At 38.5% G+C, this 144,179-nt stretch overlaps 11 protein-coding genes across 12 annotated transcripts; 10 read left to right on the top strand and 1 right to left on the bottom strand.

The window, feature by feature from the left end:
- The first annotated feature begins 34,274 nt into the window (after window positions 1-34,274).
- Window positions 34,275-37,474, top strand: LOC133533986 (uncharacterized). Its single transcript, XM_061873077.1, has 2 exons — window positions 34,275-37,306; window positions 37,342-37,474. The coding sequence occupies exons 1-2, from the start codon at window positions 34,523-34,525 to the stop codon at window positions 37,363-37,365; spliced, it is 2,808 nt and encodes a 935-aa protein (XP_061729061.1). The 5' UTR covers window positions 34,275-34,522; the 3' UTR covers window positions 37,366-37,474.
- Window positions 37,475-40,661: 3,187 nt separating this feature from the next.
- On the top strand, window positions 40,662-41,159 carry LOC133533969 (putative ankyrin repeat protein RF_0381). Its single transcript, XM_061873059.1, has one exon. It carries the CDS (start codon window positions 40,662-40,664, stop codon window positions 41,157-41,159), a length of 498 nt encoding a protein of 165 aa, XP_061729043.1.
- Window positions 41,160-41,569: 410 nt separating this feature from the next.
- Window positions 41,570-42,076, top strand: LOC133533968 (putative ankyrin repeat protein RF_0381). Its single transcript, XM_061873058.1, has one exon. It carries the CDS (start codon window positions 41,570-41,572, stop codon window positions 42,074-42,076), a length of 507 nt encoding a protein of 168 aa, XP_061729042.1.
- A 344-nt stretch (window positions 42,077-42,420) lies between these two features.
- Window positions 42,421-49,329, top strand: LOC133533975 (tyrosine-protein phosphatase non-receptor type 9-like). Its single transcript, XM_061873065.1, has one exon. It carries the CDS (start codon window positions 47,819-47,821, stop codon window positions 48,767-48,769), a length of 951 nt encoding a protein of 316 aa, XP_061729049.1. The 5' UTR covers window positions 42,421-47,818; the 3' UTR covers window positions 48,770-49,329.
- A 10,066-nt stretch (window positions 49,330-59,395) lies between these two features.
- LOC133533973 (uncharacterized) lies at window positions 59,396-84,641 on the top strand. The gene is made up of 7 exons (XM_061873062.1): window positions 59,396-59,875; window positions 60,822-61,025; window positions 62,696-62,758; window positions 63,849-63,911; window positions 71,043-71,174; window positions 71,865-72,060; window positions 84,061-84,641. The coding sequence occupies exons 1-6, from the start codon at window positions 59,647-59,649 to the stop codon at window positions 72,032-72,034; spliced, it is 861 nt and encodes a 286-aa protein (XP_061729046.1). The 5' UTR covers window positions 59,396-59,646; the 3' UTR covers window positions 72,035-72,060; window positions 84,061-84,641.
- On the top strand, window positions 65,597-70,106 carry LOC133533974 (uncharacterized). The gene is made up of 2 exons (XM_061873064.1): window positions 65,597-66,570; window positions 69,410-70,106. The coding sequence occupies exon 1, from the start codon at window positions 65,777-65,779 to the stop codon at window positions 66,482-66,484; it is 708 nt and encodes a 235-aa protein (XP_061729048.1). The 5' UTR covers window positions 65,597-65,776; the 3' UTR covers window positions 66,485-66,570; window positions 69,410-70,106.
- Window positions 84,642-89,678: 5,037 nt separating the features above from the next.
- On the top strand, window positions 89,679-90,933 carry LOC133533980 (uncharacterized). The gene has a single exon (XM_061873070.1). The coding sequence runs from the start codon at window positions 89,878-89,880 to the stop codon at window positions 90,865-90,867; it is 990 nt and encodes a 329-aa protein (XP_061729054.1). The 5' UTR covers window positions 89,679-89,877; the 3' UTR covers window positions 90,868-90,933.
- An 8,662-nt stretch (window positions 90,934-99,595) lies between these two features.
- Window positions 99,596-106,583, top strand: LOC133533962 (uncharacterized). Of its 2 annotated transcripts, none has more exons than XM_061873050.1 (3): window positions 99,596-102,079; window positions 102,161-102,248; window positions 102,327-106,583. In XM_061873050.1, the coding sequence occupies exon 3, from the start codon at window positions 103,278-103,280 to the stop codon at window positions 104,931-104,933; it is 1,656 nt and encodes a 551-aa protein (XP_061729034.1). In that variant the 5' UTR covers window positions 99,596-102,079; window positions 102,161-102,248; window positions 102,327-103,277; the 3' UTR covers window positions 104,934-106,583. The 2 variants fall into 2 exon arrangements, with proteins under 2 accessions (XP_061729034.1, XP_061729035.1); XM_061873051.1 differs by having other exon boundaries at window positions 99,597-102,079; window positions 102,348-106,583.
- Window positions 106,584-110,843: 4,260 nt separating this feature from the next.
- On the bottom strand, window positions 110,844-113,888 carry LOC133533967 (protein regulator of cytokinesis 1-like). The gene is given in 7 exon segments (XM_061873057.1): window positions 110,844-111,417; window positions 111,814-111,961; window positions 112,158-112,275; window positions 112,278-112,326; window positions 112,701-112,853; window positions 113,185-113,333; window positions 113,864-113,888. Coding segments are annotated over 7 exon segments (867 nt in total). The 3' UTR covers window positions 110,844-111,192.
- Window positions 113,889-120,891: 7,003 nt separating this feature from the next.
- On the top strand, window positions 120,892-123,659 carry LOC133533992 (uncharacterized). Its single transcript, XM_061873082.1, has 2 exons — window positions 120,892-121,242; window positions 121,385-123,659. The coding sequence occupies exon 2, from the start codon at window positions 121,734-121,736 to the stop codon at window positions 123,657-123,659; it is 1,926 nt and encodes a 641-aa protein (XP_061729066.1). The 5' UTR covers window positions 120,892-121,242; window positions 121,385-121,733.
- On the top strand, window positions 123,068-125,369 carry LOC133533993 (uncharacterized). The gene has a single exon (XM_061873083.1). The coding sequence runs from the start codon at window positions 123,794-123,796 to the stop codon at window positions 125,153-125,155; it is 1,362 nt and encodes a 453-aa protein (XP_061729067.1). The 5' UTR covers window positions 123,068-123,793; the 3' UTR covers window positions 125,156-125,369.
- Window positions 125,370-144,179: the final 18,810 nt, after the last annotated feature.

Here is a 144,179-nt window from a genome sequence, read left to right as displayed (position 1 = left end):
TTAAATTTCTTAAGAGACTAATCCTCCGCGTGAAGCCGGAATCATCAAAAAGCGATTTGAGCTTTTCCCACAGTGCTTTTGTAGTAGTCACGGTCTTAATATGAACATACAATGACGAATCAATGGTAAGAATTAACTTTGCCTTTGTCTTAGCATCATCTGCGGCCGAAACAGCTATTTCTGTACCGTTCGTATCTCTTTCTGGCTTGATGCACTTCATCATTCCTTCCAGAACTAAGAAATTTTCTGCCGCAAATACCCATTCGTCGTAGTTCTCTCTTCCTTTAAGTTTCGGCACGTTAACTATATAGTTCGCCGCCATTTTTGCACAGTCACCGTCCGGTTTTATAAACAGAGTTCAAAACTGCCCGACTAACTAACTAATCCTACTGCGAAATATAACTGCAATTACTTTCACACTTAAATTACTTATATTTTCGCGATTTAGTAGTCTAAAGGCCATATGCTGGACCATAACCTGTTAAAAGAAACGACCATTGTAACGATTTAATTTTTTAAACCACAGATACAGTACAGTATATAGATACAGTAATGAAACACTGGTACAAATCATTATAGATGTCGCTACTATGTTATTTATTTTGATAACAACCAATACCATAGATACCCCACACGTATGAGTTTGATGAAAAAAGATTTTTTGAGTTTCAGTTCTAAGTACGGGGAACCCCCAAAATTTATTGTTTTTTTTTTCTATTTTTGTGTAAAAAATCTTAATGCGGTTCATGGAATACATCTACTTACCAAGTTTGAACAGTATAGCTCTTATAGTTTCGGAAAAAAGTGGCTGTGACATAATCGGACAGACAGACGGACATGACGAATCTATAAGGGTTCCGTTTTTTGCCATTTGCCTACGGAACCCTAAAAATGATATTAGAAACCTCAATATCATTCTTGAAGACCTATCCATAGATACCCCACACGTATGGGTTTTCTTCACAGATTAATAATATGGAGCTAGATGGGACCATGGTAAAATCAGCAACCACCACAAACTTCAACTCCACCTCGAACTTTGAGAGACAGGTCTACTATCGAAGTTCCAAAAAGGTATGACGATTTTATTTTGGCTGCAGCTGAAGAAGTCGAAAATCTTCATAAACCGAAGGAACCTGAAACTTTCAAAGAGGCTATGGAATCGCCAGACAGTGAAAAATGACAAGAAGCAATGAAAAGTCAAATTCGCTCATTGGAGGACAACCAAACATGGGATCTGGTCGAGCTACCCAAAGGACGCAAAGCCCTGCCAAGCAAATGGGTATTTAAGTTAAAAATGAACCCCGATGGTTCCGTCGAGAGGTACAAGGCCAGAATGGTCATCAAAGGCTATTCCCAGATACCTGGAGTGGACTACGACAGAACGTTCAGCCCAGTGGTTCGTCTGAGCACTGTACGTTCATTGCTGGCTGTCGCTATTCGTGAAAACCTGAAACTGACACAGTTCGACGTTACGTCCGCCTTCCTAAACGGCGAACTAAAGGAAGAAATATATATGAAACAACCCGAAGGTTATCGTGATGGAAACAAAAAAGTCTGTAAATTAAAACGCAGCCTTTTTTTTATGGATTGAAACAAGCGCCACGCTGCTGGAATACCTGCATAGCAGAATATTTACTAAAAACTGGATTCAAACAAAGTGAGGCAGATCCATGCCTGTTCGTGCGAACCAAAGGCCAATCCAAGGTCGTTATAGCTCTTTACGTTGACGATGGACTTGTAGCGCACAACTCAACGACAGCAGGTGACGAGTTTTTAAAGGAATTTTTTTATTTTTTTTTATTTTTATTTTATTGATAAAAATGTTTACATGACATTACAGTTGAACCAATGCGTCACGAAACTTAAACTAACTAATAATTATAAGTCTTAACAATTATAAATAATTAAATTGGGACAGTAGAGCACCTAGCATCCATCGCCTCACAGAATCTCAAGCATTCACTATACACTGCCGCCCATCGCCAAGCAAATAGATCGCATTCAGGCGTCGATGCCAGGAGCGCATTGAGCAGTGAGAGGGCGCGGGGCAGCGGCGAGTTCCTGCGCGATACGGTGCGCGCCGGCGGCACGGCCAACAGGTCGCGTTGTCGTGGTCTGAGGGCCATTCTCGGGACGTCCGGAACAAACAGGCGCACGAGACCAGAAACAACTTCGGGACAGTCTGACTCCCCACGCAAGGCTCGGCATGCCATGACAAGGAGTTGGTAATTCCGCCTGACCTCCAAGGAATTGTACCCGAGGGAGCCGAGAAGATACTTTGTCGGGTACAGGTACGGATAGAATCCGAATATTTTTTTATAAAGGAACCTTAAAAACGCTTTCTGGACCTTCTCAAGCAGTAAAGCATACGTCGACTCGTAGGGGTTCCAAATGATCGACGAAGTCTCCAGCTTACTCCTTACTAGACCATTGTACACCATTTTTATGGCCACCGGGTCATGAAAATCGCGAAGGTTTCGGATTACAAAACCCAGCCTTTGAAAGGAGCTCTTCGCGAGAGAAAAAATATGCTCGTGAAAAGTTAGCTGTGCATCGAACACTACGCCCAGATCCTTGACGGAAAAGACACGATTTATCGGCTCTGACCCCAGTATATAATGCCCATATATAGCGGAACGAGAGCGGCTAAATGTACACACACAACACTTGACTGGGTTTAAATGAAGTTTATTGTGCATACTCCACCGAAACACCAGGTCGATGTCCTGATGTCCGAATTAAAAGCTAGATTCAAAATAACGACCAAACCTGCATCTTATTTCCTCGGAATGGAAATAAACGTGCAAAAGGACTTCATATCTCTATGCCAAAAGTCATATATCAAGAAAATCCTGGAAAAATATGGAATTTCTCATTGCAAGTCAGCACCATCACCCATGATCAAAGATAATGATGTGGAAGCGGATGAAAACATAAAGTCGAACTTTCCTTATAGGCAAGCTGTAGGCGCTTTGGCCTATCTGTCTGTAGGTACGAGGCCTGATATCTCCTACGCTGTTGGAGTCGCCTCGAGACACCTAGAAGCACCTACAAAGGAAGATGTGATGCTAGTTAAACGCATCTTCAGATATCTGAAAGGAACCCAAGAAAAGGGCCTAATATTTACGAAAAAGTCAACGCAGCACTTGATCTGCTACAGCGACGCAGATCATGGAGGAGACCAGTCTACTGGACGATCAACTTCCGGTACGGTATGCCTATTCTTTGGCGCCGCTATAAGCTGGAGAAGCCAAAAGCAAACTACAGTTTCCATTTCTTCAACGGAGGCTGAAGTCATAGCGGCGAGCGAAGCGGCTCAAGAAATACTATGGCTGAATCGACTGTTTAACGATCTAACAAAGACGGAAAAGCCAATCCTAAACTTAGACAACAAATCAGCAGTTTACTTAGCGCACAACCCCAAATACGAATATCACAAGCGCACCAAACATATCAAACTAAAACACTTCTTTGTTAGAGAATGTGTGAGCAATGAAGAGTTCAGTGTGAAACAAGTTCCAGGCGAAGTCCAACTCGCTGACTTATTTACCAAGCCGCTATTTGGGCCCAGACTACAGAATTTGAGTTCTAGAATGGGACTTAAGAATTTTACCTAAAATTCTTAAAGCTTCTGAGGGTGTGAAGTATGTTCTACTTTAACATACCTTCTTATTTTTAGAAGACTAATATAATTTAATTACCATTTAGATTATGTGTGTCGGACTGTTTCGCCAATTTTCGGTGGAAGTTTGCATGGCAATGTATATCATATTTTTTTTTAGATTTTTCATTCTGTTATTTTAGAAGTGGGGGGGGGGGGGGGAGGACACACATTTTACCACTTTGGAAGTGTCTCTCGCGCAAACTATTCAGTTTAGAAAAAAAATGATATTAGAAACCTAAATATCATTTTTGAAGACCTATCCATAGATACCCCACACGTATGAGTTTGATGAAATTTTTTTTTTTTAAATTTTAAGACGTATTGTTCCGGATAGGAACAAGGATTTAGATATTTTAGAAAGCAAACCACAAATCAAATATAATAAATACTGATTAATTACAGTTTTTGAGATTGCTTTGAATAGTGTGGTTTGTGTGGCGATAGGAAAGCAAGTGTAGGGAGCTGAAGGCTCCGGCATGTGTCGTGAGGATGCGGAGCTGTGATTGGCTAATTGATGATCAAACGAACTTCTTGAAGTGAAGTTCGATCGATATTATATGAGTCACTTCATTTGAAGATATAATTTTATATTAACCATGTAGTTTCCCTATTGTACAGATAGCATCGCACACATTTAAGAGTAACTATTTTGATTAAAACTGTGGAAACCAATTTCCGCCCACTTCCGCTTACTGGTTACCTGCGTGCGGCGACCGCTGCGCTCTTCATTATTTTTAGAGAAGGCAGGAACCAAAACTTATATCAGGGCTCTAGGGTGGGTGGGACCTTATATTATATCTTCAAATGAAGTGACTCATATAATATCGATCGAACTTCACTTCAAGAAGTTCGTTTGATCATCAATTATATTTCGTCACTTCATTTTTCAGATATAATTTTATATTAACCATGTAGATGTTTAGAGATATAAGTTTTGGTTGAAATAAGCCGAAAGCTTTGGCTGTCTGAGTATCTGGTTTAAGTTAAGACGTTCCTCCTAACTAGCACATGGACGCCGGGACGTCCCAAAGAGAGAAAAAAACTTCCCAATTTATATGCCATGCCAATGACCGCAGGATTTTATTTTATTTACTGTACTTTACGTATACGCCGTACTAACATTAGAAATATATTATTAAAAAACATCATAGTGAGACACTAAAAACATATATCTATCTTAGTCCGAAGTAAAATAAGTCATTCGGGTGAAAATTATTTGTTAATGTTAACCATGGTGATAAACCGAAATATTTAGTATTTTTATTTATTTTTTATTTATCTGAACTACTGTATTTACAGTTAGGCCGTTACTCATATAAAGTATCCTTGGTATGAGATATTCATATTATAGTTTAATGTTTCAAATTATTAGATTATAAGTTAATCGCCATCTATATATGGCTAGAATTTATTTATTTTCAGGTGCTAAAGATTTATTTTGATCAGAATTTATTTATTTTCAATTTCTAGAGATTTATTTTCATCAGTTGTATTAAGTTAGTGTCCCAAATATACCATATTTTGATGTTTTGAGTTATATTATTTAAAATCGTATTTCAGTCGTTTAACTTTAACCAATTCTATAATAAAAGAAAACGATCTGATGATCCTTTTTTATGAAAACACATGATACTATTTTAATTGACTGCTAAAGAAATCCAGAAGTATGGTAAATGAAACTGAACCAAAATTAAATCAATGCTTTAGCGAACAACTGTGTAATGGGTTGTGTTTTAAGCCATCAAGTAATTGAAGTTATTATCACTGTATCGAACGCAGAGTAGCCCACCTGCGTAGACTGCAGACCAAGTTCAGGACATAATATGTGTACACAAGTATACTGTGGCAATTGAGTTATGAAGCCTTGTTTAAAAGCACAAAGAAAGTTTAGGTATGTAGGTTCAAAATAAAAAGTACATATTAGGTATGTACACATGATACATATATATATATATATATATGTATATTTTAATACACCTTTTAGGATATCAAAACAAAGCCTAATAATCCCGTTTCAATTTGTTGTTCACAATGAAACATAATTCACTAAGATTCTATACACTTTGTGGTCTACTTTACATTCAGTTTAATTCGATTTCAAAAAGTAGAATTAATTCATAAAACGTCAATTTATGAATGTATAAAAGTTCACTAGCGGTCCTTGTCCGCGATACGGAATTAAAGAAGACAGGCGGTACTGCTATTGATATCAACTTCAGACTCGTCTAAGAGTAATAATAACTAAAATAAGACGTAATTTATGTCAACGATACAACCCAGCGTTACCTCCAGACAGGGTAGGATACGTTGTATTCATTGAGCAGATGGCGACAATGAGAAAATTCAGTTATTAGGCTCATGCACACGCATGTCGGCTTACAGCAGCTCCTGCTGAACGAATAGTGACACAACGAGTCTTTGTAGATACAAAGACTCACGCGGCCTAGCGCGTTTTAAGATTTTTAATTTAAAAATAATAGTTTTTTTTTTTTTTTTTTTTTCTCCAAAACGTGTCTAACGTCATTAAAATGCATTAAAATCTCTGATCTATTCAAGAAGAAATATATTTTGGATTTTGTCAAATGCAAAAATCCATCATGTTCTTGAAATATAAGAAATATATGAACGTGCATAAATCCATATGCTTTCGGTTAAGATATGAAAAAATAAATTTATAAGGCTACTATAACTACTACTCAACTTTCGAAGTTATTTCTTATATAACATTATAATTTACCCAAATTGAAATGTTCTATTATTACGCTCATATTGCATATAATAAATAGGGCAAGGGCCAAGGCCCATTAATGACATCGGAATATATTTAATTTTATATACCTAATGTATATTCGAGCTACTCGTATTACGGTGCTAAGTTAATAATAACCAGTTAAACCTGAGTAGGTAAAGTCAGCGTACAACATACATGATCAGTAATTAGCTTAATAAACATATGTACATGACTCCATGTGACAAGTCTTTTCATTCGAATAAAGATAAATAAGATGACCTTTTTTCTTTTATTAAATATTAATGACAGCATGACACGATTGACCATATTTGCACAAATATCGGTGCTGTAGCTGCTATTCTCTCAGCGCAAACTAAACTAGCACAGCAATCAACCACGATAACAATCCATAGTTTTTCACGTATTAATTAAGCATCAAATCTCAAATTGTCGCGTACCACTCCAGCAGGGCGACCGCGGGGTGAGGTGCCAGCGGGGGGCAGCCGAAGTGATGACGTTACTTCCTAGCCACCGCGGCAACGGCTCGGCTCCGTTACATTTTTGTACATTTTAAATATTAAAATCATAGTAACTACATTGGAGTTCATATTAAGGCAATCAAGATAGCCCCTTAACATTGGTCTTCGAGCCTACAAATAAAGAACCAGCAAGTAACTACGAATTGACTGTCCAGCCAACGTGTCCGTGCACCGCCATTGTCACAGCGCAGTTAACTATTCGAAATTACAAGCTAAGTTACGTCGAGTTCGCCGCAAGAAACAAGCTAAGTCCACCAAAAATACTTCAAGAAGGGATCTACAAGCCTACATGGACGGATTTAAGGAACCAGAAGCCCAGGATTACTAAGAAACCAGCTAAGTTCCCAATCCACTCCCTTTCTTATAAGTGCCTACTTAGGTATCATTTCAAAATTACTAGTGTCACAAATATTACTAAAAAACTAGATTACAACGTAAATCATACCTTATTTACGTACATAACAGTGCATTAAATATAAATCCTCATAAAGTGCAACTATAGATATCTATTTAAACATCGTTATCTTGTTGCAGCTAACGGTAAAAAATCACATGTTTACGCCGTGAGTACTAGTCGCTGGCATATCGTAATAACAACTAAATTAACTAAATTTCTTGCCTATTGTGATCAAAGTGCAGTTATCTTAACTTTTAGTGCATAAAACAAGAATATAACATATATTTTCAATTAATACAACTAGTGTTCTAAGATAATTAGAACGTACAAAGATTATAGTGCAAATAATCTTAACCTAAAATTACTAATTACGAGTAAGTGTTGTTTACATTCGTTTCCTTTTAATTGTTTTGCATTGCAGTGTCGTTTTGGAGGTGAAAAATGACTGAAGCCATTTTAAAGGAAAATATTAAACGACGTGGTACTTGTAAGGCTCAGTTAACTAATTTCAATACCTATTTGAGTGAATTACCAGAAAAATTAACTCCTCATCAAAGATTTGAGCTCGAGCTGCGCATTTCGAGGTTGGAATTAGTGTTTAATGACTTCCATCATAGATTTATAATTAGCCTAGATGCCTAGTCTGTACATCCCTAGTGAAGCCATTTCGAGTACGACATTATGTCGCCCTCGTGTCATCGTATCCGAACGGCCCTCGCAGTAGTCAAGGTCGAGTTGGCTTGTGTACACCTCCCGGTTATAAATTAAAAAATACAAGAAAGATGGTTGTTTGTGCGGTGAATGGGTGTCACAACACATCAGTGAATAAAAACAAACCGCCTGATGTAACATTTCACGCGTAAGTATCCAGTTTAATGTGATATTTTTACGTAATTGTAAATACAAAAATCCAAATTTTCGTCAGCCGCCATTACTTATAAATGTTGCCAGGTGATATGAATCTTTTTTCCTCGAAATGAGGCATGACGATTACATTGATAAAATAAAATTAATATGCTTACTTTACGTTCCTTGTATGACTATAGAAAATATTCTTTTATAGTTTTTCATTCTTTTATTTCAAATTATGTTTTGTCTTTTATAAAATTACAGTTTACATTCATATTTTTATTTTGTGTGATATTCGTTTTAGATTTCCGACTGAGCCGCTTCTGTCTGCGAGATGGACGGAAAAAATTAGATTAAATTGGAACGATGCAATATGGAAACCGACTAAACATAGTCGAATATGCTCTCGCCATTTTGATGAGCAAGAAAAGTAAATTGTATTTGTGGAACACAGGTGTTACAGTTAAGGTCTGTAAAAACGAAACGCAACTGTCACTGTCGCACTTATATGGAAGACTGATAGAGAGACGAGAGACGCAAAGCGTTTCGTTGTCGAAGCAATAGCGATTGCAACCTTGGCTAGGCCGGCAGGTAAAATTACTAGTACTGACGATAAATAGTTATTTGTTTTACAAGAGGGAAGGTTGTTGTTTAACCGCTCGTGCTAATTAGCAATATTATCGAGCTAAGTAGATAAAGATCCCAAAATTTCTAAAAATGGAATCTTGAGCGTTGCGAGGGTTTCAAGTTACAAGAGTTAAACAAATTTTGCCCCAAGCGAAACACAAAACTTTTCACCACACCAACCCGAAGAAAATATTAAATGTAAGATATCAAATAAAATCAAACCAAATCGAATCCAAATGATCGTCATTAAATATTTATCATTTAAAATCATTATTCCAAAGTCAATTCTACCAGCTATTATCTGTGCACATTTGTAAAATAAAAAAATAAACGTTTTTTATTTAAACATTATTTCACAAAGTACAGAAATGCAAAGTCCTTAAAAGAAACCTTGAAAGCTTTTGCTATAAATTTAATATCTACATACACACTCCCAAATGATTGATAGCCAAGTATAAGGATGTGGTTAAAATCCATCTACTTTAAGGGGAATAAATGAACTCTGGCAACCCGTTTTTGTATATATGTGTGTGTCGCTGAGCGTAAGACACGAGCGTCGCACGCACACATCAATCGTGTTTCGGCTTCACTTTTGGCAGATTAGCCTTATGAGGACTAACTGTCTATGTGTGATAGGTCAGTGACTTCCATGACGTACAATTACAGATAGAATGTGCCCATGAGGACGCTGCCGAGCAATACAACCAGAGGAACACTTTCGAGGCAACGTACTACAGCAGCATCGCTCGCGCCCAGCTCCTGCTGAGCGAGGCGGAGGGACCTGCTGTTAGTAATGCTAAATCATCACCAGCCGATATGAAGGTGACGGATGTGAAGCACACAAAGGTAAAATTGCCTGAAATAAATCTTAGTAAGTTTGATGGTACGTACAGTCAATGGTTGGAGTTTCGTGACATGTATGAATCTATGATTCATAATGATACTAGCTTATCCGATATTACGAAGTTTCATTACTTACGATCTTACTTAGAAGGCAGTGCATCGCTCGTGATTAAATCAATCGAATTTAGTGCATCGAACTACCAAATTGCATGGGAGCTTGTGTGTGACAGATACAATAATAAACGCTTGCTTATATCTAATCACGTTAAAGCCTTATTTAACGTATTTGCAGTACAAAAAGATACAGCTTTTCAGTTACGTAGGTTAATTGATACTTTTATAAAAAACCTAAAGTCCTTGGAAATATTAAAGGAACCAGTCGACAAATGGGATACATTGTTGACATATATTGTGTGTACCAAGCTCGACACCCAAACATTATTTGAGTGGGAAAAATACAAATTAACGTTAGAAGGTGATTCTAACACATTTGACGATTTGGTCAAATTTGTTAGGATGCGGGCCGATTTACTAGAAACTCTCGAGCAAAGAAATGTTAGGCAAGAGAAGCCGCGAGCCTTGGTCACTTACGATTCACCTACTAAAACGAATAGTACTAATAATAATACCAAATCGTGTCCTGTATGCAATTCGAGCGTTCACAATATTTACAATTGCAAAACATTTCTAGATTTGAATGCAAATGATAGGGAAAACAGGGCCCTAGGTTTAAATTTGTGTCTCAATTGTCTCCGCCACGGGCATCCTACCAATAAGTGTCGTTTAAGCCCGTGCAGAGTTTGCAGGAAAAAACATAACACTATTTTGCAGAATCAGAATCAGAATCAGAATCAGAAATGGTTTATTTTCATAGTTAAGTATCAGTTAGGTACAATTTGTGTCCCTGCTCCCGCTCGAGTCTCAGGGGTGTAAGCTTGCTTAAGTCTAGGGGAGATCAGTGCAAGTGTGGTGTATTTGATTTATGTTAGTTACTTTATATAAGGACAACTATCACTTAAACTTCTTTGTTGGGTTCTTAATAACTACTTAAAACTAACTTACAATCTATGTGACCTAGGAACTGCTGCTCTTGTACTGAGTGGTCTCCTGCGGTCTTTCTTATTTACAATATACGGAATGTCTCCTATTCTATGGTTAGTGAGTAAAGGATTAAATTGACCGTAGCCGAGATATGCGTCACCTGGGGTATCAAGGTCCGCTATGCTCAGCTGTTTCAATTTATCCAGCATATCTTGATGCAGGTCGTGGACACGAATGTGCCACGGGTCCCAATCTAATGTGTCCCACAGCATTTCAGTAGGAGTGCGTCGCGGGAACTGTGCTGCTGATTTTAAAGCCATACGGTATTGCCTCTCTACTTTGAGCAAGTTAGTTTTGCTATACCGTGGCAGAAGTTGAACGATACCATAGTCCAGTACCGGTAACAGACATGCTTGAATGATGGCAAGTTTCACTGTAATGTCTGTTTTTGCATGATAGCCAATGATTGAGCTAAGGGCTCCACGTATACGCTTTGCCTTTGTCGTTACCAGGTTCGTGTGTGGTCCCATCGTCATTGTTTTATCAAAAATAACTCCGAGGTACTTTGTTTCTTTTTTATACGGCAAAGTCTGGTCTTTCAGTTTAACCGTTGGTTTGTAACCCCTTTTTCTGGTAAACATGATGCAGTCCGTCTTTTCGACATTGCACTTCAGCCCCCAACGCTCATAATAATCGATGACAGTTTCCGCTGCCCATTCTGCTCTGGTTGTAGCCTGGTCTGGACGGGCTGCCCTGTTCAGCACACAAAGGTCGTCTGCATATTGCGACAACTTGATACCTTGTAGTCTGTCATGTTCGTCCCATATATCGTGCACATACAAATTGAAAATAACAGGCCCAAGAATGGAGCCCTGCGGGACACCGTGTGGGACGTGCATCTCTTCTCCTATGGTGGTGCGAAACTTGCCTCGCACTGTCCGATTCATCAGATAGTTTTCTATCGTTTTTATTAAGTTATTTTCAACATTTTTAGTTTGTAACTTCTTGATAAGACCGCGATGATTGATCGAGTCGAATGCCTTACTTAAATCAGTCGATATCATTGCTACACTGTCTTTTACATCAAGCGCGTCGGTTATAAATTTCCCGGTGCGTAGTATCTGTGTGCCAGTACCTCGTGCTTGTGTGAACCCATGTTGAAACGGTGGTTGTAGTCGACGGCTAATATCCCGTAACCTTGTCAGTATTAACCTTTCACACAGTTTACCCATAATATTGAGTAAGGTTATGGGTCTATATGATTTGGCATCTCTGTGGTTCTTCCCTGATTTGTGTAGGAAAATACACTCCCCTTGCTTCCAACGCCTAGGGAAGTAGCCTGTGGAGAGCACGTAGTTTGCTACCTTTTTATATGCCTCAAGAAATGCTTGTCCTCCGAGTTTTAGCGCGTCCGCTCGTAGTTGGTCCGGGCCAGGCGCTTTTTTGTTCTTAAACCTTCTAAGTGCTATTTTAATTTCGTCAGTGGACGTCAGATCGAGTGGGTAAAACGGAGTTGTCTTCTCTGTCCCTTCATCTTCCGGTGAAATAATCGCTTCCTTGACGATAGCCGCATCTACAAGCACGTCAATGGTTTCTTTTTCAGTGTTGCAGTTTGAGATCTGCGGTAATTTTTGTGGGGGCATTTTCATGCTACGTTGGATGCGCCACATATGACTTCTATTATTTCTTGGATCTTCGAGAATCTTAAGCCAAGATTCCTCTTGAAGAGTGCGCAATGCAATGGACACTTCGCGTTTCAGTCTATTGTGTTCTTGGCGTAGAGCTGGTTGTCGTAGTTGATTGTGTCGCAAACGCCATGCTTTGTTGCGAGCAGCGTTCCTATCCATGATGAGTTGCTTGATCTCCGCCGGTAAGTGATCTCGTCTGCAATCTTCTTTTAGCGGAGCCAGTTCATTCAGGGCTGCAGTCAGGGAGGTTTCCAACCGTTCTATAAACGTGTCACAGTCTGCATCGCTGTTAATTTCCCCGAGATGTCCCATGGTTTCGGCAAAAATAACCTCGTATCTTTTGGAGAGTTGTTCGTTTTCGTAGATAGCTTTCATGTTTCGCATTAGCTTTGCCTCTCGAGCCACATCGATGTGTAGATCGAGCAACCAAGGTAAATGATCTGAGCCAATAGATTCGATGCCTCTTGCTGTGACTCTGTCTAGATGTTGTGACTCATGCGTGAGAATTGCGGTGTCTAGTATACCGTGACCTTGACTATTTGGTCTCGATGGCAGTCCAGTGTTGGAAAACGAACAAACATTTTCCTGGAGCAGTCGTTTAACAAGTGTACCGAGGCCTCTGTCACGTGTGTGGCCTAATATTCTCATTTGAAGATTCATGTCTCCTATTACGATGGCACTACTTTCCATAAGGATATCCTCGAATTCGTCGCGTGCATGATGTTGGTTTGGGATCGGGATGTATACACCTTTGATGTTAATTGATTCTCCTGTTGTATGATTAACAACGAGACGAATAGCTACACCCTCTATCCTCCTATCGTCATCCTGCCAGTTGGTAGTAAGATGAGTTTGCGTCCATCTCAGACCTCTAGCTATGTACATTGCAGTAGTAAGGTGTCCTGCTCTGGAATCTGTGATTTTGTCATAGTCTTTGATGTTGTATTTTACTTTATCAAAATCAAGCTTGCACTCGTTTACCACAATGATTTGCGGTCTGTACTTATTTGTCAATGCTTTTAGTTCTTCGAATTTCTTTCTAAGCCCCTGAGCGTTGACATGTAATATGCGTAGTTTAGCAAAGTGCTTGTTGCTACAAGAAGTCGCCATTTGTGAGCTCTAGAAGTATGTTACATAGTTTTCGCATGGTTTCAATAAGCATCATCTTTTTGTCCATTGGGTGTACGACGATTGATGCATTTGTGGTAGAGGCCTGCTGTTGATTGCTGGATAGCCGTAACGATCTACCGATTTCTGGGATGTCTGAGTTGCTGTTTATTTGTTGTACGGCAGAGGTCACACTTGCAAAAGAAACGCCTTGTTTAATATTAGCCTTATTCGACATTGCTCTTCTGGCTGTGATAGTTGGTCTCTTGTTTCTCGCTTCTCGAGCAGCATGCAGGTCCACTTGCCTTTTAATTTCAGCCTGGAAATGCTCACATTTCACTTGATTTGCTCCATGGCCGGGTTTGTGACAAGTATAGCACACCTCGATCTCCATATTTTCTTGATTGACTACGCTAATCGTTTCCGGACATTTGCGGCCGTGGCACGCTGATGTTGAATGGTTAAAGAGGTAGCAATTTTTACACTGTACTACTCGTTTAGGATCTTTTTTGTATGGCTCGGGCTTCATTTTGGGAGCTCCAAAGAAGTGGTCGGAGGTATTTCTCATTGCTCGTGCCACGTCTTCGAAGCTATGCGATGGATCAAAAATGACCAGTTGCAAGTGGTCCTTTATTTTTTTGATATTGAGTGGACGAATGCCTATACATCTTTCGATCTCATCAAGTTGTGTCTCCAGTGGTTCATCGTATGTATTATTGCGAAGAATGACTCTCGTTGCATGTTGCTGTTCCCCTTTGGGGACGGGGGCTACAAATCTCAGTTCTTTATTCAGCGCGCAAAGAGCTTCAATCATTTTTTTACGAGATTCGCCGTTTTTGGGCTTTATCCAGATGACTTTTTTATTTGGCGTAATGCTGTAACAGCAACCAAATGAGATAGCCATATCTCTTATCTTTTTAACTGCTTCTGCATTTTCAATCAGTTCACGGTCGGTGATTCGGATCATTGGTATGTGCGCCGATGGTTGCTGATAAGGGGCAGACTTAGCTTCTGCATTTGGCGTTGAAGCATTTCCCTCTCCAGTGGTTATATCCGATGTTTTCATGATCACGTTCTTATCTGTGTTTCGTCCAGCGTGGTCCATTCGGGCCCTCTTCTTACTTTTATATTGTTGAAACCATTCGTCGCTCGATTTATGCGCTTCTTGCATACTTTGTTCGTTGGTTTGCGATAAAGTATCAAAACGGTTAGCGGTAGGAATATTCACGCGTATGTGATCCGCCACCTCGTCCTTTGATGCATGCGCCGGCCTGCCTCTCGAATTATCTCGACGTCCGGGTGTGGTAGTCTTCGCGCTAAGTTCAGTACTTTTGCTGCGCGATTTTCGTTGTTTATTAGTTTTATTGACTTGATTATTTGGGTAAATCATGTAGTCGTTAACAATTTTACATTCACAAATCACGCGCTCTTTGCTAATCAAATCCAGATTCGGAATGATTTTAATGTGGAACTGCTTATTGCATTCACGACAATTTTATTATTCACTTGGCATGTCGCCGCATTGCACGAAATAATTCGGATAATATGGCTACAACCATTTAATTCATCTTTTTCTATATTGGGGATTAGTTCCAGGAAACATTTAACACTGGTTTCTTTATGGCAGTCACTGCACTTAAGTTGTTTAATGTTGGTTTGGTCACTATGCCACTGGTAAAAGTTCTTTACATTGTTTATTTTCGAGCAGTGCCAGCATTCGACTGGAAATCTGCCATCTGAGTCTTTTAAGATTGACCCTACTACTTTGTTATTGACTTTGCACTTGTTCATATTGTTTGATTGATTATTTAGCAATTTAACACTTCTATTCATAGAACTAATTTCACTAGTTTGTTCTTTAGGGTCATCATTATCAGTGTCCATTAATCACCATTTATAAAGATAAGCGGTGCAATGCTCACTAATTGTTGCGTAATCGCACACGTGCGATGCGCACGGGAATAAGGAAAACAACACAGTCTAGGTATCAGTGCAAAGCGAAGCGCGGTGCTCCGCTCGACACTACCGCTCGCAACGGCTGCTCGCGGCGAACTCCACTATTTTGCACTCGGCTAAGCCGACTGCGCGTGATAACAACGCGCCGAGTACTGCGGTACCTAGCACCAGCGGTCTCGCGCTGCCCGTTGCGGTCACGCCGCCTGCGCCCGTGCCGGCCGCACCGGCCGCGTCTGCGCCTGCTGGCCCGGCGGACTGCGCGACCACCGCACCAGCGCCTGTTGGCTTGGTTTGCGCCGAGCCACGAGAAGGGGTATTGTCAACCGCTATAGTTGACGTGCGCGCCGCAAACACTAACGCATATCCTGTGCGTATTATGCTAGACTGTGGTAGTACTAAAAATTTTATAACTGAGCGGTTGTGCACAGAGTTAAATCTGGAAACGAAAGAAGTTTTAATTTCGATAACGGGAATAAACGAACACGAATCTATCCTAAATAAAACTTGTACAGTTAATTTAAAATCAAAATACAGTGATTATTCTATTGAAATAAGCTGTACTGTCATACCTGTCATAACTAGGCCGTGGCCATGTGAGCCAATGAATATTGAAGCATTCAATATACCCAAAAACGTCAAATTGGCTGATCCAACTTTTTATGAAAGGTCCAATATTGACATCCTACTAGGGAACAAGGTATTTTGGGGTTTATTGGGCTCAGAGCAAGTCGACTTAGATAATACAAATTTAATTTTGCATGAAACAAAATTCGGTTGGGTTCTAGGAGGCTCGGTACCAGGCATGACGGACATATGCGGGTTCGCCCATGCACAAAATATCACAAATGCACAAATACAAAATAAAAATAACTTAGAAAATTGCACAATACAAAAACAATTAGCAAGATTTTGGGAACTAGATTCTATAACAAATGATTCTACGTCTTTGAGTGTAGAGGAGATGGAATGTGAACAAAGCTTTGTACGAAACACGACACGTTTACCTGACGGTCGATTTTTACTCACCATTCCACTCAAAGAATCGCCCAGCTTATTAGGTGATAGCTATCGCTTAGCAAAACAAAGGTTTCTTTCATTAGAAAATAAACTACAAAAAAACCCTAGCTTAAAAGAATCCTATACAGGCAATTGTCAGTCAGGAGTCAACATGTAAACACGTGGATGTAAACACGTACCGAGAGATCGCCGCATTATTTTAATTTCAATATGTTGTAAAATTAGTTTAAAATCAGTTAAAGTGCATCACGAAACATAACCAAGAAACATACCTACAATTGCAACACTTCGCCACTGATTGTGAAGCAAACAGAGAAATATAAACACAAGGGTGAGACTTTATACTTGTCGTTATACTTTAAAGACCACATATTTGAATACTGAACGGAACAATAACTGATTATCACTCAAGCAAGATAACGGTAAAATTGATGGTTACTCAACACTATTGGACGGTACACTGACAGTGGACGTATATCCACTGCTACCAACCTATCCAGGAACCTACCCAGTGTTGCCACACCGTCACAGACAACGGAGCGTATTTAAGTTGAGCTCAAACATTATACAGGAGCAACCGCCATCTATTTGAACAATTAATTAACCACGAAAATACAACAGACTGCGCCATCTATCGATATATTGCAGAACTCCCTATATAGATCGATCGCCGCAGAAACCACCCAAACAGGACACCACAGGACAGGGCACGTCACGACTAAACCGAGAGAGGGCGCAAATATCCTCCAATAGCACATTTAAGAATATCATAGGAACACAAAATTTATATTTCACGTTAAAATGATTTGTCCCGGATGTGGGTTAGCAATAAACCATAATTCTGAACTTTTAGCATGTACAGCATGTAATGATGCATACCACTTCTTATGCCTTAATATAACAACGGCGTTTTTCCGAGAAAAGGGCCACGAATCAAAATGCAGTTGGCGCTGTGACTCGTGTAAAAATATAACTTATAGACGAAGAAATGACGACACTCCGGTGGGAAATCGATATAGCAACAACGTTCTTTTAGACGATACACGAATGTCAGTCGAGGATCTTATGGACAACAACCATAGCATACCCGATAATACTGTGCACGCCCCTCAGCAGGGGGGTTGCTCGTCTACCGCCACCCTGAAACAAATTAGCGACCTCCTGGACCAAAAACTAGAAAAAAACAACAAAACTATCATGGCTAATATGAAACACCTAATACATACCGAAATTACCCAATATATCAGTAATTTAAAACAAGAATTTATGCAGCGAACTGAGGCAGTCGAAACGCAGCAACTAAAATTGGAAAAACAGGTCCAAACCACTAATGAAAAAATAGTTAGTTTAGAGAAAGATAACGAGCAGCTAGCATCCAGCCTACGAGAGCTTCAACGCCGCATTCAAAGTATGGGAAGCCCAAACACTCCAAATGACCAAAAAATTATTGTCTTGCACGGCTTAGACGAATATTATGGTGAGGTGGAAGCGGACCTATATCCTCGCATTAATGCAATGTTTGCTGACTTACTTAACATTGAAATTGGCGGTTTCATCGAATCAGCAACGCGATTGGGGAAGGTAGGGAAGTCACGTAACCGCCCCATTGCTATAGAACTCATAAATAAGCGTATCAAAAAATACATCTTAAATAACGCTATATGTTTTAATAACTGCGGATACGCGGTGTCGGAGTTTTTAAACAAGGAAGCACTACAAAGAAGACACCAGCTTATAAATATATTACGTGAAGCACGTAATAAAGGGGACTATGCAATCATACGTAACAATCGACTGTATGTTAACGGTGACGAAGTCGTCCCCCCGGTCCCACCCGGCCAAGGCTCTATTTCAATGGGCACATCTATAACTACTAGTTCACAAGGCGGTAACACGAAGGGCGATCAACCCACAACATCAACTCATGACGACGGGCGGAATAAAACCACCTTACATAACAGCCTTGCAGCATCACAGGGAAACTCTGAGGAAATAAACAACGTACTGGAACAAAACTCACAAAAATTCACCGCAGCCAGCAATGTACCAGACACTTCAGTACCAGCCAATACACCGCGATATTATGGAAATCAACCTGAAAAACAACAAAAACATCAATCAAATCATTTATTTCGTGACCGAATTTAGTATATTTATACAAAATGTGCAAAGCCTGAGAAACAAAACGAATTTATTAGAAAGCTACCTACAAGAAAGACAACACCAAGCCCTATGTCTCACAGAAACTTGGTTCAGAAAGGAAATGATAGACCTACTGCACATAGAGGGCTACACTCTCGCAGCAAACTTCAGCCGCAGCGAACATAAGGGAGGCGGCACCGCCATTCTAGTAAAAGAAGGCTTCCAATACAAAGAGCTACCTGATTATACAAATCTATCAACAGAGTGCGTTATGGAATGTTGTGGAATCGAAATTAAGCCTAACATAATATTAATAACTGTATATAGACCAGATAGAGATATAGACATATTTTTTGCCACATTGGAAATATTGTTAAATAAATTGAGAGTTAAAAGTGACAAGCATATTATTATCACAGGCGACTTTAATATTAACAAATTTCAAAATTCTGCTAATTACGTAAGGCTTACTAATACTATGCTTGAGCACAACCTCCATCAAATCATAGATGTACCGACCAGGGTAACGCATAACACCGCAACCTGTATCGATTTCATATTCTCTAATCACAAGAACGTTGATGTTACTGTCGAAGACCAGGGACTCTCAGACCATAAATGCCTAATATATCAGTTTGAGCTAAACATAAATCCCATAAACAATATTTATACTCTGAGAAGGACGTTTAATAATAATACCATAGCAAGCTTTAAAACAGCTTTACGGGAGATAGACTGGAAACAAGAGCTGACGAAATACAACGACCAGTGCCGGATTAAGAAATTTTGATGCCCTAAGCATTTCTAGATCTTGGTGCCCCCTCTGCCTAGGCTCATCCAGATTACATTGACAACATTTATTTTTTTTGGTAAACTAAATGACGTTCATGGTCGCATTACTGCTGCAATTAGTATTTTCAATCCATTACTTATTTTATCAAGGAAATTGACAGTGCTGCAGCAGTAATGTTGCAACAGTAATGCTGGTGCAGTCGCCATCCTAATGTCACCTTTATCAAAGCATGCGTGAACTAAATGACTGAAATTACCTATATCTATGATTGTGTACTTGCCTTTCCGGCTAACTATGTGATTAAAACCTTTGGTTCACTTCACAAATAAACCCTAGAAGTAACATGCATGACCAAAAGTAACCCGAAAGTTACATAAGGACTGAGGCCCAGAGGCAATTGTAAATTCGTATGTGCGACAGGGAGACAACACGTCGAACGTGGTTCACGGTTGACACTCAGTTGCTTCTACCGTGGCGGGCAATCGTGCGAGGCCGAAGGCCGTACTGCAGGATAGCAGTGCTTGGAATTGAACCAATGGTGGAAATAGTCAAAAAACGAATCCAACGGCCATACTCATAAGGTTGAAGATCCGGAGTGGCCACTTGGCGCTTCCGAGCAAGACCTCAAGGCGGAGTTGCGAGAGAGCTGGGTTTTGTGACTGAAAAAATACCCAAGGTAAGCGAGGACTAAGGTCGAGCTCCACACAGGGTTGAAAAGAGAGCTTTTCTAAGAAGCGCATTCATGTGAGGCCAAAGGTCGAGCTTCAGCAGGGCCGAACTCTGGCAAGAATCTATGGCCAAGTGTCTTAAATAACTACATAAGTCGAAAGCTGAGCTCTTCATAAGGCTGAAAGCGCGGTCCGATCGGCGCTTTTACGTATGAGGCCAAAGGCCACGCTGCAAGAAAGCAGAACTTGGAATTGACAAATTGTGTGAATGAGGCCGAAGGCTGAGGTCCTCATAAGGTTAGACGTCCGGGGAGTCTGCGCGGGGGGGCGGCGCGCTATAAAAAAAACCAATGGCGAATTGTAAATAAGGCATAATGCCCAGCCGCGAGAGACGAAAGCCTGGATTTGGACACATGGCCGAATGTGAGGCTTAAGGCTAACTTTTGCATAAAGTAAAAAGCCGAGTATGAATAAGACCTAACGAAATCGAACCAATGTAATCATGGCTCTCCTGCTGCTCGGCATTTGGCCTCGCTCAAAAGGGCACTTGATTAGAGTTAGTTGCAGCCGATGAAATAGGCGTTTCGAACCGAAGATTTCCTTTGGCAGGATTGACCCCTAGGAGTTAGGACCCAAGGGTTGATTTAGTTAAAAAGTGGAGCCACCAAGTTTTGTAGTGTAATGCCGAACTCATTTACGAGTATGGTATCACATTGACACCATTCCGAAGTGGAAACATGTAAGATTTTCATTTTTTTTTAATATTCCTCTTCACGTTTCAACCGCTGAACCAATTTAGTTGAAATTTGGTATAGAGATAATTAGTTTAGACCCAAAAATATAATCAAGAGTTTACAGTTTAGTCCCAAGAAAGGACAGGATAGTTTTAATCTAAAAAAATCATCGCTAAGGATGTGTAAAGAAGGGTGGAAGTTTATGTGGGGAATCAATAACCGCTGCATCTATTTGAATGAAATGTGGTATGATCTACATTTTAGATTTTGTCGAAAATGAGAACAAACGTAACTTAGAACCTAAACTTAAACAGTTATTGACCTCCGACTGACCGACTTCGCCGAAGCTAAAATAAACCTGAATCAAAAATCTGGGTGGCATCACTTTTTAATTACATCTTAGGAAACCAAAGATTAATTCTGCTAAAGGAAACCTTTGGGTTAAATAAAACCGTATGCTTTTGGTTTTCGACCTTCGTGGGGAACGAAGCCCCGAACCTGCACTTTAGCCTTTGATTCCGTCATCAGTTTTTTTATAATAAAACTTTGACAATTAGTTCGCACGAGCTTGGCTGTGTGCAATACGTCGCAAACCAATCTGGTGTGCAAGAGCTCAGGCAGCATGCATGAGTGACAAATTCCGATCCTCGAAAATCTGTTAAGACTTCGGTGCTGCGAAGCCGAAGGCCGAGTTGCAAGAGAGCGAAATTCGGACACGACATAATTATAAATTAAGACAAAAGTGTAGATCTACTATTAAATTCGACACTCCGAGAAGGCTGAAGAAAAAGCTCCTCGTAGGGTTGAAGACAAGTAGATTTCTAAAACTGAGCTCTACGTTGGGTGTAAGGCCCTTTGGCCTAAAGGCTGACAGATTTGCAGAATGCTGGAAATCAAAAATCAACCACGAACCAATAGGTAAAGTATGATGAAAAAATCAGCATATTGCAAGCTTGATGGAATGGGCCCTCGTAGGGGCAAAGGCCTGCGTTGGAGACGCACTTACGTGCCCTATACACGACGCACAAAGTTTCATGTACAAACTACCCGTTATTTTCCCACGATTTTGGTGCCCCCCTAGACGTGGTGCCCTAAGCAAGTGCTTATTTTGCTTAATGGTTAATCCGGCACTGACAACGACGTTAACGCTAACTACAATATATTCCATTATCTCGTATCTAAATTACTTAATAAATGTATGCCGCGAAAGCGCTCAATAGTAAGAAAAAATCATAATAAGCCATGGCTTACCACTGGTATTAAAAAATCGTGTCAACATAAAAGAATGTTAAAAACATTAGTTAAAAATACTAGAGACAAAATATTGAATAACCATTTCAAGAAATATTCCAAAATCCTGCACAAAATCATAAAACAATCAAAGCGACTTAATTACGTAAAAGAAATGGAAAAATCCAGTAACAAAACAAAAACCATGTGGCATATTATCAAGAACATAACGGGCAAAAACACACATAAACAATTCAAAAACATAGAGCTAAAATATCAAAATACCACAGTTAAGAGTCCGCAATTGGCAGCAGAGGCTTTCAACAATCACTTTACCTCAGTCGGACAGCCACCAGGCATAAGTGCAAGGGAACCTCGGGGCCGCCCGAGTCCCGCCCCTTCCATAAATTCTATATATCTCCAACCTGTCACAGAACTTGAGGTAAAGAAAATCATGAAGAACTTTCCGGATAAATACACGAGCGGAATCGACGAAATCCCCAGCGTTCTAATTAAAGCTTGCAGTGACGAACTAGCGTCACCTATTACGATACTTATAAACCAGTCTTTTGATAAATGCTGTTTCCCGGACAAACTGAAAACTGCAATTGTCAAACCAATACTTAAAAAAGGGGGGAAACAAAATAACCTCTCCGACTACAGACCTATAGCTCTCCTACCCTCATTCTCTAAAATTTATGAAAAATGCATAGCCAGCCGTTTTTACACTTTCTTAGAGAAATTTCAACTTCTAGACAAAAATCAGTTTGGCTTCCGTAAGCAACGCTCCACCACCTTAGCCGTATATAACTATATTCAAAATATACTAGATTGTCTCAAAAATAGAAATTATGCTATCGGGTTGATGTTGGATATGTCAAAAGCTTATGACAGAGTTTCGCATCCAATCCTATTAAATAAGCTATACGAAATTGGTATTCGCGGAAACGCTTATAATTGGGTTAAATCTTACCTGAAAGATAGGAAACAGTGCGTGGAAATTAAATACCTACAGGAAGACTCCGGGCAACTACTGAAAACGGCGCAATCAAGAATGGTGACAGTCAACAGCTCTATCCCACAGGGAAGCGTCTTGGGATGTGTGCTATTTTTAGTGTACATTAATGACCTCCCTAAGATTACCAACCAAAAGTGTGTTCTATTCGCTGATGACATCTCGCTGCTGTTTTGCCATCCCAATAACTCTAGCGATTTCACCATCATGAAAGAAACCTTTAGTAAAATTTCCGAATGGCTGCAAGATCATAACCTAGTACTAAATACAAATAAAACACACATAATACAATTTAGGCCATACCAGAAACATTCTATCGACTTAAAACCACTATTAGAGGGACTTAAAATCAACGAAACGACAGACGCCACCCTACTTGGATTGACAATCGATTCACACCTCGACTGGAAAAAACATGCAGCCAAGGTCAAAGCAAAACTATCCTCGTTCCTCTATGCATTAAGTATACTAAGGGCTAACACTCATACAGAATGTGCACTCTCCGCTTATCATGCATACGCTCAAGCCTGCTTACGCTACGGCGTCATGCTATGGGGAAATAGCACCGACGCACATGACATATTTTTAACGCAGAAAAAATGTATTCGCATACTTGCAAATATTCCTCAACTCGTAAGCTGCAAGCCACACTTTATTAACTTAAAAATTCTTACTTTACCGTCTTTATATATTCTGGAAATAGCCACTTTTGTCAGGAACAACCTTCATTTATTTAAATTTTATAATAGCGTACGTCGGAATGATAAACTCATCCCTCCAGAACCGATACTAAATATCTACAAAAAAGGCCCATATTACAGCTCAATATTAATATATAACCAAATACCAATTAATGTACGAAATACCACAACTAATAACTTATTTACTACAAAATTAAAAAGGCTATTAATTCAGAAAGCCTACTATTCTGTTGCAGAGTTCCTGGAGGATAAGTACCTATAATGTAAGAATTGTTATCACCCCATTACATTTGTTTTAAGAACTAGCTTTAAGAATAATTTTTAAGTATATACTTGCTATACCCTGTCCGGGTCCATGTGATACTCTAATCTTTTGTAACAACATATGTACCATGGTTTGCAATAAAGGAAAAATAAAAATAAAAAATAAAAAATATACGAAGTTCATTCATGAATATATACAATTAGGTCACATGAGTGAATCACATAACGATAGGTCGCAAATTACCTATTTTGCGCCACATCATGCTGTGTTAAGTGACAGTATTACTAGCAAATTAAGGGTCGTTTTTGACTGTTCAGCTAAATCATCATCTGGCTACTCGTTCAATGATTTGCAGCAAGTCGGCCCGACTATACAAGACGATTTGTTTTCAATTTTAACGCGTTTTAGACAACATGACGTGGCCTTGACTGCAGATGTAGCAAAAATGTATCGCCAGTGTGGCGTCGTTGAATGGCAACGACCTTTGCAACAAATATTGTGGAGGGATGACCCCTCCCAACCTATAAAAATATTTCAATTAAATACCTTGACTTATGGTACGTCGTCGGCGGCTTTTCTGGCCATCCGCTGTTTACGACAATTATCAATTGAGTGTGATGATCCTATTATAAAAGAAATAATAGCTAAGGACTTCTATGTCGATGACCTTATCTCCGGGTGCTCCTCTACAGAGGGTTCCACTAGGATCTACACCAAACTTACAGAAGTCTTGAATAGTGCTTGTTTTCCACTGAGAAAATGGAGATCAAACGACACTAGAGTACTCCAAAATATAGCCAATGACAAGACTGTTGTAGGTGCCGAAGGAAACCTGGACCTATGCCCTGAGCATAGTTCCAAAGTTTTAGGCATTACCTGGAACAGTATCTCCGATGGCTTGTGTATCACAACCAATATAGACCTTAAAGGCCCTGTCACTAAACGAAACATACTGTCGACTATCTCTAAGATATTTGACCCTTTGGGTTTAGTCGCACCAACTGTTTTAGAAGCCAAGGTCATGATGCAGAAGTTGTGGTTACACCAGTTATCGTGGGACTCAGCTGTCCCTGATGACATAAAAGATGTTTGGCAAGCATTTGTGCTGACGTTGCACAATCTCAACGAAGTACAAATCCCTAGACACGCAATATGTCACAGTCCTGTCAATTTACAATTACATATCTTCGTGGACGCATCCGAAGTAGCGTATGGTGCTTGTGCATACGTGCGTTCAACAAACGAAAATAATGAAGTGACTGTCAATTTGCTGTGCTCAAAGGGGAAAGTGGCCCCACTTAAACCATTGACCACGCCCCGTTTGGAATTATGCGCAGCCCTACTAGGCTCTCGGTTACTGGACAAGATTTTGATATCCATGAGACTGCAATTTGACAGTTGCTTTCTGTGGTCTGACTCAACTATTGTATTGGGTTGGTTGAGCATGCATCCAAGTAAGTTGCAAACATTCATTCGTAACAGAATTGCCGAGATACAGTCCACTTGTGCTAACCATGCTTGGAGACATGTTCCAACCAACGAAAATCCCGCAGACCACATTTCACGTGGATTGACAGCCAACGAAATAGTGCACAACAAGTTATGGTGGAACGGTCCACAATTTTTATCCCAGCCACAGCACTCATGGCCTCAATTAAAATCTAAACTAAATACTAATAACTTACCTGAAGTTAAAACTCAAAATACATGCCTGGCAGTCAATTCCAGTACTGATGAGCCATTTCCGTTTAACAAATTCTCAGACCTGAAGCGCATGCAACGCACCTTTGCCTACATTGCACGATTCATTCACAACACGCGCTTCAGAGCCAACAAAAGAAGTGGCCCACTCAGTGCTGAGGAATTAGACAATGCATTGAAACATTTAATATTAATTTCACAAAAGGAATCGTTTCCCACAGAATATACTAAGTTGAAATCGGGAACGTCCATCAAAAAATCTACGATTTCGTCACTGAACCCGTACATAGACACTAATGACTTAAATTTAATTAGGGTAGGTGGCAGATTGTCGAATTCGGATTATGAATATGACAAGGTTCATCCGATTCTATTAAGCAAAAATCATCGTATAACTAAATTGTTATTCGAATGTCAACACAAAGCTCTCATGCACGCCGGTCCTCAGCACTTGCTTTATTCAATAAGGGAACGGTATTGGCCTATTGGGGGACGCGGTATAGCGAGATCAGTTTCACACCAATGTGTAACTTGTCGTCGTTTTGGTGGTCGTACCGTCACTCCAATCATGGGCAATCTACCCAAACAAAGACTGCAACCAGGCTCTCCGTTTTTGGAAGTCAATGTTGACTACGCTGGGCCCATAATGATGGCTAATCGTAGGGGGCGTGGTTGTCGTCTTATAAAGGCCTACATTTGTATCTTTGTGTGCTGCAAAACCAAGGCCATACATATCGAGCTGGTGGGCGATCTGAGCACAGCTAACTTTATTGCCGCTCTCAAGAGGTTTATTGCTCGCAGAGGAAAACCTTTAGACATATTTTGCGACAATGGCTCGAATTTTGTGGGCGCGGCTAACGAGCTCAAATCTTTTATTGCACAAAAAGCTTCTGACATTTCAGACGCCATAACCTCGGAATCAATAAATTTCCATTTTTTGCCTCCACACGCGCCACACTTCGGTGGTCTGCATGAAGCCGGTGTACGATCTATAAAACATCATTTGCGCCGCGTACTAGGTTCAGCTAACCTAACTTATGAGGATTTGTATTCTACACTGACTTATATAGAGGCACTTTTAAATTCTCGACCCTTGACCCCACTTAGCTCGGACCAGAATGACTTATTGCCACTCACACCTGGGCACTTCATAATCGGGCGAAGTATGACAGCGATCCCAGAGGAAGATCTGACTTCACGTACCAGATTAGTGGACAGATACCAGAAGATCCAGCAGCTACGCCAGCACTTCTGGGCACGTTGGCAACAGGAGTACATAAGCGAGCTTCAGACCCGAACTAAATGGAGGCAATCGACGAACGGGCAACTAAAGATTGGAACCCTCGTCGTAATTAAAGATAAGCAACAGCCTCCAATTAAATGGCTCCTAGGGAGAATACAACGAGTCTTCCCAGGGCGCGACGGTGTTACCCGAGTCGCAGAAATTCAAACTGCCACTGGGCAGCTACGCAGAGACTTCACCAAGATCTGCCCCTTACCTGTGGACACTGCAGTTGAAGACGACACTTCAAGGTCCGCCGGCATGTCGCGTACCACTCCAGCAGGGCGACCGCGGGGTGAGGTGCCAGCGGGGGGCAGCCGAAGTGATGACGTTACTTCCTAGCCACCGCGGCAATGGCTCGGCTCCGTTACATTTTTGTACATTTTAAATATTAAAATCATAGTAACTACATTGGAGTTCATATTAAGGCAATCAAGATAGCCCCTTAACACAAATGCCCTCTATTTTTATTTTATCCAAATATTCGCTCTGTCGGTAACGAAAGACATAGACGTAATGTTGTATATTTTTATAATGTATAAAAAATACACTTATAGAATAACTGGCATAATAAAATAAAAAAATGTATTGCTACTGTGGTTGTATTGCGAGTTTAGAAAACAAATATTATATTTAGTGATTCGGTCTTAATTCTATGAATGACTATATTAATTATACAGTAGTATAATTAGATTACAGATACTAAATGTATATGTACATATATTTCTGTGGCCCTAGTGAAAAAGGGTACAAGTCTCTGGCAGTTTAGGTGTATAAGGGCATAAGTGTTACGTGGAACTTACACCCCTTTATACCTGCGCTGCCCGAGACTTGTACCCTTTTTCACTAGGGCCACAGATTTCAAACTTAGCAAAAACGTATTGCATAACCGTTTTGCGTGTTTTAAGTCTAGTGAACGTATTGCATAGTACCATCGCAATGGCTGAAAGAGTACCGCGACAGACACATGAGAGTTGAACCATACATTTATTTATTTATTTTATACGATTTCTATTACCTAATTAATTATTTAGTTATTTAAGTAGTAATCTGAGGGGTAATCCTGTAAAGGATAATCAGAGGGTAATCGTCTTGTTGTTTTAATACAATTAAATAAATATATGAATAGGTATTTACCTAGTTACCGATTATTTACAACCATAAAAATAAACACTCAATGTCTGTGAGAGATGCGAACAAAATATCTTAATATGTGCAACTCGCCAAAATGAAGAGAAAACCATATCCTGATTAACTCAGATGGATGGTACTCTAGTGGTGCTTGACACTGAGCTCTTGCAAATTGTTCTAGTAAATTGTGATGAAAAAACTCGTCTTCCTCTAATTCAATTGAAGTAAGTGTACTTATTATAATTCAATGATTCAATTGAATTAATTATCCGGTATAACTTTAAGAAAAAATCTAATTTTCAAACAGATAATAAGTACTTACTGGCATCGCCAATAAGCGACCATGACAATTACTCATTTATATCAAGTTTTGTTATATCTTATTTTGAGAAATAAAGATTCTTAAAACTGATATTATAAATAGGTATATTTTGATATAAGTATTCATTTGGTTGACTCTTTTTTATGCGATTTAATATAGGAGTAAACCAAAGTTGCCCATAACATTATTGACGTACGTAGCCATATTTTTATAGTTCGATTTATGAATGTTTCTGCATATCATAATGATTTAAAAATCGACACCAAAAAGTATGCACTGTCAGGGCACCACTATACATATTAACAAGATATTTTATCAAGATTAAGTTTAGAAATTGCTTTCAAATCCATTACAGGTCTTTTATGACATATAAGAGTTTAAATATTGTACGTCAGAAAGAATATACTTTAAATAATACTGTGACGTGATGTAGGTACACGTAGCAATTCCCACTTTTAGTGTTGGGCCGTCTAAAACCAAATAAAAAGAAAGCCTCCCTCGGCTTTATAACACAACATTATTCCCATTTTTAAGGCAATAAATTTCCCACAAAATATATGGGTATTATGAAAAATGCACCAATATGAATGTCTAGGCCCTTTGTTTCGTTGTGCGTTGTGCATTATCCGATCTTTTGGTTCACGACCAATCGCCGCGCCGGGCGAAATCGGTGTTCGAAATACGAACAGACTTTCCTTCGTGTTGGTTCACGACCAACCCCCAGGATGATTTTTTATGCCTTTGTTTCGTTGTGCGTTATCCGATCTTATACCTTCGTGTTGGTTCACGACCAACCCCCGGGCGAAATCGGTGTTCGAAATACGAACAGACTTTCCTTCGTGTTGGTTCACGACCAACCTCCAGGATGATTTTTTCCATCGTGTTAGTTCTCGACTAACCTCCAGGATGTATGTATGTCCTTCAAGTTGAAGGATTGCACAACGATTTTAAAAACAAATATATGTATATTGCACAACGAATTCAATGAAATCTCACAGCTAACACCATAGTAGGCAACGAAGATCGTTATAAAAAATGTGGTCTTGTGCCGAAGTGTTCGGCAACTAGACCGAGGTGTGGACGCTACCACGCACAAATAAAGAATGAAGAGCGCAGCGGTCGCCGCACGCAGGTAACCAGTAAGCGGAAGTGGGCGGAAATTGGTTTCCACAGTTTTAATCAAAATAGTTACTCTTAAATGTGTGCGATGCTATCTGTACAATAGGGAAACTACATGGTTAATATAAAATTATATCTGAAAAATGAAGTGACGAAATATAATTATACATATCACGCGATATTCAGGTGTTATGATTGGGTGCGGCTCGATACAATGCAAATATATGCTCTGTGTAGTGGAAACAAGATTAAACTCAGAATAAACATATAATTAATGGTAAACGTAGCGAAGCGGCGTGAACATCCTCCCGGCCGTTGAAAGCTCGTACAGCTTTCAAGCTCATTATGGTGACGAAGACAGACGAAGTCATCTAGGTTTAGACGACGGGAAGTGGAGATGACACCCAGGATGCTCGGAGACGGCAACGACGTGAGGGGCCTGCCAATTAAAGTGTCCCGGGGTAAGCGGCTGGAAAACATTTGATGATGGGTTGACAGGACAGAGGGATCGGCTGTTAGGTTAAGGATAACTTCAATATTGGCAAACAGAGAAGCCAGTTGCTTGATAGTTAAATGTGTCGGCCCTAATATCCTATATATGAAGTTTGACAGAACGAATGCCAGCTTCAGCGAGACCACTAGCGAGGAGCGTATAATTATATACCTAAAAGTAATTTTTTAATTGTATCCCTCGCTGAGCTGCAAAGTCACAAATTTTATTTAATCTTAGAAGACTATTTATTTCCTTAGCGCCTGCGACAAAGTTACGACCATTATCGCAATAAATAAATTTAGGTTTGAGGTTTAGGCGCGGGCGGATGCGGCAAATGCCTAGACTTGTCATGTTTCTGTCTATGGACGGTCTCTAAAACATCAGCCCGGGCTTTGAGAAAATCAAAAAGATCATTTAAAGTTGGAATTTCTGGAAGCGTATTTCTGTGTTCTTCCCATTTATAACAAGTGTCGCTATCTAATTTTGACGACACCATGTAAATTATTAGTACGTCCCACCGTTCAGCGGGCAAACCAAGAGTGCACAGAGCCCGCAAGTTCTTAGTCACGTGATCAACAATAAATCGAAGGGACTTGTCGGTCTCTCGCACTGATTCGATACTAAATAAAGCCTTTAAGTGATTGTTTATTAATTGCCGTTTATTGTCATAGCGTTTGCACAAAAGCTGCCAAGCCTCGGAATAATTAGAATCGGATACTTCTAAGTTACTTAGAACGCGAGCCGCCTCCCCTTCCAGGTACGAAAGAAGATAGTGAAACTTGTGTACGTTCTTAATTTTGGTATTTTCGTGAATTAAAGAAATGTATGTTTCTTTAAACTCGAGCCACTTGAAAGAAGAACCATCAAAATTTTGTATTTTAATAACAGGGAGTTTAAATCCAAGAACGTCACTGGCTTCATAATGACACTGCAGAGAACAACCCGTGTTGTTCAAGGCATCCCTGGAAGGCGAGTTGACTTCCAAAATATCTTGGGCAATTGATATGTTCGAATCAAATTCTTGTTCAAAATTATCGCGGACTGTCAATTCGTTAGCTTGGTTAGAATCACTTAAAATCTCTATTTGACTTTGCACCTCATCGAAGTCACTATATAAAGATTGCATTCTCGATAATTTCATTGAAAGTTGTTTAGTTTCTAAGGGCGAAATATTTTGTTGAACGGATAAAGTATCCAAATAGGTTTTAAATATAGTTAGTCGACCTTTAATTGAACTAAGTCTAGTTTTAAGTACTTTAAGTTGTTCTTCTGGCGTTTTCTCTGGCATTTTTGAATCTATAGGCGACATAAAGAATCACTTGTCCCAATGAAATTATCAAGGCAAAATGAATGCAAATGTACGTAAACAAGTTATATAATATTTACGATACGCTCCTCGCTCAATGGTCCCACGATGCGCCGTACGTTCTGCCAGACGATAATGAACTCTCGGGCACGCGCGGAGGAACTAGTGCGCTCGCGCAGCACTCCTGGGCGTTGTGGATACTGCACCGAATGTAGGTCACTGGAATAGCAAAAAATGAAGGGCTAAACAGCTGATTCGATGCGATAAGCGAGTGGACAAGAATTGCAAACTTTAATTTTAAAATTTAGGAAATGAAATGATTGGCTGGAAACTGTTAGGTTATGAACAGGCGTGACCACGTGGGTGCAATTAGGTATTGGAAAATTGACAAAAATATTTTAAACAGGTTAATGTTTTAATGAAGTTAGCTGCACAGTGAAGTAGGCTATTACAAATGCAATGCTAGCGGTGCCTAACAAAGATTATTTAGAGTAATAGGAGTGCAACTGGTAAAGATAGGTATTTCTAATCGCTTAAAGTAGGTTCTGCAAGCAGAAATATAGGTAGGCGATTGTCTTTTAGGCCTTTCGGTTGGAAAAATTGAGTAGGTATTTTAGGCTATAATTTTTTTTTTGAGTAACTGGATTCGCTCCTGGCAAATATCAAAGAGGAGTGAACTAGGAAAGTAATAGGAACGGGCTCACTTGATTATAGGGCAGGCAGAACAAAGTAGGCGCTTTCCGGTGCGGCGTGGCACGTGGCACGTGGCTGCTGCGTGTAGGCCGTGAGTCCGTTGTGGATTGTAGGCGCGCCTCTTAGACGCGGGGGCGATAGGGAGTCGCTGCACGATGCACAAGATAGGGCACAGCTGATGCCTTGGAACTTCTCCAGGCAACTAGGCGCTGCACGTAGTACACGTGGCGTAGGTACTCCGTAGTGGGTTGTAGGTGCGCCTCTCAGACGCTGAGGCGATCGGGTCTCGCTGCACGATGCACAGGATAGGGCACAGCTGATGCCTTGGAACTTCTCCAGGCATCTAGGCGCTGCACGTAGCGCACGTGGCGGAGAACTCGTCGCTTAGGAACAAAGGAACTGCAACGGAGACTTCGAAATCTGATTAATAGCTGCAGGTCCGGTCACGGTCGCCATTTTGTTCCGGATAGGAACAAGGATTTAGATATTTTAGAAAGCAAACCACAAATCAAATATAATAATACTGTTTAATTACAGTTTTTGAGATTGCTTTGAATAGTGTGGTTTGTGTGGCGATAGGAAAGCAAGTGTAGGGAGCTGAAGGCTCCGGCATATGTGTCGTGAGGATGCGGAGCTGTGATTGGCTAATTATACATATCACGCGATATTCAGGTGTTATGATTGGGTGCGGCTCGATACAATGCAAATATATGCTCTGTGTAGTGGAAACAAGATTGAACTCAGAATAAACATATAATTAATGGTAAACGTAGCGAAGCGGCGTGAACACGTATTAAAAAAAAAACTACTTACTAGATCTCGTTCGAACCAATTTTCGGTGGAAGTTTGCATGGCAATGTATATCATATATTTTTTTTAGATTTTTCATTCTGTTATTTTAGAAGTTACGGGGGGGGGGGACACTTTTTACCACTTTGGAACTTCCAAATTGGAAGTGTCTCTCGCGCAAACTATTCAGTTTAGAAAAAAATGATATTACAAACCTCAATATCATTTTTAAAGACCTATCCATATGTTGTATATGCATGCATAGGTAGATGTACGTACGCACGGTGGCTGCGCCCACCGCGATATAAACCAGTTACCGAGTTAAATAAAACAGTTCGCTAATGGCTACGTTGTGTGTCACTTGTGTGCCTTCCCGACCCATATCTATCAGTGGCGACGATTCGATAATTATCTCGCGTGTTAATCGCCGTGTATACAGGAAAGTTTTTGATCTCAAAAGTTAGTGACTTAGTAAAAATTTGACCTGATGTATACTTATATATAAATATAATGAATTTAATTTTTGAATAAATTATTTATTATTTAGATATAAGTGTGAAACAATTTGTGAATAAAGATAATAGTATATAGCTTTTTAAAATTAGAATTGAAATTGTGAACAGATGGGTCCTATTATACTAAATATAATATAAGACACATATAAGACGCAACATTTTACGTGGAAACAATTGTTCCGTGTATGAATGTTGTAACTTTATCCCTAATTATGAGATAAAATAATCTAACTATAAACAAACGAATACTGGGAATTTCAGAGCGATAAGCTCGTAATCAATTGTTAATTGACGTATGTGTCCTCGATTAAACAAACGACCCTGAACTTTCCAGTAATAAGATCGCGAAAGTCAATTTTATTGTCAAGAAGTAATGAAGACAACGAGTCTTGTTTACTTCAAATATCGTTGGTGCTTACAAATTGGACCGACAGTGTGCCTACTTTACTATCGGCCAACATTGACCTGTGACCTGGGTTTTACCCAGAAAGTCATAACATTCCTAATGTTTGAAGAATAACTACTATTGTATGACATACATGGACCTATTTTACCTACATCTATGGTCACTACACGAAAAACAAAATCAATTATTTATACAATACCGTTTTCAAACCAAATCCCAAGCCACAACGGCCTATTGTGAGTGAGTCATTTGATTATAGTAGTGCAAGATAAGCTACAATGAACTGTATACTCTGTATTCGCTAAATACTTGTTACCTTTTGGATTTATTATTGTCTTCATACGTCAATTGCTTATTATTTAAATTTATTTCAATATTTTGAGTTGCAAAGTTGATACTAAAAAGTGTGTAAAAGGAGATAGTAATTAAAAATTATTAATATTTTAAATAAATAACTTTTATTTAAGGTAAAACACTTATAATAATAATAATAATCTTAATCAAAGATGTTGCGGAGAGAGACATAATGGATTACATATATCAAAAAACGGGTGAAAACGTAACTTTATTCAAGATGAAATCGCATAGGCAAAAAGACTATCATTCGTACAAAATTTATGTGTCACAAACAAATCTAAATAAATACATGGAAGGCTCGTTGTGGCCAACAGGTGTGACATTCAGACGTTTTATTGATTTGAGAGGCAGGCAAGATAAGCCTATAAGTGAATATAGTGGTGATTCAAAACATATTAATGGTGAGCAAGAAAATTGCTAAATTAATTAGTTATAATTGTAAATCGCTAAAACGTTCAATAGATGGTGTGAGAACATTGTGTGGGGAGGCGGATATTGTGGCGTTACAAGAACATTGGCTTTTAAGTCATGAAATCCCGTTGTTAGGCACTGTAAGTGATGATTTTTCGTACACGGGCTGCTCGGCGGTTGATACGGAGGCCGGAGTACTTGTCGGTCGCCCTTACGGAGGAGTGGCGATTCTGTGGCGTAAGAACGTTTTCCAGTGCGCGTCGGTAATAAGAACTGTAAGTACTAGAATAGTGGCTGTAAAGTTAGGACTACAAGACCGGTCAATTCTAGTGTTCAGTGTATATATGCCAGTTAACGCCACGGATAATCTACCTATATTTACTAAATGTTTAAGCGAGATTCATGCGATATTGGACGACAATAGTGATGTGGAGGCAGTCTATGTATTGGGAGATTTCAATGCACACCCTGCAGAACTGTTTTATAGGGAATTGGAACAGTTCTGTTTGGAACAAGATTGGTGCTGTGTCGATGTGGATATGTTAGGATATATGTCAAATACTTATACATATATTAGCGAGGCCCACGGTTGTCATAGGTGGTTAGACCATTGCATAGTCACAAAGTCAGCCCGACAAACGGTAAGAAATATCACAGTAAGACAAGATGTGTATTGGTCTGACCACTATCCACTTATTGTAGAGTGTGACTTAAATAAGGTCCAAATTAAATGTACTACAGCGAAATCACCTCTTGAAGGTGTGTTCTGGGGTGAAAGGCAGCCTGCTCAGGTGGATTTATACCATGATCTATGTAATAATGGTTTGAAACAGTTAAAATTTCCTATGGAATGTAAGGACTGTGCTGGTAGAACTTGTACTAACAGTAACCATTATAAAGTGCTTGATAATATATATTCTACTATAATTAATGTGTTAACTGAGGGAGCCAGAAAGTCAAGTAAAAACAGGCATAGGAAAAAACATATAGTAGGTTGGAATAAGTATGTCTCGGATGCTCATAGGGACGCTAGGGAGAAGTTTCTGTGCTGGATTTATGCTGGAAGGCCTCGACAGGGCAGAGTTCATCTTGAAATGGTTGAAAGCCGGAAGCTCTTTAAGTCAAAGCTAAAATGGTGTCAAGAGAAGCAGGAACAAATTAAATGTGATATTCTAGCCACTTCCCATTCAGCTAAAGACTTTAAGGGCTTCTGGAAAAATACCAATAAACTCAGTGTAAAGCCTGGGGTCCCTGTGAGTGTCGGGGGTGTAAGCGACGGGAAGAGTATCGCAAATGCATTCAGGGAATTGTTTACTGTATCATCATTATACCAACCTGGCAATAAGAGAATGAGCGATACTAAGGCCACTGTGGGAGATAGTACCATACAATTTACTGCAAAACAAGTTGAAAAAGTTATTAGAACCATGCAGAGGGGGAAATCTCCGGGGCACGATGGCCTTAGTATCGAGCACCTTAAATATGCAGGACAATGTCTACCTCATGTATTGGCCATGTTCTTCTCGTTGTGTATAAGTCATGCTTACCTACCTGAGCAGCTAATGAAAACAGTAGTTGTCCCGTTGGTTAAGAACAGGACAGGTGACATAGCAGATTTTGCAAACTATAGACCCATCTCGCTTGCTACTGTCATAGCAAAAGTACTTGACAGTCTGCTTGACGAACATCTTAGTACTCACGTAAGAATTCATGATGCCCAGTTTGGGTTCAGGGCAGGATTATCCACGGAGAGTGCAATTTTGTGCCTTAAGCGGGCTGTCAGGTACTATAAGGATAGGAACACACCAGTTTTTGCTTGCTTCCTAGACCTATCTAAAGCGTTTGATCTGGTGGTATATGATTTGTTATGGGATAAGCTAAGAAAGTCTATGGTTGCACCCGAGTATGTGTCCCTTCTAAAATACTGGTATGCCAACCAGATCAATCAGGTAAGATGGGCTGGGGAGTGGTCTGACCAGTATAAAATGGAATGCGGTGTCAGACAGGGCGGGCTCACGTCTCCTGTCCTGTTTAACTTGTATATTAATGGGTTGATTGAGGAGTTGAGCAGCATGCATGTTGGATGCCATATAGACGGTGTATGTGTCAACAACATAAGTTATGCGGATGACATGGTGCTGCTCGGCCCCTCAATCAACTCCATAAGGAAGCTGGTACAAAAATGTGAAAGCTACGCCGCTCAGCATGGGCTCAGGTATAATTCGAGTAAAAGTGAGATGGTGCTTTTTAAAGCGCGTAAATATAATCCACAAAATATACCTGAGGTCAGGCTGGGTGGGGTAGTGCTGAAAGTAGTTAGGAAATTTAAATATCTAGGTCATATAGTAACAGAGGACCTAGATGATGACCTGGATATTGAAAGAGAGAGAAGGGCCCTGGCAGTGAGGGGCAACATGCTCATCCGTAGATTTGCAAGATGTACAAGGGAAGTAAAACTCACTCTTTTTAAAGCTTACTGTACATCTTTCTACTCATGCAGTCTATGGGTGAAGCATACAAAACGCGTGTATAACATGTTAAGGGTCCAATTTAACAACATCTTCAGGATGATGTTCAAGCTGCCTAGCCACTGCAGTGCGTCCGGCATGTTTGCCGAGGCGCACACAGATGACTTCTATGCCATCAGACGCAAGAGGATTGCCTCTCTGCTGAGACGAGTGAGAGGTAGTGGTAATGTCATCCTGAAGATGGTGGCTGGACGCCTTGACTGCCCCATTCTGGGCCACTGGGTAAAGATTGTAACGGGGAGGGTAAAATGATAAAATTAGTTAATTATGAAAATAAGATAAAACAGAATAATTTAATTTAATGTAAAATAATTTTATAATTTTATATTTCATTAAATAATTTTGTAATTTAATTTAATAATTTGTAACTTATCTGTAATAATTTATAAGGTAATTTAATTTAATTTAATTTAATGTAATCTAATCTAATACTAACATAATGATATAATTTAAAACTAACATTCTATGGATTTTTAAACAAATCTGAAATAAATGATTTTTATTTTATTTTATTTATTTTATTTTAATACTGAAAAACTAGTCTTAAAAATAAATTACAACACTAACACCCCGTCTTCTTAGCAGATAATTTAACATACTCTAAAACTGTAAAATAACAAAATATATAATGCATGGGCATAGATAAGCAGTTGTATCTCTGCTTGCGGAGATCTCTTACCACTGTTCCTAGGTCGATCGTCACACTCTCATTGTATCTCGATATGCTGATGTCTAAAGCGCAAAAGGTCCCCGTGCGATTCAATCCAGCAGAGCAGTGGACCACCATAGGAGAAAAGTTGGAGCTCTTGTTATCAAACTCCGCATATGCTTGAGCCTTTCTGACTTTGAGGACAAAGTTGAGAAAATCTGTTGGGCTTCGAGGCACACTTTTAAAAGGCCAATCGGTGTAGGCAAAGTGTGTGATGTCCAATGAGTCTTCGCTGTCGTCTGTCACCCGCAACTTGGTCACTATATGGTCACGATAGGTCTTTACTTGCCTTGTTTCAATGGTGAAGTCACCGAAAAACACTGTATTTCCTTTCTTCGGGCTCCAATACTGGTAACATACTTCTTGACCTTCTTCGTGTGTCTTTGTCAGCATAACGATGACTCTCGATTGATACCCAAACACCATTTTATAAAAATCTTCGGCTGTTGACGGAAGCGGGCCCTGACAGCACAAATACTTGCCCCGAGTTTTGTACCCGTTGACGTGATTGGCATTGATATAGCCGCTTTCTCCGTTATCTGCTGGTAGGATCACTCTGTTATAATCAAAACAAGGTGAAAACCGGTATCTATTCTTCACAATATTTTCCGGCTGCACCGATATACTGCAGCTGTGATAAATCCTTTCGTGTAATATTCTCTGATGTTCTTGTTCGAGGATCTTTATTATTCTTTCTTCATTGTAACTAACACTAGATTGTTTTTTCGTGAAAATCCCACCCATTTTTTTAAATTTACTTTCGTGGGATAAGAGTCCTTGTTTCAACGAGAAATCAGTATCGAATGAAAATTTTATACTGATCGTGACACATTTATACGGTTGCATTTTAGCATCAATATTAATTTTTTTCCTCTAACCAGTATTATCGATATGACGCACGAGGTTTCAGTCTATTGAATTTCATATCCATTTCAACATTATTAAAATTTAATTTTAACTATAAAATTGCCATGTGGTTAATTAAAAAGCTAAGGTACAATTAAAAATCCTTTATATGGAGTTTAGGCAACTAAAGCGGTGATACTAAATTAAAGCATCACGTTTCAGTATATGAAATTAAATACTTCTTTTATTGAATCACTATTGAATCACTATAGGCAGTAAAAGGACCAATATAAATAGGATTTCCCTATGAATTATATCATAACTTTATTTTTGATTGTACAAACAACATCACGGAAAAAATTAATAATAATGCAGACTTTAGTAGACTACAATCGGAAATTGCCCGGTTCAGTTCTCAAATACAATTGTTGGAGAGCCAACTACGTAACGTAGAGACCCACAGGGATCGTCTGAAATGGGAATTGGATCGAGTTAAATATCACCACCAGAGTGCACAACGCCAACTTCAAGCTATGGAGAGCAACCGAGTTTCATCTTCCAGCCATGGTCAAAATCATGTGAGTACCACCTCCGATACAATAATGGTAGATGGTAGTTGATAAATGATGTTGTCATTTGCTGTCTAGACATCTATTAATATATTAGAATATGATTATATACTTCAGTAAACGGCAAAGCAACCCTGAATATTGATCAAGTTATCAATATTCTACCCTTAGTACACAGGCGGGCTAAATAAACAACTTTCTATTGGAAGAAAGCATATTTTGGTTAGGTTAGCAACCAAAGACTGAATAAGTACACAAAAACAACTTTGGGTAGCACCAATAAGGTTGTATAGAATACAGGTATGGGAACAGATAATGTGGGTGTTTTTTTCTTCCAATAATCGATCAACCACGTGTATCTTACCTATATAATCCGCCTGAAACCTGAAATTGTGTCACTCGTTTGAAACTACCCCTCACGTAAGGGTGTACTGTAGCTTTAGTAACGTAGTTTTTTATTTTTAGTGATAATCATGAGTGATAAGAAGATACAACTAAGCTTATTAGACAAACCAAACCCGTCACGGTTCAGCACTAGAAGTTTTTTAAAATTTATGCAAAGTCCCGACTCCATCGCCCAAATTTTAAATGAATACACTGATATAAACAAACACCAGAAGACTGTGGAATCTGATAAGAAGGCTTCAGGTATTTTGCAGAGTATGACAAATATAATTGCGCATAACAGTACTTGTTACGATGTTAACAAGTACATATGTACTAAACATCCCACCAAAGATAGCTTAAATGAATTTTGGAAAACAGTTATAGATGAAAATAGCGATATTATAGTCATACTGTCCACTGACTGCAAAATTACTTACCAATATTGGAGTTTAGAAGAAAATCAGGAAATAAAATGCAACGAGCTTGTGATAAAAACTATCAAAATTGTAATAATGGATTGTTATACTATGTCATTGCTGCAGTTGAAAGAAAAAGGTAAAGTCACGCGGCAAATAGTACTTTATCATTACACTACATGGCCGTCGGACAATATTTCGCATAACCCAATGCAATTAACGAGTTTTATCGGTATTGTAAATGATATTGCAACTTCTGGGCCTATAGTCGTGCAATGCAGTGATGGAAGCAATAAATCTGGAGTATTTTGTCTATTAGATATGTGCATAGCTGAATTTAAGAAGGGAAAGAGTGTAATTGTATCGAAAGCTCTGCAAAAGATAAGACAGGTGAACAAAGACTCCATCAGCCAAGCAGAGAATTATGTTTTTTGTTACAACGCATTATATCATTTCGTTTTAAACAATATGAAGTAATTTAGGTTGGCGACGTCCCGTATGGAGCATGTGGTAATTCCGAGCGCGATAACATTTAACCTACGGGAAAACCCGCGATAAAATCTATTTTTGTTTATGAATTCCTCTATCAGCCGACTATATAAGAGTCTTCCAGTAGGACGTAGTATTATTGCGATTCGAGACGAAGAAGTGATATCTTACTCTCTCTAAAAATGGATTCTGATAAATTGAACGACATATTCGGTTCAGATCCTACCAGAAGAAACTGTACGATATTCCATTCGATTGCTGACTCTGACTGTGACGATATTCTTGATAGAATATTTAACAATTCTGAAGATAAAGCTTTTCAGCACATACTAAAACTCAAGAATAACGACGGAAAAACGTGTCTCCATAAAGTCGTAAGATCCCGAAGTGGAAGTGATGCTGACGAGATGATATCGTTGATGAAAGCTATGGGAGCAGACTTGAATGCCCAGGATAATGCAGGAGACACTGTTTTGCATAAAGCAGTGAAAAAGCGGGACCACGAGCTGGTAAAAGGATTAGTAGAGATGTGCGCCGATAAAAGCATTAATAATAATGATGGATTGACGGCTTATCAAATTGCAGAGCAAATCAATGAAGAAGAAATAATGAAGATACTTTTAATTAAAGAAGATAATAGTTATGAGCGTTCAGTGAGCCCGTCTGTTCCGATAAGCTAAGTGAAATTAGAGATTTGATATTAAATTCGAGAGATTAACTATTTGTATTTTTGCTAGTGAAATGTGCAAGCTTTGATCTTATTAGTCGTAGTTTTAAACTGTTTTATTACATGGGTAAATTTATAATAAAGGTAATTTTATTTCAAATTAGCAACAGGTTCTGTTACAACTAGTTTGTTCTATACCTATTTGAAGTAATTGATGAATTGAAGTCATTTAGGTTGGCATGGACCCGTATGGAGCACGCGGCAATTCTAAGCGCGATAACATTTAACCTACGGGAAAACCGGTGATAGAAGCTATTTATATTTATGAATTCCTTTATGTCAGCTCGCTATTTAAGAGTCTCCTAGTAGGACGTAGTATTATTGCAATTCGGGACTTCAACAAGTGAACTAGCTCTCTGAAAAATGTCTTCGCGCAAACTGAACAACATTTTTGGCCAAGAAAGGTCTGAAAGAAATACTACTATGTTCCATTTAATTGCTGAAGAAGGCCTTGACAATATTTTAGATCGCATTTGGAACGCTACCCGTAAAAAAGAACTGGAACAAATACTGAAACTGAAGAACGACGACGGAGAGACGTGTCTACATACTGCTGTTAAAAAACTAAAAGGATCCGAAGCTGAAAGGATAATGGCTCAACTATTCGACATGGGAGCAAATTTGGACGCGCAAGAAGATGGGACAGGAGACACTGTTTTGCACTTAGCAGTAAAACGACAGGACTACGTGCTCATGGACTGGCTGCTTTCAATGCGTATTGATAAGAACATAAGAAATAACAGTGGATTAACGGCATATCAAGTGGCAAAACAAAACAATGACTACAAAATGATGAAGATGATTTTGAGTGAAAATGAAAATGTTGCTGAGTGTTTAGTGAACGAGTTAAAGTCCATCAGTTTATTGTAATTTTCATAATATTTTTAGACATAAGTTTGCAGCTATCAATTATATTCTATCAATTAATAGGTAACAACTTTTATCGATAATTTGATCTTATGAACCGTAGTTTTTAAGTGTTTTATTAAATGGGTGAATTTAAAATAAAGGTAATTTTATTTTAAATCAGCAATAATTTTCCTTACAACTAGTTTGTTCTATACCTATTTAATTTAAATAATCTCTCAATTGTTTGCGTCAATGTTAGTCTATTCTTTTAAATCACATTATTAAAAGTATATCAGCAAAATACACGTCAATATATGAAACAATGTCATGAGCCAAATTTAACTACAATATTTCGAGATATAAAATCAGTTGCTTCAAAACACTTTGTTATTCAAAACAGAGTACATTGGTGCAACTTTCGCACTTGGACCTGTTAGTTAAACATAAATAACTCTTACTTCGTAGTCAAGAGAGAAGAAATTATTTTTTTTATAGCTATGTAATTAATCTTCAGTACAAACGTGACTTTTTATGTTATTTCCGTGAAACCATACATTCTTATTTGTTGTTTTCAGTCCAAAAAATAAAAGTATTTTTGTAGAATTTTATTAGGAAAATTCCAGTGAAGTAGGTACCTAAACCTCACCTAGATTTCCTAATTTACATTACATGTAAAACATATGTTATTTTTTCACGTCTAGTAATAAACGCTTATCAGGAGGTCGTTTCCTGAAAGCTGTTCAAATTTTACAACTTTTTAAGTAAATTCCTGAGTAAAAGCATTTATATTAGTCATTTAATTATTTTAATGTACGCCACAAGCTGATGTAAACGCGAGGTACGATTAAAATAAAAAATGACGAAATTGTCACTTTATGTTGTCAACAAAATGAGCCTAGACTTATGTCATTTCAAGAATTAGATGAACACTAGACCCTTTGTTACGAAATGTCATTAACATCGTAAAGATTAATAGCTGTAATTCATAGAACTGTAGGCAAAATAATTTAAAGCATGTCGCACTCTTACAGCGAAGAAATTACAAGATATTTATAATTATAACGCTTATCAATATTTATTCGCCGTAAACATCAAGAAATCCACTAGTGGATGTAGAGTGTGCAGTAAAAAAATATTTTTATCTTAAAGACGTCATGCAAAAGCATACAAATTAAGGTAAAAGGTGTAGCTTAATGTAATTGAGGTTTTTGCGTCATCAATAGTGTAATTGATTGGAAATAATGCGTCACTTAATATGCTCTTTAATAAACAATGCTCCCATGAACGACCCAATTAAGGGTATGAATGGTCGCTTATCTTGATATTATTTTATAGCCATTTATTATTAACTAATCAAAGGGAATTTTTATGTATATTATTTGCGTCATCAAAACAATAATCTAATTAACTCACATGGGCCGATGCACTAATTTGGTTATGGAAAAAATATACGAATAATTGTTCTCTTTTGTTAATTTTTTCCAAATGATTTTAATCGAGCGCAATAGCTGGACAATAGCTTTATTCGTCATGTAGACATCTGACACTGGTCCCGAAAACAGACGACCTAACAGTCAATTTTTTCCTGGAAATAAAACATCCATATCATATGTTTGGTTACGTATTTTCTTTTTATTGATAACTGGCTAAAAACTGCCTTTTCATTACTTTTAATAACATACCTCTGAATGCATAAAAAATAAAATTATGTATTCACTTTCTTTAAAGTTCGAGGTGTTCTAACATAATGCATTGTTTTAATAATATATCAATGACGTCAGTTGGCTTAGGTTATTTAGGTCACATTGACATTGGCTCCCAAATCCAGACTGTTTTTTGTTCTTTTATTCTTGGGAGCAAAATAAATTTATGTATGGTAAAAAATATCTTGTTAGTTGAACAAAAATGAGCTTTATTTTGTAACGTAAAGGACTTTACATTGCCTACTAGTTTGATTCATTCGACTACAGTTAACAAATACTTTCTGTATCGCAATCTTGATTTATTACCTCGGTGACTGTAACCCGACGACCTATAAGCCACAGAGTACCTATAAGTTCCTTATTTCGTTGTGAAGTCTTATTACGGTCATACGTACATCATCAGGATGTATTCCCCTGAAGATAGACTAGAGCTTGCGAGAGAAGTCCTTAAACTTCAGGAGAAACTTAACCGTTTGAGGCTTAAAAATCCTCAAACGGAAGAAGCTAAGCAACTAAACAACAAAGAGATCCAGATAGCAAAACAACAATATGAAAATAAGAAGTACGAGTTGGTCATAATGTGTTCACGGGAGCGGTTTGTTGAGGATTTAGTGCAAATGGCCCTCTTATAATTAGGTAAGTGCTCCTGCTGTTTTTATCAATCACACCTGGACTAAAAATTTAACAATAACATCCTTTGTTTACTTTGCGATATTAAGTTGATTCCTATTACCTAGAAAGCTGCAGTAAGGTCAGTCTAGGGTTAAAAGCATCGTCCTACTTAAAAACTTAGTGCGTAAATAGTTGAACTAGTTAATTTAATTTGGAGTAATTAATCCATTTGAGAGTTAACAATAAAGATAACGGGCGAGGAATACCCTGTTTATGTAGAACAATTAAAATCATTGAACCGCAGGTGGCTATTTAATTTATGCTAATGGTCGGACATGTGCGTAGGATTTTACAAGGGTATATAAAGGTTTTTTACTACCAAACAAAGTTAGTTTACAAACAACTACCTAGGAAGGAACAGTTTTTTATCAGTTAATGTGCATAGTTTTTTCTTTCTGATAGAATACGCTCGTCACAAAAGTCCTGCACCCCAAACATGAATACCAACGACTTTTTCCACTTTATGGACCAACCAAATCTACAGACTCGTATAGAAGAGGAATTTAATTCAATAATTTCGGAGCAAAGAGAGGAGCAGAATGGCTGTCTTCCATTGGTGCATTACCTTCGTCGTGAGAAGCTCAATAATGAAGCAAACCTGAAAGCGAGCTTCGTTGACAGTTACGATACCCACCGAAAATTCTTGTGCATAAAAAATCCATATGTGAAAGACCGTGACGTGTTTTGGCAAGCAGTGTGGGACAACAAAGTCCAAATAATAGTGATGACGTGCCAGTTAATTGATAACACCTATCAATATTGGTCTCCAAAAGAACGTTATACTTTAGTGAGTAAGAAATTTAGGGTTAAGACTTGGAAGATTATAATCTTTCCTTACTACACTTTAACTGTCTTAAGTTTAAATCAAACAGGACCTAAGTACAAGCGGAGCCGTCCAATTTTTCACTATCAATATACCGCTTGGCCCAGAGAAAAATTTAGTCATCAACCAGACGCCTTTGTAGAGTTTTATAACTTTGTTAATCACATGTATGCCAAGTTAAAGAAGCAAGTAGCTGATAAGACATTTATTCCCCCTATGCTGGTGCATTGTATCGAGGGTGTTGGCAGTTCCGATGTATTTTGTGCGTTAGATATGTGTGTCAACCAATTAGAAGCTACAGGAATCGTGTCATTGCCACATACCCTCGAAAAAATGCGACAGCAAAAATTTGGGTCCTTTTGCCGCTCAGATCTCTATGTATTATCCTATCAATTACTTAAAGCATATCTTGATAACAATTAGTCGATCGGGCTCGAATGTAAGTTTTGCCCGTTCAATATTTTATAGCTTATTTGACTGATTATAAAGTTTACAGTGTATGTTTGAGTTTAAAGTAATTATGAGATATAAATGAGCTACTTTTCTTATGAACTATGAGCCAGTGTTGTAATTAAGAGCAATATTCTAATTGCTATTAAAATGTAAGTATAATTTAAATAAAGTTTACATAATCTTAACTCAAGTGTATTTCCAAGAAATCTGTGCTTTCTGCGATAAGTGTCATTTAAAATAAACAAGTTTTATGGTTTTGTTATTGATGATCCGGACTTGGAGTTCACAATACATATAAAAGATAGGTTATCACTTAATTATTCCATTAAATGAGCTTATCAGCAGTAATTCACGGAACGGGAGTGTCATCCCTTGACTTTAATTGAATATAAGCGCCAGTTGATAGATACTTATCTAAAGTCATCCTCGAGACTTCATTACGTACAGTCGCATTATTAAAAAATTAAAAATGCATTTACAACTCAAAGTGAGTGACCAAAAATTAGCTGCAGTGAGTGAAGCACGAATTTAGAAGCAGAAGAAATCAAAACAATTACTTAGAAGCTGTCAAGTCGGAGCATAATTACATCGTATCACAGCGAATAATTGGATCGTTTGAGTACTTTTCAAGGGCAAAAAATTAAAAAAAAAACCGTTACTTCGACGTCGCCTGCTTGGACAGATCTCGAGTGAGGATTACGCCTAAAGAAGCTGATACTGACTACATACATGCTAATTATGTTGATCATTGTGGAAGACCAAACAAGTATGTGGCGACTCAGGGACCTCTGAAAGAAACAGTTAATCAATTTTGGCAGATGGTCTGGGAGCAGAATTCTCGGATTATTGTCATGCTAACGAAACTCCAAGAAAATGGGAAAGAAAAATGTGCTCAATACTGGACTGCATTTGGTAGCAAACAAAATATTTTTGTAACCAATGAGTTTTCAATCAAAACATTGAAAGAGACCAAAAACAATTCAGGATACACTAGGTCACTATTTGAAGTTTTCAATTCCACTACCGAAGAAAGCAGACTGATACTACATTATCAATATGTAGATTGGCCAGAGTATGGAGCACCTACCAACACCAAATCGTTTACAAACCTTATTTGGGATGTAAATGACCAATATCGGAGCACTTTAATCAACGAAGTGAATAGACTAACACCTGGACCTATTATTGTTCACTGTAGTGCTGGAGTCGGAAGAACAGGAACTTTTTGCGCTATAGACTCTTGTATCTATCAACTAGCAAAGACTAAAGAAGTCTCAGTACCGAAAATTGTAATGCAGATACGCGAACAGCGGTGTTTAAGTGTTATAGCTGTAGAACAATATGTATTTATTTACACTGTGTTACATGAGTTTTTGCAGTTATTTGATACGTCCGCTGAAATGAGACAATTCTTTTGTGAGCCTTGACTGATGTACTTTACACGTTTGTATTAATTATTTCATAAAGTTTATAAAGTAATTAAATTATGAAGTGTGACTCTGAAATAAAAACTGGTCCAATATTGTACTTAGAAGTAATATCGTACTTGTAAATAGAATGTAAGTCTTAATTGATTAAATTTTTTTACATTTTATTTGATAGTTTTAATAACTTTTACACAAATCTGTATTTAAATTGACACTTGTAGAGTCGATGACTGTTTAAATTTTGCGTGGGCAGAAAACGGATGTCCTTTGGTTAACCAGTACCCAAAGTTCTTATCAATGAAAACTGAGGGAAACCAACTCGTAACTGTGAATCAGAATGAGTACTCCTGATTGAGAAATAACATGAATATTGTAATTGCTAATTGCTCTCGACAAAAATGCAGAGTCATAACTATATTACCAATAAATCAGGACCTATGTTAAGATAAACAAGTTTTATAGTTTTGTTACTGATGATCCGAGTAGAGGGTTCAACTTTGAATAGACAAAAGATTATCACTAAATAAATTTATTAGGCATTTTTTAATGATTCACGGGTAGGAAATATCATCCTGTGGGAGGTAACATCCTGTGATTCAAAGGGATATAAACGAAAGCTGATAAATACTTGTCTATTGTCATCCCCAACACTTCAGTACGTAGTCGCATTGTTCGAATATTTAAAATGAATTTAAAATTAATTATGTTTTCCCAAAAATTAACTACACTGAGTGAAGAAGAATTTAGAAGAAAAAGATATCAAGCTGGTTATTTAAACACAATCCGATTCGAGCATTACCTCATCACGTCACAGCCGCAGATTGGATCGTTTGAGCACTTTTCGAAGCAAGAAAACGAAAAGAAAAATCGTTATCCTGACATCATCTGCTGGGACGCTTCACGTGTGAAGATAACTCAAAAGAACTGTGATACTGACTACATTCACGCCAATTTCGTGGACCATTATGAAACATCGAGGAAGTTTATAATAGCAACACAGGGGCCTCTAAAAGAAACAATTGATCAGTTTTGGCAAATGGCATGGGAGCAAAACTCCCGTATAATTATCATGCTGACAAAATTTCAAGTTGCCGGAGAAGAAAAATGTGCTAAATACTGGAACGCGGACAACCCACAAGTGAAGTTTCAAGCAGGTGAGCTGTCAATCAAAATAGTAGATGTCACACAAAGTTCGGATTACATCACAACGATATTTGAAGTTTTTAATTGCACCACCGAGGAAAGCAGGCTGATTATGCATTATCAGTACTTAGACTGGCCAGATCAAAAAGTACCTCCTAAATGCGAATCATTGATGAAGCTCATTATAGATATGACTGAAGAGCATCAGAAGATTTTAAGAAAAGCAACAAATGCACCCACTGGACCTGTTATTGTTCACTGTAGTGCTGGGATTGGAAGAACAGGATCGTTTTGTGCTACAAACTTATGTATAACTCAATTAGCAAAAACCGGAAAAATCTCAGTACCCGAAATAGTAATGCAAGTACGAAAACAAAGACGTTCAAGTGTTTTCGCTGTAGAACAATATGTATTTATTTACACTGTGCTATATGAGTTTTTGCGGCTGTTTGACATGTATCCAGAGGTGAAACAACTTTTTTGTGAGTCTTGACTGATGTATTTTGCACATTTGCACTAATTATGAGCTAATATTTTATATAAAAGTAATATAATCGTTGTTAAAATGTAATCGTAATTGATTAAAATTATTAAAGGAATTGACACTGTAATTTTTGTGAAATAAAATGATGCGCATACCCCTCGTTTTATTTCAAACTATCAGCTTAGCAACCAAATGAAAAGAATACTCATATTGTATTGCCATTCTTAGGCAAAGAATAGATCAAAGATGGCCTAAATTCTGAACTTTTCATTGTTAAGCCGATCTCACTACCAGATAAGGGTCATATAAAAAGAAAATTATGTAACAGTTTTCAGTACTTCAGTCTTGTCTTTCTTTTGTTTAAGACCTATAACTTTCTTCTAAAAAATGGATCCTGCTACTATTGCAAATATTTTTAGAAAAGTATCGTCAACTGGCACTAATATATTCCATGAAATTGCTGCTGAAGGCTCTATTATACTTTTGGAACGAGTAAGTCAGTTTATAATGCCCTCAAACAAAATTCTTCTGCAAGAAAATAACTACAGTGGACAGCAATGTGTTCATATCGTCGCCTACCTCCGTACAGGGCAACTTGCAATAGATCTTATGGAAAAACTTTTAAGTTTGGGCGCTAATATCAACGCCAAGAATCGAACTGGTAATTCGGTTCTTCACCAGGCTGTTTATAGTGAAAGCTACGAACTTGTTACGTGGTTGTGTGAACACCCCGCAATCGACTTGAATGCTGTAAATTGCACTGAGATGACGGCTTATCATATAGCGTATGATATGAATGATAAAAAAATGATGAGTATTCTTGGAAGCTTTGGAGCCGATACTACAATTTCTAAAGTATATTGTAGTGATGACAGTGATTAAGTATTGTACCTCTTGTGTCAATTATAGATTTAAGTGTTTGGTGATTGTAAAGCAAAATAGTTGTAAGTATAAAGCTGATTCTGTATGTTTTTAAATCTCTTCTACTGCACTTGTTATTTCAATAATAAAGTTATTACTTTAACTAAGACTTTTAATTTGACTTCCAAAAGCTTGTTCAATGGCTTAGGTCTTTGAAAAAATAGAAACAGGGTTGCATATTAAATCCTTGATTTTATTAGACATTTTAAAAATTTTTTACAAAATTCTTATTACATAACTTTGGTATCTTTGGTTTACTTATAAATTACAATCTCACTAGAAATCACATAAATCTTATACTAACTTATCTATGACTAAATTTATTCTAGAAAAAAGTTAATACTATGATATATACATAAAAAATTTACTTGAGATTTGTAAAAAAATAGAAAACACTTATTTTATTCTAAGGGATAAGTTTTAAAATAACAACACAAAACCAAGTGAATAAAACTTAAGTAATTTACATCCTCCAAGCTATCAAAGCTGTCAAATCTGTTTTTTTTTTCAGTTCCGATAGAGTAGAATATAAATCAACTCTTCTTGTTTTTATAAAACTTGAAATTTCTATGTCTATGGCGCAGAAAGCCATTGTTCGTCCCGTTCCATCACTACAATGGACCACCATAGGACTTTTGGTATGAGAATCTTGCTTCACTGCAAATTACAAATAATCGTACCATCTTCACTAAGTGAAGAAACTCATATTCTGGGGGTGAGATATACTTATTCTGCCAATTAAATAAAAAGTGGTTGACGAACAATTCACCTCCGTTTTCGTGTGTGACACAAAGTTTTGTGAGTTGGATTTCCTGGAAAATCATCTGAACTTTAAGAGTCTCAATCCTGAACTTTTCGCAATGAAACGTACCTCCTTCTTTTGGGTTCCAGTAATAAATTCCCTCCGTATAATGAACAGGTGCATTGAGCATTACAATGATTTCAGATTGATGTTTCCAAACCATTCTCCAAAACTTACAGATTGTTGCTTCTGAATATGGCGTTATAGTAGCAATGTACGTCTTTGATTGTTGAAACCCGTTGATGTAAGATGCGTTTATGAAATTGGTGACTCCTTTTTCTTTTGAAAGGACCACGCGGTTGTGGTCGAAGCACAGCCTTTCTCCACATCTTTTATCTTCAAAGTTAGCAGCAGTTATACAGGCGCGAAACGTTCCTTCTGTTTTAATATTCTTTATTTTTTGGTATTCTTGATAAAGATATTCGATAGAGTTTACACCACCGACTAATCTGATGAAGTCTTTACGGGTCAAAGCTTTTGACTTGTCGCAACTCATTTTTGTTGAGAGCGCTCGATTGATATGTGTGAATTTCACCAAATCACAGTGCGAACTAAAGAGTTGTTTGTCATTAACGGTCATTTATACATTTTTTTTTTCCTCAGTATATATAAATACAATCACAGATGACGAATGATGGACTACGTGATGTATTAACCCAATTTAAAATATATTTTCAACAAATGGCGCACTTTTTTATGATTTGACGTCATTTGAAAATCATAAATGGGTAAAAATTAATAACTAATTATTATTATAATATTAATCATTATAAAATAAACGGTAGGAGACAACTAACTGTTAAATGATAACGTTGTTGTATGTTTAATTCTTAGAAATCCAACAATATCTTCACTACATAAGCTCACAAGTTGAACACTTTATGATAAGGGACCCTATAAAGCGCTAATGATCGCTGATTTATTTTTAGTCTTACGAAACCAATCGTTGTAGTCACACTTTTACGTTTCACCAAGTGAAGAGTTCATTTTTTGCTATGGATTTTAATCTATCAACAATTGTTGGAGCTGCTGAATTCGTGCAACGAGCTTACCATCCAGATTTCGTCGATTTAATCTTTCAAGAGCATTCAAAAATTATTGCAATACCGATAACTGGCACCTGTGAAAACTTTCATAAGCCTGAAAACAAGAACAAAAATCGGTTTTCATACTTTCCATGTTGGGACATTACTCGTGTGGTCTTAGCAAAAAATAACGATGGATCAGATTACATCAACGCTAACTTTATAGATGGATTCAAAGCAGAAAACAAATTTATAGCAACTGAGCAGCCGATTAGATCCACCTTGAACAGATTATATTCCATGGTCTGGCAACAAAACTCTCGCATTATCGTCCAACTGACCAGCCCTGGAGAAGCATCACAGCCGACCTGTGTCTTGAAAGACTTCATATTCAAGGAAGAACATATCTATTTGAATTATTACTTCACCAAGACAATTTCAAGTCTCACTCACATTCAGACTGGAGAGAAAAGAATGATATATTGTTTCAAGTTTTTAGATTGGCCCGAAAACGGAGCTCCTGATGTAAAATCGTTTCTTGACTTCTTGTTAGTGGTCAATAAGCAGCACCAAGAATTTTTCTTCGAAGTATTGGCTACCGGACAATCATCGGTAGGCCCAATTGTTGTCCACGGAATGGCAGGTATAGGAAGAACTGCAACTTTTTGTGCTGCAGATTACTGCTTGTATCAACTAGTAAAAACAGGAACCATATCAATACCATCAGTAGTGCTAGGTATTAAAATGCAGAGAAATTTCAGTTTTTCGTCTAAAATCCAATATATTTTTCTAAATTATGTTTTACTCAACTTTATAAGTACTATTCGATCTAACAGTGAAATATTCTTAGAACTACGTTCACATTTTACGGACCAAGACACATACTTAATGAATCTCAAAATTAAAGAAATTTAGTTAATAAGGAAATTAATGTTTTGTTTATTTTAAGTTTACAATAAATATTTATTACTGTTTAAGTTATTTTATTACGTTTTATTTAACTATCAAAAGCTATAGTTCCTCCAAATCACTTAGCGCTAACACATATACGAGTAATTAAATTTTTTAAGAATTATTTGTACGTAAAAAATGCAAATACGCTCATTATTTCATCACTCAATAAAAAAAATTATCCAATATACAAACAGGAGATCACTATTAAAAAAATTAAAATTTTGAGTTAAAATACTATAGGTTGAGGGTCATAGATCAATAGTTATAATTTCCGTGAGCTCTAGGCTCAAACATGTTACCGATTTTAAAAAACTATAGCAGGAAAAATATTCCACTACACTAACTTATAAATAGTTCGATTTACAAGATCTTATTTTTGAGCAACCGACTGGAGATAAAAGAGATAAAATTTGACCTGAATCTGATCTCGGTGTGGGAAAACCCCGATCGTTAAATAATAGGAAAATCAAATTGTTACTAATCGGCAAATATCTTGAGGAAAAGAAGATTAAAAAAAAAAACACATTTCAGGGGTTTTGAGTGTGCTCATCAACACACAATTTTGCAGTTGAAAAAAAATTTTTTTTAATTTACAAATTTTTTTGGTTTGAAATTTTAACTTTCAACATCGAAATCATCCCTGTTATCATGGCAACTTCAAACTCGGTCGGCTTATTTTCAAGTTTTAACCATGAACAACAAGAGTGGCTTACGTACAAAAATAGGCTTGAACAGTGGTTCATCGCAAACAACATCGACGATGCAAGCGATAAATCGGGTGTGAGAAGGCGCGCCATCTTGTTAAGTGCACTTACCGAAAGCACCTATCAATTAGCAAGTAACCTTGCTCTGCCCGGTGTTCTTAAAAACAAAAGTTACTGTGAAGTGGTACAGTTATTGGATGCGCATTTTACTCCAAAGCGCTGTGTTTTTGCGGAGCGTTATCACTTTCATTCTGCAGTGCAGAAGGTAGGCGAAACTTCAGCGCAGTGGGCCGCGCGGCTGCGCGGGCTCGCGGCGCATTGCCAGTTCAAGAACATTGAGGAGGCACTTCTGGACAGATTTATCATGGGCATGCAGTCTGGTAAAGAGCGCGAAAAATTGTTTTCGAAGGAGCTTGGCGAACTCACCCTAGCGAAAGCAATAGACATAGCTGAAAGTGTGCGGTGCGCCCGCGCCGCAGCCAGCGCGACCTTGGCTCCGACCGCGACGGCGGTGGTGCCCGGCGCTGAGAGCGTGTTGAAGATCGGCGAGACTACAGCGGGCCGCGGGAATAAATGTTCTGTATGCGGTCTAAGTAGTCATAAAACGGAGAACTGTCGTTATGTAAATTACAAGTGCAAAAAGTGTAAAAAGAAGGGTCACTTACGTAAGATGTGTAACCTCAAATACGTTGAGTCAGAGGAGGTGAGCGAGGATGATGATGGTAAGTTTTTAATATACGTTCAGTTAGGGGTGAACCTATGATAGAAACAGTTATTATCAACGGGTTATCTGTAGAATGTGAAATAGATACCGGCTCCCCCATAACCGCCATATCACAAAAAACTTACGAGTCTCTGTTTAAAGAAGTGCCGTTATCCCCTAGTAACAAGAGGTTTGCGGGTTATAATGGTATTCCGATCCTAAGTATAGGTTTTGCCAAATTACCGGTCGTGTATTTGGGCAAGACTATTATTCTCGATGTACACGTCATTCCTCAAGGGGGTCCGGTGATCCTTGGGAGAAACTTCATCTCCAAATTCAAGTTGGAGCTCACTGCGCTCAGCTGCACAGAGTCCGAAACCGACGATGTGAGCGATTTGATGGCTCGTTATCCAGAATTATTTTCGGACAAACTAGGTCGATTCAAAAAATATAAAATAAAATTAACGCTTAAGGCCGACGCTAAACCAGTTTTTTACAAAGCCCGGCCCGTGGCATTCGCTCTGAAAGATAAGGTCGATAGTGAAATTAAACGTTTAGTACGGCTAGGTATTCTAGAGCAGATCGAATATTCTGACTACGCATCGCCCATCGTGCCAGTGCTTAAACGCGACGGGTCAGTTAGGATCTGTGCAGACTACTCTCAAACAATAAATAAACAATTATTGATTGAGAAATACCCCCTGCCGACTATCGAAGAACTTTTCTCTAAATTGCACGGAGGGGTTGAATTTACAAAACTGGATATGTCAATGGCTTATAATCAGTTTGAAATTGACGACCCCGATAATATTACATGTATCAACACAAATCGGGGGTTGTTCAAATATCGGCGTTTAATTTTTGGGTTGTCAAGCGCCCCAGCGGTCTTCCAACGTGCTCTAAATAATATGCTTGCCGATTTAGAGGGAGTATTGTGCTTCCTGGATGACGTGCTCATCACGGGCCGGAGTAGAGAGGAGCACGTCGCGCGCCTGCACCAGGTACTACAGCGTTTTAGAGATGCGGGGCTGACGCTTCAGAAGGAAAAGTGTTCTTTTTTCCAGAATGAAATAACGTACCTAGGCCACGTTATTAACAAAGATGGTATAAGCAAATCTAAATCTAAGGTCAAAGCAATAGTCGAGGCACCGGTTCCTAAAAACATAAATCAACTGCAATCATTCCTGGGATTGATCAATTACTATAGGAACTTTGTGCCTAGGGCTTCTACCATCTTAAGTCCCCTATACATCTTTTAAAAAAGGATGTAAAGTGGGAGTGGAAATCAGAGCATGAAAAGGCCTTCACGGAGATAAAGACTATGTTAGCATCAGATCAAGTCCTTGCGCATTATAATCCTAATGCTAAACTAATTCTCACTTGTGATGCGTCACCCCAAGGCCTCGGTGCTATTTTATCACAAATACAGCCAGACGGGTCCGAACGTCCCATTTCTTTTGCTTCCCGAACTCTAAATGCAGCAGAAAAAAAAATGCGCAAATACAAAAAGAAGCGACAAGTTTAATATTCGGTATAAAAAAATATCATCAATATTTATATGCACGTGCGGAACCTTTCATTCTACGCACCGATCACCAACCGCTATTATCTATCTTCGGTCCGCACTGAGGAATACCAGAGATAACAGCGAACAGACTGCAAAGGTATGCAATATTTTTATCTGCATATAATTACGTAATAGAATATGTACGTAGTGCGAATAACTGCGCCGATTTCTTATCTCGGGCGTCATTACCGGACGAGCCGGTAACACGCGCGAGGGGCGCGGGAGCGAAGGACACCGCTGCATATGTAATTATGTACATTTCGTTTTGGAGGGCAGTTGTTTACCAATAACTATCAATCGGTTGCAGCAGGAGACGCATAATGATGCGACTCTAAAAAAGGTTGTTTATTTCGTTCAAAATGGGTGGCCTCGCAAAACTAACGATAACGAGATTAAGCCGTACCATCAATGTAGATTTCAGCTATCGCTTGAAAAAGGGGTTTTAATGAGAGGCCATAAGGTCGTTATTCCTTTCCCAGGTAGCAAACTGACGTCAGTGACGCACAATTGACGTCATTTATAGGTCATAACAAGGTCAGTACTCTATTCGTCGAGAGTAGACGTTTCACTGACGTCTATTTAAGGTCATTATTAGGACGTACCATTTTGGACACAAAATTGACGTTTCACTGACGTCTATTTGGGGTCACTATCAGGACGTACCTTTTTAGTCACAAATTTGACGTTTTACTGACGTCTATTTGGGGACACTATCAGGACGTACTTTCTTTGTCACAAAATTGACGTTTCACTGACGTCTATTTGGGGTCACTATCAGGACGTACTTTCTTTGTCACAAAATTGACGTTTCACTGACGTCTATATGGGGTCACTACAAGGACGTACCTTTTTAGTCACAAATTTGACGTTTTACTGACGTCTATTTGGGGTCACTATCAGGACGTACCTTTTTAGTCACAGATTTGATGTTTTACTGACGTCTATTTGGGGACACTATCAGGACGTACTTTTTTTATCACAAAATTGACGTTTGACGTACGTCTATTTGGGGTCACTATCAGGACGTAGTTTCTTTGACACAAAATTGACGTTCCACTGACGTCTATTTGGGGTCACTATCGGGACGTACCTTTTTAGTTACAACATTGACGTTTTACTGACGTCTATTTGGGGTCGCTATCAGGACGTACTTTTTTGTCACAAAAATTACGCTTCACAGACGTCTATTTGGGATCACTATCAGGACGTACCTTTTTAGTCACAAATTTGACGTTTTACTGACGTCTATTTGGGGTCACTAATACGACGTACTTTCTTTGTTTTAAAATTGACGTTTATTTGGGGTCACTATCAGGACATACCAGCTTAGTCACAAAATGGACGCTTCACTGACGTCTATTTGGGGTCACTATAAGGACGTACCTTTTTAGTCACAAAATTGCCGTTCTACTGACGTCTGTACGGGGTCACTATCAGGACGTACCTTCTTAAGTCATTAAATTGACGTGTCACTGACGTCTAATTGGGGTTGTAATATAATGGTAATTGGGGAATCTTTTGTAAAAAACAAGAGACTTGGCAACACTGCCGTGTTGAAACAGCGATTGCAGCGCCGCTACGCCCCGCCGCAGCGGCGTCACAACAACGTTATTAATTTTCGAACAACGAGTCAAAGACGTGCAGGCCTACCGCGAAAAACGAAATTCGCAAATTGAGGGGATCTTTCTCTTTTACTCTCACTAAGACGTCATTAGAGTGACAGAGAAAAATGCCCGCAATTGACGAACGTCGATTTTCGCGGCTATTGCCCTGTTTCACTAAACGTGATTCTTAATATTAGCGTAGTAACTTCTTATAGAAATTTACATCTATTTGGGGTCTCTGTTAGTAGGACGTACCATTTTAGTCACAAAATTGACGTTCTATTGACGTCTATTTGGGGTTACTATCAAGACGTATGTAATCGACAAAATAACGCGTTTCGTTTCTTGATACCAATTTGTCAATCTTGTATTGTAAAATATTTATAAAATAAAAAAAAACATTTCCGTTTGTTTCGGTAACTCTAAAGTTGTTATACAGTATTTTTTTTATAGATTTTATAATTAATAACACCAAAACAAGCTTAAAATTGTTATTTTTAGAAACATCAGAAGTTGGAACGGAACGAAATTCTGACATTTTGATTGAAGTGTCATGTGTCATGTATCGTTTCCCTCCTTTTCCGTTTGCCCGGTCTGTTGTGTTGTGTTGTATCGCGCAGCGTTGCCAGATCGTCCTAAAAGGGACGGTTTTCCGTCCCTTTTAATGCCACACCGTCCCTTTCCCGCCCCTTCCAAGCTACCGTCCCTTTTGGGCATCAAGTGCCTCGAATAATTAATTTCAAAGTGACGAATGACAATTTACTTTGCTACATGGTCGATAAATATCGTCCATCCACGGCGAATATCGAATGTGTAACATTCGCTTATATATAGTAGTAGCCTATAGTGTTTGACAGATGTACCAACATCAGAAATGTAACTTACGTAACAAAAATAGTTTCCGCGTTTGAATCTAATCTACATCTCGTTTAGTTTAGTTTTAGTTTGTTTTGTTGTAGCCATTATTTTTTGTGGTAACGTCGAGGAATGAAAACTTGAAAAGCGACTAGCGAGAGTCAAAGAGAAACACTGTGATCAAGCTAAAGTTTAAAGTTTTCCATAATTATTTTGTTTTAAAGCGTTCATTCAGTTGAAAGTATAGAAACTCTCCTACAGGCATTTGATCGGTCGGACAAAGAAACGGCAAATTTCGGTAACGTGGTGAATCTTAAGTGGTGAATTTAAGTATTAAATTAAATAATTGTCTATTTCTTCGTAATTATGTGGGTACAACTGCTATAATTTCATTATGTAGTTTGCATTGGGTATATAAACTTTTAGTCTTACTGAGGTGATGATAATCTCTGAAATTATCTCAGAGGAACATATCTAGATTATTTTGCGAGAGAAAACAAAGTTAACTAATAGTTTTTGAATCAAATACATAGCCCAAATAGCGCCGTCAAACGTCGTAAATGTGCCAGTTTTTTTTTTCTCAGATTTCTGTTGATATGAAAATTGGTAGGTTTAGGCCAGAGACTTGTCATACGCTTCGTCCTATTTCTATGGTTTAGGCTTCCCATTCTGATCAGAATAAACACGAAATCTCAATTAAGGACCAAAAATATCTAGGTAATTTTCCCTTTATTTACGGAAATTCTATACGTTTTCGCTAGAATACATAGAGAATATAATCACTACGTTCTAGAATATTTTTGAGGACACGGTGGCGCTCGAGTTGTACAGATAACGGAACTCTATATATCCAAAAACTTAAATCAAAATCTAAGAAAAATGAGAAAAAAAAAACGAAAACAACATTAAATATGGTCTTTTCGTTTTTTATGAAAATGTATGAAGAAATAGATAGTTAATATGAAATAGTCTGTTTTGCTCTACCCATGAATCTAGTATTAAGTATGGATTGGGCATGAGAACTGACAGAACGGGATAGTCTTATGTATCTTTCAGTAGGAGTAACGAAAAAGCGATATTATTGTTTGACCTTGTCACAGTCTCAAGTCTTGAGCAAGATGATTGGTCGGATTATTTGTTGCCCACCATATCCGACCAATCATCTTGCTGTGTTGCGTATGTTCTGTTCCTCACGGACGCACGCGTATAGCACATCTGTAGGATCCTACCATCTATGGCTCTGCACATCTACAAATACATAAAATCATAACTATCATAAGTATCACACATTAACACACATACATATTCAGTAATACACATTTGTTTTAAACATATATTGATATTTGAGATATACTAACTATGATAAAATATTCCAAGTTCGTTTTCGTCCCATTGTCATAAAAACCGTCCCTTTTCAGATTACACACCGTCCGAAATTGGAGGTATGCGCTGGCAACACTGGTATCGCGTCCGTGGGTGCTGTGCAATTCGAGACTCTTAATAGTACATTACGATACAAGTGCGAAAAATAGGAAATTCGAAACGAGTGGCGATAAATTAAAACACGACCGAAGGGAGTGTTTTAAATCGACACGAGTTGCGAATTACCTATTCGCACATGTATCGTACAACGTTTTACAGTACATATGGCCCTTTAAATGTTCGACACAGTAACGTAATATGCTACTTCTCGCACTAGTGCTATAAAGTAGCCCCATATGTACTGTAAAGGTATATTTTAGTTTTATCACATGATAAACACATACTCAGTGATGAGTACATACTCAGTGATACAATTCAGTGATCAAGACGGCGGATCAATATCCATTGTAAAGAATCAGTGGATTACGCCAAGGCGTCGGGAGGTATTTTGGCCACCCGTCAAGGGATCTAAAGCTTTTGAAAAGGTGTTGGCGGATACCAAAACACCGGATGAGAAATGGAAACGATACTTCATCCAAAGAGTTTTTTGTGAGACTGGTACGTATATATTTATTTTAAGAACCACGTGGATTTTGCTATGGTAAGTCACGTACTTAGAGGTATGGTATCTGGATGCAATATTTCTTGATTTACCGAGAGCTTAATAATGTTGGTGGAAGTTTCCGTTTTCTGTGATAGTTCAGTTTTTCGAAGATAAAATATGTAGAGTCATTGCGTTAATTTCCGTACAGATTATCAATTAATGTAATTGATTTTTAATTTTCTATTTGCGACATATAATTTTATGTAAATAGATTGATATATTGTTTTGACATTAATGATTGCAATAGGTACGTACAAATTTGTGCAGCAAAGTACGTTTATATTCAAATTTCGTCAAGTGGACGAAAACTAGTGCCGGACAAAAACCAACACACCTACATATAGGTAGTATTCTTGTTGGTATATTGAGTAAAATATGTTACGTTACTGTAGGTAATGTCATTGTCACAGCAGTGTTATGGATTTATTCGGATTTGTTATAGTATCTTGTAAGTTTACATATTCAGCAGTAATCTTAATTACAAACAGTATAGCAATAATTTAGTGAAGTTCCGGGTAAAACTTATTACCGGGTAAAAAAAATATTTTCGATTAGTTTAGCGATACACAGACAAAGAGACAGAAAGATAGAGTTGCTTTCACACTTATAATATTAATATGGATGGACAGCTTATGGTCATTTTCATAAACCTATTGCTGAGACAAGTAGCAGCATTTTTGGGATAATTTTACCTTGCATTGTGTCTGTATTAACATAACTTCTGTAGTGTCCAGGTAAATGGATAATTGACTGTACTACTAACCACTGACTACCCTGTTCCTACTCCATCCTACATATTTACCAATAACCTTGTTTTAATTGACTGAGGGATGCATTATGTTGTGTTCATTTATTATTTTTGCATGTTGTGTGTATTTTTTATTTTATTTGCATGTAAAGACGATATAGATAAAGCCAAAAGAAAACTGAAACTGGTCAAGGAGACATCAGACTTACAGACTGAAGCAGAAGAAGAACCAAATTTTAAGCGGAAAAGAAATAACAGATATATTTCCACAAGCGATGAAGATGACGGTCACATAACGCCACCACCAATTAAGAAAAAAATCTTGAAAAACACAGCTGCTGCTGCTTACTATAGAGGTAAGTTGAGGTTATAGCCAACGGGCCATTATTATTTATGAATTAAGTCCCGCCACATTGAACAATTATGATGCTGTAGATACTTGTTGCATGTGTCAGAATAGTAAGAGTAGCATTTTTTTCTAAGGTTTATATTGTCAATATTCAGTTTAGCAACTTCATAGGTGTGCAAAGTGTCAGAATTTACTTCATAACTGCCATTTTATGTTGCTGCTTTCTCATAATCAAACAACTTTCAGCCAGTTTATTTAATGTATTTTTGTCCCATGGTTCTCATGCAAATATAATATATGATATATCAGGTGCTTCCTATAACATTAGAAAATAATTAAACCATATTATTGTAACTCCTCAAACTGATCAACATTTGTTCAGCAACTTTAAAAAATTATGAAATCTTCAGATTTTCTCTTTTTCATACAAATTAAATATTATTTTCAATGTATCTGTTATCACAGTTCTAAGTATGGGGAACCCCCAAAATTTATTGTTTTTTTTTTCTATTTTTGTGTAAACATCTTTTCCTACTCCTCTACTGTTATCTGTCATTTATGCGTTCATTAACACGAATATAAGAACATATATAAAAGATTTCAAGAAAAGTCTATATTGTCTATTCCTCATAAAAGCTCTTGTGCTTTTATAAGCTATAATGTTACTGCGATTAAAGGCTACCAACCTAACAAAACCAAAACGAATACAGTTTTAAACTAAGTGCATTGATGCCAACTTACAAAATATTCATTTGGTTGCATAGTAAAAATAATTACTTCATAAGTCAGAAACACGCATGTGACACCCGTAATATAGCAACACCCATAGACTACGAAGACCGCTTAGCGTTGCTTGTTAGTCTCCGTAGGCTACGGTGGCCAAAATTGAGAAAAAACTGTCCAAAAAATTAATTTAGCAAGTAGCAAGTACCAGGGCCTCATGAGTTACGAGGAGGTGTCGCCGACCGGCCGGCCGCGGCCCGGCGCGGGCCGGGCGCGTAACAAGGTATGCTCGCGCGTCTTGGCTATATACTTTTGCTGTAATTTGTTTACCTAAATTAAGATTTATTTTTGTTGACTCGTAGGAAAAATATTGTATGCAACGTTGTATAAGTAGGTCAAAAAATGCTCGTGGCGTATTCCTTTACAATGTTCGCCTACGCCTTCGGCTCCGGCTCACATTGTAACTCACGCCACTCGCCTTTTTTGACCCTTCTTATACAACTGTTGCATAAAATACTATAATGCGGTTCATAGAATACATCTACTTATCAAGTTTGAACAGTATAGCTCTTATAGTTTCGGAAAAAAGTGGCTGTGACATAATCGGACACACAGACGGACCTGACGAATCTATAAGGGTTCCGTTTTTTGCCATTTGGCTACGGAACCCTAAAAATGAAATTTTTGACAAAAACTTATTTTGGTCAATATATATAGCTAGCTGCTTACTGCTTACTCTGTTATATCCATTAAGTGTTTCTTCTAGTAAAATTTATCTTTTTGTTAGAACACTGTTTTGGCATGGAGAGACAGATGGAAGGTTTTTCCTTTTCTGGTATGGACCCTTTAATATCAAGAGTAAATAGATATATTTTGTGTAGTTTTTTTTTTTATATATATAGAAGTATGATATTACAAAGAACTCTCAAAAATAATATGTTATGGTTTGTACAGATACCCGTCAGGCTCAGCCAAACATTACCCGAGATTCCCGGGAAGCTCCTTCAACACCAGAAAGTAAGTAAATCATAATTAATACATACCTAATAGAATATTATTCTTACCAGTAAGCCTAGCACATGATTGGCGCGAGAGTATGTCGCCGCTAGATAGACTACCCATCTTATTCTAACTGTATTAATTACAAAGGGACGGGTAGTTTATTTCGCGGCGACATAACCACAGGTGATTTATTTTTTAGGGTGTCGTACCAAAAAGGTACAAAAGGAACCCTTTGGTGCAACTCTGTCCGTCCGTCCGTCCGTCTGTCTGTCTGTTTGTCACATCGCTATCGATTTGGAATATTATAGTCATCAATAATGCTAACCCAAACACATTGAAAGTGTTATTTTTCTATTTTATTTTTATTCAATATGAAAAATGCCCCATATGAAGAGAGGACAAAATTTCAAATTACTAGGTCTAGTGGGGTATCGTTTCAAAGATCTTAAATGTACATTTCAAAAAAAAAATTTTGATTAATTTTTTCATAGTGAAAAATAATCATTAATGAAGGGAAATGTAAAACAAATTGTCACCTGAGCCGAAGGCGAGGGTGGCAAACACGCGGGATGGAATGTCCTATGTTTCCTCCCGTGGTGCGCATACTATTTTTCCGCCCAGAGGGCAGAAAAAATATAATCATGCCTATATCTTGAAAACTTTTTTGTCACTATCAAAAAACCTTTCGAAATTAAATTTGCAATTTAACCTCCTTTGCTGGTGTTAATTATACTTGAAATTCGTATGAGATTACACAAAAAACACCTTTTTTTCAAATAAAACAAAAAAAATTGAAATCGGTTCGAATGATAAAGAAAAAAAAACAACATATGTACACAGGTCCCGCAAATTAGTTAGCGAATTTGCCGATAGATGACGCTGTACACAATTATACTTAGTATACTTCTGGTCATTAAGTCTTTTGTATTTTTACATGAGATAATTGAAAGTTTGTACGGAACCCTCGGTGCGCGAGTTAAACGAACTCTCACTTGACCGGTTTTTTTATTTTGGACTGGGTAAGTCGGTCTAAGCGGGCATTGTATTATTAATACTCATAGAAAATAAATATAATACATATTATGTTAATGTTTTTTGCCAACAGAAACCCTCTCATTGCTGAATGTAGTTGACGGGCTTCCTGTCTTGACAAACAGTGTCCTGCAAGGTAAGATATCAATGTTTAACCATCTGCGGTGGTTTGATTTTCATGTTCATGTACCGTAAAACGCTGCAACTTTGCCTGGATTTTGACCTTTTTTTTCTTATATCTGTGAACCTATTTTTCATTATGAGTTTCATGAGTATTAGTCGGAAAACATACCCTATGCCTTACCAGATAAGACTCAAATCTCATTACCTAATCATACTGTATTTCCGATTTACAAGCAATCAAAGTGGCAGGCAAAGTTGTAGGCCTAAGACGTAACTTTGCCTAGACGGATATCTCCATAAATAATGTGTTGCTATTTGCAATAAATTCAAAATTCAAAATTCAAAATTCAAAATTTTATTCTGCAAGTAGGCCTCAAGGGCTCTTTTACAAGTCAATATAACATTTACAGTAACATCATATAGTGACATGAAAAATACATAACAACATTTTATAAATACAACAGCCAATACCTGGGTAAACATTACATTATAATAATCTTAAAATAAATAATTACTACAATACAATAGAGATGTATAGTCTCTATGGTTAAAAACACATTAAATCTGGAGATGTAAAAGGTCCCCAATGTCAGAGTACTAATATTAATAAAATTTGGAGGTGTAAAAGTCTCTCCAAGTGTCAAAATAAAATTTATACTAAATAAATAAACCGCGTCTGGACTGTTAAACTAGCAGTCTCATAAACTAATGCTACATTCTGTACATAACTAGTATGTACCAAGTCAAGTATATTATACAATATGACAGAGACGTATAGTCTCCACGGTTAATACATTAAGTTTGGAGATGTATAAGGTCCCCACGGTCTGAGAAAAATAATAATACACAATAATAAGATTTGGAGGTGTAAAGGTTCTCCAAAAGGTTCTCCAAATAATATTTACTCTTGTGCATGAGACATTATGCTTGTCCCTGACAGTCAAATTATGGCCATAAGCTTAATACTTTTTTTTCACATGCAATAGGTAAAGTTGTAGCAGGTTCCACAAACTTTCTATACAAAAATATCGTTAACTGAAGGGTTGTGCCAAAAAAATATTATTATTAAAAAAATCTATTTATATTGTTAGTTACAAAATAATCAACAAACAAATGTAATATATTGTTGTTTGATTTCTTTTTCTTTTAGTATTTAATAATTTGAACTTATTTTAATTTTTTTATTACAAGTACATTGCAGATACATTATTTTGCTAATTTTCAGTGCATTATTATAGTGTAAAGTTCTATTTCATTGTAAAGTTCTAATCACCCATCACCTTTGAACTCCAATTGTAATCGACCTGACACCTGACAACCCAGATTTCGATAAGAAAGATAACTGCAAGACAAATCAAATGAGCCTAAACACAGTGGGTTTATTATGTGTAGTTTAGAAGTTGCTATTTTCGGTCTCCATCATCAGACCATCTCGATGGTACCATAAACATTGCATTGTCACCCAAGTTACATAAGTATGTCAAACACCTCAATTGGTCGCTAATAAGTGGTTGAAAATTGATTGTAAACATACAACATAATTATAATACAATAAATATACAATTGCAAGTAACTACAATAAAAATATAATAACAGATTGCAATAAGTTTTTTTTTTATAATTTTCATTTTAATACCCATAAGTATTTTTGTTAACGTTAGTTTATTATTGCATTGTCAGCAGATCTACATAGGTACCTGTTAGATATGTATGCATGTGTGAGTGCGCGCCGCTGTGTTTGTAACCTGTTCTGGAATGCATTATAATAAATCAGTGTTAAACTGGCTCGCTTGTTTGATGGTCGTGCACCCTCCCGTAGCACCCCCTTGCGCAGATCTAACACGTGGCGACGTTCGGACTCGCGTTTAAAAAATAATTATGGCCACGGGAGCAACGTTTGGCGTTCTTTCGACATTTGATCACATTTCGCAGGACTGGATCAGCTACAAATCTCGGCTAAGTCAATGGTTTATTGCCAACGACATACATGAGCAGACCGACAAGTCCGCGGTCAAGCGAAGAGCGATTTTGTTAAGTGCATTAAGTGAATCATCGTTTAAGTTAGCTAGTGACCTGGCATTGCCCAATAAAGTGGAGGAATTGGAGTACGCAAAAATAATTAAAATCCTCGATGACCACTTTACTCCAAAGCGACTCAGCTTCGCGGAGAAATCTACCTTTTATTCGGCAACGCAACGGCCAGGTGAAAGTCACACTCAATGGGCAGCCAGGATTAGAGGGTTGGCGGCACATTGCGGGTTTAAGAATTTGGAAGAAGCTTTGCTAGATAAATTTATCATGGGCATGGCGGCGGGACACGAAAAGGATAAGCTGTTCGCACAGAATCAACAGGAGCTGACCCTGGCCAAGGCTATCGACTTGGCAGAGAGCGTACGGTGCGCGCGCCGCGCCACCGCCGCGCAGGCTCCGGGGGCGAGCGCAGCGGGCGCCGGCGCTGACGTGGCGGTGGCGGGCCCGGACTCCGTGTTCAATATCTCCAAAAAAGAGAAGTGCAATGTTTGCGGGGTTACCAATCATAAATCTAATCAATGCGGCTACAAAAACTATAAGTGCAAAAAAATGTAATAGAAAGGGACATTTACGTAAAATGTGCACGTTCAAGGACGCAGTGAAATTCGTCGAAGAAGGGTATGAGGACGAAGGAGACGACGGTAAGCAATTTTTCAATATTCGGTGCGTAAAGGGCAGGCCCATGACGGAGCGGGTCCGGGTCGGTGATCTGTTTTGGAGTTCGAAATAGATAGTGGGGCAGCGGTAAGCGTTATAACTGAAAGTTTTTATAATTCCCATTTTAAAGAATTGCCATTGTCGAACTCAAGCAAAAAATTATTTAATTATTCGGGCCATATTATTAGAACGTTAGGTGTTATTACAGTACCTATTTCGTATATCGAAGAAACACATTTGATATCCATATATGTGGTTAGGAATGGGGGGCCACCTATTCTTGGCAGGAATTTTATTCGCGCATTTAACTTGGAGCTGGCGCGGGCGAACCGCGCCATGCATGCCGTGAACGCCATAGCCGCGCCGCTTGGGCACAATGAGCAACATTGTGACCAAGACATTATTGAAGAATTGTCGTTAAAGTTCCCTCAGGTCTTTTCAGGCAATCTAGGGAGATTTAATAAGTATACCGTCGATTTGCACCTAAAACCGGACGCTAAACCGATCTTCTTCAAAGCTAGACAGGTGCCCTATGCTTTAAAGGAAAAGATAGATAAAGAGTTAGATAGGTTAATTGGGTTAGGAATTTTAGAACCCGTTCAAACACTCAGAATATGCGTCACCGATTGTACCAGCTTTGAAGAAAGACGGTAGCATAAGGTTATGTGCTGACTACTCCGTCACTATTAATAAACAATTATTAATAGATCAATATCCTTTGCCTTCTGTTAACGATTTATTATCCAAACTACACGGGGGCGTCCAATTTAGTAAGATAGATTTATCTATGGCGTATAACCAATTCGTCCTTGGCGAAAAGTCTCAGGGTCTGACATGTATTAATACACACCGCGGGTTATTTAAATATACCAGGTTAGTTTTTGGGTTGGCTTGTGCACCTGCTATATTCCAGCGCGCCATGGAATGCGTACTGGCGGGTATAGATGGAATAATTGTTTTATTGGATGATATCCTAATTACGGGCACGAATAAAACCCAGCATAAAGAAAGGTTAACCGCGGTGTTACAACGTTTAGAAGACGCGCAATTAACTGTCCAAATGAGCAAGTGCGAATTCTTCAAGGACGAAGTTGCTTATCTGGGGCACGTCATAGATAAACACGGGGTAAGGAAGTCCCCGGATAAGGTTAAGGCTATTTTAGAGGCGCCTAAACCCTTGAACGTAGCTCAGCTACAATCTTTCTTAGGTCTAGCCAATTATTACCGCAATTTTGTACCGTCGGCATCTTCAGTTTTAAGTCCATTGTACGAATTATTAAAAAAGAATGCAAAATGGGACTGGACGTCTATCCATGATAGCGCGTTTAATAAAGTAAAAAATATTCTTTCCTCAGATAGTACTTTAGCCCATTTTGACCCCAATGCTACTTTGATTTTGACGGTAGACGCATCACCTGTGGGCTTGGGGTCCATTCTTTCACAATTTGGTCCCGACGGAGTGGAAAGGCCAATATCATACGCTTCCCGAACGCTTACGTCAGCAGAAAAAAAGTATGCGCAAATTCAGAAGGAAGCCACTGCCATTATTTTTGGAATAAGGCGTTTCCACCAGTACTTATATGGTCGGTCAGTTCCGTTTGTATTGCGAACGGACCACAAACCACTACTCTCAATATTCGGTCCCCATAAAGGGATCCCCGAAATATCCGCTAACAGACTGCAACGCTATGCGATATTTTTATCAGCCTATAATTATACTATTGAATATATAACGAGTAAACAAAACAGTGCTGATTATCTGTCGCGAGCGTGCCTTCCGACGCGGACGGCGGCAGGGGCGGGGGAAACAGGGGAGGCGGGCCAAGCCGATACTGAGGAATGTGAGGTAAGAACCGCTTACGTCAATTTCGTAGTAGAGGGTAGCTTGCCCGTGACGCTGGCCGACCTGCAGCGCGAAACCGATCGCGATAAGGTACTTAGCACGGTCAAGCGTTATGTTATGAATGGCTGGCCTAGGAAGACAAATTATAAAGAATTAAAACCATATTTTTATTGTCGATCTCAGTTATCGTACGAAAATGGATGTTTAATGCGAGGGCATAAGGTTGTCATTCCTTCGTCGTTAAGGGTTGGTATTTGTAATGAATTACACAGCTCTCACTTCGGTATAGTGAAGATGAAAGCCGAGGCGCGTAAGAGACTGTGGTTCCCTGGCGTGGATGCTGCGCTGGAGCGGCTGGCGGGCGCGTGCGCCGTGTGCGCCGCGCTACGCGGCGCGCCGCCGCACGCACCGCTGGCGAGCTGGCCGGTGCCCCGCACTCATTTTATCGAGTTCATATTGATTTTTTGGGGCCGTTCAATAATCACGTTTACCTAGTTGTTGTTGACGCGTATAGCAAATGGGTTGAATGTTACAATATGTTTTCGTCACATGGGACGAAAGCGGTTATTGAGCGGCTATGTGATTTTATGTCACGATTTGGCATACCTCACACACTAGTGAGCGACAATGGCACTTCTTTTACTTCGCAAGACTTCAAATTGTTTTGCGCCGTTAACGGTATTAAACATGTGTTATCACCTGTTTACCATGCATCGAGCAATGGGCAAGCGGAATCTTTTGTTAAAATAGTCAAAAAGGGTCTTAAAGGTATTATGTTAAGCAGTCAAAATAATAAACCTATACAGGGAAAAATATGCAAATTTTTATTTGATTACAGGAACTCCAAAAATAGTACCACAGGTAAATCACCCGCGGAGTTAGTATACGGCCGAGAGTTACGATCGAGGCTAGATTTGATTAATCCGTTCGCACCGTCTCCTTCGTCCACAGACCTCATTGAAAATGTGGAACAACATCAGTCCTTACAGGCTAAATATTATAAAGGAGTTCAACGACCTAATTTTAAAATTAATGATAACGTGTGGTTAACTAAATACACAAATAATAATAAAAAAATCACTTGGATCGAAGGTATCGTAAAGAAACAGATTGGGAAAGTTATGTACCAAATTTATATACCACAACTGGATTGCGAGGTAACCAGACACATTGATCAACTAAGGGCTCATCCATTCCCTATACAAAGCCACAACTCGCAGTGGGATCCCGACGTCGTGCCAGACATACCGTCGTCGTCGTCTGAAGCCGTCGCGCTGGCCGCTACGGTCGCGCCCGCGACTACGAGCCCTTGCGCTGCAACGCCTGCTGCTGGCGAGCAGCCACCATCACAGCCCGAAGAGGGAGAGAGACTGGATGTAACTGCCAGACCACTAGACCAAGACCCGGCCCAGACCGGAGGTCCGACGACACCAACTGTGGACTACGTCGCTAGGCGACGATATGCAATCAGCCCTCAGTTCGCCACTCCTCCCCAAGTGCAGGACTCTAATTATGATACCGAGTAATTAGATTTAGGTTAAGGTCATTGTCATTGTACTACGGTATATTTCTAGCTATAAGAGGGAGGGATGTTAGATATGTATGCATGTGTGAGTGCGCGCCGCTGTGTTTGTAACCTGTTCTGGAATGCATTATAATAAATCAGTGTTAAACTGGCTCGCTTGTTTGATGGTCGTGCACCCTCCCGTAGCACCCCCTTGCGCAGATCTAACAGTACCCACACAGAAAGTCGGTGAAAATCGACTTGCAAAATTTGACTGAAACAAACAAACATTGCAAGTTAATAAAAAGCTTGTTATAAATAAACTTATTTAAGCAGTTTAGGCAAGCTTATTTTTACTCTTTTCTGTACATTTATAAAATTCAGCTAGTGACAGCCCTAGTCCCAGGCAAAATTGTGTCATTCAAGTTTCCAAAACACTGCCCAATATTGCCTTGTACGTTATTATGCTGAAATCATGTCCTTTTCTTGAAAATATTAAACTTACGGGAAATAGACAGTCTTTACTTACCCTGGGACGTTACCACTTCTCAAAAAACACCTTTCTCGTAGATAAAAATTCAAAAGTTGCGAGACACTAAAAAAATGTTGCCACTCACGCCGACTTATGATACGTAACTGGCGGAGCAACAATGGAGTTACCATTGTAAAAATATGAAATATGTGTTGCCAGAATAATGAAAATTACTATCAAATGGTAAAAAACAAGAAACAACTAAGCAAATTCGAGAGATCGTAATTGAAATGAAATAGGCAAAATTGAGCTTAAATGGCAAAGTTGCAGCATTTTACGGTATGTGTAATATGTGTGTGGTGTTCATTCCTATGTTCATTTCTACAGAGTAAACAGCTATAGCTGGTTTGATATTGCACGCCGTTGTATGGGAACCTTGCACTTTGTGACTATGCGCTGAAACTTGGCATCGTTGATTCTTAGCTGGTTCAAAAGTCTGCCCAGTCTGTCTACTTGGGGTTGTGCACTATCAAACCAGCTACTAGGACGATTTTTAGAAATGACGTATATTCATCTTTATTTATTGATAGGTAGGTACCGGAAAAGTTTTGTATTGTTAATATTTTTGACTTGTCAGATTTAACAGAAGACGGCGAGGGGCGGCTAACTCCGGTTTCACGCATACGTAGTCCTTGGTCGCGAAAAGAACAACCACCGAATCTCGGCAGCGACGTGCCAGCAACGCCATCGTGCGGTCAAGGATTAAAAGGTAGGTACAAGTTGAAACACAACTACGCGTCGCTGATCTCGACTTCATGTCGCCGCGTCACTGACTGGTTTCTATGTATTTCTATGAAATAGCATTCGAACGCGGCTACACGAAGCCAGCGACATGAAGTCGAGCTCAGCGACGCGTCGCTGCGACGCGTATAATGATGTATATCCATCATTGGCGTCAAAAAGGTTAAGACACGCTTGTTGTTCACGGCTGGTAGAACGTTAATACTTTGCCGCTATATTATTTATACATACATACATACATACATTCGGTATCTTACCTGCGACCCATCACTAATAAATCATCAAAAATAATTGAATAATGATGATGAAATGGATATTCCAATGCATGTATTTCCTTTGTTGTTTTTATTATATTTGTTTGACATTTAGAATTTATTCTAGAAACAATCTAGACTAGTATTTTTTATACATTTTTTTTTGTATGACTATATTTTGTGAAAGTTTTAGTATTAAATTTGATCTATGAATTATATTCATTAGTATTATATATGGAATAATATTTACAACATCAATAAATTGCTCTGATAATTAGATTAAGATAATTATATGTAATACTGTCTTACTATTCATAAGTGCTTGTTGCTAGGCCTACATGAATAAAGTATATTTGAATTGAATTGAATTAATACATTATTACATTAACATAACTGTCTTTCAGGTTTGCAAGATACCGTGGTGTCACTAGTGTCACTACTGACCCACATAAAAGCCCAGAATGATATAATCATCTCGATTTTGCGAGAAAAACATACAAGATTGGATTTAAAACCAGAGTTCAAATTTCCATCAAAACTTCGGAGGAGTTGGAAATTATGGAAAAATTATTAACGTCACAAGAAAACCATGCTAACGTGGTAAGTTTTAAGTTTGTCAATGCGATAGTATCATCGAAACTACAAGCGTACCGAATAGGTATAATAACCGGCATAGCCTCGTAACGTCGTAAGTAGCCGGGTCCACACAGAGCGAGCATACGCGCGAGGATATTTCCTCGTGCTTATGGTCGCTGTGTGGGCCCGGCTAGTCCCGTGTTTTTAGGAAGCAGGAGTCATAACTGCCGAATCTACTATTTATGAAGTACAAACTAGTACGTTTTTAGGGTTCCGTAGCCAAATGGCAAAAAACGGAACCCTTATAGATTCGTCATGTCCGTCTGTCTGTCCGATTCTGTCACAGCCACTTTTTTCCGAAACTATAAAAGCTATACTGTTCAAACTTGGTAAGTAGATGTATTCTATGAACCGCATTATGATGTTATCACAAAAATAGAAAAAAAACAATAAATTTTGGGGTTCCCCATACTTAGAACTGAAACTCAAAAAATCTTTTTTCATCAAACCCATACGTGTGGGGTATCTATGGATAGGTCTTTAAAAATGATATTGAGGTTTCTAATATCATTTTTTTCTAAAACTGAATAGTTTGCGCGAGAGACACTTCCAAAGTGGTAAAAAGTGTGTCCCCCCCCCCCCCCCCCCCCCCCGTAACTTCTAAAATACCAGAATGAAAAATCTAAAAAAAATATATGATATACATTACCATGCAAACTTCCACCGAAAATTGGTTTGAACCAGATCTAGTAAGTAGTTTTTTTTAATACGTCATAAATGGTACGGAACCCTTCATGGGCGAGTCCGACTCGCACTTGGCCGCTTTTTAATTTAATACCCAAGTTTTAATACCTATGTGTTTCTTAGCGAGTGTCAGGATGACAGGACCATATATTTATAACGAATGTTACTCCAAGTTTTAGTACCTTTTTAGGGTTCCTTACCATAAAAGTACTAAAGGAACCCTTATGGTGCCACTCTGTCTGTCCGTCCGTCCGTCCGTCCGTCACATTGATAAATATCTCGAGAACTACCTAAGCTATCGATTTGAAATTTGGAATAGTCATGATTGTCATGAAGAACGCTAACCCTAACACTTTGAAAGTATTATTCTTTAAATTTATTTTTATTAATTGTGGAAAATGCCCAATAAGAAGAATAATTATGAAAGGTACAAATTAGGTACTAAATCTTTGTCAAAAGTTGGATTCTATCGATATAACCCCTACAACTAGGGGGAACTGGACTTGGTCCTATCAACCTGACGTCAGAATGGCTGACCACTTTATTTTCAATATTTAGAGATTTTAAGTTAAGTACAAATTTTTCGATGTCAGGTACCAAATAGTACAAAAAATTGACACTCAACGAATTGTACACAGACAAATTGGTTTTTATACGATTTCAGAGAAATACCAACCCGTTATTTTATGATCAGTGATCGGAATTGGTAGTGCCATTTCGCGGGACTTCGGTGCGTAAGTTTAGTATGGATATAGTTTTTAACCCCGGGATTTGATATGAAAATGTAAAAGTTTGTGTTTAGTAAAAAATGTTTTAAAGAACCGCGGACCTATAGGATAAGTTTTATCATCCCAGAATATATGCTATACACAGTGAAGTAGCAAATAAAAAAAATGGATATCGATTGATGAAACGACAGACTTTTTAGGCAGATATGTGGTCCATTTCTTGGTGAAGCCTTTGGATGCAACTGTTTCCTCAAAAACTTATTCAGTGGCATGTAAAGTGCTAGCAGTAAAGAATGGGGAGACTATTGCTAAGTTTGTTACCGACTGCTTAAAAAATATTTGGGGTTAATCCTTTGAAAATTAACTCGATAATGTGCTTCTATTATGTACTGATAGCGTTGCGTATATATTGAAGTCGGGGCGAATTTTAAAAAGTGTTTTACCGAAAATGAAACATATTACATGCTTAGCTCATGCTCTGCATCGGATGGCAGACCAAATAAGATGTCAATATCCGGATGTAGACACCCTGATCGCTAATTTGATAAAAGTATTTTTAAAGTCTCCTAGTAGAGTGCAACTGTTAAAGGAAATTTATCCAAATTTGCCATTACCTCCTAAGCCAGTAATTACTAGGTGGGGTACCTGGCTCGCTGCAGTGTCTTACTACTTAAAGTACTTTAATGAAATAGATACGGTCTTGTCACGATTAAAAACTTCAGATGCATTTTCGATTAAAAAGGCTAAACAAATGCTTAAAAACCCTTGTGGTGTAGTATATAATTAGTACGTAAGCATTGCATATATAATCGTGTAACCTGCCTAATTAGATCAGAATAAATCATAATCTTCATCGGAGCTGTTGTTTCATTAACGCCGTCCGTACATGGCGACCCTGCCTTTTAAGGCAGCGGTATCGTTCCGCGAGTGCAAGGTTGAATTAAGATGTGAGGACTAAATCGACTAATACTATATGAACTATAGTTGAAATCAAAAACAGTGTTTTGTTATAAATCGAACAATTACAATGGAGCACGTATACAGGTTTTGAGGCGTAGATGGTGTAAATTCGTTAATAATGACGCCACGCTAGTGTTGTTAAGATGGGGTCAGGTACATCTAAACCATAGGAGGTAATTATCGCCCAGACAGCGTCGGGAGGCAGCAACGAGGCAAATGCCACAGTGAAGGATTTGGCATTCCATATCAGCAATACAAATATTATCCTGCTGACCATACTTATCATCATTGGCTTGATTTTTATATACGGACTGTATAAAATATACTTGAGATGCCATATAAGAAGATAGTCCGAAGGGAAATTAACGGTCACGTGGCCTTCAGGCGATCATTTGGACGGGGAAGGAAGAGCGAACCGACGGAGGAAGTGTAACGGAATGGTTTTTTTTTTTCTTCAATATGGACCCAGTGCCCTCTACGACGTAGGTGCCACGCGGGTACTGAGTGCAAAGAAAGTGAAGTGAAGTTCAGTGTTTAAAATGTAAGTTAGTAGAGTTAATTTTATGCCTTAGATTAACTATTATACGTATAATGAATATGAAGCGTATCATATTCTTTGAGTAAATTTGCAATGCTTCAACAACTTATAGATTTATATGATGAATTAAACCAATTTAAGCAAAATCTTTTTAAATTAAGCCTTGAAAGAAGAACAAGAGAAAAGTTAAAAGAAAAGCTAATTACAGCTAATGAGTTATATGATACGTTTTTAACATGTTGCAAGGTGATAGACATTAATATTTTGAAAGGAGATGTTAGCCCGGATACAGTAGAAGCTATTAACGAATTACGGAGTAAAATTGAAAATATATATAATAAAATTCAATATTTTTGTACGAGCAGTCACATTGTAAAGTCAAACACCATGGAGAAATTCGACCTCAAAACTGCGGTCCACCTCTTACCTGTAATGACGGGAGAGGAAGATATTACAAAAAAGCTAATTGATTCTATCGAATTATACAAATCAATGTTAGATCAGGACAGTATTTCTAAGTTAGTTAATTTCGTACTTAAAACACGGTTATCCGAAAGTGCTAAATTGCGAATGGCACAATCATACACAAATTGCGAATCGCTTATTTCAGACCTTAAAAATAATTTCCTGACCAAAAAGTCAAGCACAGCTATACACAGTAATTTGATGGAAGCAAAGCAGCATTCACTTTCTATTGATGAATTTGGTACAAAAATTGAGCAATTATTTGTCGATTTAACGGTTTCTCAAGCTGACGGTGATCAAAATGCGTATAAGGTACTGAAAACCGTCAACGAAAAGTTGGCAATAAAAGGTTCACCGATGGGTTGCGGAACCCAAACTTAGGGCTCATACTCTCAGCTAGGAACCTTCCAACATTAAACGACGCAATTCAGGCCGCAAAGGACGAGGAGATATCGTCCACAAGAGGTATCGACGAGCCTTCAATCTTCGTCAATCAAAGAGGTTTTCCAGGTCAATCGTGCCACCCACGCGCAGGCCGTGGTTTTTACAGCCCGCGTAGGGGAATGACCAGCAATATGGACATGCGGTATTCGTACGACAAGAACCGGGCCTTGCGAGGTACGTACGCTCAGAATAATATTGGTCGCGGGTTAAGTAATCCGAGCCGAGGATTCTATAGAGGCAGATCCGGTTACTCATTTAACCGGGGGTATAGTAGGCAGCCAAACATATATGTAGCAGAGGAGCAGGAAACCCAACCTTCGACATCTAATAATGACAATCGGGAAACTCAAAATACATCTGAAAACCCGAGTTACGATTTTTTTCGTCCCTAAATCGATATATGCATACAAATATGACAGCGCGCTAGAAGTAGTAATCGGAGAAGACACATTCCAACTATTAGCAGACACGGGCGCCGCCATATCGGCCGTGAAATACGAAACAGTTGTACGACTAAATCTTCCAATCCAAAACGAAGTCGTTTCTATAATCGGTATCGGCGGAGATCGTTATACAGAAGGTTTTGTTTATATAGACTTTACTTTACATGGACACCGCCTGCGTCATAAATTCCACGTTCTTCGAGACTTACCTTGCGGTCCCAGTGGCATATTAGGACGAGACTTTTTACGTAGATATAACGCTATAATAGACTACGAGCGTAATACGTTTTCCTTAGACATAGATAAAATAGGAAAATTAACGGTACCCCTGCAATTAGAATTATTAGATACGAATAACTACTTAACTATACCGCCGCGATGTGAAAAAATATTTTTTATAAACACGGAATTTATTGAAGATTGTATGGTTATTCCAAATGAACTCTGTAATGGCGTTTTCTTGGCAGGAGGACTATGTACACCCAAGGCAGGCAGGATACCAATTCAATTACTGAATACAAGGGATACAGAAGTACATCTTAACTATTTTAGACCAGAGGTAAAAAGTATTAGGCAATATGAATTATGTGCATTTGAAGGTGTAAAGGTTACCGGAGATAGGGTGCGTAGCATGTTTTCACTTTTGGAATTATCGCACTTAAATAAAGAGGAAAGAACTTCAATTCAGAATATTTGCGCAAAATATTCTGACATTTTTTATATACCTGGCGACACCTTAGCTCCCTAGGCCTCTAAATTAGACCCACAAAATATTTATTTAAAACCTGATGCGACCCCTGTTTATGTAAAGCAGTATAGGTTACCACATTCTCAAAAATCAGAACTAGAAAGCCAAGTACAAAAAATGCTACGAGAGAAAATTATCGAACCAACACATAGCGAGTGGTCTAGTCCCGTACTATTAGTGCCAAAACAACCAGATTCAGAAGGTAACAAACGATGGCGGTTTGTAATAGATTTTCGTAAATTAAATGATCGGATAGTAGATGATAAATTCCCTCTTCCCAATATTAACGATATATTAGACTCTTTGTCCGGCTCAATGTATTTCAGTCATTTGGATTTACATCAAGGATTTTTTCCAGCTTAGCTTAGATGAAAAAAGTAGACCTTATACGGCCTTTCAGGCACCTTCAGGCCAGTATTCCATGACAAGGCTCCCGATGGGCCTCAAGGTCAGTACTAGCTATTTCTCAAGAGCCATGACCATAGCCATGTCTGGCCTTAATTATGAGAAATGCTTAATTTATATGGATGACCTCGTTTGTTTCGGAAGAAATTTGGAGATGCACAATAAACATCTCATGGAAATTTTAGTCGGCTACGTAAATTTAATTTGAAATTAAATCCGAATAAGTGTGAATTTCTAAAGAAGGAAATTTTGTATTTAGGTCATATAGTTTCGGCGGGCGGCATTAAACCGGACCCGGAAAAACGGTTAAAGTTTTACAGAAATACCCGGAGCCACAAAATACGGACGATGTAAAGAGGTTCGTAGCTTTTGCAAATTATTATAGAAAATTTATTCCTAATTTTGCTGCGACATGCGTTCCTTTAAATAATTTAACACGTAAAAACGTAACCTTCAAATGGTATGAAGAATGTAAAAAGTCATTCCTTTCCCTTAAGGAATCATTAGCAACACCCCCAGTACTTCAATACCCAGACTTTAGTGAAGAGAACAAATTTATTCTAAAAACCGACGCATCTGGAATAGCAATAGGATCCCTTCTTTGTAACGGAAACGGGCACCCGAGCCGTAGTTTAAATAAAGCTGAGCGTAATTATCCCACCGTAGATAAAGAACTTCTCGCAATAACATGGTCTATCAAATATTTTCGACCTTATCTCTATGGACGACAGTTTATAGTGGAAACCGACCACAGACCACTTGTATATTTATTTAATATGACCAACCCCACAGCAGATTAATGAAGTTTAGGTTACTTCTTGAAGAATATAACTTTATTGTACGGTATGTAAAGGGTACAGACAATATTGCCGCGGACGCATTGTCACGTATAACTTTAACCAGTGACGACTTAAAAAAGATGAGCGAGAATTATATTTCAGTTTTAACGCGAGCGCGAAGAAAACAAATGGAGCAGGAAAGTAATTCCCAGGTTGATAGGACTTCAGATAATAGGACTGATCACCCTAGAGTCGTAGAAGTACTTAAACCTCCTAAAAGCTATACTGAGTTACGATTTTTAAATGAGAACGAGTGGAGAAATATAAGTCACAATTCAATTCAATTCAAATATACTTTATTCATGTAGGCCTAGCAACAAGCACTTATGAATAGTAAGACAGTATTACATATAATTATCTTAATCTAATTATCAGAGCAATTTATTGATGTTGTAAATATTATTCCATATATAATACTAATGAATATAATTCATAGATCAAATTTAATACTAAAACTTTCACAAAATACAGTCATACAAAAAAAAAACAAAATGTATAAAAATACTAGTCTAGATTGTTTCTAGAATAAATTCTAAATGTCAAACAAATATAATAAAAACAACAAAGGAAATACATGCATTGGAATATCCATTTCATCATCATTATTCAAATATAATAAATAATTAATCATTTCGAATCACAATTAATCCCACGTTGTTTTATCATTCATGTAGTCTTGTGTGGTATAATAAGCTTTAGAAATAAGTTTACGCTTTACATGATTCTTAAATTTATTAATTGGTAACTCAGTAATATGGTTTGGAAGTTTATTATAAAATCTCACACAATTACCCATGAATGATTTTTTAATTTTATGGAGCCGAGTGAAGGGCACGGCGAGCTTATGTTTATTTCTAGTATTAATATTATGAATGTCACAATTTTTCTTAAAATCGGCAATATTTTTATGCACATACAGAATATTCTCATAAATGTATTGACAGTGCACTGTCATGATGTCAATTTCCTTAAATTTATCTCTCAGTGAGTCTCTATGGTTCATTTTATATATTGCTCGAATAGCCCTCTTCTGCAGAACAAAAATGGTATTTATCTCTGAAGCACCACCCCACAGTAAAATACCATATGACATAATGCTATGGAAGTAACTAAAATATACTAATCGAGCTGTTTTGACATCAGTTAACTGACGGATTTTGCTTACTGCAAAAGCTGCAGAACTCAGTCTATTCGAAAGAGTAGCAATATGGGGACCCCACTGGAGTTTAGAATCTAAAGTTATACCAAGAAAAACTGTACTATCAACTAATTCCAATTCCTCATCCTTCACAATGACACTTGTTTGTACATGCCTTACATTACTAGTGACAAACTTAATACATTTAGTCTTATTCTCATTTAACAATAAATTATTAACATTGAACCAATTTACTACTTTAGAAATAGCATCGTTTACATCATTGTAAGCTTGTTGCTGTCGTTTGACTCTGAAAATAAGTGAAGTGTCGTCTGCAAACAATACTATATCATGGTGGGTCTTTACAAGGAATGGCAAGTCATTTATGTAGATAAGGAACAGGAAAGGTCCCAATATTGACCCCTGTGGTACACCCATAGAGACCAATGACCCCGGTGATCGCTGTCCATTCACATCGACCCTTTGTATTCTACCATTTAAGTAGGACTTAAGTAAATCCAGTGCCGCTCCTCTAACTCCATAATAGTGTAGTTTCCTGATTAATGTTTCATGACAAACGCAGTCGAAGGCCTTAGACAAATCACAGAAGATACCTATAGCATCTCGTGACTCCTCCCAGGCATCGAAGATATGCTTAATTAGCTCAACACCAGCATCGGTTGTCGAGCGACCCCGTGTAAAACCAAACTGCTTATTATGCATTAAATTATTGACGTTAAAATGTCGTACTAATTGAGAAAGAATTAATTTTTCAAAAATCTTACTGAACGTTGGTAGCACAGATATCGGTCTAAAGTTAGTGGGGTCAGAGTTGCTACCCGATTTAAATAAAGGAGTTATTTTACTATGTTTCATTAAATCAGGAAACTCGCCGCAATCAACACTGTTGTTAAATATAATTACTAAGTCAGGCGCTATAATTTCTACTAAGGATTTGACAGCATGGACAGAGACTCCCCAGAGGTCATTCGTTTTTTTTGACATTAACCGAATTAAACGCCTTTATTACATCGGAGGTACAAACACGTTCAAAATGAAAATCTCCACAACACTCTGGAGCGTTATCTTTTAATAGAGTAACAGCAGATGAGGGTGATGAATTTAAATCCTTAGTTGTGAAAACTGGTACGTCAGTGAAAAAAATTTCAAATTCTGTAGCTACTTCTAAATTGGAATCTATAATTTTGTTATCAATATTTAGTTTAAAATCATTCACTCTGTGTTTCGAGCGACCAGTCTCCACATTGATTACTTTCCAGGTGGCTTTAATAATGTTGGTACTATTTTTTATTCTTTGACTTAGATAATTTCGCTTAGCTATATGACAATCTATTTTAAACTTTTTCGAATATTGCTTGACATGTTCTTTAAATTCATCACTCGTGTTAAACCGCCGTTCCTCATACAAGGCATACAGTGCACGTCTTCGTTGATGTAAGTCCGCAGTAGCCCACTCACTAAAAACTGATGCACCACTAACTACGACCGATTTTGAAGTAAATATCGCATTATAATGATCCATAAAAGTGTGAAAGAATGAATTATACATACTATTTGGACCCATATCGGAAGACAAAAAGGGTAGCGCCTGAACTAGACTTTGCTTCATTCTTTCTACGCGGTCCGAGGTTACTGGTACAAAAGTTATTTGTTTTCTCAAAGTATTTTTCCTTAATGTCTCAAATACCATTAATTGACCTAAGTGGTCTGATTCTAAATTACTGATAACTTTTTTAGTAATAGGAACAATATCAGTGAAAATATTATCTATACAGGTTGCAACTAGTAGCAGTCACTCTAGTAGGCTCCATAAACATGTGGTTGAGATTACCAGATTTGAATAGATTCAACAATCTACAAGACATTGTTGAATTTTCCAAAATATTTACATTAAAGTCGCCGCATATAAATAATTTCTTACTAGAAGATGATATTTTAAGTAGCACAGAATCCATTACACTTTCAAATATTTCAAAATTACTTAATGGCGGCCTATACACACAGACAACAATAAATTGCTCCAATTCTACTGCACTTAGTTCTATAGTCCGTTCAACAGACATGGATACAATATCCTTACGTTCCTTAAATTTTAACTGATTATTTAATATAATTAACGACCCACCACGTATGGAACTAATTCTGGTGAACGAACTTCCCACCTGATGATTATTAAATTGAGGCATTAATTCATTATTTGTTAACCAATGTTCAGTAATACATAAAATATCAACATAAAAATCGTTCATAAAAAGTTCAATCTGTAAATCTTTTCCTCTAATACATTGAATGTTTTGATGCACCAGGTGGATAACGTCACAACGGTGACGAGCTATATAATAATTATGCATTTGATAAAAATAAGAGTATTGTTTATGTTAAGCCGGTAACCCGATCGCATCGCGCACGAGTTGTCTTTGCGAGGGAACTGAGCGAGTTTTGTAATAATAAATCAGTCGACTGTTTATACATTTTTAGAAATAATGAGAACATGACTTTAATTAAAGAGCTAGCTAAAATAATAAATAATATGACGCAATGGTCCGGACCCTTATTGCGCATATTAAAAGGCACCACTCGAATTGACAACCGCGATACACAACGCGTGATATTGAATGACTACCACATGCTCCCGACTAGCGGTCATGCGGGAGTCAGACGTATGTTAAATAATATTCGACAACGTTATTTTTGGCCAGGATTAGACAAAGACGTGGCAGAGTTCGTCAAAAGATGTGACAAATGTCAACGTCAGAAATACTTTGCAAATACAAAGGAGCCGATGGTCATAACAACCACAGGTAACTTTGCGTTTGATAGGTTATTTTTAGATATAGTGGGCCCCTTAGTTAAGGATAGTAATAATTATACATATATATTAACGCTTTAGTGCGACTTGACCAAGTACGTCGAGGCGTATCCGCTTACATCTAAGGACACTATCTCGGTAGCGACAGCTTTTGTTAATAATTTTATTCTAAGATACGGTATCCCTCGAGAAATAATAACTGACCGGGGCAACGAATTTTTATCCTCTACAATGCAAGAGGTATGCAAACTTTTAAACATAACTCATCTAAAGTCAACATCTTACCATCATCAAACCATAGGATCCTTAGAAAATAATCATAAACATTTAACATCTTATTTGCGTATTCAAACTAACAATGAAACTAGAAATTGGAGTGCATGGTTACCCTACTGGTGTTTTGCTTACAATACGACTGTTCATTCACAAACAAAATATACTCCATACGAGCTTGTATTTGGCAGACAATGTAATATTCCGAGTAATCTTTGTAATTCATTGGATCCTATGTATAACTTTAATGACTATGCCTTTGAATTAAAATACAGATTACAAAAATGTCAATATGATGCAAAATGTAATTTAATTCAAGGGAAATCGGTGCGAAAAACGCAATACGACCATTATATTAACCCTGTAAGTTATAAAGCAGACGATCTGATTTTAATTAAAAATGAAGCGCTTAGTAATAAGTTGGACCCGCTGTATAAAGGGCCATTCGTAGTTGTAAGAGAATCTGACCCAAATGTAATAATAAAGGTTAAGGATAAAGAAGTGTCGGTTCATAAAAACCGTACAAAGTTGTATTCACCCTAGCATGTAATATGAAAGTTTGTTTTAATTTGTAAAAAAAAAAAAAAAAAGAAAAACAAAATTGCATTTTTCTTTTTTTTCCTTTTTTGGTGAGGCGTGTGGTGTAGTATATAATTAGTACGTAAGCATTGCATATATAATCGTGTAACCTGCCTAATTAGATCAGAATAAATCATAATCTTCATCGGAGCTGTTGTTTCATTAACGCCGTCCGTACACCCTAAAGGAGATTTATATTTTATTCATAAAAAATGTTAATATAATCGAGGTGGTTTTAACTCGTGTACAGGAACGTAATATGTCAATAAATAAATAAATAAATAAATAACTCTCTAGTCTACTAGTTTTCCCGTAGAAAGCAAACTTAAAGCGGCCATATCTCGAAATCCGGATTTAGATACCTACTATAAGAGAGTTCAGAGAAATTATTTCAAAAGAAACCACATCTGGTGATGTTTCGTTTTATAAATTTGCAGTCCTGACATCAGTAGAGGTGCAAAGGTCATTTTATACATATAAATGGATATTAGACGTCAAAATAAATTGATTGACAGTAGAAAATATACTACTACTAAAATATTGAAAAAATTATGCTTTGTTACTATAATTTCAAAGAAAGTAAGGCATAAAAATGTCAATGATGTTGATGTATCGTGTTTTATTTTATAATTATATCATTGTTAATTATAACTGTTAAACGAAAGTAATTTTAAATGAATGATGTATTTATAATGACATTTTTTTTAGTTTTGAGTTTTGAAATTTTTTTTTTGTGAGAAATACGAGTTGGAGAATCTCAAGTTCTTATCCATGTTATGTACAGTATTTAAGGTCATTCACCCGAAATGGCACTACCTATTCCGATCACTGTTTATGATCTGCAGTATAGTTAAGTTTGTGAATGTTTTTGTAATAAGAAATATTTACAGGTAGCCTACTTCAAGAGCCTTGGTGGACAGGGCGTTAATAATAAAGTATCTAGAGTTATGAAAGTTGCATTGTCTGACTCTATGGCAAGCAAGTACAACTTTTACGGTAAAAGATCAGACAAGAAGCTATTTGCAGAACTACGTCTCCGGGCGTGTGCAAAACCGCCGTGATGTAGAAGGAACCCACCATCAATTACAATGTCACTACCAGCAAGCTTGTTGTGGATCAGACTCTGGTGAAAACAAAATCGGATTTTAGAAGAAATTCAAAGTGGCGGCCGTGTTTACAATCTTTGACTACGAATTCATATAAGGGTATCTTTCGGATCCTCAGATGTAATTTGTTATCGTGACTAGATCAAATTTTCCGTCGGACGTACCGTTTTTGAACTACAAGAAAAAAACTTAAAAATAGCAAAAAAAGTTCCACAACTTCTGGAATGGAGCAAACTCGGATTACACAAATTTAGGATCAAATAAAGGTATTAAGACGATTTGACTGGCCTCTTAAAATACTTAAAAGTACCTTGTTAATATGTAGTTTATATGTTATTATTAAACTACTAGTTCCTTGATGTACATTTGGGGTTTTTTATTTTTCTTGCCCCCGTTCAGCATCGCGTCGCATGCAATTGACAAATAGTCGTCATTGGGAAGTAACGGTTGCTTAATGATAATGAGTTTAGTTAATGAATTGGCAAAATATTTCGTATGTGCAATATATCAATTGAATCTTCAATAAACGAATGATAACTGGCTTAAATTGAAGTCCCATTGACGTCTACTGTATTTGCCAATTGAACGTCATTTTGTCGTTAATAGGACTTCTTTTGAAGACGTCGTAGTATCTTGCATACATCACAGCAGGGTAATAACGTAATACGGCGTACGTACGTTAGGACGATCCAAATGTCATTCATTGTGTAGAAAAAATACATTTGGATCGCCTCAACGTACATACGAAATTTTACGTAATTGCCCTACAGGAGACGTCTATATTACGTTACTAAAAGACGTCCTACTAACGACGTTAAAAGACGTCCATATTACGTTACTATTGAACGTCCTACCAACGACGTTGGAAGACGTCTAAATTATGTTACTAAAAGACGTCCTACTAACGACGTTAAAAGACGTCCATATTACGTTACTATTGAACGTCCTACCAACGACGTTGGAAGACGTCTATATTACGTTACTAAAAGACGTCCTACTAACGACGTTAAAAGACGTCCATATTACGTTACTATTGAACGTCCTGCCAACGACGTTGGAAGACGTCCATATTACGTTACTATTGGACGTCCTACCAACGACGTTGGTAGACGTCCATATTACGTTACTATTAGACGTCCAATACGACGTCGTTAGAGACGTCGTGAGGCTATGACATATGTTCGTCATTTCGAACGTCTGTACGACGAAAGTAGCGACGTCATTAACGTCTGAAATGACCGTGAATGGACGTCGTGACGACGAAAAATTGCTACCTGGGTTGGCGTTACAAAGTCAGGTTCTGGCAGAGCTACACGACTCACATTTAGGTATTGTGAAGAGTAAAGCTGAGGCGCGTTCGCGGGTTTGGTTCCCGGGCATTGATGCCGCCATCGAGAATCTGATCGGAGCCTGTGAGGTTTGCACTCGGTTGCGACCGACACCTCCGCGCGTCCCGCTCGAACCATGGAAAATTCCAGCACATGTATTCCAAAGGATACACTTGGATTTTCTCGGGCCTATTAACGAACACTGGTACTTAGTCATAGTCGACGCCTATAGTAAATGGGTGGTTTGCTACGACATGAAAACAAATTCGTCGTCAATTAACGTGGTTGATAAATTGTACGACTTCATGTCTAGGTACGGTATACCTTGTACGATAGTCAGCGATAATGGCACTTCTTTTGTCAGTCAGTACTTTGAAGAATTTTGCGCTTTAAATGGCATACAACATTTAACGTCACCGGTGTATCATCCTTCCAGTAATGGTATGGCGGAGTCATATGTCAAAGTAATAAAAAAGGGCCTAAAGGCTGCACTCTTGTCAGACTCGAAGAGTAAAAGTGTAAATAATCAATTACTAAAATATTTATTTCATTATAGAAATTCAAAACATACTACTACCGGGGAATCACCAGCGCAGCTGGTATTCGGTAGACCAGGGGTTCCCAAAGTGTGCGCCGCGGCGCCCTGGTGCGCCGTAGAAAGTAAAGAGGGGCGCCGTGAGTTCTATCATTATCCGAAACCACAAATATTCGCGGGTACCTATTTGAACGCTCGCATCGGTAAATAATATAGCGTCGTGTCACTCTTTTTCGACCGTAATTTTAAATTTACAAGGGCGCCGTTGCAAAATACTACACTTGTAACTGCGCCGCAGGTTGAAAAAGATTGGGAACCCCTGCGGTAGACAATTGAGATCGCGATTAGATTTATTGCGTGTTACTTACGTCACAAGGGTCATCAACCTCGCTCACCGCACTCGACTCTTTTGTTAAAAATAAACAGTGCTCGCAGATTAAACATTACGGTGGTGTAAACAGATGTCCATTCATTACGGACGAGTTAGTTTTATATAAACACTTTACAAATAAAAATCATTTTACTTGGACCCTGGGAACTATAGTAAAAAACTTAGGTCGTGTGCTTTATCTTATAAGAGACAAAAAAACAAACAAAATAGTGAAAAGACATTAATCAAATTGTTAAAAATAAGGGCCAAGTCACACCGACAGCCGAGAGTCTCTCCGAGCCAAACAAAACACCGGAAGTCTCCAGCGAATCATCATCTCCTGACGCACCTCCTGTTTTTGATATCGGGCCTCAGCCTACCGCACCATTTACCGTGGTGCCTAACATAGCTGGTGGACCGGAGGCAATGACGAGGCAATCTTCGTCACATGAGCCAGCAGGCCTGAATAACGAAGATGAACTGATGATGGGGGAGGAGGAAGATGCGAGGCCTCTCGAGACAGCGTCTGTGGCCATGGCAAGCCCAGCTACGGTGCCTGCGCCGGCAACCGCCGCCGGCCGCGCGCCGCCGTCGCCGCCCGGCGCCGCAGCGGACGACGCCCCTCCTGAATCCGCGGATCCGCCGGCCGCGTCCACACGGCTCAAGCGGGCTCGCCCGCGTTTTGATGATAAACAGTTCTTCTAAGCTGGTCGGACTGTGCTAGTTATAGGTTAGTGTAAGAAACTATGGGGAAGGGATTGTTGTATATGCATGCATAGTTAGATGTACGTACGCACGGTGGCTGCGCCCACCGCGATATAAACCAGTTACCGAGTTAAATAAAACAGTTTGCTAATGGCTACGTTGTGTGTCACTTGTGTGCCTTCCCGACCCATATCTATCACCATAGATACCCCACACGTATGGGTTTGATGAAAAAGATTTTTTGAGTTTCAGTTCTAAGTATGGGGAACCCCCAAAATTTATTGTTTTTTTTTTTCTATTTTTGTGTAAACATCATAATGCGGTTTATAGAATACATCTACTTACCAAGTTTGAACAGTATAGCTTTTATAGTTTCGGAAAAAAGTGTCTGTGAGAGAATCGGACAGACAGACGGACATGACGAATCTATAAGGGTTCCGTTTTTTTGCCATTTGGCTACGGAACCCTAAAAAGGCGCAAATTTCACATTTTCTATGGGACGATCACCCTTCGCGCTTACATTTTTATTTTACCGCTTTTTTTCAACTGAAAAAATGGCTTAAAAGATTATATGTTTTCGTGCAATAAAATATTAAACTCTCATATAATCTATGGTTTTACGTGTTTCCGAACGAAACACGTTAATGCTAACCAATCACAGCACGGATTAAAGAGCATATAGTCACTACGTTCTACGTGGCACGGATCAAACGGTTTCATTTTGTAACGATTGTATTTCAAATAACCACAAGCAAACGTCTTTTCACTAATTTCATTCGTGCTTTGATAAATCAGTGTTTCAATGTTATGTGTGTTTTAATTTAATAAGACAATAATTGTGGTTAAATAAATCTATATGCATTGTTATTTCTTGTAATCTATAAAATTTGTGCTGTAAATCTATAAAATACGTAAAGACGGATGATAGTTTATTATTGATATAATATAAGTCTTCACGATGTTCACGGACGACGTTTATAATTTATTGTAAGTATTTTACCCCATAATACATAAAATTACACGTCACGTTAATTAAATACCATGGCTTGTTGGTATGATTTGTTACAGTGCACCTAATGTTACTTGGCTTGGCAGTTGCTTTTTCTAAACCGTGCCTAAACTTTACACTGATTTTTAAACTTTCATATATCCAGTGATGGCGTCACAGAGGAAGTATCCCGAAACGTCCGTCACCTAATGGTACAACTTTGGCTGAACTGGTTGTGGGTTGTGGGCTGTGGGTTGCGGGCAGTGCGCGCTGTGATCTGACGAAGTTTGCCTCCCGCCAGTCCGTCGGGCCGCGGCGCCGCTCCGTCGCCCCCGGCCGCGCGGCGAACAGGAACCCGCCAATGGACACCACTCAGCCCACTTCGTACGCTGATTTCAAGGTAAAATACATAACAATCCTGAATTATTTTATTTATTTCGTAAATAAACGTGTTCTATTCGGAAAAACTAAATTTTGCGGGCGGGCACCCTGAGATAACATTATTTTATGTATACATTTTTATTTTGTCTTAGTCTGTTTTGCCAGCCAATGAGAATAGACCACAAATTTAGTCTGTTGTATATAGATACGTAGGGATTCTATGGTATTATATAACTGGCTGAATGGCCGAGTCGTGTGGTACAGTCTTTGTTTACATTCCTTGAAATATCTTAAAGTTCAGATAGTGAAACCTGGTTTCGTCTTCCAGAAGGGCATTGATGAGAGGAATGTAGGCCACAGCTTCATCTTACAGAGGCCCCCAAACCGCGTCCCCTTGATTGTGTGCGACACCTTCGAGGAGACCCAAGAAGACAGTCCAACTAATTCGGCGCCCATGAGCCCAAAAACGGGGAAGGAAAACAAACGAGGCGCTGTAGCAACACCTAAAAGTAATCTCGTATGCACTCCCACCAGACTTACGAGATCAGCTTTAGAATTGAACAGCGATGGCCCCGCTGCTTCCCGCGCGCCGCCCAGGTGTAATTCCACCGACAACCTGGCTCGCAAGAACACCCCGACCAAGTGAAAACTGCCTAGCCTTTTATTTCAATACTACTGTACCTGATATAGATACCAAAGATAAAACACATACAAAGTCACGTACAAAATTTCATATGTAGACATGTACCATATTACCGGCATCCACCTTGCCGACACCCAAACCAGTATAATAGGACCTACGAAAGCCTATCATTATAAGAAGACCTACTACGAAAGCACCATTTACTGCGGGGTATCGGAACTACCAGCCTACGTCACTACAGCGTCCGTTAGATGGCGCCACTGAGATTTCTGTCATATTAATTGTAATCATCCAATTATCCCTATAAGTTAATTAATCGTTATAAACATAAATATATCGATTGTTAATAAATATTTCACGATATATAGAGCTTATGTGTAATTATTTGTATTAGAATATATTTTAAAAATATGTTTAATAATTACTTGATTCAACTCGTGGAGGGGGTCAGCGAATGTTAATAAAAGGGGTCGTGACCTGAGACGAACCTCTCTTCCCTTGCGATTTTTGTACCAACAACTTGGTAAATAATAAATCGGTGTCAGATTTATACTAGTTTTAATTTATAGTGCAAATGCTACAACTTCCCATCCTGAGTATCTTATTATCTCAGAAGTGGGTATACTTACGTAATGTCTGGCCCATATTTCAATGGTTTGGGGCGAAAAAACAAGAGAAAAGCCTCGAGTATTGATGCCGACACCGAAAAAACAACGATTTTTTTTTTCTTCTAAACCACGTGGCGGTGATGAAGATGAGCTGTACATGCTTAAGCGACGACGAATTACGCCCACCGAAGCTGAAGTTATCCTCAAATTTAATCCAGAAGACAGAAATAGCAACGTGAAAGGATGGCTACACAAAATAGATCAGCTGGGAGATGTATACGGTTGGCAGAACAAAGATCGCCAGTTTGTTATGCAAATAAGACTTCGTGGCTCAGCGCGTGACTGGTATGACGACCTAGAAGATTATGACCTTACATGGGACGAATGGAAGCATACTCTACAGATGGCATTTCCGCGCTCAACGGACTTTGTCGATCGCTTGGAAGAGATGATGTTAAGAACCAAAATCGATACAGAAACTATGACGAAATACTTCCACGACAAGCTTTCATTGCTTAAGAAATGCAACATTTATAATGAGGACGCTATTTCATGCATCATCAAAGGCCTGCCATTCGAATTGCGCGCCAACGCCAAAGCATATCAATGTGAGACACCAGAACAACTTTACTATGGGTATCTATCTTCGTTGGAGAACTTCAAGAGAATCGAAGCTGCTGCCAATGCAAGAAGAACAACATGGAGGCGAGGAAATGTAACTACAGCATCACACACATTACCGAAGCTCTGCTACGCATGTCGACGCCCAGGTCACGAGGCGCGAGACTGCAGGGCACAACTTCACTGCGACGTGTGCCAGCGCAACGGTCACAGCGCAGCCACATGCTGGTTTGCTGCCGGGAGCTCAAGACAACAAATAATAAAGGTCGGTAACGTTTTGTTTATCACGTTCGATATTTTCCTTGATCTTTATAAAAAGAAAGTGTTTGTGAATGGCTACGAACTAATAGCTTACATTGATACTAAACTAAACAACTTAACATACTTACCATTGAACATACTAATAAAATGAAACTTGTTATGACACCGTCTTCAGTTCTTATGCGCGGCTTTGGTGGTGCACATTCACAATCACTTGGTACCGTACAAGTTGAAGTTCACATAGATAATATCACTTTGTCAGGCTCAGCGGAAATAACTAGCTATAAAATGGTAGGAATTGATTTTATCATTGGACAAAAATTAATAAACCAGGAAAATGTCAGCCTAATCACAACAAACAACTCTGTGATACTTCTCCATACGAGTGATTTAGTAAATACCCTACAAGAAATTAAATTAACTTCCTACGATTTTGTTACGAAGTACCCAGTTTATTTAAACGCAGATGTTGTTGTGTTGAAAAACAGTTGTAGCTTAATAGAAGTTCGTATTGACTGTAATGAAAATGGAGGTAAACACACCATCCGGTATGCTTTGAATTAGGAAATACGTCTTATTTCATTCCCAGAGCTGTCTTAACGTGTCAAAATCCCCTCATAAAGGTAATTAATGTTGGTGATGAAAATATTCGATGGACGAAAGGAAAATTACTAGCACGTGTCGAAGTTATTAATGCAAGTGAGATGAATGAATGCGATGTTTTGACAATTGGCAACTCTTCTATATGCGATAGGATTGACGCCAAAATAAATCCTAGCGAATTAAATATAGGCGATCTTAATGAGACAGATTTGGCAAGGCTTTTGAATTTGTTAAATGAATTTAGTTCTTCATTTGCAAAAGATACTAAGGACTTAGGCTGCACAGATTTAATTAGTATGAAAATCAGAACGACAACTGATGAACCTGTATTCTATAAATCGTATCGGTTGTCCCATAGCGAGAGCGCGATAGTTGATCAGAAGGTACAGGAGTTATTAGATGCTGGTATAATTAGGGAATCTATGTCTGAATACGCAAGTCCTGTCGTTTTAGTAAAAAAGAAGAATGGAGAATATAGGCTATGTGTAGACTATAGGGCTTTAAACTCGCGTACTGTGAAGGATAGGTACCCTTACCCAATATAGACGATCAGTTAACTCGTTTATCCGGCAAGGCATTTTTTACAACACTAGACCTAGCTCAGGGGTATATGCAGGCCCCTATAGACGAAGATTCCATACATAAAAGTTCGTTCGTGACAAGTTCAGGCCAGTGGGAATATTTAAAAATGCCGTTCGGGTTGTGCAATGCACCTGCCGTGTTTTCTCGATTAATAAAACTAGCCCTAGGTAACGTTCACTCCGAAGTTGCTCTTTATCTTGATGACATCATGTTGCCTACTGTTACTATTGAGGAGGGCTTAGATCTCTTAAGACGCGTGTTACAATCCCTTAAAGATGCAAATTTAAAGCTGAACTTACGAAAGTGTTCATTCTTAAAACCAACTGCTACCTATTTGGGACACGAAATTACTCAAGGGACTATACAACCCGGAAAGGCCAAAATAGAGTGTGTTAGCAATTATAAACGTCCTAGCAACGTTCATGAAATCCGCCAGTTTATCGGACTAACGTCATACTTTAGAAAGTTTGGGCGGGGTTTTGCCGAAATCGCTAGACCGCTCACAGAACTAACTCAAAAGGGTGTTGATTGGCACTGGGGCGAAGAACAAGAACATGCATTTCAAACGTTAAAACAAAAACTTGTAGAAAGACCCGTACTAGGTATATATGATAGGAACGCCGAAACCGAATTGCATACAGACGCGAGTAGCTTGGGCCTTAGTGGCATCTTACTTCAGTACCAGCCTGACCGTAGTCTCAAACCGATAGCATACTTCAGTAGAGTCACAAGTAAGGAAGAGCGGTTTTACCACAGTTACGAACTCGAGACTTTAGCAGTTGTAGAGTCCCTAAAACGATTCAGAGTTTACTTGACTGGAATCCCTGTAAAAGTAATCACTGACTGCGCGGCTTTACGAACCACCCTTGTCAAAAAGGATTTAATTCCACGCATAGCCAGATGGTGGCTTGCTATCCAAGATTTCGACCTAAAAATAGAATATCGCCCTGGTAACCGAATGCGTTACGCCGATGCCTTAAGCAGGAACCCTGTCATTAGCGAGGTACATATAGTAGAGGAATCCGACTGGTTACTTACTCTCCAGATGCAAGATGACGCGATACAAAACATTATTACTCAACTTTCTCAAGGTACTAATAATGCAGATATAGTTTCTAATTACGTGCTAAAAGAAGGGATTTTATATAGGAAAATTTTGTCAGGAGAACGTTTTGTCATTCCAAAGTTAGCCAAGTATGGTTTATTACAAAAATATCACGACCAAATAGGTCATCCAGGCTTTGAGAAATGCGAAAAAACTATTAAGGCCCAGTTTTGGTTCCAAGGAATGACTCGTTTCATACGTAAATATATAAACTCTTGTTTACGTTGTGCCTACGGTAAGGGTAACTTTGGTAGAGTTGAAGGTGAACTGCACCCCATAGATAAGGCAGCTGTTCCTATGCACACATTGCATATAGACCATCTCGGTCCTTTTGTAAAGACCCGCCTCGGAAATACATATTTACTTGTAGTAATTGATGCTTTTACGAAATATGTATTTGCGAAACCTGCGAAAAATGCCAGCTCGATGGAGACTATTAAACTTTTTAAGGACATCATATACCAATTTGGTAATCCTTGTAAAGTAATAAGTGATCGTGGAAAAGCCTTCACGAGCCGGTATTTCAAACAGTTTGCAGAAGAGTGCCAGTTTAAACACGTCTTGAATGCCATTGCCAGTCCCCGTTCTAATGGGCAAGTGGAGAGGGTAAATCGCACTCTCCTTAACGGTCTTAACACCATGGCCGACAGCGAATGTATTCTTTATTCTTTATTGTATTGCAGTCATGCTCATTATACATTAGGTGTTACAGTTTGAAGATGGTAGGTACATGACACCCTGTAAGGGCACTCAATATTTCTTATGTCTAGGTATTTAATACTTATGGCAACGAGATCTATATTTATAACGTTATATTTTATCGACGTTTATGCAATATAAGATATAAAATGTCAAGTTCGTTTATGAAATTAATAAATAAATGTAATGAGTATTTTAGTATTTTGGACAGTAAAGTAGCCGATGTAGTCTGGGGTATTAACAACACACCCAATTCAACAACTGGCTTCACTCCGTTTAGCCTTATGTTTGGTCATAGCAATACACGCTACCCAGCATACCCCTCTGATACTCCTACAGACGTAACTAATCAGCAGAATCAACTTGATTCTCGTAGAAAGACGGCAAAGTTACGAATTGACCGAAACATGACCGTCATGAAAAGTAGGTTCGACAAAAAACGAAAACCTTATACGAAGTACTCATTAGGCCAATTAGTTCTGTGGAAAGGTGGATCCGCGAGGGATACTCAGGCGAAAGTTACAAAACAGCTTGACGGGTTATATACTGGGCCATACAGAATAATTAAATGTGACCATAGTATAGACCGCTATACAATTTCTAGCGTGAAAGGCATGAAAGGTTATAAAAGATTCTGTGCTGTAGTACGAGCAGATGTCCTTAGGCCTTATAAAACAACCTTTTCAGATGATGATAGCTCTGGTAGTGATCACGAGATAGATAGGGATGATCTTATCGACCTTTTAGAGAGTTAAATAAAATATTTGATTTGTACAATCATAAAATTAAAGTGTGTTTACGCCCATATTAAAGTCAATCATCTTTTTGTTTTGTTTTCAAGCATAAAAATTAAAAAAAAAGATAACAAAATCTTTAATTTTACGGTTAGATCATTCATTTAGAAAAAAAGAATATACTTATATTCATAGTATTCGTAATAATCTGAAGATAATAAGATACTCAGGATGGGAAGTTGTAGCATTTGCACTATAAATTAAAACTAGTATAAATCTGACACCGATTTATTATTCACCAAGTTGTTGGTACAAAAATCGCAAGGGAAGAGAGGTTCGTCTCAGGTCACGACCCCTTTTATTAACATTCGCTGACCTGACCCCCTCCACGAGTTGAATCAAGTAATTATTAAACATACTAAAAAGCCGTTTAGCTAAAAAGCAGCTAAAAGCCGTTTTATAAACTTAGAGCGAGCACAAAGGGCTTTGGTTAAAGTTATGTATTTTAAAAAGATTACATTTCCTACTGACCTCCTGTACCAAGTCAGTGGACTTTTGTCGGTTCGGCAACTGTATATCCTACAAACAACTTTAAAAAAGCACAAGAGTCTGCCATTTGTAAGAGAAAAATGTAAGAGAAAAAGAGTAATACCAAACATAGCCATGCTACCTAAAACTATTAGAACCAAATTTGCTAGCTCACAATACCAGATACAAGCCTCACATCTCTATAATAAAATAAATAAACTATTAGACATTCACACAAAACCACATCATGAGTGTAAAAAGCTCATAATAAACTGGCTAAAAACAAAAACATACGATGAGACAGAGAATATAATTCGATAATCTTCACAAACACACACACACACACACACACACTCACACACACACGCACACACACACACACACACACACACACACGCACACGCACACACACACACACACACACGCACGCACGCACACACACACAAACGCACGCGCGCGCGCGCATACACACACACACACACACACACACACACACACACACACACACACACACACACACACACGCACACACACAGAATATCTCTAAGATAGTTTGTTGTTAGTACAGTAAGGCACTTTATCTGTATTCAGAGAATGTATTATCGCTCCTTTAGTTCTTTAGTTAGTTTAGTTTAGTTAATAGTTTATATTGGTTATCCTAAGATATTTATACTTAAAAAAACTTACCAAAGGAAGAGCGGTGTCTCCCAACACAAGCATTTATTTTGCTTACAGGGAGACTCCATCCCTTTGATCATAATTTACGTGTTTTTGTTGAATAAAGAATTTTGTATTTTTTTTTTTTTTTGTATACTTTTAAAATATATTCTAATACAAATAGTTACACACAAGCTCTATATATCGTGAAATATTTATTAACAATCGATATATTTATGTTTATAACGATTAATTAACTTATAGGGATTGGATGATTACAATTAATATGACAGAAATCTCAGTGGCGCCATCTAACGGACGCTGTAGTGACGTAGGCTGGTAGTTCCGATACCCCGCAGTAAATGGCGCTTTCGTAGTAGGTCTTCTTATAATGATAGGCTTTCGTAGGTCCTATTATACTGGTTTGGGTGTCGGCAAGGTGGATGCCGGTAATACTCATCTTATTCAATAGATACACAGTTGTATATCTATTGAATAAGATGGTACATGTCTACATATGAAATTATGCACTGAACTTAACTATGGAAATGGCGTCTGGACGTCGTTATTATTGCAATGGATTATAAAATATTGTAAACTGCTGATATTTTTTTACTCTTACCTTCTGACTACTGTTTGATGTAAATATTTGACTCTCTTATTAATTTTAGAATAATTTAATATTTATATAATTTTGCGCGTTTAACTATGAGAGGTTAAATTTGTTAATGAGTCCAATTAAGTTAGTTATATTATATTTAATTTGATGTATATTTACTTTTGATTTTGAATTGTATGTATTTTGGATTATAGATTAATGATTATATGTGGATATCATGTTCAATTATTTCAATATGTTGTAACACTTTGGGGTATCCACCCAGTGTTATAAACAGCTGAGTAGCATATTATATAGGTACTTTATAGGTTAGAAAATGGTATGTTTGTTTTGGTAAGATTTGGTAGTTGAAATGTCTTCGACACGGATGTCATAGTGGGTCAGTCAAGAACTGAGACCTGTAGTGATATTTTCAACTTTACATATACGCTTTGAGCTATATTGAGTGGACAAAACTTACCGGAGCGGTAGGTCAGTCTGTGCGTTCACTCCGTTGCATTTTGCGCATCCATGTCGTGTTCCTGCGTTGTGCTAGGACACAGGCACTTTGCTTTCGTTGGGGTATATCCATTTCACAATTGAAATACATTTTAAAACATATAAATACCACGTATTAACAGTATGATTTCGATAAAACCGAGCAGTTGTTTATTTCAGCGGTAGACACTGACGGCTGTCAATGTCATTTGGTTTTTTTTTGTCCATGGTTCCGTAACAGACGGTCGGTCACACTTGTTGTACGGCAATAAACATATACTTGTGGTTCTGTTATCTTTTTATAATTTCCAATTATTAATAAAGTCCGTATTATTAGCTTCCAAAATGAGTAACTCTTTTTATTGTTGATGTTTCGAATTATTCCGAGAGTCAAACCGGTCAGTCGCGGTATCCATTGAATGGGAAGTTTTTCATTCATCAGTTTGTCTGTGGTTTCTCGGATTGGAATTTTGATAAATCATTGTTCGATCGATCTTCAGGATGTGAAGGATATTAGAAAATCTTTCGGCAATCAATCTTAGGGGTATGTAACCTACTTGAAGGTTTTATTTCTTAAAACTGTGGTAAATTCAAGTTAGTAATCGTTAATGTAATTTTGTTACAGCTCGTCCCAAAATGTGCATAATTTAGCGTCTTAGAGCCTACCTAAAATGGCGGCTGCTAATCTTTTCCCTTCAATTTAACATAACTTGGTGAGTTTCCACGCTTTTTAAATATATAAAGAAGGAAAGGCGGAGGTAGTGTGTTCTTTCGCAAATGGGTTAATGTAGTGTTTTATGTGGATTTTCCAGCAAAACCTAATGTAACGTCAACCACCTCTTCGTCTTGCCACGCGGTCTGCAGGCGCCGTCGTTGGTATAGGAAAATCATGGACCCGGCATAAACCCCGGTAAGTCATTTAATCGCTTCATTGCCGTAATTTAAATCGCGCTGTGCCTCAGTTTAAAATATAATTTTTCTATAAAACTAAACGTGTTAAAACATAATTTTTTTTTAACCTAGAACATTCTCTTTGTTCTTAGGGTTTTTTCTGGACCCTGGTTCTCCTGGACCCTGGTTTTTTCTGGACCCTGGTTCTCCTGGAACCTGGTTTTTTCTGGACCCTGGTTCTCCTGGACCCTGGTTTTTTCCTGGACCCTGGTTACTCTAAGGCTGTGCCATCCGGTGGCAGCGTTCTTCTTGGCAGTGTCCGTGAAGTTAAGACTTTTATGATATACCTTTAGTTAAATATGGACCCTTTATGCTGAACAGGTAACCTGTAATCCCTGTGAGCAATTGCTTACTGCTAAACATCCCCGGAGGTTGGGGCATAACTTTTACTTTAGACAGTGTTATGTTAGGAAGACAAATTTTGATATTGTTGTCCGTAGACACAGAGATGTCTATGATGTATTTAGTGTAAATTTCAAGAAATAGTGGTGTCACTAAGAAGTATTTAGTATTACTTATTTACTAATAAATAACTCGTGTTGACCGTAGCGGGTCATATATATTTAAGGAATAAAGGTGTGTATTAAATAAATTTGGGATTTTCATTTGGATATGTCATGCGCTTGATGAGAGTAGTATCCTGGCGTCCTACCTTAAATTTTTGGATACCTATTCTCACTACATAGTGGCCTGAACCGTGACCCTATCTATGATTGTAGTTAGCCGAAGGTATTTGTGAACTTTTCAGTAGTGAAGTTTGGTGAGTTCTGGATCACTCCATAGAAACACGTTTCCTTCTATGGAAACGGTCTTTAATAATAATAGAATCAGATCTTCTCCATATCCAGAGCTCACCCACACCTATTACAGTGGCGCCCAACGTGGGGCCTATGGAGTATGACATGTCCAAGTGAAACATTTTTGCATTATTTTAGTATTAAGGTTATTTTATGTAAAAGGGATTGCAAGTTATTGTTTTAAATTGTTGCTTGAGTTGGAGGTTAAACTCATAAATTTAACCAACTTATAAATAAAACTATACTACGCTAAATAATTAGCCTTACATAAGAGAAATTTTCTCACTATTTTAAAATACTTTAAAAAGGGTTAAAATCTAATAAAGTTTTAACTTAACTTTAAAATATTGCAATTCAAAACTTGACAATGACTTACTTCTGATATTAAATATCAATCTTAAAAAATGGATTTCCTAAATGCGGGATGTAAAATCATACATTTACATAAAGACGAAATGGCACATGAACTGGCGATTCGCAGACTTCCGGTTAATCCTATATCGCGTCGGTCCAGCTTATGTCATGCGTTAAAACAGACTGCAGATTTAGCCAAAAAGGGTAGTTTGAAGTGCCAGGACTTGTTAATAAGTAACGAAGTTGCCGAATTGGAGCTTTGCCAACGTAAGGTAGAGGAAATAGATTTAGAAGCGAAAGGAGACTTAACGGCGTCGGCGATTGATAGACTATCCTCGCGATGCAAATATCTTTTGTGTCGTGTTTCACGGTTACCTCAGGAGACCGAAGCGGTACTTCTGTTGAAAACATTAATTACTTCTTTATTAGATCGGTTGAATGAGCAAGGCTCTTCTGCGTCGTCTGGGTCAGATGATGATTTTCAATCTCCTAACGAATCTCGTTTTGTTAGGGAAATTATATATAAAGCGGGTGTCTGAATAACCTACTCTCTTTCCCAACTTTAAGATTGAAAATGATAAACTCTTCCGTTACTCTAAGAATAAGTATCGTCTGACAGCTCAATTTGACTGGAAGCTGGTACTTCCTTATGAGCACCGTAATGAAGTCCTAAATAAGTGTCATGATGATCCTACAGCAGGTCATTTTGGCGTGGGTAAAACTCATTCCAAAATAGCCGACATATATATAATTGGCCTACTTTATTTCAGGACGTGAAGGAATACGTCGACTCTTGTGAAATTTGTAAAACTTATAAACCTGTTAACTTAGCTCGTCCTGGTTTGATGGGTAATCCACGACGCATATCTTCGCCAGGCGAAGCAATATCTTGTGATATTCTTGGTCCCTTTCCTCCATCTTATCTGAGAAATCAGTATCTCTTCGTATGTGCTGATTATTTCAGTAAGTATGTGACTTTGTTTCCACTACGCAACATAACTGCTAAAGCTATTGTTAAGTGTATGGAAAAAGGGATATTCCTTATACATGGGGTTCCTAAATATATATTCTGCGACAATGGTGTTCAATTTACTTCCAAAGACTTTCGAGAATTAATGTCCAAATATGATGTTCCTCATATTTTCTATAACCCTAGGTATCATCCTCAGACGAATCAAACGGAACGAGTGAACCGTGAACTAGTAAGAACCATTGCCTCATACGTGCGTTCTGATCACCGTAACTGGGATAAGAACGTATCGGAAATACAATGTGCATTGAATACAGCTCGTCACGAAGTAACTAAAAATACACCGTATTTCTTAACACATGGTCGTCAAATGATTCTAGATGGTTCCCTTTATAATAGCGAAGGTCCCATAGATCAAAACGCGCTCGAATTAGATACCAGTGGTGCTTTTTCTGAAAGACTAAAAGAGCTCAAAACTGTATTTCAAAAAGTGCGTAACTCGTTGATTGCCTCCCATGAACGTAATGCTAGGTATTATAACATGAGGAAGCGTCACGTAGAACTGGAAGAAGGACAAATCGTTTATAAAAGATGTTTCCCATTGTCAAATGCAGCAAAACATTTTTCTGCTAAATTAGCGCCCCGTTATGACAAATGTGTCATTCATAAAAAATTGAGTCCTCTTGTTTACTCTTTAAAATCCTTAGAAGGAAAACTTCTAGGTAACTTCCATATAAAAGACATTGTACGTCCTGGTGAAGCCGAGCCGTCTTCCTAGCGGTACTCGTCTTAACACCAATTGGATACTTACACTTGAAAATATCCTATGTAATACTAAATATTGAACGTACCTACTAAACTGAATGCAGCCTGGCACAAGCTGGTTTTCATCAGACTGGGTATTTGTTCCAAGTTTTTGTTTTTATTGGTACCGGGTGCACACGGACCAACATTAATCTTTCGTGTGTCCTTATAAAGACATAAAACTTTAAATAATCTGAATAAACTGCAGAAACTTACTTTACTTATAAACCCTAAACGGGCCTATTACGTGAAATATTATTAATTATTGAAAAAGGGACTACGTTCTCGCTAAACTCTATACTGTAACTGAACTTTTGTTTGTAATTTTAGGAATTGTGTAATAGCTAGAGAATGCAGCTTGTTACATATTTCCACTACTGTCGGTGATAGGCAATTTCTTTAATAAAGGGAAGGTTGTTAACGTTGCCGTCTTTGACGTTTTCTTTTAGGTTTAGGAAAGCGCGCACTAGGAATAAGAAGGTTCGAACCAAAATTAGTCATTAGATTTCCTTGGTCGAACTGATCATTCACCAAGTCATAGGTATAACTTTGGTTGTAAGACTTGTTTTCTTTATAGATTATCTATGGTTTCTTATTTACGTTTCGTAGGTTAAGGTGTTCACGTCCTATTGGGCGTATAGCATTAAAAAAAAATTTTTTTTTTGAAAAAAAAATTTTTTTTAACCCAACTAAAGATGAACTGTAACACTTTGGGGTATCCACCCAGTGTTATAAACAGCTGAGTAGCATATTATATAGGTACTTTATAGGTTAGAAAATGGTATGTTTGTTTTGGTAAGATTTGGTAGTTGAAATGTCTTCGACACGGATGTCATAGTGGGTCAGTCAAGAACTGAGACCTGTAGTGATATTTTCAACTTTACATATACGCTTTGAGCTATATTGAGTGGACAAAACTTACCGGAGCGGTAGGTCAGTCTGTGCGTTCACTCCGTTGCATTTTGCGCATCCATGTCGTGTTCCTGCGTTGTGCTAGGACACAGGCACTTTGCTTTCGTTGGGGTATATCCATTTCACAATTGAAATACATTTTAAAACATATAAATACCACGTATTAACAGTATGATTTCGATAAAACCGAGCAGTTGTTTATTTCAGCGGTAGACACTGACGGCTGTCAATGTCATTTGGTTTTTTTTTGTCCATGGTTCCGTAACAGACGGTCGGTCACACTTGTTGTACGGCAATAAACATATACTTGTGGTTCTGTTATCTTTTTATAATTTCCAATTATTAATAAAGTCCGTATTATTAGCTTCCAAAATGAGTAACTCTTTTTATTGTTGATGTTTCGAATTATTCCGAGAGTCAAACCGGTCAGTCGCGGTATCCATTGAATGGGAAGTTTTTCATTCATCAGTTTGTCTGTGGTTTCTCGGATTGGAATTTTGATAAATCATTGTTCGATCGATCTTCAGGATGTGAAGGATATTAGAAAATCTTTCGGCAATCAATCTTAGGGGTATGTAACCTACTTGAAGGTTTTATTTCTTAAAACTGTGGTAAATTCAAGTTAGTAATCGTTAATGTAATTTTCTTACAGCTCGTCCCAAAATGTGCATAATTTAGCGTCTTAGAGCCTACCTAAAATGGCGGCTGCTAATCTTTTCCCTTCAATTTAACATAACTTGGTGAGTTTCCACGCTTTTTAAATATATAAAGAAGGAAAGGCGGAGGTAGTGTGTTCTTTCGCAAATGGGTTAATGTAGTGTTTTATGTGGATTTTCCAGCAAAACCTAATGTAACGTCAACCACCTCTTCGTCTTGCCACGCGGTCTGCAGGCGCCGTCGTTGGTATAGGAAATAATGGACCCGGCATAAACCCCGGTAAGTCATTTAATCGCTTCATTGCCGTAATTTAAATCGCGCTGTGCCTCAGTTTAAAATATAATTTTTCTATAAAACTAAACGTGTTAAAACATAATTTTTTTTTAACCTAGAACATTCTCTTTGTTCTTAGGGTTTTTTCTGGACCCTGGTTCTCCTGGACCCTGGTTTTTTCTGGACCCTGGTTCTCCTGGAACCTGGTTTTTTCTGGACCCTGGTTCTCCTGGACCCTGGTTTTTTCCTGGACCCTGGTTACTCTAAGGCTGTGCCATCCGGTGGCAGCGTTCTTCTTGGCAGTGTCCGTGAAGTTAAGACTTTTATGATATACCTTTAGTTAAATATGAACCCTTTATGCTGAACAGGTAACCTGTAATCCCTGTGAGCAATTGCTTACTGCTAAACATCGCCGGAGGTTGGGGCATAACTTTTACTTTAGACAGTGTTATGTTAGGAAGACAAATTTTGATATTGTTGTCCGTAGACACAGAGATGTCTATGATGTATTTAGTGTAAATTTCAAGAAATAGTGGTGTCACTAAGAAGTATTTAGTATTACTTATTTACTTGACGGCGCAACGCCAGCCTGTTATTGTAAACAGGTGCGCCAGGCCGAACATCACGCCACCATCGTCTCATCGCCCCTCCAGTAGACTTGTTTGTACGACGTTATAAAATACCGTACGCAGGTAAAAAAGGGGGCAGTAACGCTGTGGCTTCGGCCTGACGCACTTGTCCTTAGCTTAGTATTTGAGTTTATGAAATGAAATTGGAAATTGTAAGTGAAAGTGATCAATAAAATTTAATTAATTATTAAAAGTGATTTCCTTATCAAGATGAAAACGCCTCCTACGAACTCTACTACATCAGAAGTGACGAATCCAGTTCCACAAACACCTGTGAATAATGCGGATGGTAGTTTACTCACCATGTTTTCTGCCGGAATTGAAATGATTCTCCAAAAAATATCTGATAATATGGCTACTACCACAACTGTGGATACGCGGACCAAGTTGTTACCTTTCGATCCGGACACAACAGATGCTGATATTGAAAACTGGTGTTCATTGAGTGAAATAATCATCGAGAAAAGGAAACTAGAAGGAGTGGACTTGATTTTGGCTCTTACGCACTCTCTGAAGGGCCGAGCTGCTACGTGCCTTACTAAAATTAAACCGAATGAGCTCTCCTGGACTACCATCAAAGAAATGTTGATAACAGCATTTGCGAAGCCAATGATGATGCAAGACTACTTTGACCAAGTGATAAAATTTCGACTAAAAGACAAAGAGAGTCCAGCTGAAGCAGGTGCGCATCTCTGGCAACTTATGGAGAAAATACCTGATGCTGACCTACCGGAGAAGGTTCTTACTGGATTTGCCATCTCTATCTTATCTCAGTGTGATGACAAAATTCGTCGCGAGCTCAATTCAGTTGTGATAAATAAAAAAAATCTATTGTTTCGTACTTTACGTGGATTTACTTTGAAGCGGAAATTTGAAGAACCACCCAGTTTCGATAATGACTCGAAGAAGCAACGCCTATCTACACCATTTCGCGGGGCATGCCACTTTTGCGGAAGAATAGGTCACCGTGGTAATGAATGCAGAGATAAACAACGCCTCGTATCTAAAAGTCAACCTCTAACCAATAAAACGGAGCCTAAATCGACTACAACGTGCTACATCTGCAATGACCTTGGACACGTGGCCACCGCTTGTCCTATGCGTTGGAAGAAGAAAGAAGATGTCGCAGCCAGCACCAGCGGCGTTGGCAGCAGACAAGTGAACTTGTGTTCCAGGACGGCGCGAGGTGTGTTACAGATAAGTGGTTTTCAATTACCTTTTTTGTTTGATTCAGGTGCAGAATGTAGTCTTGCGAAAAAAAGTATTAGCCATCTTCTTAAGGGTGAAAAGTTTCATGAATCATTTGTTTTTAACAGTGTAGGTCCTAATAATTTTATTTGTTCGTTACAAATCAAATGCCCGACTGTTGTAGGCGATACTAAATTAGATGTTACTTATCATGTTCTGCCAGACGAATACTTAAACGAGGATTTGTTGTTAGGTCGTGACATTCTGAAGGGGGGAGTTTCGGTTGAAATTACAGAGGATAGTTTAACCATTTCGAAGTCCAAAAATATAAACGCTTGTTCTAAATCCGAATCTTTTGACGCGGCATCGATTGATACAGACCTTACAGGTGAAGAGAAAGAGCAGTTAATAAATATACTAACCAAGTATTCTTCAAATTTCATCCAAAATTTTCCCTCTTCTCGTGTTACGACAGGGGAACTTAAAATTGATTTACTAGATCCCAACAAAACGGTGCACAGACGACCATATAGATTATCCTCAACTGAATCTCAGATCGTAAATAACAAAGTCCAAGAATTGTTAGATGCAGGCATTATTCGCGAGAGTTCTTCACCATACGCTAGCCCAATTTTATTAGTAAAAAAAAAAGGATGGCTCAGAACGCTTAGTTGTTGATTACAGGGAACTCAATAGTAACACTCGTTCAGATAGCTACCCCTTACCAATAATTAGTGACCAAATAGACAAATTGAATGGAGCTCATTATTTTTCGACCATAGATATGGCATCTGGTTTTCATCAGATCAAAGTGCATCAAGATTCTATAGACAAAATTTCATTTGTGACACCCTCTGGGCAGTATTCGTGGTTAGCTATGCCGTTCGGGCTCAAAAATGCGCCTCAAGTTTTCCAGAGAGCTATAAATACGGCCCTAAAGCCTCTTAATGATGACAACATTTTGGTTTATATGGATGATGTCCTTGCCGCTTCGAAAACTGTTCAAGAGGGATTAACTCGCCTTGATAAAATGCTTGATACTTTATCTAAAGCTGGGTTTTCTTTTAACTTTAAAAAATGTTCATTCATGAAAAAGAAAATAGACTATCTCGGTTTTGTCGTATCAGCTGGAGAAGTTAGGCCAAACCCTCGGAAAATTGAAGCTCTTAAAAATGTTCGCCCCCCGAAAACCGCTACGCAAGTTAGACAGTTTATTGGGTTAGCTACGTACTTTCGCCGTTTTATTCCCAACTTCTCAAAAATCATGAAACCTCTATACCCTCTCACGGCCATCAACAAAGGGAAAATAAGGTGGACCGAAGAATACGATAAAATTCACAAAGAAATTGTTAATTATTTAATAAACGAACCTGTTTTAAAGATTTTTGATCCCCTGTTGCCTATTGAGCTACATACTGACGCTAGTAGTGACGGATATGGTGCTATTCTTATTCAAAAGGATAATAATGTTCCCCATGTGGTAGCCTATTACAGTCAAAAAACTACTGACGCAGAAAGTCGCTACCACTCTTACGAGTTAGAAACCTTAGCGGTCGTCAAATCGATTGAGCACTTTAGGCATTACCTATATGGTCGTAAGTTCACAGTCTTCACAGATTGCAATGCACTAAAGTCCTCACATACAAAAAAGGATTTAACTCCAAGAGTTCACAGGTGGTGGGCTGTATTGCAATCGTACGATTTTGACATAGTTTATAAAGAGGGAAAAACTATGGCCCACGCAGACTTTCTTTCTCGCAACCCTGTTGAAAACTGTGAATTAAAATCTTGTCTTACAAAATCAAATCGAGTGAAAATTGTGAACTTATCTGAATTAGAAACTGGCTGGTTATCTGTTGAGCAATTACGAGACTCTGAAATATCTGACATTATGTCTAAATTACGAGCGAACGAACTTCCCTCTGATGTTACCCATACCTATGATATCAGGCAGGGTATCCTATTCCGAAAAATTGAGCGAGGGAAAATTACAAAATGGCTACCAATTCTGCCACGTTCATTGATTTGGTCTGTCATTAATCTGGTCCATAATGAAATAAAACATCTTGGCTTTGAAAAAACCCTTGACAAGTTATATGATCTCTATTGGTTCCAAAACATGTCTAAATTCGTGAAAAAATTTGTTGAGTCTTGTGTGGTTTGTAAAGCCTCCAAGGGTTCCTCAGGAGCTCAACAAGTTCGTTTACACCCAATCCCAAAATTAGCTATACCTTGGCACACAATCCATCTTGACTTAACTGGTAAACGTAGCGGGAAAAGCGAGCGTAAGGAGTATTGCTCAGTCATCATAGACGCTTTTACCAAGTATGTTCTCTTCAGACTCTATCAATGCTATCAAAAATTCTGTACATTTATTTGGCGCTCCAAAGCGAATTATTGCCGATAGGGGTAGATCTTACGACAACATCAATTTTAAAAAGTTTTGCAAAGATTACAATATTGAACTTCATCTCATTGCAACTGGTACTAGCCGAGCTAACGGACAAGTAGAACGAGTTATGCGAACTCTTAAAAGTCTGCTTACTATAGTAGAATGTGATTCCGAAGTCCGATGGCAGGACCATCTTGGAGAAATCCAATTAGCATTAAATAGCACCCGTTGCAGAGTCACAGGTTACACGCCCTTAGAATTGATGTTTGGAATCCAAGCTCATTCCTTAGATCTTTCAAAAATATCGGTAAACTCGAATGACACTTCCAGGATTGATTTAGATTCAGCTAGGTCGAATGCATCGACGAACATTCAGAACCAATCACAGACTGATGTCATTCGATTCAATAGAGGAAAAGCTCTAGTACGACCCTTTTCGGTAGGAGATTTTGTTTTTGTGAAATGTGAAGAAAGGAATCAAACTAAATTGGACCGCAAATATAAGGGACCTTTTAAAGTCACTGCTGTTTTGGATAATGATAGGTACGAATTGGTGCATGTTAACGGAACGAATAGGGTTTTCAAGTATTCTCACGAAAAATTACGAGAGGTACCTCATGGGTTACCTGGTTTAATAGAAGCTGCAAAAAATCTTGGTCATGATGACGTGACGGCGGCCAATGAGTGTGACGATATAGAAGTTCATGAAACTTTCCCAAATCAAGATGATTTAGCAGATAATAGTGATAGTGATCCAATGTCTGCCCATCCCAGCACATTAACAATCAATACTGATGACATATTACAAAGTCGTAATTATTCCCGCTCATCCTCAGAGGAGTCTGTACAGCATGAGCCTTCTCGAATAATCACAGATGCTGTGGTACATAGGGAAACGTAAAAAAAGGTGTTACGTAAAAAAAAATCAAGTAAAAAAAAAAAAAAAACAAAAAAACAAAAAAAGGAAAAGAAAACATGTTAACTTATTTAAGTTAGTCCGGGCCAGTTTGAACAAACTGAAGGGAAACTGAAGGATCAATTTTGATCGGACCAGTGGTAGCAACCCTGAAGAGTCCATTGACTGGGCCAGGCTTGCACTGTAGGGCCGAGAAGGCTGGACCTGTTACAGCAGACATGTGTCTGCTCGGAAAATATTCTCATTGGATCGATCTTGATTATACTCCAAAGAAATCTTAATCGTTTATTGAGTTACTGTGTCAGGATGGGCGAACATTAACTTAAGTTATTCTTTCCCAGATTAGTAAAGATGAACGTACGAAGACGTACGCCCGTCAGCATGGCCGTGACGGCGCAACGCCAGCCTGTTATTGTAAACAGGTGCGCCAGGCCGAACATCACGCCACCATCGTCTCATCGCCCCTCCAGTAGACTTGTTTGTACGACGTTATAAAATACCGTACGCAGGTAAAAAAGGGGGCAGTAACGCTGTGGCTTCGGCCTGACGCACTTGTCCTTAGCTTAGTATTTGAGTTTATGAAATGAAATTGGAAATTGTAAGTGAAAGTGATCAATAAAATTTAATTAATTATTAAAAGTGATTTCCTTATCAAGATGAAAACGCCTCCTACGAACTCTACTACATACTAATAAATAACTCGTGTTGACCGTAGCGGGTCATATATATTTAAGGAATAAAGGTGTGTATTAAATAAATTTGGGATTTTCATTTGGATATGTCATGCGCTTGATGAGAGTAGTATCCTGGCGTCCTACCTTAAATTTTTGGATACCTATTCTCACTACATAGTGGCCTGAACCATGACCCTATCTATGATTGTAGTTAGCCGAAGGTATTTGTGAACTTTTCAGTAGTGAAGTTTGGTGAGTTCTGGATCACTCCATAGAAACACGTTTCCTTCTATGGAAACGGTCTTTAATAATAATAGAATCAGATCTTCTCCATATCCAGAGCTCACCCACACCTATTACAATGTTTATGTCATTATGATCAATTGCGATCAACTGGAATTGATCGATACTAACCCTATCTCCTATCTGTGGAAACCTGTAATTGGCTTCCCTGATACATATTTATGTTAACCTAGTTTTAGTTTATTAAGCTGTTGGTTTTCCGAATAAAATAAAATAAAATAAAATAAATAAATAATTTGATCTCTCGTTACAGTAAGAGCAGCTTTTTGTTAAGGTGTTCGATTTTCATACAAAAAACAATCGCTATTTATTAATTAATTACACAATATTATTACATAAATAGTTGCGCATATCTACTTTCGAATATTCATTTGCGCTAAATTAATAGAAAAACTTTGTTTCATACAGAAATCATGCAATAATCAACGTTATATTTTTATAAATTTTACTCATGTGTGTGTGACAAATGTCGTGTACAAATACATTGCGGCGTTGCCACTCCATGCCTCGGACGGCCATCGGCGCGACGTTGCGATGTTTGACGCGTTTTTAGCTGACTCTGTCGACACTGACACTCAGTGTGACCAGGCGTACGATAATTGTCGTACATGTACGATAATTTGGGCCCCGGTATGACGTAATGTTCCAAAGAGCATTATCGTACACTTAAGTACTATAATTTCAGCCCTTGGATGATGCCACCTTAAAAGTCTAGTAATTTGAAGCAAAATATGACACTTTCTCTCAGAAATAGGCTAAAATTAGTATCTTAGTGTTCGGCTCCTTGGTGTAAGTTTAAAGTTTAAAATGTCACAATTTCCGTTTGAGTCTATCCCAAAAATACACAAACATAAACAGATTTTTTGCGCAATTTAGACGAAAATTGTCTTTTTTTTATTATTAATTGGAAATTTAAGCTTTTTGATTGGCGTACGATATTTTTTTCAACGGTACAATAATATTGACACTCAAGTACGATAATTCTCTTCCGCTCACCTGGCAACACTGCTGAAACTTGACAGGACCTGGGGGCCTACCGCGAGAACCTAAATTCGCAAATTGCGGGGATCTTTCTCTTTTACTCTCACTAAGACGTAATTAGAGTGACAGAGAAAAATGCCCGAAATTGACGAATTTCGATTTTCCCGGTAGCCGCCCTGGTGCTTGAGGTACTTGATAGAAAACAACGCTGCCGCATGTTCTGAATTGTGATTTTATGTGTTTTTGGATTGAAAATGATAGCAACGTCTAAATCAAGTTACAAAAATCATCGATATTCTGGTCCGCGAAAAACCAGGAAAAGTGTAACTGTAATTGGAGTCTACAAAAATGACCAATTCATAGAAAATATGACCTAGAAACTAGTTCACTTTTATAAAACTCAATTTTGCCCGAGATTGTACTTAGGCGAATACCTAAGGGAGCTAAGTGTATTTATCTTGAATAATTAGTTGGCTAATACATATATGACTCCAACATGATATGGACATTTACATGATAACTATTATACCTAGTTGGTTACTAAGTTCTGTTACTCGATTTCTTTCTTTCTTTCTAGCGTTCTCCCAGCATATTGCCACGGCTCAATGGAGCTTGGGGTCCGCTTTGACAACTAATCCCAAGATTTGGCGTAGGCACTAGTTTTTACGAAAGCCACTGCCATCTGACCTTCCAACCCAGAGGGTAAAACTAAGCCTTGTTGGGATTAGTCCAGTTTCCTCACGATGTTTTCCTTCACCGAAAAGCGACTGGTAAATATCAAATGATATCTGTCCTGAAGTTCTGTTACTCGATTTGCAACCTCTTTATTTCCGTTAAAACAAATGCTACCGAAAAAATAAAAAATGACATAATGTGGTGGATTTGTGAGCTATAATTATATACCACACATAACGCTTATCTCGTCGTATCTATAATGAATTGGGGCCTAAAAGAGAATCGTATTCCAATCTTTTGAAACGCTTGTATTACTTTCTATATTAACTAAAAGTTGCCTTAAAATTCAGCTTTTATACTAAAAACGGCTTTAAAACTTAACCCGCTGGACCAGACGGACAGTGGCCGGCAACACGAAATTAGCGACCATATTCTGCGTCGAAAGAAAAACGCATGAAAACTCGAAAACACGCGTTTTCCCAAACATAAAACTTATCTAGATAGATTGTTTACCCCCAAAAACCCCCATATTCCAAATTTCAGCGAAATCGTTAGAGCCGTTTCCGAGATCCCGGAAATATATAAATATATATATATATATATATATATATATACAAGAATTGCTCGTTTAAAGGTATAAGATATATCCATGCCAAATTTCAGCTTTTTAGCACTAACGACCACGGAGCAAAGCCTCAGACAGACAGACGGACATGGCGAAACTATAAGGGTTCCTAGTTGACTAGGACCCTAAAAATAGGATAATATTGTATTTCATCCTCTCTTAAGTCAGTTTTTTTTTTGTAAAACGATTTTATTTCGAAAATAACGATGTATAAAATGTGAAACGTTATTCGACTAAACATTCCTTAAACGAAAAGATTACTCTGCCAAATGAAAATCGTCCAATAAATTGTTCTGCTAATTTACGCAGAAGCGAACTGAACTGTATGTGAACCAAGAGTATGCGTAACGTTAGCCGACCAATAGTTACATCTACAAATGAATCACTCTGCGAAACGATATTCGGCGAATCGATAATCTGCGAATTAATTTTCGGGGAATCATTAGGTACCCGCTCAAGTTACTTACAGCTATCCTCGACTCCTTTTCGTCCTCGATAAGCTGCAGTAGAGGTACTCCGTCCACGGTGAAGGTATTGCCGGATTTCGCCTCGTACTCTGTTGCTACTTCGCGAATTTGGGTCTCAATTTTCGGGAGCTAAAATAGAAGATAGCGGTATTAGACAAGTCACAACTGCTCGTTTATTCCATCACATCGCGAAGTAACGTAAATATATTAAGACCTACTTGAAGACATTATACCATTTGTTGAAAAAAAAAAAAGTATATTTTTTAAATTATTATTGAAATGGCCAAAACGAGACTACACAATGGAATCGATTATTACATAATTATCCTTTTCATCTCTGAATAGTAGTACGAGTGGTAATTTTACTGTTGTTATCCAACCATTCTTGTTACTAAAAAAGGCGAAATTTTTTAAAATGTAAGCACGGAAGGTTGATTACATATAGAGGTTTTTAATTTTACGCCTTTTTTTTCTACTAAAGAAAACAGTTGAGCAGGCTCAGGCAAGGTTTGTACTGTGACTCACATTAACTTCGATAGCTTTCCTCTCCTTCTCCTCGCGGAGCAGGTTCCCGCCGCGGTTGTGCAGGCGGCCGGGCTCGGCCACGCGCGCGTCCAGCGCGGCCTGCTTCAGCCACAGCTTCCTGCGCGTCGCCACCAACTCGAAGATGGGCCTGCCAACACAACAGTCATGCCATAAATGGTCTCAACTACTGCTTATAGGGAAATCAAGACTACTACGGTTTTGTAGTATTAATGTCACCAAGAAATACTGAAAAGTGATAAGATAGGTGATAGGCTCGTAGGAAGTAAAATTTACGCGTAGACGCGATGTCATACTGAACAATGCAGCAATAACAGGAAACTTACTTGTGCTCATTGTAGTAGTTAGTAATCCTATCCAGATACATTTTATGTATCCGGAGGGTTTCTTCATTGAAGATGTCCTGGTAGTAGTGGACAAACTCTTCTTGCTGCTGGCTCGAGTTATGTTGTCCCACATGTGCTTGATTTCTGTGCGCACATTCGCTACCAACACCTGGGTAAGAAAGTATGAGCATTAGAAGGCCAAAACTTAACAATATCTTCCTTAGGTTTTTAACGCTACCCTATAATAAATGAATAGTAATAAAGTAAGGGGTTACATGAAATTTATTTCTGTATTTAATTTCTCAGACCTGACAGGCGGGGCATTCAAGAGCAGCAGGGGCAGCAAAGATACAGGAGTGGCGACTATAAACATGAGCTTGCAACTAAAGAAGACGCCCAACAAGGTATTCCAAGGATCTGGTTAAAATCATAGGGAACTGTTACGAGGCCAGGTCACGACCCATAGTTGGGGGATCCTTGTGAGAGACCTATGATAAGCAGCCTCTGGATATCTTACGGATGATGATGATGATGCTTAACTACCTGAATCTTCTCGCAGCACTTGATTTCCTCCTTGATGGCAGCTTCAGTGGCTGCATGGCAGCCAGGGTGCACCTTGAGGAAGTTGTCTCTGTATATCTGGTCTTCATCCAGACACTCCCACAGTCTGTACAGACGCTCGCACAGTTCTAATACCTAAGAGGCAGTAAGAAAACAAACTCCAAAAACGGAAACGGTTCAAAAGTAATTATAGATAATTATTTATTTTATTATTTAATTATTTAATAAGCAGGCAGGCAGTTTGACAACTGATATGACCTGTATCCAATATTCATAAAGATAGTTATCATGAACGAGTAGTAGATATCATGTGCTTGTCTAATTTATTTTTAAACTGGTTCACATTTGGTGCTGAAACCACTACTTCTGGGAGCCTGGGAGATAAGAAAGTTGTTCAATTTTAATTTTTTGCATTATGATGACTAATCATCTATCATTGTAAAAAATATCCCTAACAGCAACCCACCCCATTATTGGTCTGATGATATTTCACCTGCAAGTCTTGCCGCAGCTTGGCCAGACGGTACATGTTAAAATCTGTCATCTTGAAGTCCACAGACAGGGAGCTGAACACCACATGCTCAAACTTGCTCTGTGGTCTAATTTGGAGTTTGTCTGTAAATGGAAAACATTTTGATATTTCAAAGGGTATAAGTGAATGCAAAGCAGAAGTCCTAAAAGGCTACAACCATGACAATAAGTATAATGGTGCACACATAATAAATCACTATCATGATGTCCCTGGCACACAAACACAACATTTTATAATGAAATTTATGTTGTTAATAAATTTTGGGGCTTTTTATTGACTAACCAGAGCTAGACTATTGTCAAAAGTTGGAGAATTTGTTTTTGTCCAAAAACTATTATATAGAATGATATCTGTGAAAATAAGTTATATAGTGTAAGTCCCGGTATACAATGTGACGTGTTATTGTAGTGAATAAAAATGTGGGTTTGTATTTTATATACTGTACTGAACAACGAGTACCTGGATGCGGCTCGCAGCAAAGCAATAGACCATTGGAGTACAAAGGCCTCTTGTTTTAGCTTAACCTGGTTCTGGGAATCTGGCAGGGATAATATAATTAACAAGGCCAGAATAGGTTACATGCAATTTAATTGGTACATAAATCCCTAGTTACAGGGCATGCCGCTGAAGGCGGGCATGGGCAATATCAAAATATGTGGACCGCTAAAGGGCGGGGACCACAGTTAAGCTTATAGTTTAATCACGCGGTCACGACACGAGACGGTACGCGGGATTCTGGCCAGAATCGGATACTAAAGTTCAGTGCACTCACAGGACCATGGCTGGTGTTGTTATCCGGGGACGCCGGTGCCAGCAGCAGCGGGTGGATGGTAAATCAGTGAAGGCGGGCGTTCATCAGGCCCCAGCTTAGCTAAGCCGGGCCGAGAACAAGCTCGCAGGCGCTGGTTTGTGGGTGGGCCTGCGTGAAAGGCATTGGGGTCGCCGGTGGCGCTGGAAGGCGTCACACGACGCACAACCCGCAGACCGGAACTTCGGCGGAAGAGACGGCGTCAGCACACCGCGCCGAGGAGCTGGCGACACGCGCAGGCGCGCCGGATGACGCGGAAGACCATCAGGTCAGGAGCTTCCGGTCCCGACGAATCGCGTTTGTTCCCGCACTATATCGCTATTTATAATTACAAAACACACGCGGCGATCTCCGCACTTCACATGCTTGGGCTTCCCACCAGGCAAGTCCAACGGCGGAGGGAACTATCGTAAATCTCCAAAATTTCGAGGAGCGCAACGTGCCTCGTGCTAGCAATCTCTCCCGTCTGTCACATCCACCTCAAGGTGCGGGGTGCGGGTGACATTAGAAAATCGTTCCGTTACGCGTAGGCTCGCCAAACCTCAAATCAACTCAAAACAACAACCAAGCTTTTCCAAATCGAATAATGTTTAAATAAAATAGATGTTTAATGATATTTACGGTATTTTAAGAGACTAACATTAATTACTAATAATTACAATTTTAATACAACTTTCTACTTTTGTTTCATTTGCAACGTCATCTTTCTTCGCGTAGAAACAAAACATGTTTTTCGCGATGACAGATGGACGGTCGTCAATATTTGTGTCCACCCACTGTTTTATTATTTATATTCCCTAACCAAATTCATATATAATTTTGAAAATAGTTAACGATTCGAAACGTGACCTATTTAAATAGCTGCAGTGATACACAAGGAGCATTTTGATATGCAGATTGTTAAGTTCTGTTCAGTAGTTTTAGTGCAATTTTCATGTGAGATTTCGCCAAGAACATGCGGCATCTTTGTGCCGATGTTCCAGAATTAGCCAGCCAGGAGGCCTAATATAGTGATCGGTCGAAAGTTGAGAAGGTATGTAGCCGTTCTACACAAGTGTTACATTCTGATGTGTTATTTTGTCGAAAATACGACCTTCAAATTTGACAGGTTATATGGCGTGTGGTTAGTATGGAAACGACTTTTGACAGAAGCGCCGTGTGAGTCTGTTCACTTTTAGGTTATATTCCTTTATAAATAACAAATTCATCCTTTTTTTATTAACTTGGTTGTGGTTTATTTATATAAATTAGGTTAAATATACATTTGCTCTGATATAAAGCTAGGGTAAGGCCTTTTTGGCCCTTAGGCCAATGGACGGGAATGAGAAGGAAAAGCCTCCTGACGAAGCCGATGGTAACTCTAATGTTGGCATGGACATTGACAATAATACTAGAAAAAGAAACCTGCAAACATTAGGCTTATCACCGGTAGGTAGCCCACAAGAACCAGCTCCTAAAAAAATTACAATCCACGTTCACAAAGAGATCTCGGACCAGGTAGCGACAGTATGTGAGAATGTCGTCATCCCCCACGTAGATAAACAACCCGATGAGAATGCTGCGAACCCACTTTTGTATAAACACCCTGATCTTAGCACAGAAGCCCGCGGATACAATGCTGACGACGATGGCCCATTTGTGGTTCACATCTCAAAGGAATCCTCTGCTGACTCCAAGTCATCACTAAAAGCTATCTACGTAGGTATGCTCTTAACACAGGCAAATGTCACAAATATTAAGAAGGACGGGATAAAATCTGTAGGACGTAATAGAGTTTCAGTAACTTTTGATAAAGCTGCTGATGCCAACTCCATTCTAAAAAACCCTATGCTAGACAAATACAAACTATCGGCAAACATACCAACATACAACATATCTCGTATGGGGCTAGTTCGAGGAGTTCCAACAGATTGGTCCATGACAGATTTTGTAAAAGGTACGAATTTAGAAGAAGGTAAAGGTAGGATTCTGAAAGCGCGCCGTCTACAGAGAAAGGTGACCAAAGAAGATGGCTCCCCATCCTGGGTACCAACCCAGACAGTGGTAGTCACTTTTGAAGGCCAATCTTTGCCATCTAGAATATTTGCTTATTATACCTCTCTAGTGGTGGAGGTATACCAACTGCCAACAATTCAATGCCGGAAATGCCTCAGATTTGGACACATTCAGACCCAATGTCGCTCAGATGCCCGCTGCTACAAGTGTGCCCAGAAGCATCCGGGTGATGGTTGTAATGTAGCTTCCGAACACATCTCTTGTATTTTCTGCACTGCCCGACACTATGCCACTGATAGAAACTGCCCAGAACATCACCGCCAAAAGTCCATAAAATTGATAATGTCTGAAAGAAATATTTCATATGCTGAAGCAGCCGCACAAGTGCCAGTTGTAAATCGTAGGCCCTATGCGGATGTTGCAAATATAATGTTCGGCCCCACAAGGGAATCACCCCCCCCATCACAATCTCCCTTTGACCCAACTGATTTACCTTCTACCCCTCCTAGAACCTCTCACCGCAAGACAGTCTTTTTGTCACCTAGACCAAGGCCTTCCCTGTCCCCAGGTTACGACAGACAGGCCCATAATAATATTGTCCGACCCCCTCCATCTGAAATTCCCAACGGACAGGCCCTTAATAATCCTTACAATAGAGTAACTCCGAATGAGGACCTCATGGAGCTCCTCCTTAAACTCTTAACTAATATCATCGCCAAATGGAGTGATTGCTTACCGAACGACGTTGCACCTTTAATGTTGACCCTTGTCGAGAAATTGTCTTTCCCTAACGGCCCCCCAGGTCACCTTTCTACAATGGAATAGCCGCAGTCTAATCCCAAAAAAAACAGAACTCACCCAGCTGATCAATGACCATGCTGTGTCTGTCGCGGCCATCTCGGAGACGTGGCTGAGACCCGGATCTCGGTTTCGGCTCCCGGGCTTCTCATGCCTCCGGGAGGACCGCGTTGACGGACGTGCAGGATGTGCTTTATTGATTAAGCAATCTTACCCCTTTTCCCAAATTCCTCTCCCTCCTCATGGAGATGAAATTAATGTCGTAGCCGCTAAGGTTATGGGCATTAATTTCATTTCAATATATATTCCTCATCCTGACCTTGACCTTATTCCTGAAATATCTTCTATCCTAACCTCTGTCCCACCTCCCCTTATAGTTTTAGGTGATTTTAATTCACATAACATTTCTTGGGGATCATACCATTCGGACAGGTTTTCATCACTCTTGTTGGAAATCTTCGATGAGATTGACGTTTGCGTTATAAACGATGGAACGCCCACACATCGAGTCTATCCAGGACAAAACCCACAATCCGTTCCTGACTTATCAGCTTGCTCCCCCAATTTGGCCTCATTATTATCTTGGACCGTACTTCGTCAGTCCTTTGGCAGCGATCACTTCCCCATTATTATTTCCAAGCCCTCCTCCGTTCTTCCATCTCCGGCTCCTGAACCGCTTCTGAAATACAGATTGCAATCAGCTGACTGGTCGAAATTTTCTCTTTATGTCGAAACAAAAATTAAAGAATGGGACACGAACTTAAATGACCATAGGGAAAACTACTCAAAATTCAAAAAATTACTTTTAGAAGCAGCTGATAAGTATTTCCCCCGGAAAAAACACAAAAAGGATAAAATCTCTTCGCCACCATGGTGGAACGCCGACTGCACAGCTGCCGTAAAAGAAAGAGATGAAGCAGAACAAAGATTTAATGAATCAGGTGCTATGGAGGACTTTATCAATTTTAGGAAAACCTCGGCCCGCACAAAACGCCTATTGTCCAAAACCAAGAAAAAGGGATGGAAGGGGTTCTGTGAGAGCCTGTCCCCTAGAACACCTCCATCAATTATTTGGAAAAACATAAAGCGGTTTAGAGGCTCCTTTAATCCAGATATCTTGTGTTCTGTTGACAAATCGGCTTGGCTCTTGGACTTTGCTGACAGACTGGCACCCCCAACTGCCCCAGAATTATCCTGTGTAGTATTACCACCACTCCCTCGTCCGTCAACCACCCTTGACGAACCATTCTCGTTTGCGGAGCTCAAAATAGCTTTGGATGGACTACGCAACACTTCACCGGGGGAAGATGGTATTCCTTATTGTTTTATAGCAAACCTTAGCTCCTTCTCACAAGAATATTTCCTTGGCATTTTGAATCGCGTGTTTGACACAGGAGAGGTCCCAGAAGATTGGAAAACCCAAATTGTCATCCCAATCTTGAAACCGGCTAAAAATCCAGAAGAGGCCAGCTCGTACCGACCAATTGCGCTCTCCGCTACAATGGGCAAGATTCTTGAGCATTTAATAAAGAATAGGCTGGAATGGTACGTTGAGAGCAGGGGACTGTTAGCAAACACTCAATTCGGATTCCGTAAAGGTAGGAGCACAATGGACAGCTTAAACATACTAACCACGGATATCAGACTATCACTCTCTAAAAATGAGGAGCTACTAGGATGTTTTCTTGATATTTCGGCAGCCTATGACAATGTCCTTCTTCCGGTGCTCAGAGCAAAAATGCTACATCTGAGCATTGCCGTGAAGATTGTACAAATTGTCTCCAAACTATTCATAGGAAGATCCATCAAAATCCGTGATGGTAACTCATATCTTCCTCCTCGTACATTGTGGCAGGGCCTCCCTCAAGGATCCGTTTTGAGTCCAATACTTTATAGCATTTATACATATGACCTAGAGCAGTCCGTGTTACCCTTTTGTAATATTCTACAGTATGCAGACGATCTAGTCCTCTATGCTTCTGCAAAATCCATTGATACAGCGGCTACCAGGTTGAACATGGGCCTTAGTTACCTCAAGGATTGGCTTGAGGAGCATGGTTTGTCTTTGTCACCTTCCAAGAGCTGTGCCGTGACTTTCAGTCGCAGAAGGAACATGCCCATCGCAGATGTTCATTTTGGTGAGGAAAACATTCCCAATGCAGAATCAACCAAATTCCTGGGTGTTGTCTTGGACTGGAAAATGTGTGGAAAACAGCATCTGAAATACATACAAGACAAGTGTGAAAAAGGAATCAACATTTTGCGAGCACTATCAGGAGTTTGGTGGGGATCTCATCCATATTGTCAAAAGCTACTTTATAATGCTATTATTCGCAGCCACATGGACTATGGATCCTTCATATTAGAACCATGTAACAAGGAAGCCTTAGAAAGGTTGGATTTAATACAGGCTAAATGCTTAAGAATCGTACTTGGTGCCATGAGGTCTTCTCCAAAAAACGCAATGCAAGTAGAATGTGTGGAGCCTCCACTGGCACTGCGCAGGCAATATCTTGCCAACAGGTTCCTCATAAGAGCTATCTCCAATTCCAATCACTTGCTGATTCCACGCTTGCAGGCTCTTGCTTCACTGGTCACTGAAAACCCATATTGGATGCATAAGGAGTTTCCAAAAAATATTATTACTTATTCTAAATTAAATCGTATAAACCCTATATTATATAAATCAGGAACAAACCCCATATTTGAAACAAAATTTGAAACTTTAATTTACTCTCCTAGGATTATTCTAGACCTAGGAATATTTAAAAATGATCCGGGAGCTAATAGCAAATTTAAAAAACTTTTAGAAAAGTGGGCTGGCTACTTACCAGTGTTTACTGACTGTTAACGCCTAGCATGTGTTTGTGCAAACTATACATGATGCACCACTCACACACGCATACGCCAAGAAACCTGCCCGATCGACGCGAGCCTACGGCTTTACCGACAGCGCCGCGTCCTTCACTCGTCCTCAAGCCACCAAATGGAATACGTGCTATTTAACCTATAATTTTTTTACACCTTGTATTTTTCTGGTTATTAAACCAATTTTTTATTGAAAAGGTATTAGCACTCATTTCTCCGCCAAATCATCCCAGCATTGAAGTACCGGCGTTCACATTTTTGGTCCTTCGAGCCGGATATTTTACCAGCGACGAACAAAGAACAAAGGAAATACTTCGCTGACGTGATTTTGGCTGTGACTACGTGGAAGTTTTCAATCATTTCAAACATCGGATTCACTGGAAATAGGACGAGTCATCCGATTTTATACCCATCTACAACTTCTACGTGGCTTGAAGATAATTTCTACGAGGACAAATACGATTGGGAGAAGAAATCTGAGAGTGAGAGTTGGGAGATAAGTAGATCGACGGCGCCGACACAGGGAAATATCATTTATAAGTTAAGTTCTAAGTGAGACTGGCAAACCGTAAGTTCGTTCCGTTTGTTCGTTCCGAAATCATTAATTTCAAACACAATCCTTTATTTGTGTATTTACTTCCCAATTAAATTACATATTTGTCCCGTAACCCTTATTCTGCAATTAACGTCCACGAATCCGTTATTTTGTGGTATCGTTAAAAACGTATTTCACGTTATACTTGCAAATCCTTCATTTTGCAAGTCTTCTCACATTCATATACCTTTTAGTAACGTTAAGGTTAATAACGTTAACGGATATTTCTTAATAACGCTCACAAATCCATTATTTTGTGTTGTCGTTACATTCGTATTACACGTTTCTTGCAAATCCTTCATTTTGCAAGACATATCATATTCATATACCTTTTAGTAACGTTAAGGTTAATAACGTTAACGGATATTTCTTAATAACGCTCACAAATCCATTATTTTGTGTTGTCGTTACATTCGTATTACACGTTTCTTGCAAATCCTTCATTTTGCAAGACATATCATATTCATATACCTTTTAGTAACGTTAAGGTTAATAACGTTAACGGATATTTCTTAATAACGCTCACAAATCCATTATTTTGTGTTGTCGTTACATTCGTATTACCCGTTTCTTGCAAATCCTTCATTTTGCAAGACATATCATATTCATATACCTTTTAGTAACGTTAAGGTTAATAACGTTAACGGATATTTCTCATTAACGCTCACAAATCCTTCATTTTGTGTTGCCGTCACAAACGTATTGCACGTTATTCGCAAATCCTTTATTTTGCAAATTATTCATACTTATACATACTTAAATACGTTAACGATCCGTTATTCTGTTAACGAGTTATTTCTAATTGCACTTAGCAACAATATTTCCTATTCGCATTCTCATCATAAACAGGTTAATTCTGTTATCTTTGCAATCACTTCATTTACGCTTCGTGCATTATTGCTCATATTTTCCTTATTGTTAAACAAAGGTTGGAATACCTTTTGTTCGTTAATAATTAACATAATTCTTATAAATTGCATTTCAGTGTTCTAGTTTTTTGGCATCGCTTCGTTGTGAGTGTGAACTGTATATAACAACGTACTTAAATAGTGCTATTTCACGTGTTCTAGTGCATTCCGATATCCGCGCTGTTGGGCTGGCGCCTGGCTGGCTCGGACACCGCGCGCTCGCTGCGAGCTGTTGCTACGCGCTTGCACCGCTTGACTTTTTGCAGTTTTTACGCGCACCCTCACTCCGCTGCTTTTGTACTAATTTAAGTAATCGTTTCAAATCTTTCTTTTTTAACTTAATTGCATTGCAATGCAACTGTTGTTTTTCTAGCAACTCATTTCATCGCATTGGTTCGTTATAAATTACATACACTTATTTAGCTATAAACAAGCTGTCAGAGCCAACTTACACTGACACCTATACTCAATTAATTAATTCATTCTTTTGCCTTTAATTTATAATTTTAAAATGGTTGATATCAAACCTTTAATTAAAAGGCGTGCCTCATTCAAAGCTAAGCTTACGCTGTTTGAAAGCCATCTAACAACTGTCGAAAGTTGTGATCGCTTGAGTAGATTGCAAATTTCTGAATTAAATCACCGTTTATCAAAAATTGAAGAAATATATTCAGAATTTGACTCCGTTCAGTGTGATATAGAGAACGAATTGGAAATTCCAGATGAGCAGTATAAAGAACGCGAGGCTTTCGAGAGCAAGTACTTCGGGCTCGTCGCGCGCGCGCGCGAGCTGCTGGCGGCGGCCGCGCCGGCGCCGGGCGCCTCTGCGGGCGGCCACGGCTCGGAGACAGGTTCTTGTGTTACTGCGATTGGAGGTGGGACAAAACTTAAACTTCCTACTATAGATATGCCTAGCTTCTCGGGCCATTATCATGACTGGTTGGAGTTCCGTGACACATTTAGTAGTCTCATACATTCAAATAATTCAATTCCAAACATTAATAAATTTCATTACTTGCGCGCCGCGCTAAAGGGTAGTGCCGCGGTGGTGATTCAATCTTTAGATTTTTCCAGCGATAATTATACATCAGCTTGGGAACTACTTTGCGATCGTTATAATAATAAAAGATCTTTAGTGAACAACCATTTTCAGGCAATTTTTGACATAGAACAATTGTCAAAAGAATCGTCTAGATCAATAAGAAACCTTATTGACACGATAAATAAAAACTTAAGAGCACTCAAATCACTTGATCTCCCTACTGAGCATTGGGATGTTCTCATAATTCAAATAATATCAAGCAAATTAGATACAACTACACATCGTAAATGGGAATCGTATAGGAATAAATTAAAGGAGCTCCCTACACTTCAAATGTTTAACGATTTTCTTAAAGATCGGGCTGACTTACTAGAATCAACTGAAATCTCTAATATAAAACGTCGGTCTAGCGACACTATGCACAGTCGACAGAAGGCGTTGACAGCTAATACTTATTCCCCCACTACTTCTCGCAAGTATGCTTGTCCGTTTTGCAATCAAGACCACGCACTGTATCTATGTCCTAAGTTTAAAACATTAAAATTACAAGCTCGCGTTGATAAAGCTAAGGCACTCAAGGTTTGCTTAAACTGTTTACGCGTGGGCCACAATGAAAAAACGTGTAGGCTGAATTCGTGTCGCACATGTGGATTACAGCGCAATAGTCTGTTGCATGAACATACAACTCCTGCGCCTTCGCCTTCGTCAAATGACGTCGCGCTGCATTCTTTGCCGCAGCCTGACGACGATGAACAATTGTCTAGTCCAGTTCAAGAAATTTCTATGTCAGCCGTAAATAATAATAGCATGCTACTGTCAACGGTCTTAATTCAAGTGACAGACCACAGTGGTAAAAAACAAACAATACGAGCGTTACTCGATAATGGTTCAACCGCGAGTTACGTTACTGAAAGTTTATGCGCAAAATTAAACTTACCTACTTCTTCAGCTCCGACAATAGTCGACGGATTAAATTATCAAACATCACGTTTGTCAAAAAGTTGCGACGTACTTATATCGTCATTACTCAATGATTATCATGAAAAGGTGCCCTGTTTAGTAGCATCACGTATAACTCAACCGTTGCCAGTGTCTCGAATTGACCGTACAACGTTAAACATACCGCCACACATTAGGTTGGCAGATCCCACATTTGATGTACCTGCTCCAGTAGACATGCTACTTGGATCAGGAATATTTTGGTCAGTACTTGGTACTCATAAAATTCCATTAGGTAAAAATAAACCAACTTTATGGGAAACCAAATTGGGTTTCTTAGTTACAGTTTCATCAGAACAAAACTTACCATCAAAATTTAATACAGTCCATTGCAACCATAACATTAATTTACACTTACAACATTATGATAAACAATTAAATGATCAAATTTCTTAATTCTTTGAATTAGAATCAGTAAGCTTCAACGTATAATCGCATACGTTCATCGGTTTATTCACAACTGTCGTAACCCGCAAAACAAACACACTGGTTACATAAAACTTTATGAACTAAATTTGTCCTTGAATTCAATGTGCAGATTCGTTCAGCTTGAAAGTTTTATCTCAGAATATGACTTATTAAAAAACAAAAGGCAATTGTCTGCCAATAATAAATTGCTACAATTGAACCCATTTTATAACACAAATGATAAACTGTTACGAGTAGGTGGCAGGCTCTGTAACTCATTTTATGATTATGACACTAAACACCCAATATTGCTTGATTCAAAGCATCATTTAGCCACTTTAATATTTAGACACTATCATACTATGTTTTTACATGCACCTCCGCAACTATTACTTGCAATATTGCGTCACAAATTCTGGTTTATCAATGGTCGTAACCTGGCGAGAAAAATCGTTGAAAATTGCATTAGATGTCGTCGTTATGCAGGCAAGAGCATTCAACCCATAATGGGCAATCTTCCTTCACCAAGGCTACATACTGACTATGTTTTTGCTAATACCGCGTGTGACTACGCCGGACCAATCATGATACTGAACCGAAGAGGTCGAGGCAGTAGACTGATAAAGTCGTACCTCTGCATATTTGTTTGTCTGGCCGTAAAAGCAGTTCACATAGAACTTGTCACCGATTTAAGTAGTAACACTTTCCTCTCAGCACTAGATCGATTCATCGCCCGCAGAGGAAAGCCTCAAAATATTTTCTCAGACAATGGGACTTGCTTCACAGGCGCATGTAATGAGTTGTCTAAATTCTTAAAATCAAACAGTAACTACATCAGCTCAAAAGCATCTAAGTTGTTCATAAACTTCAAATTTTCACCAGCATATAGTCCACACTTTAATGGATTGGCCGAGGGTTCCGTAAAATCTGTAAAATACCACCTAAAAAGGGTCTTAGGTTTAGCCCACTTAACATATGAAGATTTAAATTCAGTTCTCACTTCCATCGAGGCTACCCTTAATTCTAGGCCTCTCACCCCATTATCATCCGACCCTTCAGACCTTACAGCACTCACCCCCGCTCACTTCTTAATCGGACGAACGCTAACGATGTTGCCTTCTCCTCAGAGCTCTGACCCTGCGGCGATACCTACTCTCTCACGATATATGAGGATTCAACAATTAAAAGCCCATTTCTGGTCCCGATATTATATAGAATATATTACAGAGCTCCAGAAACGACAGAAATGGCGCAAGCAAGGCCAGCAACTCCAATTAGGAGAGATGGTGCTGGTGAAAGATGACCGGCTGCCTCCCAACCGATGGCTGCTAGGGCGCGTGACGCGCCTCTACCCCGGCTCCGACGGCGTGACCCGCGTCGCCGACGTACACACCACCTCGGGGACTCTTCGACGAACCTTCAACCGACTGTGCCCGCTACCAGTCATAGACACGAACTTCGTTCCTGAGGCCGCAACATGTTAACGCCTAGCATGTGTTTGTGCAAACTATACATGATGCACCACTCACACACGCATACGCCAAGAAACCTGCCCGATCGACGCGAGCCTACGGCTTTACCGACAGCGCCGCGTCCTTCACTCGTCCTCAAGCCACCAAATGGAATACGTGCTATTTAACCTATAATTTTTTTACACCTTGTATTTTTCTGGTTATTAAACCAATTTTTTATTGAAAAGGTATTAGCACTCATTTCTCCGCCAAATCATCCCAGCATTGAAGTACCGGCGTTCACACTGACGCATCAAAAAGTGATCCCACAAAGTGTGTTGGAGCCGCAGTGGTGATTCCAAAATATAACATTGTCTTGATGTTTAAGTGCCCTCCAGAATCATCAATTTTTACAGGCGAGGCTGTTGCCATCTTAGAAGCTGTAACGTATGCTGACTCTCACAATATAACAAAAATGATAATATTTACAGATAGCAGGAGTTGTCTGCAAGCTATTATGGGCAATCAGTTTAAAATGAAGACAAAATTTCCCTTAATACTTCAGATCAAAACCTTATTAAGAAAATGTGACTTAAAGGGGTTAAAAATAGTACTCGGGTGGATCCCAGGCCATTGTGGTATTGCTGGAAATGAGTCTGCAGACTTATGGGCAAGGCAAGCTATTGAGATGGGATCACCAGGTCACGATAAGATATACAGCTCTGACCTTCTGAGCCATGCACAGACTGATCTGTTTAACACGTGGCAAAATCTCTGGGATTCTTCCAGATTGGAGGTAGGAAAGCATTATGGCCACATTCAACCCAACATCCCCCGTAAACCATGGTTTTTTAAATTCCGAGCTTATCCTAAATGGGCCACGTCTACAATCTGTCGTTTACGCTTAGGGCCAGTTTGTACGCCAGTATTTCTTGCTAAGATACGGGTCCGGGATACCTCACTGTGCGAATGCGGGTTCGATGAAGGCACCGTAGATCACATTTTCTTTTCTTGTCCGAGATTCAATTACTCTTTGTATGATGTGCTACCTGAAAATATTCCACGACCTATAAATTTCTACTCACTTCTCACTCTAATGGACCCGCCTCTAACTTCTATTCTTATTAAGTATATACAGGAGCATGATATAAAACTTTAATTTTTACTCTTACTATATTTCTATCTATCTATATATTTTAATTTCTATGTTTTTTCCTCCATTTCATCCGCTATGTTGCTTGCCTTAACAATCTGTCATCCGCTTTCCGCTCTTTTTACTAACGTTGGTATTATGTGAAATGTGTCATGTCATGTGTTTGTCTGTGTTGTCCATAATATTTGTTTGTTTTAGGTTCCCAGTCTATCCTTCCACAAAAATCAAAATTAAACCGAACATTCTCTGCTCACATAAGTCAAAAGTCCACACCTCGACATTGGCAGAATCCACCTTGCTAAATTAGCGAGGAGTAAAAGCCAATTATGGAAAAAAAAAAAAAAAAAAAAAAATAGTATGGAAACTTATGTAGTTATTACTAAAGTCCGACCGAGATCTCGGTCTCGGTCTCGGTCTCGGCATTCTCGGCCAAAAATCGAGCCGAGATCTCGGTCTCGGTTCTCGGCCAAAATTGGCCGAGATTCCTGCCGAGACCGAGACTAGGCAATGAGCTAGCCATTGGTGAATTTGAATTTACCGCGCACGGGTGTCCGTTTCTAAGCCACCCGTTGGTTGCATCGCCCGGTTGGTGAGACGTTTTTGGTAATTGTGATTGGTGTTGTACCTATATTTTAGGCCAATTACTTATCAAATACTACCTGTTGGGATCGGGCAGGCGCGGTTGCAAGTAATGACTTGTTCATTTGGTTCTTTTCGTTTTGTGGTTGTTGTTATTGCGGAAGAGTTAATAAATGAGTGTATATTGTTATCGAGATGTAACTTAAATTAACTTGATGTGAGTGGAAGATGACACTGGATATTTTGATACTTAATATATTTATGTTTACGGGAAAAAGCATAGAAGTAGGTGAGTACAATACGATACCGGTGGCGGATTACTGTTGTGGAAAATTAGACATAATTTTGACGAAACTCGCGGTGTGGTTGTTAGGTCATAGGTTGATTTTCATTTGATGTCGCTTATGTGGCCAGCGAACAACTTTTTAGTAAGGCTGGCCAGTTAAAAGATGAGCGTCGTCACAGTTTAACGGACCGTAACGCTGAAAAATTAACTTTTTTGGGTTATAATATATAACTGTTTCATTTTAATCATTGTTATTGTACCTCTTTTTGTGCACATCCGTACTGAAAAACCCGGCCAAGTGCGTGTCGGACCACGCATAATGGAGGATCCCCTACCTTCATACAGTACAAAGAGCCGAAGAAGCAAAAGAGCGTATATTGGTGGCACTTATGTCGCGTCGTTTAAATCAGAAGATCAGATGATTAAGCTTTTATTATTTAAATATTTTCCGATTTGTTGCTCTCCCGGTTTAAAAGTTAGAGGGGAGGGGACACACTATTTTTGGCTTTCGGAGTGATTATTTCCAAAATATTTAATCAAAAAACGATGATTTTTTTTGTAAAGTACTAAGTAGCGATTAACATAATACACCTACGTTCCAAGTTCGTAATAAAATATATCGTATAGTTTTCGAGTAAAAGGACATTTAATAGCGCTAAGAATTGATTATGATAACTTTTTTCTCATAAATCGTCGAATTTCGACTATTAAAACATTTTTATTGCAAAATTCGTGTTTTTTCTTCTATTTTATAAATTCTCGGTCTCGGTCTCGGTCTCGGCCGAGAATGTTATTGAATCTCGGTCTCGGTCTCGTTCTCGGCCGAAACGCAAAAAGCGTTCTCGGTCGGACCTTAGTTATTACTACAACAAGTACAAATTAAATTTGAGTTTTGAACTCTGATAGAAAGAAAGCTCCTCCTACAAAAGTATAGAAATAGGCCTGGATCTAAAACAAGGCTAAATTGTTTTCTAATAAATGTCTTCTAAGAAAAAAGTCAACCCTAACTCTACCTTAAAGTGACATTGGGTATGGTGCTTGTCATTGATAGTTAGGGTTGACTTTTTTCTTAGAAGACATTTGTTAGAAAACAATTTAGCCTTGTTTTAGATCCAGGCCTATTTCTATGCTTTTGTAGTAGGAGCTTTCTTTCTATAAGAGTTCAAAAGTCAAATTTAATTTGTACTTGTTGTAGTTTCCATACTAACCACACGCCATATAACCTGTCAAATTTGAAGGTCACTGGGTCACTAAACAATTTTTTTTACATATTTTAAACAACTTAAATATAGCGATAGATTATCAGTAAAAGAAAGAGTAAAAATCATACCCATGATTTTCTTAATTTCAATCTGTGTGCACAGGAATATCTTGCAACGTTCGTCCCTCTTTGACTGCAGCCCTGCAAGTTGGTTCCTCAACTTGTCCAACTCGTCTTGAGGCGGGAGCCGATTGTCTTGCAGCTCATTGAAGGTGACTCAGAGTTTCTCAGTCAAATCATGCTGCCATTCTAGTAGGCGGTTCATTTCAATGTGCCTCTTCTCTATTTGTTGTCTAAACCTGTGACAATTTTAGTCAATTGTTAGCCATTTATATTTAATTTTATTAGTAGCTCGATTGATTCCCGACTTACTAATTTGGCGGTATTGATATTTTAATATAAGAGGTAGTTTGACATTTGTCATGATTCATTACGCTGTTGGATTTTGTAAAGTGAAGTTGGGGAAATAAAACTGTGATACGTATTCGAGTGTTTTAATTGCAAGGTATCATATCAGAAGTTGGAAACGAGTCCAAAACGCCACAGGTAATTGAAATTTTGTTTTTAAATTCATAGATTTATGTGCATGATTTGGCTTTCTTGACGTTATTAATCGAACATTACAAGTAAAACTAAGAGGTAATTGAGAATATTTTCAATAATTCTGGAGATAAAATAGCTTGATAACAAGGTTTACGTTTATTATTAGAATTAGTAAACAATCTGATTAAAATAGCATATTCGTAATCGTAACCGTAATGCTAGAAATTAGAATTTATGTTCACTATTAGACATTTGTTGTGGATGATACTTGATAATATTTAAGGAACTGTACAACTAGTTTTACATGTATTTATGTACCCATTATTCTAATTATGATTGTGATAGATTAGTGTACTTCGTAATGTTATTACTTATTTTAAAAGTCTTTTATTGATACTTTCTTACCACAAATAACGTGCATAGTTATCAATATAAAAACTAGTGTTTACTTTAGTTAGACACGTGTAAATACTTAAGGTAGTAAGTAAAACAGTTATGCTTGTGAAAATCATTTTAATTTCAGTATGGATTAACTTGATAGAAGAGTTGTACGGACGCCTCCGCTCCCACGTGACAATCCTGAGGGAGGCCAATCGATGACGCTGCAAGTAAAACACAGGAATAGCAGGGCTCGCGACCGGGAACTGGAGAGGCGCAGCCGCGCAAGGCGAAGTCGATCCAGACACAGCCGCGGGAGGAGTAGCCGCATCACCTCTGACGGATCGAGAAGCAGCAGGCGCCGCAGCCGGTCACGTTCGCGTCGAAGCCGGTCGCGGATGCGCCTCAGCCCAGCACATGTACACCGGAGTCCTACACGTTCGCGCCGCAGCCGCAGCCGCTCACGTCGCAGTAGGACGCGCTCGCGCCGCAGCCGCAGCCGCTCGCAGTCGCGCCGGCACCGCCGAAGTCATACAAGGTATGGTGATAATGAATTACTAGGCACTTTGAAAGATTTATTTAAAGCTGTTAGATCAGAGGACAGGTCAGATCATGTTGAAAGATTCCCCGTAATGAACGTGTTGCCTGAATTTGACCCAGCTAATCGTAGTCAAACTATTGACGTATGGCTAAATAAAGTAAATGAGACCGCAAGTATTTACAATTGGACTGAACGACAAGTCATTCATTATGCGTTACCTAAACTAGCCGGTGTTGCTCTAAAGTGGTACCAAGGCTTGACGAGCTTAAAACACACGTGGCCCGAATGGCAAGTTAAATTAAAAACGGCTTTTCCTAGTAAGGAAAATTATGGTTTATTGTTAACGGAAATGCTTGAAAAACGCGCTAAATATGGAGATTCATTAGAAGATTATTATTACGAAAAAGTTATGTTACTTAATAGGTGTCGAATCACAGGTACCGATGCAGTTGACTGTATTTTATTAGGGATAGATGACAGAGCAGTAAAAACCAGCGCCGAAGCAGCGCAATTTATAGAACCGGATAAATTGCTAGTTTATTTACGTAGTCAGAAAAATACCAAACCAAGAGTCTCGTCTCGACAGACCAATGATAGCAAACAAGTTAACAGCCGGGGCTCTAAACCGGATAATAAAGTTGTTAAATGTTTTAATTGTGGTGAGGATGGACATCCTCATTTTAAATGTAAACAGCCAATAAAGAAATGCGAAACTTGTTCTAGAATTGGTCATGTTTCATCGGATTGTAACACTAAAAAGAATTTTGACGCGAAAAACGAGAAAACTGTGTCATGATTAGCCGTATCTAATAGTAAAGATCAAAAATTTTATAAAACTGCATACGTAAACAAAGCAAGTCTTTCGTGCTTTATAGATTTTGGCAGTGAGTGTACGCTTTTGAGATTATCTGATGCAAATAATATTTTTGATAATTGATCTAAAGATAATTTACCTATTTTAAGAGGTTATCCACATTTAGCAACTCAGACATTAGGTAGAGTTTATACAAATATTATAATTGATTCGGCTGAAGCTACTGTAGAGGTATTCATAGTACAAGATAATCTTCACTAGCTTTATTTTCATTCTCACTTTGACAGTCAGATCTTTCAAATACTAGCCAGGGATGAATTTTATCCACAGCAAATATGCTCTTAAATGGCCTACTTCCCTTTCTGGACAGTGGCGTATCTTCAACTTCATATCTGTCATATCCTAATACACGAGTTATGCGGTATGGACCTCTTAACTTTGGAATTAATTTCCTACTTTGACCTGTAGACTGTACTTCTCTCTCAATCCTCACTAAATCACCAACTTTATATTCAACATGTTTTCTTTTCCTATCATACCTATCCTTTTGCTTCTTCTGATCAACTTCTATGTGTTCTGTCATTTCTTTTCTAACAGTATCTCTATCTCTGCTATCTTCATCTAAAGCGACTCCTAACCGCAATAACGCATCAGACATACCGGATAATTCCGTACCGAATAAAGCCTGTGCAGGTGTCTTACCAATCCCTTTATTCAAAGTATTATTTATACCCCATTGAATTTTTGATATGCTATCATCCAATACTCGCTCGGATTTTATTTTAAATAATCATCAGTCACATAAGCGTTCTAAACATATTGATGTTAGATATAATTTCATTAGGGAAGTGATTGATAATGATATTGTTGAAACAAAATATTTGCCAACCGCTAACATGCCCGCTGACCTGTTAACAAAAGGTTTACCAGAGGTGAAACATTACAGGTTTATGAAAACACTTGGTGTGGTTCAGAAATGATTTTATTATTTAATTTCTGTTATCACTAAATCATTTTTTTTTATATTCACTTGAATAGTGTAATTACTTCATCTTTTATTTTATATGCCTGTAGAGACAAAATATTTTTTTTAATGAAAGATAGTTTCACTGGTTTATACCTGTTAAATATTAGTTTATTTCTTATTTTGATATAGTGGGGGTGTTGTTTATATATCAAAATAAGTTTAAAATATAGTTCCTAGCGCCATCTAGTACAGGCATGTAACAACATATGTCTATGGTAATATCTGTTCTTATGAAATAAAATCCCTTTACTTGTCAACCGTCATCCGTGTGTTTCATTACTTTCTTTAGAGAAATAGAGTTAGATACTGATGCGTCTAAGTTTGGAGTGGCCGGAATTTTACTACAAAGAAAAGATAAGTCAAAACCATTCGAAGCTATTGCATATTACAGCCGACAAACGTCTCCCGAAGAAATGCATTTTACTTCTTACGATTTAGAGACCCTAGCTGTAGTCGCGTCTTTACAACGATTTAGGGTTTATCTACTTGGTATCCATTTCACCATCATCACGGATTGCAATTCTTTGAGGGCTACATTTGAAAAAAGGGATGTCATATCTAGAGTTGCAAGATGGTGGAATGTGATCCAAGAATATGATTTTGCAATTAATTATAAACCTGGAAAATCAATGGCTCACGTAGACGCATTGAGTCGCAACCCAATCAATGAAGTATCCTTTGAAATTCAAACCATTACAGTAGATTGGATAGCCACAGTACAACAAAATGATCCTGAGCTTCAGCGTACAGTTAACGTGTTTAAAAATAATGAAACTCCTAATATAATTGAAATATCGAAGAATTTTGTTGTCAAAAGGGGTTTATTATATAGAGTCACTAGTGATGGTAATCGATGGGTTGTGCCTAAAGGTGTCAGATGGCACATCATGAAAAGCAACCATGATGATATAGGACATTTTAGTTTTGAAAAGACATATGACAAAATTAAAGCCACTTACTGGTTTCCAAAAATGAGAAAATTTATTAAAAAGTATGTAGAATCTTGTTTAGAGTGCGCTCATGCTAAAGTTCCTGTTGCTAAAAAGGCTGGTCAATTACATCCTATACAGAAAATTGCTGTACCCTTTCACACGGTCCACATCGATCATTTAGGGCCGTTTGTCAAAAGTAAACATAAGAATACTCATATTCTGTTAATAATTGATGCGTTTACAAAGTTTATTGTTATTACTCCTGTTAAAGATACGAAGACAGCTAGTAGCATTAAAGCACTAACTGCTTACTTTCATACATTCGGAGTACCCAAAAGAATTATTTCAGATAGGGGTACCTCATTCACGTCACATAAATTTAAGGAATTTTTAAATGATTTAGGAGTTAAGCATATACTTAATGCTGTGTGTACCCCAAGAGCCAATGGACAGGTAGAGAGGTACAATAGGACCTTATTAGCTGCATTGACGGCATGTAACATAGGAAAATCCGAGCGAGTATTGGATGATAGCATATCAAAAATTCAATGGGGTATAAATAATACTTTGAATAAAGGGATTGGTAAGACACCTGCACAGGCTTTATTCGGTACGGAATTATCCGGTATGTCTGATGCGTTATTGCGGTTAGGAGTCGCTTTAGATGAAGATAGCAGAGATAGAGATACTGTTAGAAAAGAAATGACAGAACACATAGAAGTTGATCAGAAGAAGCAAAAGGATAGGTATGATAGGAAAAGAAAACATGTTGAATATAAAGTTGGTGATTTAGTGAGGATTGAGAGAGAAGTACAGTCTACAGGTCAAAGTAGGAAATTAATTCCAAAGTTAAGAGGTCCATACCGCATAACTCGTGTATTAGGATATGACAGATATGAAGTTGAAGATACGCCACTGTCCAGAAAGGGAAGTAGGCCATTTAAGAGCATATTTGCTGTGGATAAAATTCATCCCTGGCTAGTATTTGAAAGATCTGACTGTCAAAGTGAGAATGAAAATAAAGCTAGTGAAGATTATCTTGAGGTAGAATCTGAAATGTCTGAATGATTTGAGAAAGTGATAATTAATTTGTATTAAAATATGATATTGATACTATAAGTTTGATTAAATTGAATCAGGTACTGAAACAGGTATGAGGTTTTAGTACAAAATAATATATATATGTGTATGTGGAAGATATGAAGGAGGCTTCCATGTACGACATTTGATTTACATGCTAAAACAGGCAGGAGGTTTTAGTATTGAATAGGCGATGACTTGAGAATACATGGAAAATATGAAGGAGGTTTCCATGTGTTTAATTACTTTAAGGTACTAGAAATATGTATGAGGTTCTAGTACTCTTCCAAACTATAATATTGAAGATATGTATGAGGCTTCAATATTGAAATGAAATGTTGTTGATTATACATATAAGCAGTTTATAAATACGAACGAGTTAATATATTGAAACAAAGGATGTATTTGTATAATGATAATATTTACATAGATTAGTAATAATAGCAATTTATATTTAAGTTGTTTTATGTAATAAAGTATCAGTAAAAATGAATAATAAAGTAAATTTTGTTTAATAAATTTATGGTAATATCAAGTAAAATAGAGCTGAGAGATAATATGTTTCTTAATAATAATGATGTATTGACATTAAATTCATAATAACGTATATATTAATTAATTGGCCATGTTATTATGTTTTGTATTACTTGAAATTCAAAATTATTTTGTATGTTTAATTTTAATTCCCGAGGCGGGAATTGATTCAGGACGGCCGAATGTTAGCCATTTATATTTAATTTTATTAGTAGCTCGATTGATTCCCGACTTACTAATTTGGCGGTATTGATATTTTAATATAAGAGGTAGTTTGACATTTGTCATGATTCATTACGCTGTTGGATTTTGTAAAGTGAAGTTGGGGAAATAAAACTGTGATACGTATTCGAGTGTTTTAATTGCAAGTTATCACAATATAGTGAGCTAAGTATACACATAATGTTTTCAAAGTATTATAGTTTTTCCCTGCCTTTGTGTGTATAGCAAGAGGATAAATTTTTACTATTGAATGAATCAATTTTTTCTTGTCACATGCTGCATGGTTATGTTCCTCTGGGTCACTCTTAAAACCTGGGTTTTATGGTATTAAAATTAACAAAACAAGAATTTATGTTGTAGTTACAATATTAGCACAGTTTATTAGAACAGTTCTAATAAACTGCTAATATTGTCCCGTGGTAGACGGAACATAATATTAACAAGAAATAGTTGACCAACGTTACTATAATAGATGAATAGATGTTCCCACCCTCCTACCGCAAAAATAAATACGCAAATAAATATTAATTGCATGTAATAATATGCAAGTAAGTATAATGGGTTAGCACTGATTGACTAACCTAACACGTTATTTTCTCACGGATTAGCAAAGTAATATTTCTTGCTTTCATTAGCATGGATTTCCGCAAAGTAACGCCTGATTCTATTAATTATTTATAATAGAGGCCCTATAAATTATCTCTCATGCAGTTTTTATTGCATAGGTGCAGTAATTTGAGCACACCATCTAATAGGGGGGGCCCTGAGGTCCTGTGCCTTCAACTTTGCCTGTCATTATTACACTTTCCAGGCTATCTGGGGAGCAACATGAGAGGTGTTCGAAATATGTAAGCATTTGGTCCTCGCATATAGTTGACAACAGAAGGACATGATGTCACAACCCAAAAAGCAAGCATGATGCCACACACCATTACACACACAACACAACATGAGCATAATTAGGTTAGATTAATAAGAATTAAGCGTTGTACAGTCTCTTTGTTTTTGTAAGGTCCTGGCAGAATATCAGCGATGTGGCTTGCCGCGTCATCATGCTGAACCAGCGCCTATTCTCTGCCACGACACATGGTTTTGTATTTCTATTGTTTCAAGAATTGTAAACTAGTTTTTAAGAATAATTCTAAGCTGCATGTTCTTCTTATTGTCTATACCAGTGGTGGGCAAAGTACGGCCCGCGGGCCAGCTCCGGCCCGCGCAAGGCTTTCATCCGGCCCGCCGCCGGTCCTTCGAAATAATTAGTATATAGCTCGAGAGATAACGGTTTCAAATCAAAATGTATTTATACTGCAGTTCCGGCCCTCGGATTTTTTTAAATTTTCTGGCCCCCTATGAAAAAAGTTTGCCCACCACTGGTCTATACCTACCTACCATGTGTGTTGTGGAAACGAATAAAGTTTTATCTATCTACAACCCTCAGTATTGAGAGACCAACTGAAGAAGAGAAGAAAATATCTCTAGTTAAACAAATATTCCTACATCAAACTTACTTATCCCATTATCTGATTTTCCAGCTCTTTCTTATACTCAAACAGCATCATGTCCTCTCTGTACTCTAAATCTGATGTATAGACAGGTTAACTTCTTAACTTCTTGGCCTCTTCTTTTAATTCTATAACCATAAATAAATTATGTTATATTCTATTATACCAACAGTATTGACAATTATAAGATTAAAAACTTTAGTCATACTGATCAAACTTGAAACTCAACGAAGAAAGCTTTCTAAAAGCTTATAACTTGTAATACAAGCTAAAGTATCTTATCAGTGTCCGCTTACAACTTACAAGGTTTCAAATATTTAAAACCACCCAATGTTTAAGAAATAGGACTACTAGAACAATTATTTACCTTCAACCTTCTTTGTCATGGTCTTAAATTGCCGTTTGGTTTCATCCAACAGGTCACGGTGGAGGTTTTCCTCAATCTCCACCAGTTGGTTTATGTTGTTGAACTTTTCCTCGTATTCTATGCCGACATGGGACCAGTTCAGCCAAAGTTGTACCATTAGGTGACGGACGTTTCGGGATACTTCCTCTGTGACGCCATCACTGGATATATGAAAGTTTAAAAATCAGTGTAAAGTTTAGGCACGGTTTAGAAAAAGCAACTGCCAAGCCAAGTAACATTAGGTGCACTGTAACAAATCATACCAACAAGCCATGGTATTTAATTAACGTGACGTGTAATTTTATGTATTATGGGGTAAAATACTTACAATAAATTATAAACGTCGTCCGTGAACATCGTGAAGACTTATATTATATCAATAATAAACTATCATCCGTCTTTACGTATTTTATAGATTTACAGCACAAATTTTATAGATTACAAGAAATAACAATGCATATAGATTTATTTAACCACAATTATTGTCTTATTAAATTAAAACACACATAACATTGAAACACTGATTTATCAAAGCACGAATGAAATTAGTGAAAAGACGTTTGCTTGTGGTTATTTGAAATACAATCGTTACAAAATGAAACCGTTTGATCCGTGCCACGTAGAACGTAGTGACTATATGCTCTTTAATCCATGCTGTGATTGGTTAGCATTAACGTGTTTCGTTCGGAAACACGTAAAACCATAGATTATATGAGAGTTTAATATTTTATTGCACGAAAACATATAATCTTTTAAGCCATTTTTTCAGTTGAAAAAAGCGGTAAAATAAAAATGTAAGCGCGAAGGGTGATCGTCCCATAGAAAATGTGAAATTTGCGCCTTTTTAGGGTTCCGTAGCCAAATGGCAAAAAACGGAACCCTTATAGATTCGTCATGTCCGTCTGTCTGTCCGATTCTCTCACAGACACTTTTTTCCGAAACTATAAAAGCTATACTGTTCAAACTTGGTAAGTAGATGTAGGTATTCTATAAACCGCATTATGATGTTTACACAAAAATAGAAAAAAAAACAATAAATTTTGGGGGTTCCCCATACTTAGAACTGAAACTCAAAAAATCTTTTTTCATCAAACCCATACGTGTGGGGTATCTATGGTGATAGATATGGGTCGGGAAGGCACACAAGTGACACACAACGTAGCCATTAGCGAACTGTTTTATTTAACTCGGTAACTGGTTTATATCGCGGTGGGCGCAGCCACCGTGCGTACGTACATCTAACTATGCATGCATATACAACAATCCCTTCCCCATAGTTTCTTACACTAACCTATAACTAGCACAGTCCGACCAGCTTAGAAGAACTGTTTATCATCAAAACGCGGGCGAGCCCGCTTGAGCCGTGTGGACGCGGCCGGCGGATCCGCGGATTCAGGAGGGGCGTCGTCCGCTGCGGCGCCGGGCGGCGACGGCGGCGCGCGGCCGGCGGCGGTTGCCGGCGCAGGCACCGTAGCTGGGCTTGCCATGGCCACAGACGCTGTCTCGAGAGGCCTCGCATCTTCCTCCTCCCCCATCATCAGTTCATCTTCGTTATTCAGGCCTGCTGGCTCATGTGACGAAGATTGCCTCGTCATTGCCTCCGGTCCACCAGCTATGTTAGGCACCACGGTAAATGGTGCGGTAGGCTGAGGCCCGATATCAAAAACAGGAGGTGCGTCAGGAGATGATGATTCGCTGGAGACTTCCGGTGTTTTGTTTGGCTCGGAGAGACTCTCGGCTGTCGGTGTGACTTGGCCCTTATTTTTAACAATTTGATTAATGTCTTTTCACTATTTTGTTTGTTTTTTTGTCTCTTATAAGATAAAGCACACGACCTAAGTTTTTTACTATAGTTCCCAGGGTCCAAGTAAAATGATTTTTATTTGTAAAGTGTTTATATAAAACTAACTCGTCCGTAATGAATGGACATCTGTTTACACCACCGTAATGTTTAATCTGCGAGCACTGTTTATTTTTAACAAAAGAGTCGAGTGCGGTGAGCGAGGTTGATGACCCTTGTGACGTAAGTAACACGCAATAAATCTAATCGCGATCTCAATTGTCTACCGAATACCAGCTGCGCTGGTGATTCCCCGGTAGTAGTATGTTTTGAATTTCTATAATGAAATAAATATTTTAGTAATTGATTATTTACACTTTTACTCTTCGAGTCTGACAAGAGTGCAGCCTTTAGGCCCTTTTTTATTACTTTGACATATGACTCCGCCATACCATTACTGGAAGGATGATACACCGGTGACGTTAAATGTTGTATGCCATTTAAAGCGCAAAATTCTTCAAAGTACTGACTGACAAAAGAAGTGCCATTATCGCTGACTATCGTACAAGGTATACCGTACCTAGACATGAAGTCGTACAATTTATCAACCACGTTAATTGACGACGAATTTGTTTTCATGTCGTAGCAAACCACCCATTTACTATAGGCGTCGACTATGACTAAGTACCAGTGTTCGTTAATAGGCCCGAGAAAATCCAAGTGTATCCTTTGGAATACATGTGCTGGAATTTTCCATGGTTCGAGCGGGACGCGCGGAGGTGTCGGTCGCAACCAGGGACCGGACCCGCTTACCCTAACCCGTTCAAAAACCCGGGTTATTGTAAAGCTGTGTTCCAAAAACCGCTTCATTTCGGTAAGCTTTTGATTGGCTTACCGGTTAAGAAACTAATCCTTTTATTTGAATTAATTCAGGTTAGCGCTTACCGATATTAAAAACCCGGGAAAGGGTTACCGCTTCAAGCGCTGATTAAATACGAACAAGCTGTTTTAACTTTTACGTGAACTGCATATGGTCTATTAACGTAGCGCCCGACGCGAAACACGGCGGTTCCATTCCCTACGTGCACGTGCGAGTGTGCGGCGCGGCGCGGCGGCAGTCGGTATTTGTCAAAGGCTTTGTAATTTGCCGACCTAATATTGCTAATTCAAACAAAAGTGTACGTTAAGTCAAGTAGCGCACAACGTAGATTTCAAAACACATGCTAAAGTTTAAGGCAAATTACCTAATATGGTAAGGCGTTGCATTGATTTTGGTATATTTTTGTTTAGTACCTATTACTCCTATTATAGTCACTTTCTTTATCGTTAGCTGTCTGTGCACATCTCCTGTGTCAGTGGAACTCATCAATGGCTTCTAATAATTTTATCGAGTTCGGGCTCATTTTAAAGGTCTTGACGAGTTCTTTACGATACACATGGTGGAGAGGGTCTGATGGTGGAATCGGAAGGTGTCGATGGAACTCATCGATAACTACTAATAATGCTATCGAGTTAGGGCTCATTTTAAAGGTCCTGACGAGTTTTTTACGATACACATGGGGGAGAGGGTCTGATGGTGGAATCGGAAGGTGTAGATGGAACTGATCGATAACTACTAGTAATGCTATCGAGTTTGGGCTCATTTTAAATATCTTGACGAGTTCTTTACGATACACATGGTGGCGAGGGTCTGATGGTAGAATCGGAAGGTGTCAGTGGAACTCATCGATGACTACTAGTAATGCTATCGAGTTTGGGCTTATTTTAAAGGTCTTGACGAGTTCTTTACGATACACATGGTGGCGATGGTCTGATGGTGGAATCGGAAGGTGTTGATGGAACTCATCGATAACTACAAGTAATGCTATCGAGTTTGGGCTCATTTTAAAGGTCTTCATGAGTTCTTTACGATACACATGGTGGCGAGGGTCTGATGGTGGAATCGGACGGTGTTGATGGAACTCATCGATAACTACTAGTAATACTATCGAGTTTGGGCTCATTTTAAATATCTTGACGAGTTCTTTACGATACACATGGTGGCGAGGGTCTGATAGTGGAATCGGAAGGTGTTGATGGAACTCATCGATAACTACAAGTAATGCTATCGAGTTTGGGCTCATTTTAAAGGTCTTCATGAGTTCTTCACGACACACATGGTGGCGAGGGTCTGATGGTGGAATCGGAAGGAGTTGATGGAACTCATCGATAACTACTAGTAATGCTATCGAGTTTGGGCTCATTTTAAATATCTTGACGAGTTCTTTACGATACACATGGTAGCGAGGGTCTGATGGTAGAATCGGAAGGTGTCAGTGGAACTCATCGATAACTACTAGTAATGCTATCGAGTTTGGGCTCATTTTAAAGGTCTTGACGAGTTCTTTACGATACACATGGTGGCGAGGGTCTGATGGTGGAATCGGAAGGTGTTGATGGAACTCATCGATAACTACTAGTAATGCTATCGAGTTTGGGCTCATTTTAAATATCTTGACGAGTTCTTTACGATACACATGGTGGCGAGGGTCTGATGGTGGAATCGGAAGGTGTTGATGGAACTCATCGATAACTACTAGTAATGCTATCGAGTTTGGGCTCATTTTAAAGGTCTTCATGAGTTCTTTACGATACACATGGTGGCGAGGGTCTGATGGTGGAATCGGAAGGTGTTGATGGAACTCATCGATAACTACTAGTAATGCTATTGAGTTTGGGCAAATTTAAAATGTCTTGAAGAGTTCTTTACGATACACATGGTGACGAAGGTCTGATAGTGAAATCGGAAGTTGTCAATGGAACTCATCGATGACTTCCCATAATGCTATCGAGTTTAAGCTCATTTTAAATGTCATGATGAGTTCTTTACGATACACATGGTTGAGGTTCATTATTTTTGAAAACCACATTCCCTAAAACCTATAAAACGACATCCATGACAACTTTTATGACAAGTTACATGGCCGCCATCTTGGATTCCAGAATAGTCATGACTTTCGAAATCCTCACTCCCTAAAACCTATAAAACGACATCCATGACGACTTTTATGACAAATTGCATGGTCGCCATCTTGGATTCCAAAATAGTCATGATTTTCGAAATCCGCACTCCGTAAAACCTATACAACGACAACCATGACTATTTTTCTGACATATTTCATGGTCGGCATCATGAATTCCAAAATGATCATCTTTTTCAAAATCCGCACTCTCTAAAACCTATAAAACGACATCCATGATGACTTTTATTAAATAGTACGTGGCCATCATCTTGGAATTCCAAAATAGTCATCATTTTCAAAACCCGCACTCCCTAAAACCTATAAAACGATATCCATGACGACTATTATGACAAAAAACAAGGCCGCCATCTTGGATTCCAAAATGAAAATGAAAATGAAAATGAAAAATGATTTATTTAGGTATCAAAATTGCAGCTTATTACACAGTAGAAAAGTATTACATTTTTAGAAGCATTATATTGTTGGAAAGCCTAGGAATAGTGTCCTGAGCCCTAAACTAGGTAAACCTGTCTTATAGGGATCAGGGAACCACCCTTGGTACACAAATTTAAAAATTGGGTAATCATTTTGCTTAATTAAGTATATACGTATACAATATCAGCTATTGTTTGTGACAACATTTTCAACTACCCGTATTATATATGTTTATATATATTTACTATTGATTAAATAGTCATGATTTTCGAAATCCGCACTCCCTAAAACCTAAAAAATGACTTCCATGATGACTTTTATGACATAATGTGTGGCCGCCACCTTTGATTTCAAAATGGTCATCATTTTCGAAATCCGCACTCCCTAAAACCTATTAAACGATATCTATGACGACTTTTATGACAAATTGCATGGCCTCCACCTTGGATTCGAAAATAGTCATCATTTTCGAAATCTGCACTCCCTAAAACCTATATAATGACATCCATGACGATTTTTATGACATTGTACATGGTCACCGTCTTGGACTCCAAAATAATCTTTTTCGAAATCTGCACTTCCTAAAACGTATAAAACTACATCCATGACAACTTTTATGACAAATTGCATGGCCGCCATCTTGGATTCCAAAATAGTCATGATTTTCGAAATCCGCATTCTCTAAAACCTATAAAACGACATCAATAAAGACTTTTACGACAAATTGCATGGCCGCCATCTTTGACTTCGAAATGGTCATCATTTTCGTAATCCGCACTCCCTAAAACGTATAAAACGACATCCATGACGACTTTTATGACAAATTGCATGGCCGCCATCTTGGATTCCAAAATAGTCATGATTTTCGAAATCCGCACTCCCTAAAACCTATGAAACGACATCCATGACGATTTTTATGACGTAGTACATGGTCACCATCTTGGACTCCATCCATGACGACTTTTATGACAAATTGCATGGCCGCCATCTTGGATTCCAAAATAGTCATGATTTGTCACACTGATTTTTATGACATTGTACATGGTCACCATCTTGGACTCCAAAATGGTCATCTTTTTCGGAATCTGCACTCCCTAAAACGTATAAAACGACATCCATGACGACTTTTATGACAAATTGCATGGCCACCATCTTGGATTCCAAAATAGTCATGATTTTCGAAATCCGCACCCCCTAAAACCTATAAAACGATATCCATGAAGACTTTTATGACAAATTGCATGGCCGCCATCTTGGACTCCAAAATGGTCATCATTTTCGAAATCCGCACTCCCTAAAACGTATAAAACGATATCCATGACGACTTTTATGAAAAATTGCATGGCTGCCATCTTGGATTCCAAAATAGTCATGAGTTTCGAAATCCGCACTCCCTAAAACCTATAAAACGACATCCATGACGATTTTTATGACATAGTACATGGTCACCATCTTGGACTCCATCCATGACAACTTTTATGACAAATTGCATGGCCGCCATCTTGGATTCCAAAATAGTCATGATTTTCGAAATCTGCACTCCCTAAAACCTATATAACGACATCCATGACGATTTTTATGACATAGTACATGGTCACCATCTTGGACTCCAAAATGGTCATCTTTTTCTAAATCTGCACTCCCATAAACCTAAAAACCGATTTACATGACGACTTTTATGACTTACTGCATGGCCGCCATCTTGGATTCCAAAATCGTCATCATTTTCGAAATCGGAACTCCTTAAAACCTAAAAATGATGATTTTTATGACAAAGTGTGTGGCCGCCATCTTACTAAAACCGGTTACAAATAAGCATCTATATAGTAAGTCAACATTAACGAAAAGTACTTTTACGTCGGTAGTTACAATATAACTATCGAATCAATTACGTAATGCCCATCTCTGCCGCGGTGCCGCAGCGGTGGAGGAAAGGCGCGGGAGAGGGGTAAGGCTTACCCTAAACCGAAAGGTTACCGGTTAGTACACGCAAAACACAAACCGAATCAGCTCCTGTAAGCGGTAACCACTTGTTACGATTAGGTTAATCTGAATAATACGGGTTAATCATAATTGTTGGGTAACCGGTTGAACGGGTTACCCAAACGATTAGCTTATCATATGAAGGGGTTACCCATTCGAACGGGTAAGCCAAATGAACGGGTTTTCCGGTCCCTGGTCGCAACCGAGTGCAAACCTCACAGGCTCCGATCAGATTCTCGATGGCGGCATCAATGCCCGGGAACCAAACCCGCGAACGCGCCTCAGCTTTACTCTTCACAATACCTAAATGTGAGTCGTGTAGCTCTGCCAGAACCTGACTTTGTAACGCCAACCCAGGTAGCAATTTTTCGTCGTCACGACGTCCATTCACGGTCATTTCAGACGTTAATGACGTCGCTACTTTCGTCGTACAGACGTTCGAAATGACGAACATATGTCATAGCCTCACGACGTCTCTAACGACGTCGTATTGGACGTCTAATAGTAACGTAATATGGACGTCTACCAACGTCGTTGGTAGGACGTCCAATAGTAACGTAATATGGACGTCTTCCAACGTCGTTGGCAGGACGTTCAAT

The sequence above is a fragment of the Cydia pomonella genome, unplaced genomic scaffold (assembly GCF_033807575.1).
Source record: "Cydia pomonella isolate Wapato2018A unplaced genomic scaffold, ilCydPomo1 PGA_scaffold_30, whole genome shotgun sequence".
In the NCBI taxonomy this organism is placed as follows: Eukaryota; Metazoa; Arthropoda; class Insecta; order Lepidoptera; family Tortricidae; genus Cydia; species Cydia pomonella.
Note: the sequence above shows the minus strand (reverse complement) of the source record. Positions and strands in the feature narration are given on the sequence as shown.

Excerpts from the sequence above, each read along its gene's own strand:
- LOC133533986 (XM_061873077.1), top strand. The coding sequence starts at position 34,523 with ATGGTGAGCAAGAAAATTGCTAAATTAATTAGTTATAATTGTAAATCG. Across the intron at positions 37,307-37,341 it reads TAAAGATTGTAACGGGGAGG|ATAAAACAGAATAATTTAAT; the intron begins GTAAAATGATAA and ends TATGAAAATAAG.
- LOC133533969 (XM_061873059.1), top strand. The coding sequence starts at position 40,662 with ATGGATTCTGATAAATTGAACGACATATTCGGTTCAGATCCTACCAGA.
- LOC133533968 (XM_061873058.1), top strand. The coding sequence starts at position 41,570 with ATGTCTTCGCGCAAACTGAACAACATTTTTGGCCAAGAAAGGTCTGAA.
- LOC133533975 (XM_061873065.1), top strand. The coding sequence starts at position 47,819 with ATGAATTTAAAATTAATTATGTTTTCCCAAAAATTAACTACACTGAGT.
- LOC133533973 (XM_061873062.1), top strand. The coding sequence starts at position 59,647 with ATGATAAACACATACTCAGTGATGAGTACATACTCAGTGATACAATTC. Across the intron at positions 61,026-62,695 it reads TGCTGCTGCTTACTATAGAG|ATACCCGTCAGGCTCAGCCA; the intron begins GTAAGTTGAGGT and ends TGGTTTGTACAG. Across the intron at positions 62,759-63,848 it reads AGCTCCTTCAACACCAGAAA|AAACCCTCTCATTGCTGAAT; the intron begins GTAAGTAAATCA and ends TTTTGCCAACAG.
- LOC133533974 (XM_061873064.1), top strand. The coding sequence starts at position 65,777 with ATGGCCACGGGAGCAACGTTTGGCGTTCTTTCGACATTTGATCACATT.
- LOC133533980 (XM_061873070.1), top strand. The coding sequence starts at position 89,878 with ATGGTTTGGGGCGAAAAAACAAGAGAAAAGCCTCGAGTATTGATGCCG.
- LOC133533962 (XM_061873050.1), top strand. The coding sequence starts at position 103,278 with ATGAAAACGCCTCCTACGAACTCTACTACATCAGAAGTGACGAATCCA.
- LOC133533992 (XM_061873082.1), top strand. The coding sequence starts at position 121,734 with ATGGTTGATATCAAACCTTTAATTAAAAGGCGTGCCTCATTCAAAGCT.
- LOC133533993 (XM_061873083.1), top strand. The coding sequence starts at position 123,794 with ATGTGCAGATTCGTTCAGCTTGAAAGTTTTATCTCAGAATATGACTTA.